Source organism: Adiantum capillus-veneris, chromosome 15, assembly GCF_014529385.1.
Source record: "Adiantum capillus-veneris isolate H3 chromosome 15, ASM1452938v2, whole genome shotgun sequence".
NCBI lineage: Eukaryota > Viridiplantae > Streptophyta > Polypodiopsida > Polypodiales > Pteridaceae > Adiantum > Adiantum capillus-veneris.
This window is the reverse complement of record NC_140945.1, coordinates 146,743,861-146,888,039: the sequence shown is the minus strand read 5'-3', so window position 1 is coordinate 146,888,039 and position 144,179 is coordinate 146,743,861. Positions and strand designations below refer to the sequence as shown.

Below are 144,179 nucleotides of genomic sequence, written 5' to 3'. Positions count from 1 at the left end.
TCACCTTCAAGAGCTCATATATCAAGTTTGAAGCCATTCTAATCATTTTTGGCCCCCAACACCTCCAGGATACAGTTTTGAGCCCAAAAACACTACACATGGTCTTACCAACACTAAAACTTGTCCAAATCAAAATCCAAGAGCATAGCCATGTTCCACAGGCCAAGAGCTACCCTCAAAACAAATCCCAAGCTATTTTGATAAAATAGACATTCTACACATAAGATGTCTCCAGCATATTTTTGACCTTCTGTGCAAGAAATGACATCATGGGAGCCATTACCATGGTGCAAGGAGCCCATATATCAATTTTCAACCCATTTGGATATCATTTGCCAGCTGTTGTGGACATTCTACCCAATTTGTGAGCCTAAAGCCTGAATCTTCCCAAAAATCCACTTTTTGATGTCCAAACCCAATTCCAATCATATAGCCATGTTCCACAGGCCAAGGACCACCAGCCTGCCAAGTATCACCAAAATCTGATGAAAAAGACATCCTACGCGGGATGTCTAAATGAAAATGTTTTGCCAGAATTGCATTGTGAGCACATGCACAGTTTTCCAAGTTCCTTTTAAGTCTTATTTTCAATTTTCAAGTCATTTGGATAGTTAAAACTCAGTTTCCCCGCTGATATGCAAAAAACGCTAACTTTGGACTACTAAGTGCAACAGGATCTATGGCAGCCGCAAAGTCACCAGCAAAGAAGAAAAGGATGACCATAAAAGATTATTTGGAAGAAGTAGAGCCCTTTGTCATCCCAGAAGGAAATCTAAAGCCAACCAGCACATGGATCCAAGAGGACTTGCTAGAGTCAAATGATCTGAAGATCTACCAAGGCGTGTTCAAAGACACCGAAGGAAATGTAATAGAGCTACCCATGCTACCGCGGGAGCTCAATGAGTTCGTCAGAAGCAAGATGGCAGAGTATCTGGAGAAGATAGATCTCCACAATTATTTTGAAGCTGTGCCGGCAGGAATCGACATAAAAAGAGTATGGGAATTTGTGACAACAATCAAAGAAGATGGAGTGGCCAGAGTTACGGATCTGCAGGGCAAGCCAGACACGGAGATTGTAGTCACAGAGAGAGTCGTGGCAGCTGCACTAGACCTCTCCAACAAAGGGGATAGTGTAACCAAAACAAGAGATGAAGTAAAGGTGTACACAGAAAAGAAAGGCAACTACACCTTTGAAGACATTGCCAACCCTAAAGTGGCAATCATGAGTCAGCTGTACAACCAGTATTTCCATATGTGTACAAAGAGGCCACAAAAGTACAGAATGCCGCCTAGAGTAATTGCCACAACCTTCACCTGGGCAATGCAGAAAAGCAAGCCCAAGGTAATCAATTATGCAGCTTATATACATGACAATCTGGTGAAGATGGGTAACAAGAACCCCACCTACATTGTGCCGGGCGAGCTAATCACGAAAGTGATTTATGGGGAATTGCACGCAAAGGGAAGATGGCCCGACCCTCCATCACAAAATGACTGGCTAAGGCTCAAGGAAGATAAGGAAGAAGAACAGCCCAAAGCACCAAGGGTTGCCACGAGGTTGAAACGCCGGTTAGAGACCGTGCAAGAAGAGTAGCCAGAGTTGAAGAAAGAGAAGAAAGAGAGCATCCAAGTGCCGGTCAAAGAGACAAAGTCACAGAAAGCGGCACGGCTAGAGCGTTTGATGGAAAGTTTCAGAGCCGAAAGAGCCCTCAAGGGGGATTTGAGCGAGCTTTGGAAGCCGTCTCTAGAAGAAATATCGGGATCATCCCGAAGGGTGCACAGAGACAGATTTGAAGACTATATTAAGAATTTTGAGATTCTGGATGCCACGGTGGAAAATATCCCACATGTACCATTTATAGAAGCAGAAGTGGAGGAAGTCTGACGGCAACTGCTAGAGGATCAGGAAGGCCAAGAGAGAGGGAGGAAGACAAAGGCGGATAGGGATTTCAAGAAAAAGCTGACAAATCCATCGTCCAGCCCTGAGTCCAGCCCACCGCCCTCACCACCTCCTCGTAACCCTCCACAAACTCAACAGAAAGAGGAGCAAGACAAACCTGAAAATCAAGAAGATTCAAGGCAAGAACAAGAGCAAAAAGAAGAAGCTAAGCCTAAAAGTGAGCAGCCAGAGCCAAATGAAGCAAGGTATAACACTTTTCTTGATCTACTAGCTGTTGGATATTCAAAAGAAGAGGCTGCCACAGTCGCATTTGACTTGGCAAGCATAGGGCCCAAAGAGCAGATGCAAAGCCTACGGTTAGTGGAGCTAAAAGAAATGGCCACTGATACAGTGGACCTGCACCCACCCACCAATGATTGGGATGTGGTGATGACCAAGCTAATCGGGCTAAGGGCACAATCATTGGCCACAAAAAGTGAAATGGCTAATCTCAAAGCCACTGAAGTGCAAATAAATTCTAAAGTCGACACTTTACACAAACAAAGCCAAAGGCATATAGAGAGAGAATCAGAGCTGCAAGCCAATCTGGCAAAGGCATTGCAAAGATGCCAAGAGATGGAAAGAGAGAATCAGGCGGTAGCTCAGAGACTGCAAGGAGCTGAAGAAGAGTATAGAAAACTCAGCAAGTCATTGACAGATGCAGAGAGGGAAAGGAATAACCTAACCCTACAACTTGCTGAAGAGTCCAAGGAAGTGGAAGCAATGCAGAATGCCAAAGAGAAGGCAGAAATAGAGCAGGAGGCTAGCCAAGATGAGGTCATTGAGCTCAAGGACCAGCTTAAAGTTAAAGATCAAACCATCTAGTGGCTATGAGCATCTCCTGCCAGAGTCAGAGCTACTAGCTCAACTCACACCACTTCAGAGAGTCAGATGTATGAAGAACAAAGGAAAGAGATCCAGAAGGAGTTGACCTTAGAGAAGAAGCAAAGGCTGATGATGGTAGAAGGGTAAGTGGTCATGCAAACATGCATGGAGGAAGAGCACAAGGCAATGCAGGATGAGATGGAAAACATCAAGAGAAAGCTCGAGGAGGCGGAGAAGATCAATGCCAATTTGAACGACCTCCTCATGAATATGGGAGAACAAGCAGAAGCAGAGAAACAGACATTCCAAAAGCAGATAGAAGAGCTGAGAGGCCAGCAGGCAGAAGAGAAGGCAAGCACAGGGCTAGCGGCCATGGAAGGAATAGATCTAGAAAATGTGGCAAATCTTGTGGACACACCCATGCAAGAGGAAATCCTTGTAGGACCCTCTCAAGAGCCACAAGATCTGACACAAGAAGAAGAAGAGAAGCAACGAAAGGCAATAGAAGCGGAAATCAGAGAAACGGCCAAAGAAGCCTTGGAATGGGAGCAGAGGGTCTTTAAATCCATGACCATTTAGAAGATAGACGCCAGCAACCTTCGTCGTGAATGGCTACAGCCCTCTCTCCCATATCCTTTGCTAAAGTACGAAGCCGCTACAATCAACAAGAGAATCAGAGAAGAGCTAACAGTGCCACTGTACACAGCAGACATCTCCAAGCCTCAAGGGGTAAAGTTGATAGTCGACTCCCAGTCCAGGTGGAGAAAGGCATGGCTGACAAAGTATCCACAGTACCTTATCAATCTGGTAGAGGCACCAAAAGTCATCAGAGATAACCTAAGTTTCTGTCCTCTACCAAGGATACGGACGTCGAAGGTCCATGAGCTACTGCAAAGAAGCCAACCCACTTGGCTAAAATATCCGAAGCTGTCGGGCTTAAAGGCAGGCGAGAGAATAAGTGTTGAATACATGGTGAAAACCCTAATGGGCGCCATCAAATTGTTCACTGGCTCACCTGACTTATCTTGCATTATGATGAGAAAGATCTGCAAAACCCTTTTGGCAGTCTTCGAGACGTTCAAACCGGGCCAGGCGACAGACAGTATCTTCTTCTTTCAAGATACTTACAGATGTGCCTACGATCTGTCTGGTCAGCCTTCCAAGGAGTTCATATATGCATTGTATCAAAGGATCATGTTTTTGCATTATGATGAGAAAGATTTGCAAAATCCTTTTAGAAGTCTTCAAGACGTTCAAATCGGGCCAGGCGACAAACAGTAACTTCTTCTTTCAAGATACTTACAGATGTGCCTACGATCTATCTGGTCAGCCTTCCAAGGAGGTCATACATGCATTATATCAAAGGATCGTGTTTTTGCCATCCTATCACCTCTAGACCTTTGAAGAAGCTTTCTACACCGGCTTCTTCACAATCAGCTCTGACATTTTCGGCCCAACACTACTGGCTCAACATGCAAGATATGTAAAGAATGAGGATGCAAGAGAGCTACACAAGACAAGCACAAAGCACACGGAGATGGAAAGCTTCTTCTTCTTCTTTACAGAAAAGAGAGTACAAAATGACTAAGTGTTAAAGCTGAAAAGTAGCACATATGTACATGCGGTCACTAAGTGTGAACGCGCTAGAAGCGTACTAGGCTGGCACTATAAGTGTAGTCCAGCTGTAGAATCACTGGCAGAGATCCTCCGTGTCGCTCACCTAACGCGCCAGTGAGTAAATGCCGTAAGCGGCCAAGACCCGTAGTGGATGCCAGCTCAAGGTGTAGAGCTCGACATCTCAACACTCCCCCTCGAGCTCTGCATGTCGCATAGTCCAAGCATAGTCCGGAAACGTTGAAGCTTCTCAGCTCCGAGGGCCTTGGTAAAGATATCCGCTATCTGCTCCTCTGTGCTGACGTAGACCAAGTCGATGTCGCCCGCCAACACTCGCTCTCGAACGTAGTGGTAATGGACCTCTATGTGTTTGGTCCTAGCATGGAACACTGGGTTCCTAGCCAACTGCATGCTGCTGAGGTTGTCACAATGAATGACAATCTGCTGGTCCACCTGCACTCCCAAGTCCGCAAGTAATGTGCGTAGCCAAGCTACCTCGCACGCCGCAACTGCTGCACCTCTGTACTCGGCCTCTGTGCTTGATAAAGCAACCGTAGGCTGCTTTTTGCTACTCCAAGTAACAGCAGCACTCCCAAAAGAGAACATGAAGCCACTCGTAGATCTCCTATCAACAATGCTACCTGCCCAATCTGCATCTATATACCCATACAATGCTAATGGTGCATCTGCTGCATAGAACAATGCGTAGTCAAGAGTCCCTTGCACATACCTAAGTGTGCGTCGTACTCCATCCAAATGTGGCTTCCTCGGAAGCTGCATGAACTGACTCTCCAAGCCTACTGTGTAGCTCAAGTCTGGCCTTGTGATAGTCAAGTAGATTAGACTACCCACCATCTTCCTGTACATATTGACATCCTCAACAACATCACCCTTCTCTGCACTCAGCTTTGCATTCACATCCAAGGGAATGGAAATCGGCTTACAATCAGCCATACCATACTTTGACAACATGTCCAAAGCATATTGTCTCTGTGACAGCCATACACCCTCTGGAGTCCTGATCACCTCAATGCCAAGAAGGTAGCGCAACTCGCCCAAATCTTTCATTTCAAACTCCTGTTTGAGAAGACCCTTCACATGGTCAATCTCCATAGCATTGTCACCAACAATAATAAGGTCATCTACATATATGGTAATGACCACAATCCCCACATCACTCTCACGTACATAGAGTGAATGATCAGCATGAGCTCTCCTAAAACCAATACTGACAAGATACTTGGCAATCCTATCATACCATGCTCTAGAGCCCTGCTTCAAACCATACAAAGCTTTGAGAAGTCTGCATACATAATCTGGGTAACCTGGATCGACATAACCAGGTGGCTGATCCATATACACTTCCTCTCGCAACTCACCATTCAAGAAGGCATTCTTTACATCCATTTGATGCATAATCCATCCTCTAGATGCAACCACTGCTATGACAGCTCTCACAGTCGTCATCTTTGCCACTGGAGCAAAGGTCTCCTCATAGTCTATGCCATACGTCTGTGCATAACCCTTTGCGACCAGCCTTGCCTTGTGACGCTCAATGTTACCATCAGCCTTATGCTTGGTTTTATACACCCATTTACAGCCAATAGCTTTCTTGCCACTTGGCAATGGCACCAACTCCCATGTGTCATTTGCTTCCAATGCAGCCATCTCTTCATTCATTGCATCATCCCAATGCACATTTCCAACTGCATCCTCAAAACATGTGGGCTCCACATCCTGTATCACCTTAGCCATGTAGGCTTGGTGATGCGCTAGATACCCATCATAAGTCAATTTCTAAACTGGATTTCTGACTCTATTAGATCTGCGCGGTCCTTGGTCACTCCTTTGCCCTCTAGAATCTTCTTGTACTTTCCTTACACCAGGTGTCCTGACAGCCGGAATTCCAAATTCCTCATCAAGACTTTGTTCAGAACCATCTGAATCCATGTCTACATGTGAAAAACCTGATGATGCATCAACCATAAAGGGAGGTTCATCAACCTTTTCCTTTCCTTTTCGTGATACATTCCCTGTACCTGTTGGTGGAGTAACCTGCGTACGTAGTCTACCATTCCATGGTTTCTCAACAGAGCCACGAGAAGAGGACTCTTGTGGTCCACTCAAAACCTGTGACTGTGGCCTCACATTTTGTACAACCACATCATCTTTTACATCAGCCCCAATAGTGCCATGTGCATTACTGTACCAGCTGCTCATCTCATCAAAGACTACATCTCTGCTCACTCGTAATTCTCGTGTAGTAGGATTGTAGCACCTGTACCCCTTTTGTTCAAGGGAATATCCCACAAGAATACATTTCTCTGCTTTAGGATCCAATTTCCTACGCAACTCATCTGGTACATGCACGTAAGCTATGCAGCCAAACACTTTCAAGTGTGCCAAATCAGGCTTTGTACCTGTAAACTTTTCCTCAGGTGTTACATCATGCACCGCAGCTGTAGGTGTCCTGTTCATAATGTACACAGCTGTATTTACAGCTTCAGCCCAGAAATGATGAGGCATGTTCTTCTCATTCATCAATGCACGTGCAACCTCTGCAATGTGCCTGTTTTTCCTTTCTGCGACCCCATTCTGCTGTGGAGTATATCTGCATGTAAACTGCCTGTGTATACCATGCATTCACAGAAAATCTAAAAAATCATTGGAGAAGTACTCTCCCCCTCCATCTGACCTCAATGTCTTGATTTGCATATCTGTCTCCTTCTCAATCATGACTTTGAAGTCTTGAAAGTGACCAAACACTTCACTTTTGTTACGCATGAAGTAGACCCATACTTTCCTTGTATGGTCATCAATGAAAGAGACATAATACCTGCAACCATGTATACTTGCAGTATCGGTTGGACCCCAAACATCTGTGTGCACCACCTCAAGTGGCCTTTTACATACATTGCGCTCATGTGGAAATGAGCCCTTTGACTGTTTTCCAAACTGGCATGCTGCACACACTTTATGCATACCATCCACCTTGAATTTGGGCAAACCTTTTACAATCTGTTTTGATTGCATGCTGCGCAATCTCTGCTCATTGACATGGCCAATGCGTTTGTGCCAAATGTCAACATCAGCCACGACACCTGTGCCCTGTGCAAATAATGCAGCTTTTACCTCAGGCATGTCTACATTCAGCGTAAACATTCTGCCCACACATTTGCCCTCTGTGATCAGCTTACAGCCATTCTGGAAATCTTCTACATAACAGCCATTTGGATTGAAGCGAACCTGCAAACTCTGCTCAACCATTTGTCCAACAGAAACAAGATTCTTTGTAATGTTTGGGACATGAAGTACATCTGCTAAGTACTTTGATTTCCCACTCTTCGTATTTAGAGGTATGTCCCCTACATGAGCAATGGGGTGAGCTGTGTCATCTCCTGTCTGCACATAGCCTGACACATCTGGTTTGCGCATATCTCTAAACCACTCTCCACGAGACGTCATGTGATTAGAGGCACCTGAATCCACATACCAAACATCATCTTGGGTGGAATTCTCTGCAGTCATTGTATTCATTACATGCTGCATAACAAACATGCGCTCGTTTTTGCTGTCATCTGCATCTTTGCTAGTAGATGCATAGTTGCCCTGTTCTCTCTTTCTACTTGCTTTTCCCTTTGGACAGTCACGTGACATGTGACCTCTTTCACCACAAGTCCAACATTCTCTACTATCTGGAGTATGTTGCTGCCTGCTTGATCCTGCACCACGACCTCTTTGACTCCCCCTGCCTTGAGACTGGTTTCCCCTGCCACCTGTATTGTTTTGATTTGATTGACCTTCCAAAAATTGGCCCCTGCAACCCCTTGGGCCTCGACCACGACCTCTACCTCTACCTCTGTTGGAGTTAGAATAGAAGGCCTGTTCAGAATTATTTCTGCCATGAGAAGAAGATGTGTCAAGGTTCTTCTCCTCAAGAATAAGCATAGAAATCAAATCTTGGAACACGGGGATGTCGTCTCTTGTATTCATGGAAGACCTAAAATGTACATACTCATCTCCTAGACCATCCAAGCATGCACGGACAATGTCATCATCTTCCACTGAGACTTTAATAGATCCAAGAGCCTCAATGATACTCTTGATCTTCAAGGAATAATCATTGATTGAGAGGTTGTTCCTCTTAACCTGATTTAGCTTCGACTTTAGTTGAAGCTTCCTGGCCTTGGTGCTCACCTCGAACACTCTGCCTAAGTTTCTCCATGCAATGGCGGGGGTTTCAGCATCCTGTAGATAGCCCATCATGCCATCTGTGATGCTCATAGACAGCCAATACATCACTTTGCTCTGGCCTTGTTGCCGGTCCCTCAAGGCTTTCCTTTGTTCTGCTGTAGCATTTGCCTCGGGAATCTCTGGTTCCTTTTCATTGTCTCCTTCTACATAGTCCCAATAACCTTTTCCTTTTAGGAAATTTGTTATTCTGAACTTCCATGCAGGGTAGTTATTTTTCTCAAGCTTCTCAGTAACAATCTGACTGAAACCGTCAGACATCTTGAAGCACTAAGACAAAATAGCTGCAATCTGCAAAAACTTGCAAATCTGCTGAACCTGCTATCGTGGTTCCTGTAACGCTTTCTACACTCAACGAGTGTCCACAATCAAGCGTTTCACAACCACTGTACTTGTACAGTAAATCTCTGTATACTGCACTTTGGAGACCTGTTCAGAAACTTGTGCGAAAAACCCCTAAAATTTTTTTCGCTGCGCGAGGCGCCTTCGGCATCTGGTCGTGGATTGCGAACGAAGGGATGGTGATGCTCTTGCTCTCTTAGCCTCTCTTGCCTGCACCAAGCTCTGATACCATGTAAAGAATGAGGATGCAAGAGAGCTACACAAGACAAGCACAAAGCACACGGAGATGGAAAGCTTCTTCTTCTTCTTTACAGAAAAGAGAGTACAAAATGACTAAGTGCTAAAGCTGAAAAGTAGCACATATGTACATGCGGTCACTAAGTGTGAACGCGCTAGAAGCGTACTAGGCTGGCACTATAAGTGTAGTCCAGCTGTAGAATCACTGGCAGAGATCCTCCGTGTCGCTCACCTAACGCGCCAGTGAGTAAATGCCGTAAGCGGCCAAGACCCGTAGTGGATGCCAGCTCAAGGTGTAGAGCTCGACATCTCAACAAGATACGAGTCATTGCTCAAGATGAGAGACAGTCTAAGATGAAGAAGCAGCTCGACAACCATGTCGGGGACAACATGAGCAACAAGGGGGGCAGTGTTAGAAGCTGGACACACCCTACAAAAAAATGACTGCTCGACAGATTATTATTTTTGTAATTATTCATTTATTGAGAAAAACCCGACATTTCACCTTGTAAATATTGGGGCTTACAGAAGTTTCCAGATTGTATCCCAGTTTTGACATTTAGATTGAGTAGATGGTTAATTTGGAACATTAGGGTTTGAGAATTGTAAGGTATTTATACCACTTTTTGACCTTAATGAAAAAACCTTTTGTCATTTTAAAAAGTTTGAAGTCTATGAGTGAGCGTACTGTGTACGAGAGAGAATGAGAGCTTCATCTTGACGCTACGCGCGTATTGATGGTTGGAATCGAGTGTGGAGAAGTGCAGCATGTTGCCCCCGACGAGAGCTACGTGCCAATACCTACATTGCGCGCGTACGGTTCGGTTTTGCGAGCTCCATCTATGAGCTTCATCTGGTGCTTCGGTGAGCATACGTTATCTGTTTTTGCATTACAGCATATCCACGCGTTTGCATTGAGTAGAGCTACACATTAGGCACTTTAGATTTCGGAAACGAAGACCTGGAAATTTTGGCCAAACATCCTACGTGATTTTGCACCGGGTGTTTTGGGTTGGGGTTTTGGTTCATAGACCTTAGGGAGAGCGACCTATTGGTGTTAGTAGGATCTCCTTCAAGTTCTGTGGTGTTTCGAGATTGTTTGATGGGTATCCGGCTCTAGAAAGCGTTGTAGGAAGTTTCCTCTTATGCACTCTTGAAGGCTATAACTCAGACATTGGGTAGAGACCTCTGTAGGAATTAGTTAGGAGTTGGTCGAGTGTAGGTTGAAACCCTATGCTTGCTTCCACGCGCCTGCGGGTCGAGCTTCGTCCTTAGCTGACAAATCTTGTTAGGTGAGTTCTCGCTGTGCTGACGTTCGTCACGGCGTATCCGTCCAACAAAGTAGTCCATTTTTAAACCAAAAACTACTGGATTAGGTTCACTTAAGAACCTCTATTTGCGCCATCAGGTCCAATCAGTATATACGTTATTCATTAAAAAAAACCTTGTCATCCTGAGCATCCCATACCGCTCAACAAGTACTCTCGTTATGCCAACCTGGGCGTACTCCTACCATAGAAACAACGATGTCAAACCGTGCATCATCCTCACACCATGGTAAACCATAATTGCAATATTCAGTTGGCCATCCTGGGTGTAGTTACATTGCAGCATCAGTTGTGCCACCTTGGGCGTCATCTCATGCCTCGACAACTGCCACCTAATGTCAGTGCTAATAAGTAGAGAGTCTTGAGGGAAACCATACCAAAAGTATTGAAAATGCATTCTTTTCTATGGAAAACAACTTAACCAAACATTCTTTCCTACTTGTCATACATATGCCGAGTTTCTTGGGGTTAAGCCCCTTGGTTTCGGTCCATGTTTTTTTTCCTAAGGTAATTAATCTATCTGTAAGATCTCGCATATGCAATGAATGCATAACTTGAAATTATAGTACTAACATGTATCATAGTTTTGATTGGTCTGACTGATGGAGACATAGCATGTTCCGTAGAAGTTCTCACGTTACTTGTACCAGCTTCACGATCATTAGAGCCTTGGGTTTGATCACGCTTTGAAGCCCTTATTTTTTGTAATACACTTGGGTTATACACTTAGAGCTTTACATTTGTCAATTTCCCTAATAATTTCCTTGAAAATTGAGGTCATTTTTACATATAAGTAACCTTGTTATTTTTCTTAATTATTACTTTACTAATTTTTTCCAAAGAGAGTCTGTAATTTGAACCCTCGCCAATTCGGATTTTCACTTAGTGTTGCTACGCTATCCCTAATTCTTATAAATCAAAATTTTTATAATCTCAATCAATTGAAAGTTTAGAAATGGTATACAGCAAGGAATTTTCCAAGACCAGTGGGGGTTGAACAACCACAACCAGTGAGGGTTGAACAGCGTAGATGAGAGAACATTATTGTTCATAGTCAATGGTGGCTTAGCAAAGGCCTACCTGTTGTTACCATATACATGTGGTAGTGATGTGTGTGAACACACTAGGACCGCCGGGGCATTTTTTCCCTCTTTAGGAGGTTTTTTCCCCCGTGCTTTGTATATACGCCCATCACTCTAGGGCTATCTATCTTTCCATTGCACACTAAGTAACACACTCTCTATTGTGTGCCTTGAGCTTCCTTCGTCTTCTCCAAGCTGTGTGTGTTTCTCTGCAACCCTAATTCCAACAATTGGTATCAGAGCAGGTCACATCCTCCCGGGCTTAGTCGCCAGCTGCTCCAGCACACGCCTGCTCACTTTCTCCAATTTCAGTGAGCTTTGGCGAGCGTTCGCAGGTCGACAAATATTTTGGGAATGCTCGAAGAGCTTAGTCTGCTCAGAATTTTGATTTGGGCTCATTTCGGCCTCCGTTTCCACTACGGGCAGTATTGCACAGGCTATTTCGTCATTTTGTGCAGATTTTCTGTCAGTGCCGTTTTCTGCATAACAGGTGCCTTACAGTCTTCTATGGTTTGTGCTATAGAGCACAAGTTGTTCCCGCTCCATTTCTCCTATTTTCGGACAGTTTTCACATCAGGTGCAGCATTTACCATGGCTGACAACAACAACACAGATGTGTTCAAGATGTTTGCTGCTGAGGACAGGTTGGATGGGGACAACTACCCTATGTGGGCTTATATGATGCAACATGTTCTTGTGTCAAAAGGTGTCTGGAACATTGTGCAGGGCATTGATGTACGTCCTGGTTCTGAAGATGTAGGCGATGTTGAGGATGTTGCAGGTCTTGCTGCAAGGATTGCAGCTGTTAGAGTTGTTTTGCCTACGGCAGAACAAGCTCGTTGGGATGTTAAGGATGCACAGGCTCATGCATTGATTGCGTTGTCTGTGAAGCGCACCATTATTCCTCACATCCGTTCAGCAAAATCTGCAAAACAGGCTTGGGATATTCTAGCAGGTCTTTATGCAAGCCGCAATGAGGCTAAAATTGCTTTGCTGCGTAAAGAGCTAGAGTCGAAGATTATGCATGAGGAAGATGATATGGACACTTTCCTTGCTAGTGTCAAGGATATCAATGAGCAACTCATTTCTGCAGGTGAAGTCATTTCGGACAGTTCCCTTGTGCAGACTGTTCTTGATGCCTTACCAGATTCCTACCAGAATTTTGCTAGTACTTGGAGACTCATGACCCAAGGAAATCCTGAAGTTGTCAAGTTTGATGCATTATGCACATTGCTGTTACAAGAGTCACTTTCTAGAAAAAACAGGACTAGGCAGCGTGCAGTTGAACAGGCTTTTATTGCTTCTCAAAGAAAGGGTGGTAACAGTAATGCAGCCACTTCTTATGGTTCTGCTGCGAGTGGCAAAAATTCTGTTCCTAATGCTTCTGCTGGCAGCACTTCGTCTGGCAATTCTGGTGATAAGGGCAAAAAGAATATGCGTTGCCATTATTGTAAAGCCAATGATCACTTGATCAAGTCGTGTCCTAAGTTGAAGGCCAAAGAGGCTAAGAAGAAAGAGGGTGGTTCCACTGCAAATGCTGGTTCCACTACAAATGCAGCCATTGTTGAGTCTTCTGTGAAAGGAGATTGTGATGCTGATGTTGATGCAGAATGGGCTTTTAGCGCAGAGTGCACTTACAATCCTGTTGTCCATGATGCATGCTTGTCAGTTGCTACAGATTCACATGTGTGGTATTTCGACAGTGGTGCTACAAAGCACATTACCTCACATCGTGAATTGTTTACCTCTCTCGAGTCTGTCCCTCATGGGAATTCAGTCACTTGTGCCAACAACGCCTCTTATCCAGTTCAGGGAGTTGGAAAGATTGTGCTCACTGCTGCTAATGGCAGTTCCTTCACACTTGTTGATGCACTTTATGTACCTGGGATCAAGAAGAATCTCTTGTCTGTATCCGCACTTGCTAGACTTGGACTTGTAGTCAAATTTGTGGATGACAGATGTACAGTTCATGATCTTAGTTTTGGTGATGAAATTGTTGCATCTGGGCTTTTGTGCCGTGGGCTGTACAAGCTCACTTTGTATGACAAGTGTGGACAAAATTTTGCAAATGCTGTTGCAGATTCAAGGGCTATTTCAGATGCAAAACTTTGGCATGCACGTTTTGGTCATCTGAATTTTGCCAGTTTGCTGCGTTTGCAGAAATTTGATATGGTTGCTTCTTTGCCGCCTCTTGAAGCACCTGTCAAACATGTTTGTGAAGGCTGTATTCTGGGTAAAATGCAGCGTTCTAAGTTTCCAAAGGATGGTTCAGTTAGGGCCACATGTAGGTTGCAGCTTGTGCATAGTGATGTTTGTGGGCCCATGCAAACTCCGTCCTTGGGCAATTACCTGTACTTCGTGACTTTCATTGATGATTACTCCAGGCATGCATGGGTATTTCCGCTTAAAGCGAAGTCCGCAGTTTTTATGTGCTTCAAAAAATTTCCGGCTATGGCTGAAAATGTCTCAAAATGTACTATGGGCACCCTCCGTTCCGATCGAGGGGGGGAGTATATGTCTCATGAATTTAATGCATTTCTGGCTAGTCGTGGGATAAAACACCAATGTACAGTGCCTTATACACCTCAGCAAAATGGTGTTGCTGAGAGGAAAAATAGGTCACTAACGGAAATGGCACGATGTATGGTCAAAAGTCAAGCTTTGCCGCATTCTTTTTGGCTTGAGGCCATCATGTGTGCCACTTATGTACTTAACAGGTGTCCTACGAAAGCTTTGCAGTCTATTACTCCATATGAAGCATGGCATGATAGAAAACCTTCTATTGAGCACATGCGTGTTTTTGGCTGTTTGGCATATGCTTTGGTGCCACAAGTGCAGCGCAGAAAATTGGATGATAAGGCTGTCAAATGTATTTTTGTTGGTTATAGTGCTAAAAGCAAAGGTTACAGGTTGTATCATCCGCAAACAAAACGTATTCTGGTTTCACGGGATGTAGTGTTTGTGGAAGACTCTGTTCAGCCCTTGCTGTCATGTACTAGAGACAGTAATGTAAGCTCACAGGACATTTATGACACTTTGTTGCCTCTTTTCAGTGGTGGAAATACGAATGTAAGTTTTAATGAGGCAAATGTACAGCCTATGGGGGTTTCTGAAAATGTTTTAGAACAGCCTATCACTGATGCAGATGTACATGATGTACTTGATGAGGAAAGGGCTGATATTGAGCAGGCTAGAGGTATGCCAAAATGGCTGGTGCACACTTCGCGTGACAGTAAATTGGATGCACCTTTATCTAGTCGTACTCGTTCAGGCTCTCGCCATGCATCTTATGCATCAGATTGTTATGCTTTGGCTGTGTCTAGTTTACATGATGTTGAGGAGCCTCTGTCTTTTGATGAAGCACAGAATTCAGAAAATTGGATTGCTGCCATGAAATCAGAATATGATGCACTTATAGAGAATGACACATGGACTTTATGTGATTTTCCTCCTGGCAAAAAGGCCATTGGTACGAAGTGGGTTTACAAGTTGAAATGCAAGCCGGATGGTGAGATCGATCGCCATAAGGCTCGACTTGTTGCAAAGGGTTATGCACAACAAAAAGGCATAGATTATGAAGAGACTTTTGCTCCCACTTGTCGTATGACTACTGTGCGTTTTCTATGTGCATTGGCAGCTCATTTTGGTTGGGATGTACATCAATCAGACATTGTTACTGCTTTCTTGAATGGTGACATATTTGAGGAAGTTTATGTAACGCAGCCTCGCGGTTTTGTCATAAAAGGACAAGAGGACAAAGTGTGCAAATGTAAGAAGGCTTTGTATGGGTTGAAGCAATCTCCTCGTGCTTGGTATGAGAAAGCTGACACTCATTTGGTTAAACGAGGCTTTCGTAACAGTCCAACAGAAAGCACATTGTATGTAAAGCGTGAGGATGATGTATTTCTCATTGTGGTTCTTTATGTTGATGATTTGCTGATCACTGGACCAAATGAGAGACATATTGCTGAATTTAAGGCTGATTTGAATGCTACTTTCAAGATGAAAGACTTGGGGCTGTTGCATCATTACTTGGGTATACAGTTTAAGCAGTGTGATGGTGGTATTGCCTTGTGTCAGAAAAGTTACATAGAGACATTGCTATGTAAGTTTGGACTTGAGGATTGCAAACCTATTGCCACTCCCATGGAAACAGGTTTGAAGTTGAGTCTACATGATGCTGGTGATCCTGCTGATGTCACTCTTTACCAAACTGCTGTTGGCTGCCTCATTTATGTATGCAACACGAGGCCAGATATTCAGTTTGCAGTCTCGCAGGTCAGCAGATTTATGCATAGCCCAGGGTCTAAGCATTGGCAGGCTGTCAAGAGGATTTTCCGCTACCTTAGTGGCACTTTACATCTTGGCTTGTTTTATCCCAAGGGGGGATCATTGCCGCCAGACTTACATGCTTTTTCGGACTCAGATTGGGCTGGTTGTTTTGACACGCGAGTGTCCACAAGTGGTTTTTGTTTCATGCTTGGCAATTCATGTATATCATGGTTGAGCAAGAAGCAACCTACTGTGGCCACTTCGAGTTGTGAGGCTGAGTACAGGGCAGTCTTCACAGCCACGGTTGAGTGTGTATGGCTCAGACGCCTTATGGCGGACTTGGGTGTTGGACAGGACACTGCCAACACTATCTACACTGACAGTCAGAGCACATTGGCAGTTGCGAGGAACCCAGTTTTTCATGCTCGCACAAAGCACATTGAGGTGCATTACCACTATGTCAGGGAGAGGCTCTCAGTAGGAGAGATCAGCTTGGCTTATGTGCCAACACAGGACAACCTTGCAGATCTTTTCACAAAGGCATTGTCTCATGAGAAGCTTGAAGCTTTCCGCAAAGCTTTGGGCTTACTCCCCTTTGTGGACTGATCCTGTCCTCAGGGCATGGCACTTCCCTTTACTCATGTGCCAGCTCTCGTTCACCGCATCACTCCAGGGGGGATTTGTTACCATATACATGTGGTAGTGATGTGTGTGAACACACTAGGACCGCTGGGGCATTTTTTCCCTCTTTAGGAGGTTTTTTCCTCGTGCTTTGTATATACGCCCATCACTCTAGGGCTATCTATCTTTCCATTGCACACTAAGTAACACACTCTCTATTGTGTGCCTTGAGCTTCCTTCGTCTTCTCCAAGCTGTGTGTGTTTCTCTGCAACCCTAATTCCAACACCTGTAAATAGAGAGCGACTCGAGGATCACCTCGACAACCATTAGGATCATGCTACAAGTGTGGTAGTGACCACCTTATGAAAGAATGTCCTCATACAGAGATCATTAGAATTAATGTATATTGTCTATATTGTGGCATCACTCATTTGATTAGTGACTACCCAAAATGGAAGGCCCAATAATTGAGGAACCTAGAATAGATGCACCTAGTCTTGAGCAAAAAAGCCAACACAACACTTGGAAGGCTAGGAAAGCACGCATAAAATCTAGGAAGGAACAAGAGCAAACTCCCTTAGCAGAAAAGCTAAAACAAACCAAGGAAAAACTAAGGAAACTAGAAGGGGAAGCCAACAAGGAAAAGGAGACCCATGAGGCAGAGCCTCAAAAGAATGAGGAACCAAAAAGTGCAAGTTCTAGAGGATCTATACTAGTTGAAAAAAATAAGGAACCTCTAGACGCACTTCGGAAAGCTTATGAGGCATGGCTTAAAAATAACCAGACCTAGGAACAAAGATGGATGACATACCCATGCCCTGAGTTGGAAAAGCAAAGGCTAGAGATGTGTCAGCAGAAGATGATCCAAACACCCCAAGCTTTGCTAAAGCCACTAGCAAGGAAACCAAAGGGTTGGATGGAGGTTCCCACTCCAACACCAGCGATCCTACCAAAACACGAGCCTGAAAAGATAGCTGATATTCCCACAGCTGAGTTAGAACCCACGAAGTTAATTGAAAATCCAAGAGTAGTGATGAATACCATAGATCAAGCATCTGATGGTTTCCATCCTATCATACCTGAGATATATAGAGAGCACAATAGTGGGAAGGGGGAAAGGAGAACACACGTGGTATATAGTCAACACATCTCTCTATAGCCCATGATACAGAGCACCCCTAACCACTAGAGTTCACCTTCAAAACTCACATGAATCATAGGCAAACTGCCATTTGCACACAACCGTACACACACACTCGATGCAACAACACAAACAAAGCCCAATCATCTTGTACAGCTTGATTCACGGCCTTCACCACACACATACCCTCTCTCAATCCCTATGTGCATAATAGACCATCGAGGGGGGGGAGGGGGGGCACAACTGCCCACACACACCCGAAAACACATGCACACAACAAAGAAGAGAAGGGGGAAGGGGGAATCAATGCAGAGTACAGCAATGATGGCTTCACTTCGCAAAACACAACCAATTACACAAGTCTCCAAGACAACATATCCTTGACGAGCACAAAATCAACAATCGGCAGCACCCATGCCTCGTACAAACACCATAGCCACACCTCGACAGTTGACCACACGGCTTGACGCTCAACAGCACAGCAAAACAGCTCCCAAAAATAGAATTGGCAAAAAAAACCCTTGAAACTGTGTGAGAACCCCTTTATAGAGTCTTACAAAGCTTTTTTAAAAGAAAAAATTATTTGTTTTTTTGCTTGTGCAAGCTACTGGAGCCTCATTTGGAATTTTTCTTGCATTGCATCCAAGTGTCCTTTCAATTTTTAGCAACCCATGCATGCCCGAGACACCTCAGCAACATTCCCCTTTCAACTGCTCATGAACACCACTTAGGGCGCTGCCTTGGCCAACCTTTCTACCTCACAGCTTGTGAAAAACCCCTTGAGCCAAGGGATCTCTCTCCCATGACACCACCCTTGGGGGGGGTAGTGACGGCACCATCGTTTCTCACCACCTCCCCTTCAAAAAACATGGGTGCAGGAATTCTCCCTTGCACGAGCATGCCACATCATCATGCAACTGCCCCTTGCGAGCTCTATCAACAACCACCGCCAGTAGACTACACGCCAGCACGCGCCACCATCTTGGACCAAAACCACCAGAAGATGCCGCCGTAGCAGCACCAAAATGTGCACCATAGCCCAAGAGGCCAATCTCTCTCTCTACCAACTCGATGCCCAAGTGAGGGGGACACTTCAGTATTTATAGTGTGAGTTCTCCAGGCTCTACAACGCATGTGGGTTTCTAGAATTCCACATGGCCTCTTGTGAGCAATTGACCTCTAAGAATCCACAAACCCCATGGGAATTTCCAAAAACATCCTTTTTTCTTAATCCCTACGAGTCAAGGCCTTGCCAGTTTTTGCCCAAATCTCCTCTCCCCGAACCATAAATTTCCCTTGAAACTCCATGTTTCTAGCTTCGGTCTCCTCCATCTCGGCCACACTTTGACTTTGTCGGGCCCGCCAACTGAGGCCGCCAAAACCACCAAAATCAATCTGGTACCGCAATGTCGACAACGAACGTCGACTTCTTCTTGCAAGAACTCTCATCTGAGCTCCACCAAATTAATGACCAATCACTTCCCCTTGGCTCCATATGTTGAGCACTATCCCTGCAAACTCCGTTGAGCTTCAAAAACCTTTGTTGGCACACTTCTCGATGCAGATTAAATGGAACAAACTTGGCCCCGGCAAAACCTCAAAGCTTCGTAACTTGGCATCGAGGACTCAGATTGCTGATCTGAAAAGACCGATAGGCTCCATAATTCAAGCACTACACACCCATAGCTCCAAACTAAACTGGACTACCTAGCATCACCTTCCCTGTCTGTATCACGGATCTACAACCACCTCCAGCTTCAAAGCATCATATCTTGCACACCGTAGCTTTGTTTGATGAGTCGTCAAGACCTGCTCCTTCAACACCTCAAGCTCTTCACATTCAAACCAAAAACCTACACTTTGATCCCCCTTCACTTGCCACCCTGTCACGCCTCTCTAGTGTCCTTTAGGTCTATGAAACCACATTATCCATACACATCAGTTGCTACATGTCTACCCAAGATCTTTGTAGTTGCTCCAACCCTTTGCCATGTACCTACTAACTTGCACATCTCTTCTTGTGCCACTTCCTATGGTTGATACACTTTGGTTGCACCAACAGCTTAGATGAACTTTGGAAACAAATACAAGAAGCAAAAAAAAGCAAATGAGCTGAGTCAGAGAGTTAAGCAGACTAGTAATAGGAGAGAAGTGTTTCTTCCTCCTATTGAGTAATTTGAGATAGGATCTCAAGAAGATCTAGATATTTGCTCATACTGGGAAGATAGAGGATATGTCACAATCTTTAGATAGCCAACCTAAATTCTTGAGAACGTTACCCTCTTACATGGGAGAGTATGAAGCAAAGTCTGATGTGAAGGTAGTACCATCACAGACTCTCCTCAAAAAAGGTGGTGGACTCAAAAGGATTGATAGACATATTGTCTACACCTGTGACTTGCACAATTATGCCAGCTAAGCTTCTTCAAATATGACCAAGCATGTGGACAGTAGTCAAAAAATACTTAGAAAAGTTTGGTGTAAAGGATCTGACTTCACAGATACAAGAAGGGATCAGAGAGTTGGAGAAGACTTAGTTAAACATGAAACCAGTACCCTTAAACAAGGTAGGGGAGTATTGTGAAGGCAAGGATGGCAATATTGCGCTTCCCATTGAGTTTCAAGGTGTTACAACCATGGCAATTCTTGAAAGTGGAGCAGTTGTGTCCATTGCAACCAAAGAGATATGGAATAAATGGGGAAAATCTGCCTTGAGAGCCACCAGGATGAAATTGCAATTAGCATATGGTTATATGGAGAAACCTCTAGGGCTTCTGAAGAAGGTAATTGTTACTTCTTGTGGCATTGAGTATGAGCATACCTTTACTATAGTAGATTTTGGCAAGAAGAACAACTACGACATAATACTTGGATGAACATTCATGCCACAATTAAACATGGTCCAAGTGTGGGGTCATGATCATACATACCTCAGGCACATGGAAACCACAATGCGCATAAACCTTGAAGACCATAGTTACAAAGATGTGAGTTGAACCCCAATTGAGGAGTTTGATTTAGCTACATTAGCCGGATTTGAGCTTCCAACTTTGTTAGGTAAGCCAAAGGAGCTATGGATGTGTGCAGCCTCTCATTACGGAAGCTTAAAATGAGAATAGTGTATTCTAGAAAGGGAAATTAAAGATAAGGAATACATTCCTAAACCCTTCCCTGAAGAAACTCTAGAGCCCTTATAGTGGACACATATTCTAGAAATCGTAGATGTGTGTGCTATTTGGGGTGATCCCACGATAAATTTTTGCAACAAAGATGGTTATGGTGTGGTTCCATACTATATGGTTAGCATGGTAAATGGGGAGTTTCAGGGAGATTCTCTAGACACAAGAAATCATAAGAAACCTGAAAAAACAAAAGTCTAAAATTAAAAGAAAACAAAAGAAGCAGGACCATACGATTTTGGAGAAACTAAATGCACCAAGGTTGAGAGAAAGAAGAAATACAGAGATCTCAAGAAAACTCTGAAGGAAGTGTGGACAACAAAAATAGAGAGTGTTGAAAAAAAGGGTGAGAAAATGACGATAAAATGAGCGTCCCTTTCCACTACAGAAAATTCACTATTCAGGACAAAAAGGTAGTGATGACACAATCCCTACGAGAGTGAAAGGACAAGGAGTCATATGACGGGCCAGAGGACGCTAAGAAGATAGACTTGGCAGAGCTAGGAGAAGTGCCAAGTCCAGTCTATATAGCAACTGATCTGAGTACAAAAGAAGAAGAAAAACTCATAAATATTCTCAAGGAGTACAAGGACGTGTTTGCTTGGTCATATAAAGACCTAAAATGAGTAGATCCGACGATATGCGAACACATGACCACATTGAAACGCGATGCAAATCCTAGCCTACAAAGAACGTACACGTATAATGATATGTATGCTAAGTGCATCAAGGAACAGATTGATAAACTGAAGGAAGTTGAGTTCAACTACAAGATAGAACACATCAATTGGGTATCTCCAATTGTGGTACTTCCCAAGAAGAATGGTAAACTTCAAGTGTGTGTCAATTTAAAGAAGGTTAATGCAACAAAAATAAGGGACAATTATCCCTTGTCTATCAGTGACCATGTTCTAGAACAAGTGGCAGGCAAGCGGGCATATTCCTTCTTAGATGGATTTTGTGGCTACAACCAGCTTGCAATTGCGCGTGAAGATCAATATAAGAGGGTTCAATTGAGCTCTTCCAAGATGCATACATATGTGCAACCCACTCTCACAGGGTCACACTTATGGACAAGGATATGAATATCTTGAGATTTATAGATTCAGCAAAATTCTTGAACCAGTACCTCTACTAGATGAGAAAACCTTTAACATTCTCAACATACCCCCATCAAGAAAGGCAAAAGAGCTTGAAATGTTGGTTGAGGAGATAATTGAGGATGATGTTTTGGAAGAGCCCAAAGTTGACACGGAGGAGCTAGAAACAAATGAACTTAGGGAGATTGAATCTCAACTCCCTTCATTGCTGAGAGGTGTCAATTCCACAGGCTTCTTGGTGGTTGCTTTCTTAGAGGATGACCTTCTTCAAAGAATAGACTATATTACCTTGGATGCTAAGTGTGTTAAAATTATCAAAGATTGGCAAAGAGATATCAATGACCGTATTATTCTTTCATCCTTGAGGTTTGCCTAACCATCGACATTCTATATGTGTTTTTGTGGATTATTCATGATTATAGAGTGGTCTCTGAATTTCTTTGTAGATTATGGATGAATGACTATAAGTTACATGTCCAACAAAAAGTGGATATGGTTGACCCAACCATCCCTCACTATTTGAGTATTGATTCTGACACAAGGAACCGGCTATCCAATATAGAGTTTGGAACTTGTGAACTCCTTGTCTACCCCTACCATGAGAGGTATGTTCTGCTACAACCCTAGGCCATTTTCAAATTTTTATCTTGGAAGATTTTGATAATGTCCAATGGTCTTGGCATAGCTCTCACTGGAGTCTTATAGCAGTTGATATCACTGATAAAACATGTTTCATATTGAAGTATCTTGAGGGCCACCATCGAATGGATAGGTTGTAAGTGTAATTGTCCAATACTTTACCCAGTGCTCCCACTTTCAATCATTTTGTAACAATGCTTTGGATCTTTCTAAATAGGACTACCTCAAGGCTGATAGAGACAATAGAGCAATTTCGCCCTATCACAAAGCTCATGGATGACATGCAAATTTTAAATATGAAGGTATGGTACTATTAGGTTGTAAGTAGTTTGAACTTAAAATTGTGTATTTATTTTTCCCCTTCTATTTATGTAGCCACCATTGCAGGAGGAGGCTTTCTCATGTGGATGGAGAGTGATAGCAAATGCAAAGCTAGTGGTTGACTACACCTACTGCAACCCAAAAAAGACTATAAGGGTAAGGGTAAGCATTTGACAATATAAATAGGAAAATATATTGATATTAGGGTAAGCTAACACACTAATCTTTCTTTGCTAGATCAATAGGAATTGCTACATCGACAACCATGTTTGGTGGGTAAGGGAAAAGCTGATTAGATATGTGGTCAGTGGACAAATAGTACTACCCATAGCATCCAAACCCCCAAACGGCCAAAGAAGCCAAAGAAAGAGACCAAGCACCATAGAGGTCAAGGAGGATCCACTGAAAAGAGAAAATGCAAAGAAGTCAAAGAAGGAAGACAATCCCAAAGAGGTTCCAAAGAAGGAAAAGAAGCATGTTGCCCCCAAAATGAGCCCCATTAAAGCACAAACACATGCCAAAGAGGATCAAAAGAAGCCCAAGGTGGAAGAGCCTAAGGATGAGCAGAAGAAGCCCAAGGAGGAGCAAAAGAAGCCCAAGGAGATAGAGCCTAAGGAGGGCAAGCAAACATAAGAAGAGCCCAAAACACCAAGGAAGAGCCCAAAGAAAACAGAGGAAGCTAGCACAAGAAAGAGTCCTAGGACTCCCAAAACCCTCACAAATGCTTTGTGAAGCAGAATTTGTAAATAGCAAAGCAGTACATATTCTACTTGATATACTCTCTACATACTATCTATTTGAGAACATTTTGTAAAGAGAAAACATTACATACTCTCTACTTGAGAGCATTTTGTAAAGAGAAAACATTACATACTCTCTACTTGAGAGCATTTTGTAAAGAGAAAACATCATATAGTCATATTTTTTTGTAAAGGGAACGTTAAAAATTCTCTCCTTGAGAGTATGATATAAATTTTACAACTTTCACTGCCTCCATTTTTTTGTGTAGCTTCCAATAAAGTCTTTCAATTTTTGTTGCAATTGTGGCAGCCCTTGCATTTGTCTCTGCACGTTTTTCATAGTCCAATTGTGTTGACAGCAACATGTCAACGCCCAATCCATAATCCATGCCATCTTCCAATCCCACCCTAGAAGGGCCTAGGAAATCTTCCAACCATGGTGGGAATTCTTTCAAGTAAGTGGAGATAGTGAAAACTGGCTCAGGGTCTTCCACCTCTTCCTTATCTGCATTCTCTTCCACCTCTTCCTTATCATGGGATTTTCTCTTCTCCTTCTTGATCACAAGAAATGAGGAAGAGGAGGCAGAATCCTTACCCATATCTCTTGACCTATTGCTCACAAAAGGAGAAAGAGGAGAAAGGGTGACAAACCTAAACCGGGTTGGCCTATTTATAGTGTTGTAAAGGCATACAATATTGATGACATTGTCATCAAGCAAGACATCTGAACAATAATAAACAAATAAGATATAAAACAAAACATCTGAATGATAAATCAAACAAGATCAAACATCTAAACCAAAATGTCATTTTTCATTGATATGGCAATGTACAAAATGTTAGTCTGCTACAAGAAGAGACAAGCAGCATTTGTACAAAATTCCAGTTTGATACAATTTACATAGGCTTTAGCAGACTTTATCTTGGAAGAAAATGTATTATTCCTTCTGGCACTTCTTCGCATAAAACTTTCTTCTCATTCCTCCTGAGGACCTACAATCCATATTGAAAAATAGGAAAAGTAAGAATAGGTCAAAAAAAAATTTCTCCATCAGAAAAGAAACTACTTTCTACATACCTTCTTTCTAGCTATTTGAAAATCAAAAGTTCAAGGTAAATCTATCTCCTCATTGTGTAAGGGCTTGTCTCACTTGGTACAATTGCGTAGGCAATTTCATCCTTTTGTGCAGAATTTCTCTTAGTGCCATTTTTTGCATAGCAGGTCCCTTATAGTTTGCTTCATGTTGTGCTATATAGCACATGTTGGTCTCACTTTGTTGCTTCTTTTTGTGGGCAGCTTTCACATCAAGATTAGGCACTCGCCATGGCTAACAAAAACACAATCGTTCAAGATGTTTATTGGTGAGGATAAAATGGATGGGGACAATTACCCAATGTGGGCTTACATGATGCAATATGTTATTGTATCAAAGGGCATTTGAAATTTTGTGCAGGGCATTGATGTACGCCCTGGTTTAGAGGATACAGGCAATGTTGAGGATGTTGTAGGTTTTGGTGGTAGGGTTGCTGCTGTTAGAGAACTATTAATCCTCACATTCGCTCAGCTAAACAGGCTTGGGATATTATGGATGGTCTTTATGCAAGTTGCAATGAGGCTAAAATTGCATTGTTACGTAAAGATCTGGAATAGAAGATTATGCATGAGGAAGATGACATGGACACTTTCCCTGTTGGTGTCAAGGATATCAATGAGCAACTCATTTTTGCAGGCAAAGTCATTTCTGACACTTCCCTTATGCAGAATTTTCTTGATGCATTACCAGATTCTTATCAAAATTTTGCTAGTATTTGGAGACTTATGACCCAAGGAAATCCTGATGTTGTAAATTCTGATGCATTATACACTTTGTTGTTGGAAGAGTCACTTTCAAGAAATAACAGGGATCAACAGCGTGTAGTTGAATAGGCTTTTGTGGCTGCTGAAAGAAAAGGTGATAACAGCAATGTAACCACTTCTCATGGTTCTTCGGCGAGTGGCAAATCACATTTTTTCCAATGCTTCTGCCGGTAACACTCCGTATGGAAATTCTGGTGAAAAAGGCAAAAAGAAGATGTATTGCCATTATTGTAAAGTTAATGATCACTTGATCAAGCAATGTCCTAAGTTGAAGACAAAAGAGGGTAAAAAGAAAGAGGCTAGTTCCACTACAAGTACAACAATTGTAGAATCTTTTGTGAAAGGAGATTGTGATGCTGATGTAGATGGAGAATGGGCATTTAGTGCAAATGCCCTTATGCTCCTTTTGTCCATGATACATGTGTGGTACTTTGATAGTGGTGCTACAAATCACATCACCTCTCGTCGTGACTTGTTTACCTCTCTCGAGGTTGTTCCTCATGGGAATACGGTCACTTGTGCTAGCAATGTCTCTTATCCGGTCGAGGGAGTTGGAAAGATTGTGTTGACTGCTCCAAATGGTAGTTCTTTCACACTTATTGATGCACTTTATGTATCTGGGATCAAGAAGAAACTTTTTTCTATATCTACACTTGACTTGGTCTTGTTGTCAAATTTGTGGATGATAGATGTACAGTTCATGATCTCAGCTTTAGTGATGAAATTGTTACATCTTGCATATTATGTTGTTTTGTATAATCTCACTTTGTATGACCAGTGTGGGCAAAATTTTACAAATGCAATTATGACTTCAAAGGCTGTTTCAGATGCAAAACTTTGGCATGCATGTTTTGGGCATATGAATTTTGTTAGTTTGCTATGTTTGCAGAAATCTGATATGGTTACTTCTTTGCCATCTCTTGAAGCACCTATGAAGCATGTTTGTGAAAGCTGTATTTTGGGTAAGAAGAAGCGTTCTAATTTTTCAAAGGATGTTTTAGTAAGAGCTACATGCAGGTTGCATCTTGTGCATAGTGATGTTTGTGGGCCCATGCAAACTTTGTTTTTGGGAAATTACTTGTACTTTGTGACTTTCATTGATGATTACTCTAGGCATGCATGGGTGTACCTACTTAAAGCTAAGTCCGAAGTGTTCATGTGCTTCAAGCAATTTCTGGCTATGGCTAAAAATGTCTCTAAATGTACTATGAACAACCTGCGTTCAAATTGAGGGGGGGAGTACATGTCTCATGAGTTTAATGCATTTTTGGCTAGTCGTGGGATAAAACACCAATATACAATGTCGTATACACCTCAGCAACATGTTTTTGCTAAAAGGAAAAACAAGTCGCTTACGAAAATGGCATGATGTATGATCAAGAGTCGAGCTTTGCCAAATTTATTGTGGCTTGAGACCATCATGTGTGCTACTTATGTACTTAACTGGTGTCCTACAAAGATTTTTCACTATATGAATCCTTAAGAAGCATGGCATGATAGGAAGTCATCTATTGATCACATGCACGTTTTATGTTGTTTGTCTTATGATTTGGTGCCACAAACGTAACGCACAAAATTGGATGTTAATGTTGTCAAATGCATTTTTGTTGGTTACAGTACTGAGAACAAAGGTTACAGGTTATACTATCTGCAAGCAAAACGTATCTTGGTTTCACGTGATTTGTGTTTTGTGGAAGATTTTGTTATGTCCTTGTTATCATGTATTAGAGACAGTAATGTAGGCTCACAGGACATTTATGATAGTTTGTTGTCTGTTTTGGTGGTGAAAACTTAAATGTAAATTCAAATGATTCAAATGTACAGTCTATGGGGGTTTTGAAAAAACTATGGATCAGTCTATTACTGATTCAGATGTACTTGATGTGTAAAGGGTTGAGAATGAGCAGGCTAGAGGTACGTCAAAATGGCTAGTGAATACTTTGCATAATAGTAAGTTGTAAGCATCTTTGTCTAGTCGTACTCGTTCAGGTTCTCTCCATGCATCTTATGCATCATATTGTTATGCTTTGGTTGTTTCTAGATTATGTGATGTGGAGGAACCTCTGTCTTTTGATGTAGCCGAAATTTTGAAAATTGGTTGGCTGCCATGTAATCAAAATATGATGCACTTATAGAAAATGACACATGGACTTTATGTGATTTGCCTCCTGAAAAAAAGTCTATTGGTACGAAGTGGGTTTACAAGTTGAAACGCAAGCCGGATGGTAAGATTGATCGCTATAAGGCTTGCCTTGTTGCAAAAGGCTATGCACATCAGAAAGGCATAGATTATTAAGAGACTTCTGCTCCCACTTGTATGACTATTGTGCATTTTCTATGTGCATTGGCAGTTCATTTTGGATGGGATGTACATCAATCATACATTGTTAGTGCTTTCTTGAATGGTGACATATTTGAGAAATTTTACGTAACGCAACCTCAGGGTTTTGTCAAGAAAGGACAAGAAGGTAAAATGTGCAAACGTAAGAAATCTTTGTATGGGTTAAAGCAGTCTCCTCGTGCTTGGTACGAGAAAGCTGACACTCATTTGGTTAAACGAGACTTTCGTGACAATCCAACAGAAAACACCTTGTTTGTAAAGCGTGAGGGTGATGTACTTTTTATTGTTATTCTATGTCATTAGCTGGAAAACGATTCCATTTTGGAGTGTTAGGAATAAAGACGTAGCTAAGTAGAGACTATAGTGATTTACTAAATAGAGAGAGATAATTTTCACACACAAAAGAGAAAATAGAGAGAGAGAGAGAGAGAGAGAGAGAGAGAGAGAGAGAGAGAGAGCATACACGACATACGTGGTTCACCCAATGTGAGCTACATCCACGAAAAAGTAACCACTAAATGGCTTTGCACTTCAAACTAAAAGTAAGTTACAAAGGGATTACACCCTTAAGGGAACTCTCTTCTTGCTTCACTATCACCACCTCACACACACCTTGCTTTACCAATTTCATAGAAAAGTTGTGTGTGTAGAAGAGGCCTCCTTTTATAAGCCAAAAGGGTTGCCCTCTCTCATGAGAGACACGTGTGTGTAGCCATCCTTGTGTAGACAAGTCAAAGTTGAACTCTCTCATGCGCCCATGTGTGGCCGGCCTTAGGTAGACAAGTTTGCCTGACACTCGGCCATTCGTCCATGTGTAGCCATAGACAAGTCCTCCTGAAACTCGTCCACTGGCAATTCAATTCCGCCACCGATCAAATACTTCCAACCACAGGCCAACCAATTGGCCGTTTTCTAGTCACTTTTCACTTGCTACCATCCTGCCATAATATTATGGCGAAAAGGTATATTTTGGCACACCAAACTTGTGATTGCACGGCCACCGGCCAAAGACTTCTGACCACCGGCCAACCGATTGACTGTTTGCCGGTCACTTTTCGGCCGTCCTCCAGCCATAATATTCCGACGAAAAGGAATATTCCAACGAGGCAGCCACATAGGGTGTTGTGTCTTACGCCATGGAAACAGGAGCAGTTGCTTGTCGAAAGCTCAAGTCCTTATATTTTAAAAAAATAACAATTTTCTTGTCCCCTTCTCCCTTATACATGACGGCCTCGTTGCATCCCCTGTTGACCGCCTTTCCATGTGTTGTTCTCGCCCTATTGCATGCACACATTGTGGCGCATCCCTTGTAGACACATGTCCTGCTTGCAAGGTTGAGGTTCCTCCCCCCCTCGCCGCCCGCCTCTCGATGTTTCCCTTTGAGTACTACCATGCGCCACCTAGTATAATGAATTTTTGTGACATTTCATATCTAATTACAAACACTTTACCTTCTAAAGTTAAGAACTTTCATTTTTTTTTCTCCAAAGTTTCAAAATTTGTTTTAACAAAAAATTGGGGGTACTTCCGTACTGGTCCTACTCATTCTATTCTATTCTAGTTTGGAGGCTTGACATCCTCCTCTTCTCTTGCATGTCTTGCGTTATTAAATTGTCGTCACGTCTTTAGACATCCTGGCCTCATGCACATGACAGATACCTCTTACACTTAAAACAAGAGGTCCTACATGGGATTTCTTTGCAAAAATGCTCAAGAAAATTCATAAAAAGAAATTTCAAACTACCGATTATAATAGAAAAAAAAAACTAGCAACTTGAAAGTGCAAAATCAGATAAGTTATTTATAGGATGTGCATTTTCTTATATTGCCCCTAGCTATAATTATTAGGAACTTATGAGTTTTGGCATCCTAGTGCTTCAAGTGGATACTACTTTTCTATACTCAAGTGCAATTGCCGCTCGCGCTCTCTCTCTCTCTCTCTCTCTCAAATAACAGGTCTCGAGTTCAACTCTCCTCATTGGATCGATCTTTAAGGTCTCTTGGAATAGATTCCAATGCGACGTTAAAACTCTCTTGTTCTTCTCGCTCCTTTAAGAGGTTGCCACATGTTGGGAACTTAGCACCTGGAATTTTTAGGTTGGTTAACTTCTTTAAAAGCCAAAAATCTTTTCACCCCCTCTTCAAAATACTGATCATCAATTGTTTTTTAGCAAATGCTACGCAGACATTTAGCATTTAAACAGTGGCATATTAAACACCAATGTTACCGGATTCTTTCATTTCGAACCTAGACATTTACAAATCAAAATATGCTTTTCTTCAACTAAGAGCAGGAAAATCCTTTTCTTCAACTAGGAGTAGGAAATTGACAATCTCAAAGGGTTTTTCTTAGAAGGCAGATGGTTGAAGAGGACAGAAAACGAGGTTGACAAAGGGGAACCTTTAAAGCGCAAAGTTTTGTGAATCAGATGTACAAGAAACCTTGGTGAGACATAGGGCTGGTCCAACTGGTCTCGTCTACCGTCATCACAATCTTTTAGTTGAAAAGGACAACTAAAAGGTAGCTTCAAAGTATGTTTTAGAATGAGAACATGCTTTCGAGCAGACAACAATAAGCATGGAAAAAACCATTTACTTGCACAAGTTGAAAATTTTGATCTCTAGTGAAATTTTTACCTGTGAACTTTGACAATTGGTAGACTTTGGTTCTTCAAGCCCACAAGCCTTTGGTAGACTTTGGTTCTTCAAGCACAATATTGCAAATACAAATGTTGAAGTTTTTAATACCTTAATTTGATGCATGGCTTAGAGAAATTGCAAATTAAAACATTTCCCATACATCCCTTAGTTAGGAGCTTTAGTATGCTATCCCACTTCCTCTAGACACGGGACCTCAAAAATATTGAGAGAGATTAATTAAGGCATTGAAGGAGAACAAGGACCCATGGCTCAGTATTTCCGAGTTGAAAAAAATTACACTCATACAACAATAATATCGATCTTCCTGAATTGCAAAAAATGGAAAAATGCATTTCAACAGGCTTATAATGTACAAAACAACACACAAGCCAACTCTCTGCAACCATTGCGCCGGTAAGGAATTATTCATCTCTTGGGACACTGCATGCATGTATGCAAGGTCCAGTGTTACGAGAAGGCAAACGCAGGATGCGCCACACTTTCCTTTTGACGTACAAGCTCATCCAGGTCATGCACTATTTTGAAGACAGCATCTGGCCTTGCTAGTTTCAATGCGTTGCCCGACATCTCTTGAAGCTCCTCTGCTTTTGGACCAAACCAATCTGCTATAATCTTGGCTATTTGTTTTGGGTCTTTGCAAAACTTTCCTGCACCATTGTTCACAACATATGGTACATTCCCCACCTCCTGGCAACCCAAAAACAGGTTAGGTCAATTAAAAGAGTAAATGCAATCACTCTGAAGAAAACCAAAAAAGACAAATATGCACGCCACACACACACTCCATTTCTCACATCACATTAGACCTCCCTTTCATTCAGCGCTTCTATCAAAGAGTTTCAAGATAAGGAACTGAACCTGGCCGGCTATGTAGTCATTTAGTAGAAGTGGCAGACCACGTATCATTGCTTCTGCAATTGTACCGGGCCCCGCCTACACAAAGATGAGAGGGGAGACAGGTACAATACTTAGACTACACGAAAAATACAGGTATCAATCCCTCAACCCAAATCAAGAGCACTCATCACCTTTGTTATAATGCAGTCACATGCGCCCATCCACTTTTCCATATTTGTTTGGAAACCTTTAATCTGCAAACAGCACGTACTCAATAAGTGCAAGTTATATATAGATCCAAAACAGGGAAACAAACTACCTTTCAATTTCATTAACCCACTTGAAACTACAGACGGCATGGAAACAAGGTGCGTGCAGTGAAAAAGCGACTTCAATGGTTTGGCAGGTGAGGAGCAAAATACCAAGGGGGCATACCAGTGCACAGGGTAATAATCAGTAAGTGAATGGGTCAATTGTGTGTCGGTATGCGAGTGTGTGTGTGTGCGAATTTCTATTCATCATTGCTTACTATTGTGCATCTCAATACTATCAGTAGGGACGAAAATGTGCATATGATATTGGACGAGGAGCAGTTGAATGCAGTAAAGAAATTCAACTCCAAAGCCCAGATAGGGTTCTTTAGCAAAAGGCAAGCAGAAGGAGAAAGCAGAAACAGGTAATAACAATGATAAGAAGATGGACAACTAGCAGGACACTTTGAAAGCGGAGTGGCATTGCAACAATTTTGGCAGGAAAGGCCATAATTGGTGGAAGAACCCGAGCGCACTCCAGGATCCTTACCTGCGTGGAATTACCAGCCTTTGTTTACCTAGAGATGCTACCTTCGGGTACGTCTCCATTGCATGGAGGGTTGCGAAAATGCTTACTGAGTTTCTTGGGATAAGGCTTGCCCACTCTTCTCATTCTCCATCCACTTACAAGCTCATCTCCATCAAGCCCTTAATGCTCATCTCCACAAAGCTCTCAATGTTCTCAAGCTCCATCAAGCTCTCAATGCTATCCTCGGACCTCCACAAAGCTCTCAAGCTCCATCAAGCCCTCAATGCTCATCTCCACCAAGCCATCCATACTCTAGTCTCTTAATGCTCATCTCCACCAAGCTCCCACTTCATCACTCTCTTTCTCTCAAGCTAGAAGCTTCTATCCATCTCTACTCTCTATATTATTCCGATTTGAAAGAAGAGGCCTCACCATTAGTCCACGTTGCATCCGGTGTCACGGCCTTCACCATTAGAGGTAGTAGCTCTAGCTCGAAGAAGAGGCGGACTAGTCAAGGTGGATGTCCTCCCAAGCAAGCCACTCTCGTACAAACGATGGGTGGTTGCTTTGGTCCTTTGTATTTTCTTAAAGAAAGGCAAAGGCTAGAAGAGATAGAGATTGCACACACCATCATTGTGAGAACTCAAGTGCAGCGGAAGTGTTTAAGGATTTAGCTCGGAACGAGTACTCTGCACAAACACAAGGTTACTTCACTTGAAAGAGAAACTGAACTCAACATAATGAAGGAGAGAGACGAGGGATATCACGTGCACATCTAACCCTATGTGCATGTGGACAAGCTACTTCATGTCCATAGTTCAGGTCAGCTTAGGAAGTGTTCTGGCACCTTTGTGAGCTTGTAAGCATGCCGTGCATGTCCGGGCACTTAGAGTAGTTGCATATCCTCTGGTTACACACAGCATGATCATTAGCATGACAATCAGAACCCATCATGAGCATTTTACAGTGCACAGAACCCATTTTTTCTATTTATCCATTTTTCACTTATTATTTAATAAGTGACTTTGTTAAGAAACTGGGTAGGCCAAATTTGCTAAGTAGCGCTAGCACTTTCTGGCAGAAGAGGCATCAGAAGTCCACCAACTTACAGGGCACCTTCTCAGCAAGACCGGCAGGTGACCTAGCGTTTCAAGTCAACAACAGATCAAGACTAGCGTTTTGGCAACAGTCCACCCTAGCGTTTTCAAATTTACCGCATCAGCCCTGGCGTTTTAGAGATCCCAGATCAGCCCTGGTATTTTAGAGATCCCAGATCAACCCTAGCGTTTTGCAAATCCCAGATTCAGCCTGGCGTTTTTGCAGATAGCATCAAGTGTTTTGCAAATTCTCGGCGACGGATCAAGCCCTAGCATTAGCGCTTTCAGTTTTCAGCACTTAGACACAACAGATCCCACCCCAAGCCTCGCAAAACTCACCTACCCGCAACAGATTCTCGCCACACGGTCAGATCAGCCAACGTTTTCAGTTTCAGCCCGCTGTCGCAGATTTCAGCATCTGCGTTTTCAGCGCATCGTCGTCGCGTCATCGCGTCACCATCCTCACCGACACACAGTCAGAATTCAGCAGTTAGAAGATCTGCAGATTTCAGCCCCTAGCGTTTTCAGATTTCAGCCCATCTCGTCGTTGTCATCATTGTCGTCAACATCGTCGACAAGTCCATTGCATCTAGACCATTGTACTAGATTTGTGCAATCAATAACATTGACCTTTCTCGCCACAGAGAAGCGGGCCCTTGGAGGGGGGTTTGACAACCGTCTGGTGTCGTATTCTTCTCTCTCTCTTTCTCAGTCTCAGCACCTTCATTCACAGTGTCATTCATTTTATTTGTGATCACTTGCAATCTCTCAGTAAGGAACGGAAGGCTCTCCCTTCCATAAGTAAAAGGAACCCTTTAGCACAGTTCGGAGCACTCATCTTGAGCAAAGTTCAACATTCATTTCCGCTGCACCTTACAATAGTATCAGAGCTTTGGCAGTGTTCTGTATCACTCAAGGAAAGACCTTTTTGCTTGTTGTGGTCGCATGTAACCTAAGTCCACATGGGCGTGTCGATTCCTATTCCTGCTTTTAAAGAGTGACAAGAAACCCAAGAAAGGACTTGTCCGGCCTCCCCTTGTTCCTCTTTTCACTCATTGAGAGAGGACCGTGCACTTAGCGGCCGGCCAATTGCCGTAAGGAGGGAAAAAGCAACCTTGGTGTGAGCCCAAGACCGCCAAGGGGTGTGCCCGTAGAGAAGAGTCGAGCTCGGGTAAGAGAAAAGCCTTCTCTGACACAGATTGCAAGCTAAAGAAAAAACTTAAGAACCTCAAGAACCCAAGAACCACAAGAACCCAAGTTCCTCATGAACTTAAGTACCCAAGATCTCAGTGTATGGTCATCACCCGAAGCGGAATGGATACTTTGCGTGGAGTTCATAAGCATGGACGTGGCGAACAAGAACTTTCTCCACCAGGAGGTTTTTCCGACCCTCCCCCTTCCCCATCTACCCCAGAGGGTTGCACCAAATCCTATGGAGGCTTTGGTCAAGACGATGATAGCATGATGCTACAACAGGAGGCGTAAAGCGCCACCTTGGATCGCGAGTGTCACGTGACACATCCCAACACTATGTGTCCGTGGACAAGCTACACCGCAGCAGGGTTCAGTCAGGTCTAGATTAGCAGTGATCTGGCACTTTTGTGAGTCTATTCGTAGACCGTGCATGCCCAGTCACTTAGCATAGATGCATATCCTTCGGTTGCAGACAGCATGATCATCGGAATTCCCATCAGAATCCATTAGCATCAGTTAGGGGAATTTTCCAGTGCATTTAGCCTATTTTCCTATTTATTGGGATTTTCACTTATTATTTTTAAGTGACTTTCCTACAAAAGTAGGTAGGGCAATTTTGCTAAGTTAATATATAAGCAAACCAAAGTTCACACTTTCTGGCAGAAGAGGCAGCAGGAGCTTCCCGCTCAACAGGCAACTTCTCAACAGTACCCCCCCTTATGACCCATCGCCATCCACCTCCCATGCTTGGCGTTTCCTCCCACAGTCCCTAGATCCAGCATCGCCAACAACCAACCTTGCCTGGCATTTTTACCACATGCAGATCAGCCCCGTCATAGCAAGTCACTTCAGCCTTTTCTCATCAAGCACTAACGCTAGACCTTGCTGTCCATCCCAGCGTTTTTGCCAGCAGATCATCGGCGATTTCAGCCTTCTAGACCAGCGTTTTTCAGCAGGTGTTCCTCATCATTGGCAGCGTTTTCAGCAGGTGCAGATCTGCCCTAAAACGCAACTCAGCAGGTACAAAGCATCAGCGTTTTCATCTGCAGCATGAACCCCGAAGGAAGAGATCATTTTCAGCCATAACCACAGCAAGAAAACAGTCATTTTCAGCCTTGAAACAGTCCCAGAAATTCAGCATCTAGAAGATCCCAGATTTCAGCCCAAGTCGCCGTCGTCATCACCGTCGTCGTCACCGGCATAGTCCCATTGCATCAGTCCATTGCATTCGCATTGTACACCTTTGTGCAATCAAAGTAGACCACTCTCGCCAACGAGAGTGGGGCCTTCGAAGGAGGGTTTTACAACCTCTCGGGTGTCGTATCTCTTCTCTCTCCTTCTCTCAGTCTCATTCACTTGCACACACAATCCACTCACTTTGTTCGTGATCATAGCACTCTCCACCAGACGGAAAGCTCTCTCTTTCCATAAGAACTAAAAAGGAACCTTGAGCAGCCTCTCGGGTGTCGTATCTCTTCTCTCTCCTTCTCTCAGTCTCATTCACTTGCACGCACAATCCACTCACTTTGTTCGTGATCATAGCACTCTCCACAAGACGAAAAGCTCTCTCTTTCCATAAGAACTAAAAAGGAACCTTGAGCAGTAAAGATCACTAATCTTGAGAAAATACAACATTCATTCTGCTGCACCTAACAGCGAGCGAGATCAAGCGCGCTTGGCGGCCGAGGAAAGAAAAGCAATCTTTGATCGCGAGCGCAAAGAAAGATGGTTAGCCTTCGAGCGTGAGCGTGAGCGCGAGCAAGCGTGCTTGGCAGCCGAAGACAGAAGGGTAGCCTTAGAGCGTGAGCGTGAGCAAGCGCGCTTGGCGGCCGAAGAAAGACGAGCGGCCTTGGAGTTAAGAGCATGAGACGCAGAGAGACCAACGCATGCAAGAGTTGGTTCTACAGGTACTCACCTCGAAGCCCGAGCCGGTCTGAATCTAAAAAAGCTGGTTGATCTGACGGTATGGCGAGGATCTGCTGTGGGTAGCTGAGATCTGCGAGGCTAGGGGCTGGATCTGTTGTGTCTAAGTGCTGAAAACTGAAAACACTGATGCATCAATGTAAGGTGCAGCGGAAGTGAATGTTGAACTTTGCTCAAGATGAGTGCTCCGAACTGTGCTCAAGAATTCCTTTTACTTATGGAAGGGAGAGCCTTCCGTTCCTTTAATGAGAGAGTGCAAATGATCACAAACAAAGTGGTAAACACTGTGAATGAAGGTGTTGAGACTGAGAGATAGAGAGAGAAGAATACGACACCAGAATTTTGTCAAACCCTCCTCCGAAGGCCCCACTCTCTATGGCGAGAGCGGTCTACTTTTGATTGCACAAATTTCTACACTCCTTTGGACTTGCCGACGATGTCGACGACGATGAGACGGGCGGACTGAAATCTGAAAACGCTAATGGCTGAAATCTGTAAATCTTGTATCTGCTGAATCTGACTCTATATCCGTGACGATGGCGATGACGACGATGCAACGACGACGCGCTGAACACGCAGATGCTGAAATCTGCATATTCAGGGCTGAAACTGCAAACTTCGGTGCATCTGACCGTGCGGCAAGGATCTGCCGCGGAAAGGTGAGATCTACGAGGTTTGGAAGTTCTGTTGCAGAGTCACAATGCTGACAACTGAAAACGTTGACTCAATGGGCTGATCTAACGCCGTGGATCTGCAAAACACCGAGGCAGATCTGCAAATCAAAAACGTTGGGCTGAACTGATGCTTGATGCAAAAACGCTGATGCTTCTCGGGGTTCTGTCGCGAAGGAACTGCAAAACGCTAGGATATATGCTGCTCCAAAAACGCTAGGTGATTTGGGGGGTCTGATGTAGTGTAAGGTGCAATGGAAGGGAATGTTGAACTTTGCTCAAGATGAGTGCTCCGAACTGTGCTCAAGATTCCTTATTCTTAGGGACGGGAGAGCCTTCCCGTGTTTAATGAGAGAGTGCAATGGACACGAACAAAGTGAATGGACATTGTGCGTGAAGGTGCATGAAACTGAGAGATAGAGAGAGAAGAGAATATGACACTAGAGAAGCTGTAAAACCCTCCTTTGAAGGCCCCACTCTCTATGGCGAGAGCGGTCTACCTATGATTGCACAAATCTCTACAATGCTTGGACTTGTCGACAATGTCGACGACGATGAGGACGAAGACGAGACGGGCTGAAATTTGAAAATACTAAGGGCCGAAATCTGCAAATCTTTATCTAAAAATTATGACTCTATGTCAATGGTGATGTCGATGACGACAGTACGACGCCGACGCGCTGAAAACGCAGATGCTGAAATCTGCATTTTCCGGGCTGAATTTGCAAACTTCGTGGGATCTGACCGTGCGGCGAGGAACTGCTGCAGAAAGGTGAGATGTGCGAGGTTCGGGGCTTCTAATGAGGAGTCTGACTGCTGAAAACTGAAAACGCTGGTCTATCTTGAGGTTTCGTCGCGGTGAATCTGCAAATGTTGAAGTGGATGCTGATGCAAAAACACTAGGGCTGAAAATCTGCTGCTGGAGGAAATCCACTAACGCTAGGGCTGATCTGTTGTCGTCAAGTGGGTCTGCTGTGTCTGCTAATGCCGAAGCTGCTCTGCAATGCAAAAACGCCAAGGCTGATCTGCTATCGTCAAGTGGGTCTGCTGTGTCTGCTAATGCCAAAGCTGCTCTGCAATGCAAAAATGCCAAGGCACTCTCCTGGAAGAAGTCCTCTGATGATAAACTTCTTAAGAAGGGCTCTGCTATGGTGTGTTGGGTCTATGATCCCCAATCTTCCCTGAGAACAAGGAAGAGTGATGACCGGCCATGCCACTTTGGCCCGGGCTATCCGAGTGTCACGCTTTGACCAAAGGAGGTTCCTGATCGACCTCTCAACCTGGCTAATACAAGAACTCGAAACGATCCAACAAGAAGTGATGTACCACATAGTAGCCAACAACACCAGGTTGGCCACTACAACTGTCTACCAGAGAAAGTCGTGCGGAGCTCCAATGTAACAACTTCCTCTTGATAGACAGGAGGAGGGGAGCAATCTGCTCCTCGGGAGACAAGTCCAAACCAACCTAACAACCCAAGTACCGAACTGCAGTCCCTGGAGGAATCCACCCGAAACCCTCAACTGGCATCCAATAAGGCGTAAGAGCACTACCAACCAAGAAAGCCACTGTCTTTCTCCAGTTGATCAATGAGCTTGATGCACAACAAAAAGTCGCAAGAGCTTGCCCACACCTGTGAAGGTTGGCCTCTTGGCCATCCAAGTACAAGGCTGAGTCGTCTGCAAGCGTCCAGTAGCTCATCTCGCCGAATAGGGAGCGCTAAGCCACATAAACCAACCTGCTGTGAAACCAAAAACCTGCTCATCGCCTCAGCATAGAGGGCAGCCCTGTCTGACCAAACGTATGAGCATGAAACAATCACCTCTACCTCCTAACAAAAGTACCTGACTGTGTGTCCGTCTGTACAAAGCTGACACCCCTCTGATCCAACCATCTGAGAAGCCCATCCTACGTAAAGTGCCCTCCAAAAAGTCAAAGTTAACTCTCTCTTAGGCCTTCTCAAAATCGAGAAGAAGAATCACCAGATCCTCACCACGAAGTCGCGCAAGGGCAGAAGCCTCCCAAAAAGTAAAGATGTTGTCAAGGACATTACGCTCCTTGACAAAACATGTCTGTGTCCCATGTATAATGCTCTCTAGAAGTGGCTGAATCCTCAAACTCAAAGCCTTGGCAAGAATTTTGTAGGCTGAGTTGAGGATGGTGATGGGATGCCACTGTCGAATCTCATCCAAGGAGCCACCCTCCTTGGGAATGAGGTAAATCACGCCCTCACTCATGCTATCACGCATCTCTCTTGTGTGCAGGATAATGTGAAAATCACTGCAAAGATCTGAGCCAAGCAAGTCCAAGTACTCCAAGAAAAAGCAGGGATCAAGCTATCCTCACCTGGACAACTACCACAGGAGAGTGCCCTACGAGCCGTGTGTAGCTCCTCAAGCTGAAGAGGCGGCTCAAGCCTCTGGCGCATCTCCTCAATCACAAGACAAGGCATCTGTGCCCACACCTGCTCTCTGCAGGCATCCTGACGCTCCGACTGAGGCTCTGTAGATAGTAGATCACGGTAGAAGTCAGTAGCAACTACACGCATGTCCTCTGGCTCTAAAGCAACTGACCCGTCGGGCCTCCTCAACTGGCTGACCTTGGCATGCGTATGCCTGGGTCCCACTGCCTCAAAGAAAGCGCATGTCACTTTGTCACCCACCTGAGTCCACTGAGATGCCTGTCGATGGAAAGCTTACTCGTGGCACCTCTCCTCTGTGCTGACGAGCTCCTGGCGAGCCTGCTGTAACTGCTCCTCCAACCAAGGACTGTCTGAATGCTGCTCCTGCATTCTCTGCAAGGAAGCAACGCCCCGTCGAAGACGCTGCTCCTCCTCTCTCGCTGCAGCCAAGCAAGCCAAAGACTCCTGAAGAAAGAGTCGACTAAGGTGAGAAAGTCCCGAGGGCACTCTGTCAGCAGGAGAATCCTGCATGTCTAAGCTCTTTGTCCAAAGAACCTCCACTCGCTCTCTAAGCGCTGAGTCCAGCAAGACCCTCTCAAGGATGCGTAGCATTGTGCTTCCCTTCCTCTGCCTATTAGTCACTGTGAGGATCACTGGTGCATGGTCCGAAAAGGAAGTCCCTGCCAGAATGCCAATTGTCCCACCCAAGTCACAGAAGTGGTCACTAGTGTAAAAGCGATCTATCCGAGATAGATTCACGCCTCCCACTTTGCGGTCCGAACGAGAGAAGGCCAGGCTGTCTGGGGGCCTCACAAAGCTAGAATGCTGCCACACATCTGAAACCCGCAGTCATACAAAACCTCTCCCAAGCTACCAGCTCAACTCCATGCACAGTAGTATGATTACCACCAATCTTGTCAGAGGGTTCCTCCAACATGTTTAAGTCACCTCCTATGCACCATTGTTATGCCTGCGGGGCAGAGACTCAACAATCTGAGACCAAAACTTTGCACGTGCACTCGCCAAATTGGACGCATAGATGTTCAGGAAGCCCACAAGACAACCTTGAACCTGCATAATGATCCACTAAGCCCTGCTTGGCACAATAATCCCTCTACCCACAATGGCCTGCTGCAAAGAATCCGCAATAGTCATACATACCTCGCCCTGGATGCCTCCAAGTCCAAATGCAACTGACCAAAAAGTCTCATATCGTCCACGCAAAAGCTCACCACAACGTCTAATGCGGCTCTCACACAAATGATGCTCCTGTAGCATAAGAATGTCAATCTCCCCTCCCACAAGGCATCGCTGAAGCTCCTGACGCATTCGGTCCCTCTGACACTAAAACTGGGTCCAACTAATCCCTGTACCTTCCATGAGACGATCCTTATGGGGAGCGAGAGAGAATTGATGCTGCCGCAGCAGCTAACCGTGCTATCTTCGAGGCAGGCTTGGATGGGAAGTAATTCGCATCCTAGCGTCCTCGAGATAGGCGTCACTACAAAGAGTGTCTAGCCCAAGCCCAAGTAGATCGAGCCACAACCTCCTCTCTCCAGGAGTCCTCATGTATGTGTAATAGCATGGCGGACTCTGCGTGTCAGCAAAAAAGTGAACCACCATGTGTCTACATCTTGCTGCATCAGGAGGTGTCACAACAAACTTGGCCAATGGCCAAAGAGTTTGAAGCAAGTCTGTAACCCCTAGGTCCCCAATGTAATGAGAGAACTCTAAGGCCTGTGTGTGCAGCCACTCCAACACTGAGTCTATAGTCCACTCAGCCTGGTCCCTGACGCATAGGGGAAAAGAGAAGCCAACCGCTAGTCCAAGGCCTCTATTCCCCTAGCTGCAAGGAACAGAACATGAACTCTAAAGCAAACTGCCTCAACGTCTGGTGAGGGGTCGCCGAGAAACCGTGTAAAGTCATGGGCAAAGAAATCCCAACCACGACGAATGTCGAAGCTCGTGAGACCACAAGGAACTGCTACAAAGGGAGACGTCTGCATCAAAAGAGGGGGTCGCAATCTCTCTGGTGTTGCAACAAGTTCTAGACTTGGGGTGTCCAAGTTTGTTACATGGTGCTTGGTACTGCGGGGTACTTTGGTGCTTACTTGGGTGCTGAGGATACGGAGGTACTGATGACCCCTAAGCTGAGCAAGGCAGGAGCCAAGCCAAAACGCAAGGAGTACTAGATGATGGGGAACTGCAACGACCACGACGAGGTGTACTTCGGCAATGATACTTGGTAGAGATGCTTGTATTGCGCGGCTATGGCTGATCTGCTATCATCGACAGCAGCAATGGGCTGAAAACTGAAAAACGCTGATGGTCTGAGGGCTGAAATCTGCAGTTTGCTGGCGATCTGCTGAATGCAAAAAACGCTGGCAAGGCTGATGCTGGCTTCTGAAAAGGCTGAGGATCTGCTGCGACGAGGCGAAGTGCTAGATGGTGAGGGCAAAGGTGCCAATGGCTGATGCTAGAAACGCTGGAAATGCTGATGAAAAACGTTCGCTGAATGGTTGCCAAACACCAAGATACTACTAAGGAAAAGGGGTGCTGGGTACTACCAATGCAGACGCACTTGGTTCTTCTCCCTTTCCTGCTCTTCTCTAGCGCCCTGGGTATGCATATATATGGGTTTCTAGCTCGGTCGAGCAGCACCTATTCAACCCCCACGATTTGGATGAATTATGCCAAAAAAAATCACTTATTACAATGCAATGCTAAGAGGTGGTTTACACGCGTAAAATGCCTGGATGCCGACTAGCTGTATTGTGCAAGAGACTATGACCGGCCTGGGCATGCACGTCCTACGAGAGGCTCACAAAGTGCCAGGCTAGGTCCTAGGCTAACTAGGACTGACGGTAGACTACAGCATAAGCTTGTCCACATAGCGCAATTGTAGTGCGCACGTGATATGCCCCCTACTAAAGGTGAGGCACAACTATCGAACTGCTACCTGTGGATACTTCTTGTACTTTTGATGTTAATGCTTCCGATGCTTGTGAGTGCATAAGCCGATGAAAACTCCTCAAAACTTGTGGGATACTGCGGAGGTACGTATTGTTGCAATGTAACCACCCACCATACGAGTTACTAGGTAGCCTTACTACTGTCACAGACTACTAGACTTGATGCTGACCCTGCCTTGCGAGCAAGTACTACCACTCAAATAATCCTATTGTGAAAACATTGCGGGTCAAGATGAAAGGTAAGGGTGCTTGGAGGTATTTCCAAGGGTTCCATGTCGACGGAAGAGGACCAGCTCAGCCAGCATTTCGCACATTCTCAGCTAGCACCAGATCCAGTAGCACCAGATCCAGTCCTAGTTTTTTGCTGATCAGCCCTAGCGTTTTGCTTCCCTTCGCAAGCCATCACCCAAATCAGCAAATTTGCCCAGCGTTTTCAGTTTTCAAAGGTGTAGTGAATCCACTATCGCTAATAGCTGGTGGAGTTCCGTCAACAATAGCAATGGAGAGGGCAACCGGAATAGGGAGGAGAGAGAAAGAGGGGCTCGCGGTAGCTTAGAGAGAAAGAGAGAGAGATCCCTGCCCTATTGACTGTTTTTGGCAGATTTTGGGGGCGTCCTCTTTTGTCCTTTTTTTAATGGAAGGCTCCCCACCCACTTATTAAGCGGGCAGCTGGCCACTTATTAAAAATGTGTGAACTTGTTTGAAAACCAAAAAAAGCTCCGTGAGGTTAAAATTGATGAAGGCAATACGGCAACGACAAGACCCTTGACCTCTTGCCAAAACTCCTGCTTCAAGCAAAGCCGTTGGATGGCTCTTGCATCTTGTTGAGAAGCAAGTGGCTCTCCTTCCATCCACTATTTGAATTTATCGGAGACCATGGTTTTCTGCAACTTGTTTTGCACATCATACAAGCGCTCAAGAAGGAGCCACATGGTGGCCGGCTTCTTCAACTCTAAGTCGGAGTATAGGCAATAGATGGCAAGCACTCTCACTTTAGAGTTGACAAAGTTGACAATGGGCAATGCTTGCCCAAGGATATTCTTCACCCAAGCGAGGTCCCCTATGTCCTCCAAGAAAAGGTCGATGGAATGCGACACACATGGAGATCATATGATGGAGGGGAACTCTTCCTGTAACTTCTTGCCCATGGAAGCACAATTAGAGGCATTGTCGGTGACTAATTGAATCAACCTACATACAAAAAGAAGGAGATGAGCATATGCTTTAACCATTTATGTCCATCAAGGTAGATTGCATAATTTGTGGCTTATCTCAAGTATGGCTTGGTGGATGTGGCACCCGTGGTTAAAAAAAAAATCATTAAAATGATCTATCAATAAACTTGACTTCGGCAAAGTTTTTGGGTGAAACTATGGCACATCTACCCACCCAAGAATCCGTTTGACGCAGAGAATGGCTCGTTGGATTCTTCTAACCTAAAACTACATGCACGTCATCCTAGAAGCCCCCTGTAGTGTAACAAAATCTGTCAAAACACTTGTACAATCCATTTATGCAAGAGGGTTCTATCAATCAACTTGACTTCGGTTAAGTTTTTGGGTGAGATTATGGCACATCTGTCCACCCAAGAATCCGATTGACGCGGGGAATGGCTCGTTGGATTCTTCTAACCTAGAACTACATGCACGTCGTGCCAAATGGCCCCCGTAGTGTAGCAACATCTATCAAAACACTTGTACAATCCATTTATCCAAGAGGGTTCCAAAACTAGAAAATCTAACCTAATGGACTCGTCTAAACAAGCAGGTCCTGCGAACAGGCTCACAAAATTGCCAGTACTAATCCTCCTAGGATTTAAACACTCCTATCTAGGTATAGGTGCAAAATTGGCTCAAGAAGTCGATGAAGCATGTCCACGTGGCACACAGAGCCATGTGCATGTGACATTTTCTCCTCTACTTTATATAGTTTTGTACAATGGCGCGTATTTTTACGCACCCTAAACCTCAATCCATACAAGGCTGAGTACCTTACCTACCGAATATCTATCATATTTTACATATGATTTTCCTAAATGAGTTCTTTCCCATTTCAGTTTCATTGCTTCGGGTCACATGATATCATTCAGGCATTTTCCCCATTTCCACATTCCAAGCGGTACAAAATGCATTTCATAGTTACCCGGAATCACTTTCCCTTTTGCTCATGGTTCTCATAGGGAATCAAAAAGCCCAACAAATAAATGGTTCTGAAACACCATAGTTACAGCAGCACAAATGTATATACCGTACCACCTCCATTTTGTCTTGGGCATAGGGCCTACCAGTGTCAACTTCAATAAGTCTTCGATATCCAAATGATTGGCAGTAAGTCTTAGACACCATATGGAATAGTCATGGCAAAAGTTTGCCACTACTGTGTTGGATAAAGGGCCTTTTTCAGAAAATGACTCATAGTTAAAGAAAGGCTCTAAAGCCTAATCCTTCAGAGAGGTTAGTAATAACATCAGCTAGATACGGATGGCATACACTGGTTGTAAAAGTGAGCAAGCTTCTTTGTCCAAACCGATATATGATGATCGTCTACCACGAGGCTCTCTTGTAGGTATAAGAACCACCTCTCCAGGACTAGGCACAGTATATGCCATACTTGGACTAAATCTGTTATGTTATGAAACTGGTGATAGCAGCTCCCACCAGACAGCTTTCGCTCCAAGGGCCAACCGCATCCACCCAGACCATTCATTAGGCCTCCACCAGGCCTAACTTAAGAATCCCAAGGCAAAGCCAGGTTGACAGGCACTGTATTGATCAAGCGAAGTAGCAGCTTGTATAGGTTTGACCTAATGACTTACATGTTAGCAGTCTTCGCTAAAAGGTTGAACTAGATGCCTTACTGCACTCACCTTCGCACTGCACTGGCCAGATGGGCTCTTATACTACAGACGTACGTGGGGTGATGAAGGATGAATAGCCAGAAGGCACAAGATAATTTAGTAATGTGTATTGGGACTTTTCTGCAGCTTGCACAACAGGCACCAGACATCCATGGCTGGAGAGGCTTCTATACTTGGATCAAACTTAACCGCTAAATACAGCCCTCATTACTGCCCATCTTAATGTTCTGCCATCTAGTTGCATCTTTCCAAGCAAGGAAGAGCCACTGCCATCCTAATAGTCAGCTAAGCTGCAGCATTGCCAAAAGCTAATCCTCAAATACTCTTTGCATAAGGCTAATGATGTTTGAGAAAGTAAAATTTTAAGCATCCAGGCAGAAATAAAACCAAAACAAGGAAGTGCAATACGGTTTCAAACCTAGGAAATTAGAGATAGAAAAATATATTTCGTCAATGTGTACCAGCACTGGGATGGACCATTCTGCAGACTGAAGCCTCTTTATCAGCTTCTTATTCCGTCCACAGATAACCACAAGCTGCCCTTTTACCTTGCCAGTTTGCTCATCATAAAGAGATTTTCCAAGAGCCTTTGCAGTTGCCTCAACCGGGCCCATTCCTTCCCCTCCCCCCATCAGAAGAACTGCGGGGAGATCATCATCCATACCAAGCTCCCCTCTTAGTTCTGTCTGGAAGCCTCGCAAGAAAAAAAAACAGCCTCAAATAAAGCTCCACCAATCACAACCAAATTACGTCGCTGTTAAACTGTTATCAATCCCACCTTCGGACGAACAGCCCTGCAGAAAGATGGACGGATGGGTAGTCCAAAGACACGTATTTGTGAAGGTTTCAATCCAGCTCTTAATGCTCTATCCGCAACCTCTTTTGCTGGGCAGTAGCATCTCGTGACAAGCCTGTGAAACCTGCAACAGAAAGAAAAATTAACCTCTAGAGGATTATTTAATAATAAGAAATGAGAAAATCTTAACAACTGGAAACTGTCTAAGCATTTAAAAAATTAACCAACCAGGTAGGATGGCCAGTGCTAAGATCTGTAACAACAGTTGTAAAGGGGATCTTTCTCAATAATCCCCTGGCTTTCAGTAGCCTTATGGGAACATGCTGCATCAAAGGATGCACGCTTACAATAACATCTGGTCTATGTTTGAGCAGTCCTCGCATCACCTTCCTATTTGGGAGGTAAGAAAGTAATATCAGTAGCAAGAAAAAAATAACACATGCTCCAAAAACTAACAGTTCAGCTGCTCTATTGAAAAAGTTCTCCTTCTCCAGCGAGTAAATTGATTGTGTTCAGTTTAGCAACCTATAGGTGGTGACACAATTCTGATGTCAAATCAGGGCACATAAATTCTTCAAATAATTGAAAGATCTCTCCATACAGGAAGTAAAACCCTCTAAGCAATCATGCAAATAACTGCATTTTGAAACTTACGTCAAAGCTTGACATTTGTGAGAGAAATATATGGGATGACAACTTGGTACAATTGAAATAAAGCAATACATAAGTACTTAGTACATGGCACATACTTCGCATATATTTACAATGACTGAAAGACTTATTAGTGAAGGCCGTCTCTCAAACAGCGTTTATAACATTTTTTTGAAAATACTACAAAAGCGCCCTCCCTTTCCCTCTATCACAGTCACAAACGTTTTGTTCATTAGTCGTTTTGTTGTTTCGCCATCTTTTGCTTTGTTTCGTTTCAAAAATGACAAGAGGAAACACAAGGAGCAGATCAATGAGTGAGGTCTGTTTGAGGCTGTGGCCAGGCATATGTCAAGTAGACAGCAACTTGCAAAAACTGCTGCCACATCATCAGAGTCCGTAAAGCAGTCATGTCATCACGGCGGATTTTAAGGTGCAATCTCGGGGCTTCTGCTTTCAGATTTAGGTCCGCTCCATCCACTACTCCCGTAGTGCTCTACTAATGCTCTTCCAGGTCAACAACTTGTCAAATGTTCTTACTATAGGAGGTTCATCAGAAGGTTTGGAGAGATTGCTTCAATGTTGCATGCCCTACAAAGAAAGGGGTTCCATTCACTTGAGGACCTACTAAGATCACAGCAGTTGAGGAACTACAGGAGAAACTAACCACACAACATATTTTCATTCTTTCGGATCCTCAAAAGTCATTTGTCAATGGAAGGGTTTAAGGATTTGAACTCAGATCTAGTACTCTGCACAAACACAAGGCTACTTCACTTGAGAGAACTCAACACAATGAGAGAGAGAGAGAGAGAGAGAGAGAGAGAGAGAGAGAGATGGCACTGTATGTCAAGTCCCAACCACCCTCAAGGGCCCCCTTACTCTCTTGCTAGAGCAAGTACTTTCTTTAATTACTTGCACAAATGCTGATAAAATGGCTAAATGCTGAATGCTGAATTCTTCATACCGATGCTAACCTGAAGCAAAAACGCTAAGGCTGATCTAGTCCAAACACATTTGGCTCATCTGGTGCAAAAACTCTGGGCTGAACTGATGCCATCTGCAAACACTACAGTGCTAAGGTTGTGTGGGTGTTGGATGTCCTTGCAAGTGTTGGGTTCATGATGATTTTTTTGTTTTGTTTTCGGAGTCGGGTAGGGCACGCCCGGCCGCTCCCCTTATACACCAAAAAAGTATACAAGAAGAACGACCAGGACTATGCACCCAAAAACCGAAGGCAGACGCTTTTGTCACTAATTTCCTCTGGACTACAAGAGTTCAGAATTATCTACACTCTTAGGGCCATGACTAATCCCTTGAGAGACCCATTTCGCCAACTTGATTGGGCGTGACATCCACCATGTACCTCTGTTCAGAGGCCCAGGTACTGTGGGACTTGCTTCGGTCTTCCCTCTGGAGTTGCCTCCTCCAGGTAGCTTATCGCTCACCTCACTAAACTACCTTTGAAACCCAATGGTTTTCCCCTAAGAAATGCCATACCTGCTTGGCAGGGCGTCGGCTCACAGGTGGTGTCCGCTAAGGTTGGTGGTGTCTCCCGTTTGCACCTCCCAACCCCTTTTAGGTGAAGTTGACCCCCCCCCGGGGGGAATGGCACTTGGGCGCTCTTGTAGCTCATCTGGCTTCGCTTGGGGAGAATTACGTCATTTCCCTTGGAAGGGATCAGATTCAAAATAACAGCATATGAAGGGGAGCATTATCTCCCCATCTACCTATGCAGAGCACCCAAATACCGGGGTACAACTTCACCAAGGAACTTCGTCACAGGCACGTGCCCTGCGGTTCCGTCCCTCGAGTGCGGATCACAACGTACCCAGAAGGGCATCCGCTTCCCGCGAGACTCCCCACCAAGGAGGATAACGGTCCTTTCTTCAAGGTCCAACGAAGGGTGGATTACGTTGAAGGTGGAGTTGAATCAGTTTAGCCACCTCCCCCTGGCTTCATCAACCGCCGAACAGTTCATCAGCAAATGCGAAAGCGAACGACCCTCTAGCTGGGAGCACAGCATGCAAATGTTGTGTCCGCGCATGTAGCTATTTGCCAGTTTGAGCCCACCTACTCTCGCGAGAGCCAGCATTCTCTCCTCCTTCCTATTCACTATAGTGCTCCTATTGAGCTGCAGCAGGTATCCATGTGTTTGTTCAAAGCCAGCCTCCTTATAGGGCTCCAACGCCAGGCACGAATGCCTCTCGTCCCACTTGTCCCATGCGTGGTAGCGAACTGAGCTAAAGCCAGCCGCTGGGATATACTTATTCATCCAATTCTCGGTTCTTGTCGTCCGAGTCCACTTCTTGAACGGTTGGTTCTTAGGCTTCTTGTTTACCAAGGAGCCTATCCAGGTAGATAAAACCGAGCGGTACGTGTCAAAAGCCCTTGCTCGTTGTCCCCCACAAAGGCAGGTACGGGTGGTATGTTAAACTCGTCATGGAGAGTTGTCGTCCCTACAGAGGTTGACCTTGCTCCCTTTCCGAGTAACATTCACATCCCGGTGGCGACGAGGCGCCGCAGAGAGTGAAGGACACGCTGATTGTGGGCCCCCATAATTTCCGCACCATAACAAATCACTGGATATACGCACGCCTTAAAAACAGTCAGTCGAGACCATATAGGGATGCTTCAGTTCGCTCGTCGGTGCTCACATGCGAATAGACTTTTCCTCCCCTTGTCCGCTCGCTCCTTGACGATGCGTTCAATGGAAAAGGTAGAGTCTACGTAGATGCCAAGGTACTTGTACATTTCACCCACTGCAACCATCTCACCACCCAGAATAAAGATCCTCATAGAGAGATCCTGCAGGTCTCCGTGGAACACCGTGACCATGCATTTGTCAATTCCAAAGGTCATGCCCCAGGTCTTTGCCCATTCACTTACCTTGTCAAGGCTCGTTTGTAGGCTTTCAGGAGAGTCAGCAAGTAGAACCATGTCGTCAACAAAAAGGAGTCATTTAATTCTCTTGAGGAGGTTAGGTAATTCCAAGCCCCATGTTTCCCCATCTGCGTCTAAAATATCGTCGATGTATATATTGAATAGACAGGGCGATCCCGAGCATCCTTGGCGGACTCCCCGCTGCACCGGAATTGAATCCAACAATTGTTCCATGTGTCGGACTTTAACAGAGGTGGACTTGTAGAGCGCTTGGAAAAATCTAAGTGCTCAACCTTGCAGGCCAGCCGCAGCGAGCTTTAGGAACAACGCCTCGTGCGGTACTGCGTCGTACGCATTCTTGAAATCAATGTAGGCCGCATAAGTTGGTTTCCCATCCTTGTGACGGAGTTTCACGATCTCCTTCAGACATGCGACCTGTCCTATGCATTCCTCATTAGTACGGAATCCTGCTTGGCCGGGATTGAAGAAGTTCTTCTTTTCAAGTATCTTAGTGATCCGCCTAATCACGACAGTAGTGAGGACTTTTATGGCAATGGAGATTAACTCGATCCCGCGATAGTTATCAGTGTTGGTCAGATCGCCCTTCTTGGGGATTGACACAATCACTGCGTCGCTAGCGCCGGCTGGGATGTCTCAGGTATCGTAAATGCCCTCAATCATGTGCAAGTATGCCTTGCCCATCTCCGATCGTGGCTTACGCGGATCCGACCTAAGCCCCTTATCTTTCACAAGCAGCTTAAAGAATTCGGGTGGTAAACCATTGCCACCCGCTGCCTTGTGCCTCTTCAACCGTCGACAGGCCTCCCGTACTTCATACCAATTCAACAGGTCACATACCTCAAGCATACCAGGCCAGATGGCACGTGTTTGTCATACCATGCAAGAGGATCCTTGATGGTACCGTCCGTATCGGCGAATACCTTGGAGCAGTGATCCTCCCATACTTGTAATTGCCTCTCTCGTTCCATTACTAGCTCCCCATTTGCATTCAAAGGTTGATTGGCAATAGTTCCTTGTCCCTTCCCAACTATTTTCTTGAGGTGGGTAAAGAATTTCTTCATTTGACCCTCCCTGAGGAGCTCATTCCCTTTTTCCACGAAGCGCTCAAAGGTTCTTTGGTTACTGTCACGGACAATGGCCTTCGCATGAAGTGCCATTGCCTTGTACTCCCTAACAGCTTGTCGGCCAGCCCTAGTGTTCGCAGCCTTGTTCCTCACCTTATTCCAGGCTTTCCGGCGCGCATTAATGAGTCTCCGAGCCCGAGGTTCGAGTCGACAACCTGACCTTGGCCTTGGCGGGGGCTTCGTGGAAAGAGCTCCTGCCTCTTTGGCAATTGATGTAGCAACGAAAACAAACTTGTCATAGCACTATTGGATCGCACGTCCGTACTCATGCTCGAGGTGCAGCAGAGTATTCCATCGAGTCATCGAGGAACAGCCTGCAATTCACATCCATCTTACATGCGTCCAATTTGGGTACGGACGGCAAAGTAGCTTTGGCTGCTACTCCCGAATCCACAGAGTGTAGGTGGCACACTAGTGGCCAATGGTCTGACAAGTCTATCCCCCTCTGTATCGTATTGTTGAGAAGTTGTCTCGCGGCGGATTCGTTCACGATTAAGTGATCGATATTCGAATTTCCCTTCCCCCACCTGGAATGGTACGTGAGGTTCGAGCCTCGAACCTTTAAGCTCTCGAATCCTCTTCCGCATCTCAGTAGCCACTTCTTCAGTGCCCCTGTCTTCATGTTGAAGTCACCTCCAGCAATTACCGGTAGGTTTTTGTTCGAGATGCCGTTCGGGCAAGGGTCTTCAAAGCGACTGTCCTGGCTTCGCCCAACTGGCGTTGCGGAATGTACACATTGCCATGAATCCAAGCCCCTGAACCTTTGGGAAAAAATTGTATGAAAATCTAATTCGGGGAAGAGAAGTTGAGCTCAAAGGGCCTGAGCTCAATTGCAACTAGAGACGCCATTCCACGTTCTCCTGGTTTTGCGGTGCCTAGGGCATTGGAGACCACGTGCCCGGGGAGTCTAAGAGGCTAACATCCTTGGAACATTCGGGTTTCTTGCACCCCGACAATGTTCCATTTCCCGGTTCCCATCAACGATCCAAGTTCGCTCCTTTTGTTTTTGAGTCCGTTAACGTTGAAGGTGGTTACCTTAACGTGGTTGACGGACTGCTCCCCGGCGGCGGAGGTGGAACTTGGTCTACGGGCCCGGTCTCGGTACGATCTCGACAGACTGCATCTCCATCTGTTGAAGCGTTGTTCTGCATCTAGCTTACCTACGAGCGCTTCAGCTGCGCTAAGAGAGTGGGTATAGAGATCAAAGCGTACACTCCTACAATGTATGCTAGTAACTTTTCTAACTTTGATCACACTAGCTCCCACTCTCGCAATCTCCAATTGCCTCCAAAAGCTGCAGACGCTATGATTGTCCGCTCCCCACACACATGCTAAACCGAATTCACCAAAGGCTACTCCACGTTTCAACGATGCCAGTGAAGACGTGTCATGCACACTCTTTCCATTCGCCTGATGTCACCGGCTCGAGCCTCGCGGGGTGGTCTATCCACCCCAAGCGTGGGGGGTCCAATCCCCCCACTCGAGGCAGCCTCAATGGAGGCTAAGGTAAATTCCCCCACCCCATGCAGTGATTCGATCCCCCTGCTTGAGGTGCTTCGCAAGGTAAAATCTCCCACCCCGGGGGGTGATCTATCCACCCAGGCGCAGAGGGTCCAATCCCTCTGCTTGAGGTGCTTCACAAGGTAATAGCTGGCTCACTCGATAGTTCCCGGGGTTCGTGCCTCCCGAGTATCCTACCTGATTGCCTCTGAGGTTCGTTCCTCCCAGTAGGCATTGTCCGTGTTTGCCGCTAGAGTTCGTTCCGTCCAGTAAAGGTGTGCAGTGTGCTTATAGCACTCACTAAACACAAGTTCGTCATCGCTTTGAGAGTATCGTAAGCTTTGAGTGTATAGATAGCTTTGAGAATAGTTGAGAAATTTGGAGAATTTGAAAGAATGAGCACTAGAAAGCAAGAGCGTTTATATAATCCAAGTGATGACCCTGGGGTCACCTTTATATTGCAAAGAGCCTAGGTCCGGTAGCATGCCACAAACCCCACGACTTCATAATGTTGACAGTTGGGCTTGTTCACTTATTAATAAATGGCATGACTAATCATGTGTCTATATGCTTAAGTGACTATACTGTGCAAGTGAGGGTATACAACTATGAGTCGTGACCTCCCTGATCATGCATGTCCTTCTAGAGGCTCATGAAGTGCTAGGCTAGATCTCAAGCTATACATGGCTAAGACTATAACGCTGACCTATAGCAGCAGCTTGTCCACGTGGCTCAAGTGCAATGTTTACGTGACATCCCCCCTTGCTAAAGGTGAGACGCAACTGCCGAACTTCTTCCTATGGATGCTTTCTATACTGTTGATGATGAATGCCTCTCATACTTGTGGATGCATAAACCAATAAAAATTCCTCCGAACTTACAAATAATGTGTATCTAGTTACTGCCACAATGTAAACACCGACCATACAAGTTACTACACAGCCTTATTATTGTTGCAGATATCAGCCTCGATGATGACTCTACCTTGCCAGCAAGTACTGTCACCCGAATAGTCTTTCGTGAAAACAAGATAAAAGGTAAGGATGCTTGGAGGTATTTCCAATGGTTCCATGTCGACAGAAGTGGATGCAGGCTATATGCGAATGCAAATGCAGAAGAGGGTTAGGAATCCTTTCTCCAACTCCTTGCAGGCTTCCATATCCGCACACAAGGCAAGCGCATCCTAGTACTCAAGATCAGGATCTTTGTGTATTCGATGCTCATCTTCGTTCATGATGACGAGGTTATGCCTTAAGGGTATCCAAGACATAGCCATGACAACAAGAGCGCACCCAATGCGTGATGGACTAAGGGTGGGAGTGGCTAATACATGTAGGCTCTAATACCAATGTCAAGTGCAGTGGAAGTGTTTAAGGATTTTAACTCGGATCTAGTACTTTGCACAAACACAAGGTTACTTCACTTGAGATCCAACCTAAGCCCCAGGGTCACCTTTATACTGCAAAATCTTGGGTCAGGTAACATGCCAGAAACCCCACAACTTCATAATGTTCGGCTTGTTCACTTATTACTGAATGATTTAAGTGACTAAGTGACTGTACTAGGCAAGTGAGGGTATGCAACTATGATCTGCATGATTGTGCATGTCCTTCTAGAGGCTCACAAAGTGTCAGGCTAGACCCTCAGCTATACTTGACTAAGACTAACGATGACCTGTAGCATTAGCTTGTTCAAGCAGCTCAAGTGCAATGCACATGTGACATCATTTAAGGTGCATTGCGATGCATGTTGTAGCAGTCTGAGAGCATCATTGATGCCTCATGGCCACGTGGTAGCTTATGAGAGTCATCGTCTTCTAAAATCAAAAACGGTTGCACACATTTGCGTGAAGGATCTCTTAGCAATGATTCACAATTTGAGTTCATGGAAGTATTGTGTCACGTGCACATCTAACCCTGTGTCTGTAATGATCACCCAATCAGGAATATTCAATGGTTTGCACATCACAATGCAATATAAATGCTTACATATGCATGTTACAAGACACAATGAACAAGCCATTGAGCATTCCTCTCAAACAGATGTCAGACAGTCTTACGCATGAAGCTACTCAACAACCACCTCTCCACTCCCCCAGCAATAACCTAAAAAGGTTTGGGCAAACTTGGAGGACACATACAACCAAAAACTCCCCAAACCGCAGCCTGCATCGCTTGGTAATTTCAAGCATGCAACTAAATGCTCCCCAGACACCTGGTCTGCGTTGTTCACAAGTTTTTTAGCATACAACAAAATGCTCCCTAGACACCCGGTTTGCGTCGTTCCGATGTTTTCTAGCATACAACAAAACGCTCCCCAGATACTCGGTCTACGTAGTTCGGAGGTTTCAAACAATATCAAACATCAATTCTTTTCTTCAATACCCCACCCAAGAGTAGATCACAAATCATAGTTAAAACCAAAGTCAAACAATGCTCACATCAACACCAAGATAGGTTCAAAACAAATAGCATCCATTTCAAACAATTTTCTCAAACAAAGTTCAAAACCTCTCTAAATCAAACTTAAAAAGCATTCGCAGTGCATCTTGCTCAATCGAGCTCCAAAAAACAATTGCCTTTCACTCCTAAGACTTGCACCAAAATTAGGGTCATGTTCCTTCCATAAGGTTGTAGTTGACCACAGCATGATCCATAAGCTTTCGAATGGTCGGAACTCGCTTGGACAGACAATATTCCAAGGCTCCAAGGTTATCAGCTCGAGAAGAGACACCTGATGAGAGATGTCTAAAAATTTCACGTTGTACTCTATTAGGGTTTCCGTGGCAAGTATTTCAAGATACCGCACTCTACCAGAACCTGCACTCCGAAGGAGGGTGTCAAATGGCACGTAATTTCGGGCAAAAAAACTCTTTCAACCTTGCCAAGTCCTTGGAGTGTGCGGCTTGGTAGCTAAAGACATTCACCACTGCATGGCACTACCTCTGAGAGAATCGATGGCTCGAAAAATCTTTGATTCTTCTGAGTGATTCTCCATGGCATAGATGTTGTCAAACTGCTACAAGACATGGTCCGAAAAAGCACATGGTCCGAAAGCCAGTGCAAAAAGGTAGCCAGCGTAAAATTAGAAATTCCGTACAGTTGCCACGTCAATATCCAACGTATTTCACAGAGATCCGTACACTGCCACGTCAACAACCTGTCAACGTTAATTGCGGAAGTGTCTGTACAGCACAGTAACACGGAACGGGCGGAACGGGGGCATTTCGTTCCATAACGGCGTTCCGAGCAAGGCCGGCTGGAGAAACGGCTACGGGAACGGGCGGACGTTCCGGTTCCGGAACGTAACAGCGGAACGGCGTTCCAGCAGGGCGGAACGGGACGGAACGGTCCGGAACGGCCGGACGGAACGTCTGGCGGCAGTTTTTAAAATTCAAATTTGGGTGGCAGTTTTTAAATTTCAAAAACAGGCGGCAGTTTTTGGAGCGCCCACTCATGGGATGGTTCACACTAGAGGTGTGTGTGTGTTTGGGGAGGGGGGGGGGGAGGGGGTCTTCACTATTTTCTCCTATAAAAGCTAATGCACACCCCTCACAATTTCATAGCCCTCACTCTCCCGCATTGCTACTTGAGTCTTGAAGCGCCACTCTCTCCCTCTCACCCTCCCTCTCAAGCTTGAAGCTTGAAGCCACTCTCTCACACCCTCTCTCAAGCTTGAAGCTTCAAGCCTCTCTCACCCTCTCTCTCAAGCTCGAAGCCACAAGCTCTCAAGGTTGAAGCTTCATCCCTCTCGCAACTTGCAAGCTCCATTCCAATTTCCTTCATTGCATCCCTCTCTCAAGCTCCATCCCTCTCTCAACTTTCAAGCTCCATCCCTCCATCTCTCTCTTGAGTTTCAAGCCTCAAGTCTCAAGCGCCATCAACATGGCACAAGCTTCCGCATCAAATGAAGGTCCCTCGGTTGGTAAGAGAGGAAAGAAGGATGAGAATTCATGGTGGGATGAGGTGCACTCCGAAGTCTTGGGCAAAGAAGGCGGTGCAAGATCATGGACATGCAAACTATGTGGATTTCAACGCAAATCCGGGACAAGCAAGGTTCGAGCACATCTCCTTCACATAGTGGGGGAGCAAGTGAAACTTTGCATTAATGTGACGGCCGAGAAGAAGAAGGAGCTTGAGATCAAGGATGCCATCATAAGAGCCAAAGCAAATGATCGACCCAAGCGGAAAGCCATTGACCCCAATCACTTGGTTTTTCCTTCTTCTACCACTCATTCGCACGCTTCCGTTGGAGGTAGTAGTGCGGCGGCTCAATCATCATTTCAAACGAGCACTCCCTCTCATCCCACCCATCGTCAACAAACTCTAGATTCGTCATGGGATCCAAAAAGAAGGAGGATGTGGATGCCGCCGTTGCCCACTTTTTTTATCACGATCATATCCCTTTCATAAAGGCTCGGTAAGTTCCAAGTTCTCAATGCTCTTTCATATCATGACCATAACTAGTATGTTTGTTTTTCAATCTACATTGTCTTCTCTTTTGACCTTTGTGACATGTACATTGTATAGGTCGGACTACTTCAAGGCAATGTGCACAAGGATTGGGGATTACGGGCCACGCTACGTGCCACCCACTTCAGAGGCCCTCCGTACTACTCTTCTTGATAGAGAGAAGGCCGTTGTGGAGATGGCAGCCGTAAACATCAAGCGACAATGGGCCAAGTATGGAGTGACACTCATTGCAGATGGATGGAGCGACACAAGGAGGAGATCCATTCATGGGCTTGTGGCTAATTGCAAGGGAGAGATGTACTTTGCCCACTCACATGACGCCACAGAAACAGGGAAATCCGCCGATGTGCTTGCTGGAGAGTGGGCGTCTGCCATAGAGATCATTGGCCCAGAGATGGTGTTGCAACTTGTCACGGATGGGGAGGCATCAAACAGGGCATCCGGCGCCATTTTGGAGGGCATGTATCCCCGCATCAAAGTGTCATTTTGTATGGCACATTGTCTCAATAACCTTTTAAAGGATATAGGGCGCCTACCTTGGATTGAGCCTCTCATTACAAGTGCGTCCAAGATAGTGTCCTTCATCAACAATCACAATGTCCTTCGTGCTGCATTCTTGAAGCGGTCAGGGGGTAAGGTTCTCTTGAAGTATTGCGAGACCCGCTTTGCCTACAACTACCTAATGGTTCATCGCCTATGCGAATGTCAGAGTGCAGTGCGGCAGACCCTCATCAGTACGGAGTATACTTCCTCATCCTACGCAGGTTCAGTCGCAGGGATCTTATGTGCAAGCAAGTCAGAGGATCCCCAGTTTTGGGAGTCACTGAAGACTATAGACCAAATGGTACAGCCGGTACTCCACTTGCTTCGAGTAGTTGATGGCATGCAACCTTGCATTGGCAAGGTTTATGAGGCCATGGATCGCATGGTGGAGGCCCTCCAAACACTTGAGCCAAATGCAGATAGGTTTGAGGAGATTAGCTTGCTTTGTCAGAGCAGATGGGACGCCTATGCTTCCCCTTTCCATGGTGCGGCTTTTGTGCTGGATCCAAAGTTTCAAGGTGCAGGACAGGAGCATGATGGGGAGGTGACCAAGCAATGGAACGAGATCTTGACCATGTTTCACCCTGATCGGGAAGAGCGCCGCAAAATCAAGGATCAACTTGCTATGTACAGGGATATGCGAGGATCATTTGGGCTTGCCGATGCCCAAGTTGATCGCACCAAGATCTCCTCAGTTTTGTGGTGGCAGGACTATGGCTCAGATGGGCCAGAGCTTCAGAGACTAGCTATCCGCATCCTCAGCCAAGCGGTTAGCTCCTCTTGCTTGGAGCAATTGTGGAGTGTTTATAGCCACGTTGCATCCAGGAAGAGAAACCGACTTGCAGTGGAGAAAGCAAATGATCTTGTATTTGTGAGTGCAAACTTGCGTATGGGCATCCAAAGTATCAGATCCCTTTCTACAGTGGGAGATGGAGGCAGAGGCGGAGATACTTGGGGAGGGTGGATCTACAGAGGTTTTACATGAAGTGGATGATGCGGACGAGCCTGTTGGGGATGAGGATTGGGATGACATCCATGATCTCCATGACACCACTACAAATTGGCAGGCTGGCTCTTCTGCCACTGGTCCTTGAGCCTTGGCCCTTGACATGTTTCCATTATGGCATTTTGGCATCTATGTATTGAGCTCTTGCGTCCATAGTGGCTAGTCTTTACTCTTGAGCCTCGACTGTTATCTTTTCTCAGTGCTTACCTTTTTGTAGTGCCTTGGCTGGCCTTATAAGCCACACTTGAATTTATACTATATAGTCATAGTCTTTTAAGTTTTTAATCCGTCTTTCTGTCTATTCAACTTTATTGAGCTCTTCAATCTTTGCACTTCCTAGATAATGTTATTTGTGATGCACTTAGTATGTTATGAGGTGTCTACAACCCCGGTAAATTGAATTTACATCCGCAACCACTAACGCGCATCGCGCACAAGCGACATGTTGAAACTTAAAACATGCTTGAACATGATTCTAATTATCCAAGTAGGTGTTAGAAGCTTGGCTTATAGTTGTTTCCTAACTTATAGGTTGTTTTGAGGCTAATTTCAACGTTTTTTGGTGGACCGTTCCGGCGTTCCCGTTCCAGTCCCCGCCTATACGTTCCGGTACCGTTCCGGAGCCCCCCGTTCCGGTTCCCCGTTCCCATTCCAAGTAACTTTGTTGTACAGTCCTTCCACATCATCAATCGCTTGCACAATAATCTGTCTGTGTGTGTGTTGGGGGGGGGTCTGCTTTATTTTATAATAGGATCTGACAGATGGGGTGCCATAAGTTGGTAAAACTTTAAAAAGTTAGGCCACTTGGCAGGTGTCACAAACTGATGACGTGGCATGCTAACAAGTGTCCCAACTTATTGGGCATTTGTCGACAAGGCCTTGGGGACACTAGGATAAATAAAAAAGTGGCGAGCGAGTTGGCTATACGGATTTTCGATTATTGCGATGAATTGCTGACGTGGCTGGCTGTACAGATTTCCGCAAAACGCGCTGTTGTGATAACGATCCTTGAGAATACTTCCCCCCCTTGAGATAATCCGATCCCTTTTCTCGTGACACGTATGGATTCAGGCAACAAGCAAACGACGACTCCTACCACCTTGGATATGGGCCACCTCGATCTACGCAATATCAGCTTATGGCGATGCAACGTCAACAACAGGTTGATGAGTACGCAAAGCAGATGCTCCAGTTTGCAAAGAATCCACAGTATGCCAAATTTTAGACCCGGCACCCGATTGACGAAGTGCATCCTCATTGGCAGAAAGCCATTGACTCACCAATAAAATCAGCCCTCAAGAAACCACCCACCCCAAGGATGTTTACTGATGGACTCCATGACATCAACGAAAGACGAGTCAACCAACTTCTAGGAGCGAAGAAACAATCGAAGAAGTGCAACAAGGGGACTGACTATCCTGGTTATTTGGGCGTCGATCTTCTTTTGTAAGTGCACGAAAACAGAAGAAGTATATACGCTTCGAACGACTACCAGGTTCTTCCTCTTCTGACAGTTCGGTTAACTCTCTCTTCTGATTCGGCGAAGAGGATAGAAAGGGCAAGAAGCGAAGAAAGAATCAAAGTTTTGGAAAGAACAAGAAGAAGGCAAAGAAGAGCAGATCCCGACCAGTTTCTAATAGTTCTACCGAGAATTCATCCTTCTCTGAGAGTTTGGCCTCCAACGTTGAACGATCACATGTTCTATGCAAGAAGAAACATTTTACATAGCAAATCAATATGATTTTCTCGAGGACAAGGGCAAAAAGACCAAGGAATTTAAGGAAGGTGGACAATCAGTAAAGTTTAAATCCTTCTCAAGATTCGGAGATGCTCCCAAGGCTTTAGCCTTTATTCATTGTTTGATATAGCATTCTCCAGAGGACGCTACTCCAAGCACTCCAAGATAAGGAGGGTAGCATCATTCTTGAAAGGAAATGCAGAAATGTGGTGGTCCACTCTTCTTTTACGAAAAGAAGCCCCTACCAAGTGGTTAGATTTCAAACGGCTCTTTATTTCTTCTAGGCTGTGTTGTGATGACAGCTTGGAACCATCTTCGGATGACCAAGGCTGACACTTTGGATGCTTATTGTGAGAGGTTTTGGGATGCTTTTCTACCCGCCTCTTCTTTCAAAAAAGTCACTTTTAAGCGGCAAATCGAGCGGTTTTGTTGTGGACTTTCCAAAGAGATCCGAGATTACTGCCTTGAGTAAAAGTAAGAGTCCATACAACAATTGATGGTACATGCTAAGCGGGGATTTGCTATGCATTCGGGTAACCTGACTTACCCCACTAATCAAGTTTTGACATCAAGGACCGGACAAAATTTAGCAAATGATAGCAGAAGAAATAGGAAGTTTTCAAAAAAGGAGGATGCACGACCTCGATTGACCGAGAAACAGAGATCAGATTATCTCAAGGAGGGAAAGTGTTCTGACTGCGAAGAACAAGGACCATCTCTACAAGGTGTGAGAGTGAGCAACGGAGAGGGTGAGAGCCACACGCCCCAAAAACGGTGGGGGAGAGACAGAGAGAAAAACGCTAAATGCACAGATGCTCTCAATAACACAATATCTGAATACAAGACCCCAAGCATTGCTTTAATAAAATGTTGGGTTGAGGTAGGGCAAAAATGTGAACTAGTGCAAAAAACATAAAAGCCTAAAAATGGCTAATAATGTGTGTGCACCCAGCCAAGCTCAAAAATGGCAGGTCGAACACGTGCTCAAGTGTCCACTTGTGCAACCTACGTGGTGTGCAATGAGTGACCAGCCCAAGACAATCATTAGCCATACAAAATAACGGTGGTATAACTCTTAACACTCCCTCTCAGCACCGGATACTGAGACAACACAACTAAGTTGTGAGGTGCAGCAGAAGTGAATGTTGAACTTTGCTCAAGATGAGTGCTCCGAACTGTGCTCAAGGGTTCCTTTTACTTATAAAAGGGCGAGCCTTCCATTCCTTTAGTGAGAGAGTGCAATGGACACAAACAAAGTGATTTAACACTGTGAATGAAGAGGCATGAGACTGAGGGATAGTGAGAGAAGAATACGACACCAGAATGTTGTCAAACCCTCCTCCGAAGGCCCCACTCTCTATGGCGAGAGCGGTCTACTTATGATTGCACAAATCTCTACAATGCTTGGACTTGCCGACGATGAGGACGACGAGAAGACGGGCTGAAATCTGAAAATGCTAAGGGCTGAAATATGCAAATCTTTATCTGCTGAATTCTGACTTTATGTCGATGACGACGGTACGACGACGACACGCTGACAACGCAGATGCTGAAATCTGCGTTTTTCCAGGCTGAATCTGCAAACTTCGCGGGATCTGACCGTGCGGTAAGGATCTGCTGCGGGAAGGTGAGATCTACGAGGTTCGGGGGTTCTACTGCGGAGTCTGATTGCTGAAAACTGAAAACACTGGTGCTTGTGTTGGATCCATCGCGGTAAATGTGCAAAACGCTGAAATGCCAGGCTGATGCAAAAACGCTAGGGCTGACAACTCCTCTTGCGGTGGAAATCTGCTAACGCTAGGGAGTCCGCTGTGTTGCTGTGAGAATCTGCTAACGCTAGGGATGATCTGTTGTCTACCTTCGCCGGGAATCTGCAAGTGCAAAAACGCTGGCTGCTCTGATGCAAAAACGCTAGGCCTTCAGGTGAGTGAAAACGCTAGAGTTGTCGCGGGAGGAGTCTTGCTGAGAAAATGCCTGATGAGCACCGGGTTCCTGCCGCCTCTTCTGCCTGAAGTGCTAGCGCTAGGTTTCTATATATACAAACATAGCAAAATTGCCCTACCTAGTTTCCAACAAAAGTCACTTAAAAATAATAAGTTAAAAATAGGGAAAATAGGTTTAATGCACTAGAAAATTCCCCTAATGGATTTTGATGGATTCTGATGGTAATGTTGTGTGCAACCAGAGGATATGCATCTATTCTAACTGTCTGGACATGCACGGTCTGCGAACCGACTCACAAAAGTGCCAGATCACTTCCTATTCTAGACTACCTTGACTAAACTGAACCCTGGTCATGCTGTAGCTTGTCCACGGACACATAGGGTTGGATCACATTCCAATGCTTATTTTGCGACAACTAAGAAGACATACAATATTTTGACAACAGCCATGTACCTTGCCGGTGATGCCGTCAATTGGTACCACGCATGGCAAGAGGCACAGTTGGCCGCGCACCTAGAGAAAGCCGACGAAGACAAGCTCAAGGCGCAGTTTATGCCACCTCAGTACCTCGCATGATTGAAGGACGATTGTCGCGCTCTCAAGCAAAATGGTATGCCAGTTATGTCTTTCTCTAATCGTGTTTTGCAACTCGGCACTCAATTGCGCAAATCGGATGCGGAGCGCAAGGAGGCATTCCTTTATGGATTGGACAAGTATATCAAGTTTGATGTGGAGGTACTTGATCCAATCGATCTCAAGAAGGCGGTACCGATTGCTCTTGCACAAGAGATGAAGCACAATAAGGGAAAGCCTAAGGAGAACAAGTCGTCTCAAGCAACCTCTCAAACTTCTCAGAACCCGCAGAATGGTAAGAACGGTAAGAATGGTAAGAATGGTAACTCTTCTAGCCCATCTTCATCTAATTCCTCCGAAAAGAACTCTCAAAAATGAATCTAAGGGTAAAGCTAAAGCACCTGCAAAACCTAAGCTAACCCCGGATGAAAAAGCTGGACAAGGAATTATAGGAGGATACATCACGGCTGAAGAACAAGTGATTTATGCTAAAGAAGGTAGATGTTTTCAATGTCACGTCAAGGGGCACATTAAGAAGGCCTGTCCTAAGACAGTCCCACCTAAAGAACCAAAGGCACCCACAGCTACCAGAAACTCTGTCACAACACAACCTGCATCTTCTCAGGACTCTGACACACACATTGTTGAATCTCTAATGAAGTGTTATGGTCATGTAAAAAGACAGCTTTTTATCATATTGTTTGATCCAGGCAGTAAGCATGATGTGATTAGTCCCCCTCTTGTTGAGAGAGCCCGCCTAGTGGTTAGTCAAAAATCTCCTCTCGAGGTTTCTGGCTTTGCTCCTGGTATGGACTCTCTCATCACGTAGGAGTGCCTTGATGTGATGTTTACCGTTCAGCAAGCTTCTTTTCGTAGGAAATTTCTTGTGTCTCCTCTCTAAAAATGTGATATGATTTTAGGCATGAAATGGTTTCGTGAACTGAACCCTCTCGTTGATTGGGAGGCTAACACTCTTATTTTATATGCCAAAACAAATTCCCCCTCATCATTCGTGCTGAGGAGGGCTTGCATTCCTTGCCTCTCATCTCGCATGTGCAGGTAAAGCCTGAATTACGACCATAGTGACATAAAAACCCGTTTCAGCCCTCTAAAACCCCGAAATGGCGAAACGGCCGAAACGATTCGACGAAACGTGCGAAACGAGTTGATTTTTTCCTTTTTGTCCCCTTTTGACCAGTTAACCTCAAACCACCCGTTTCGGGATTTTTTAAGCTATGCACAAAGGTCACCTCAAAAACTCGATAGATTTTTTGACCCTCAAGCGCATCGAATAATGTCTCTCTCTCTCTCTCTCTCTCTCTCTCTCTCTCTCTCTCTCTCTCTCTCTCTCAACCTTACACATCAGCATGGCCCCCTCATCTTTACCTCCACATTGTTGCAGCTCGCTGCCGACTTACCTTGTTCACTCGTGACTCAAGTCTCACATCTACATTTTGGTATTACATGTCTTTACATATGAATTTGTATCTATATTCAATGTATAATTATACGAACATACATATAAAACGAAACCTGTGTTTCGCTTTCTTTGAGCTCCGAAACGAAACCTTTCAGAAACCTCGAAACCCCGAAACGTTTTGTGTCACACTAATTACGACGAGAAGCACAAGCGGCATTCATTTAAGCTGCTCCAGTTCCCAAAGCATTCAAGCTCCAGGTAAGTATTCGCAGTTGTTTACGAAATTTAAACATCTCTTTTTGCAGGATGATCTTCCACCTCGTCTCCCACCTGAGTGGCCGGAGGACCATCGCATCGAGCTTATGGAGGGAGCGCAGCCTCTCAGTAAGGCTCCCTACCGTTTGAACAAGTCACAGGAGGAAGAATTAGAGCGACAACTCACTGAGTTGGTGGCTAGAGCATTCATACGTCCTAGTGTAAGTCCTTTTGCTGCCCCTATTTTGTTTGTTCGTAAGAAGGATGGTTCGTCTCGTTTGTGTATTGATTACAGGCCATTAAACAAGATGACCGTCAAGAACAAGTTTCCGATGCCTCGCATTGAGTATATCCTTGATAGGCTCAATGGGGCAAAGGTTTTCAGCAAAGTTGATCTCAAAAGTGGATACCATCAGGTACGGGTATTCAAAGGCGACATTTTCAAGACCGCCTTCCGCACCAAGCGAGGGCAATGAGAGTATATTGTTATGCCTTTTGGATTGACAGGAGCCGTAGATACGTTCAATCGTCTCATGGTAGGTCGTTTCGGCAACATGGTAGGCGTATGTGTGTTCGTCTTCTTAGATGATATTCTCATTTTTTCTGCATCGTGGGAGCAACATGAATTAGATGTTGAAAGAGTACTAACTCGTTTGGATGAGTATCAGTTGTACATTGCAGCTAAGAATTTTTTCGTACTCGAGTCACTTATCTGGGTTATATCATTTCTGCAGAAGGTGTCAAGCTAGATCCCGCGAAGGTGCAACAAGTTCGTAATTGGGATTTGCCCAAAACTGCATATGATGTGCGTTCTTTTCTTGGTTTATGTCAAGCATATAGTTCGCACATAGAGAATTTTACACGCATTGCTGCACCTATGACTAATGTTTTGAAAGGGGTAAAGACTCGCCGTCACACGTAGACTTGCCCGAGGCAGCCATTGAGGCTTTCGCAGCTCTCAAGGTTGCGGTGACAGAAGCACCGTGTCTTATCCTTGCCTCTTGGGATGATCTCTTTGAAGTATGGACGGATGCGAGCAATGTCGCCATAGGCGCTGTGCTCCAGCAACATGGTCGCCCAGTAGCTTTCCTTAGCCGGAAGCTCAATAGTGCAGAAAAGAATTATTCAGTTTATGATAAAGAACTTTTATCTGTCATTCACTCTCTTAAGCATTGGAAGCATTTTTTGTATGGTAGAGAGTTTACAATGCGCACAGATCATCAAGCCCTCAAGTGGTGCTAGTCTATGCCTAGTGCACATTGGAGTGATCGCCAAGCGCGGTGCTCACAATTTTTTGAGCAATTTGGAGGTTTGATTGAGTATGTGCTTGGAAAAGCTAACCCTGTTGCAGATGCGTTGAGTCGCAAATGACAGATTTTGGCTCTTGAGTCAAGAACCACATTTTCTATCTAGGGTGAGTCTTTTGACAGCATGAAGAATCAGTATGCAGATTCGGAGTGTGGTAAGTATTGGTTGCAGGCTCTTGCTTCCCAAGGACCCAACAACTATCTCATTCGTGATGGATTGTTATTTTTTCGTCAGCGTCTATGTGTGTTGCTCTCTCTCAGGCCAACCATATTGCATGATGCACATGATTCTCTCACGGGTTGGCACAGGGGTATGAACACCACATTGGAAAAGATTGGACGATTTTTCTATTGGCCTAAAATGCGAAAAGACGTGTTTAGTTATATCACACATTGCACTATATGTCAAAAAGTAAAAGCTCCTCGAGGTAAGCAGCAAGGCCTCTTGCTTCCGCTGCCTATTCCCGAGGAACCTTTTCAGGATATCTCTATGGATTTTGTGACTAACTTACCACCAAGTCTGTATTCAAGGAACACTCAATGTTTAACTATTGTTGGTTGTTTCAGCAAATTTTGCATGTCGATTCCTTCTAAGGCCACAGTTACTGCACAAGATGTTGCACAATTGTTCATAAAGCATTGCTACCCCCTCTCTGGTTTGCCAAAGTCCATTGTTTCAAATAGGGATGTTAAGTTTACGTCCAACTTTTGGCGTGCACTCTTTGAAAATTTTGGTACAAAGTTGAATTTTTCATCTGCTTTTCATCCACAGTCAGATGGTCAAACCGAAATTTATAATCAATTGGCTTTTGATGTGTTAAAATCTTATGTTCATGATCAGCACTCTCAATGGGAGCTCTATCTCCCATTGATTCAAGCTATCCTAAATGATTCCTTCTCTTCTGCTATTGGTCGAACTCCGTATGAGGCAGCTTTTGGCCTTCCGTTCCAGTCACTTTTGACTAGATCAGTCAGTCAAATGCTTGATGCCAATGCTGAAAGTCAGTCATTTGATGAGATTTCTGAGAGTGTGAAGCTTCGGCTAAGCAAGGCTCGGGAATCTTATTCTAGACAAGCTAGCAAGCATCGTCAGGAGGTCTCAATCAAGGAAGGAGATTGAGTGTATCTACGAATCATGAAACAGCGTCTTAAGCAAGCTGGAAAGAAATGTCCTAAGTTATCTTATCGTATGTACGGTCCATTTCCAGCAGGTTTCAATGAAATTGAAGTTGCCTAACTCATGGTCCATGCACAACGTTTTCCATGTTTCTTGGTTAAAAGTGTTTCAAGGAACACCTCCAAAGGACGTTTCGGAAGAAAAAGAACCAGAGATCATCGATGAAGCTGAAGTCATGGAGCCGAAGCAAGTCTTGTTACATCAGTTTCGCCATGGTTCGAAGTGGCACAGATTCTCAGCCCTTGCCCCTTTGCGGACAGGAGATAAAGAAGCATCGAATTCAGCCCTAAAGTCTTCATCGTCTTCATCGACATAGTCCCCGTTGCATCAGTCCATTGCATACGCATTGTACACCTTTGTGCAATCAAAGTAGACCACTCTCACCGACGAGTGGGGCCTTAGGAGGAGGGTTTTACAACCTCTCGGGTGTCGTATCTCTTTTTTCTCCTTCTCTCAGTCTCATTCACTTGCACGCACAATATCCACTCACTTTGTTCGTGATCATAGCACTCTCCATAAAGACGGAAGGCTCTCTCCTTCCCTAAGAACTAAAAAGAATCTTAAGCAAATATAGATCACTAATCTTGAGAAAATACAACATTCATTCCGCTGCACCTTACATTTGCATTCAAGGAACACTCAATGTTTAACAATTGTTGATCATTTCAGCAAGTTTTGCATGTTGATTCCTTGTGAAGCCACAGTCACTGCACAAGATGTAGGACGGTTGTTCATTAAGCATTGGTACCCGCTCTGTGGTTTGCCAAAATCGATTGTTTCAGATAGGGATGTTTAGTTCATGTCCAATTTTTGGCGCGCACTCTTTGAAAATTTTGGCACTAGGTTGAATTTTTCATCGGCTTTTCATTCACAGTCAAATAGTCAGACAGAGATTTACAATCAATTGGCTTTTGATATTTTAAAGGCATATGTGCATGATTCAGTTCTCTCAGTGAAGGCTCTATCTCCCATTGGTTCAGGCTATTTTGAATGATTCCATCTATTTTGATATGATGTTCTTAAAACGCTGGAAGGCTGAGGCTTAAAGCTGAAAACGCTGATGGGTTTTAGTTCATGAAAAACGTTGGGTTTGCTCATGAAAGAAAACGCCAGGTCCTTGGTTAGTCTTGCTTGAGAGGTTGCCTGTTGAGCAATGCTCCAGCTATCTCCTCTGCCAGAAAGTGCTAGCTTTGGTTTCCTTATATATTTCGTTAGCAAAATTGCCCTACCTAGTTCCAATAAAAATCACTTAATATAATAAGTGAAAATTGTCAAAAATAGGAAAATAGGTCTATGCACTGTTTATAAAAAACTCTTTATGGTGATCATGCTGTGTGCAACCAGGGGATATGCATCTTCGTTAGCAAAATTGCCCTACCTAGTTCCAATAAAAATCACTTAAAATAATAAGTGAAAATTGTCAAAAATAGGAAAAAAGGTCTATGCACTGTAAAAAAAGCTCTTGATGGTGATCATGCTGTGTGCAACCAGGGGATATGCATCTACTCTAAGTGTCTGGTCATGCACGGTCTGCGAACAGACTCACGAAAGTGCCAGATCGCTTCCTATTCTAGACTGACTTGACTGAACTGAACCCTGGTCATGATGTAGCTTGTCCACGGACAACATAGAGTTGGATGTGTCACGTGACATTCCCTCCTTTTCAAAGTGAGGTATTGGTACCGAACTGTATGGCGTCGAGGGAGATCGACAATAACATCCGAATCCTAGAAAGGACTTTATGGTGACCCACTCTGATGTGTGGGTCATGCGATACTTGAACTTCATAAATGTCTGCAATGCCTTCTTCTCTGGGCCGCGCCGAAAGCGACACAAAGTCTTATGTGGCTGCTTCAATGCTCCAACTTCGTCTATAGTCATGCGTCTACCTTCTTCAAGAATCTTTGAGGCTGAAAATTCCTGAAACCACTTCCAACACAAAAACATGAACGTACCCATTCCATGTAAAGTGACTGGAAAAACACTATTCTTTCGAACAAATTGTGCATGCAATGCAGATGAACAAAGTAACAGAGTACCAAACCATTCATCAAACACACGCAAACAATGGGGTCAAATCTTGTCTTTCTGATCTAAATCAATCAACTGCGGCAAATCACAATGGACATGCCGATGCTTGATGCTCAATCCTTCTTGTGCTCTTTCTACGACTGCGTTGTGCCAAGGAAGAGACATGGAATGTGAATTCCTTGAATGCATACTTTTCAGCTTTTCATGAGAAATCCGCATACATCCTTGCTCATTCATGAGTGAACCGTGCTCAACGTACAATATGTCATGCCTAGGAAAAGGGATCACATAAAGACGCTGACTAAAAACAGGAAACAATCACGAATAAAACACTAGAACAATGCGTGCTGGCGAATCATTCGAACACATAGTACTTCCTGTAAGGGTTCTTTCGACCTAGGCTCGAGAGCCAAGATCGGTTCGTCGTGTTTGATTAAATCTGCCTTTTTGGGGGGGGGGGGTGCTGTGGACCTCGACTCTAAAGCCAAGATCGATTCTTCATGATTGATGGAATCTGAAACGAGGTTAGCTTCGCTAGAAAAAGCATCAACTAAACCATCATCCTTGGGAACAATCACGTCTTGATCATACAAATAATCATGCTTGTGAGCAATCACATTGTGATCATCATGCAAATCATCATGCTTGTCATTGTCAGTCAGATCATCATGCTTATCATTATCAGGCAAATCATCATGCTTATCATCATGCAAATCCTGTGTGTCGTGCTTTGGAGAAGAAGAGACTGAGAGAGTCTTCTTTTCTCGAATCTCTTGCAGAAAGTAATCGGAACAAAGCGCCCTTTCTTTTGTTGTCCTCATGCTCTATGGCTGCCATTCTTTCTTCGGTCACCAAGCGCGCTTTCTCACGCTCACGCTCAATAGCTGCCTTTCTTTCTTCGCGTTCTAACTTCCTTTCCATAAACAACTGCTTCAACTCCTCCATAGGAGTTAGTGCAATCCTTGGCGTAGATGGGAAAGGGGGAGGGTCGGAAAAACCTCCTGGTGGGGACAATTCTTCTTCGCCACTCCCATACTCACCACGTCCATGCGAAGTATCCATTCCGCTTCAGGTGATGACCATCCACTGAAGTCATGGGTTCTTGTGGGTTCTTGTGGTCTTGGGTTCCTAAGTTCACGAGGAACTTGGGTTCTTGTGGGTCTTGAGGTTCTTGGGTTCTTGAGGCTCTTGAGTTCTTGAGGTTCTTCTTTCGCTGGCAATCTGTGTTAGAGAAGGATCTTCTCTTCACCCGAGTTCTGCTCTTTTCCACGGACGCACCCCTTAGCAGCCTTGCGCTCACACCAAGGTTGCTTTTTCCCACCTCACATTGATTGGCCGGCCGCTTAGTGCACGGTCCACTCTCAATGAGTGAAAAGAGGCACAAGAGGAGGCTGAAGAAGCCCTTCTTTCTTGGGTTTCTTGTCACTCTTCAAAAACACGATTAGGAATCGATACGCCCAAGAGGACTTGGTTACGTGCAACCGCAACAAGCAAAAAAATTCTTGTGGTTCTTTCCTTGAGTGATCAAGAACACTGCCAAAGCTTTGATACCAATGTTAGGTGCTGCAGAAGTGAATGTTGAACTTTGCTGTGCTCAAGGGTTCCTTTTACTTACGAAAGGGAGAGCCTTCCGTTCCTTTAGTGAGAGAGTGCAATGGACACAAACAAAGTGATGAACACTGTGAATGAAGGTGCATGAGACTGAGGGATGGAGAGAGAAGAATACGACACCAAAAGGCTATCAAACCCTCTTGCAAAGGCCCCTCTCTCTATGGCAAGAGCGGTCTACTTATGATTGCACAAATCTCTACAATGCTTGGACTTGCCGGTGATGAGGACGACGACGAGACGGGCTGAAATCTGAAAATGCTAGCAAAACTAGATCTGCTGAATTCTGACTCTATGTCTGTGACGATGTCGATGACGACGGGACGACGACAACGCGTTTAAAACGCAGATGCTGAAATCTGCATTTTCCAGGCTGAATCTGCAAACTTTGAGGGATCTGACCGTGCGGCGAGGATCTGCTACGGGAAGGTGAGGTCTATGAGGTTCGGGGTTCTACTGCGGAGTCTGATTGCTAAAAACTGAAAACATTGGTGTTTGTGTTGGTTCCGTCGCGGTAAATCTGCAAAACGCTGAAATGCCAGGCTGATGCAAAAACGCTAGGGCTGAAAACTGATCTTGCGGTGGAAATCTGCTAATGCTAAGGAGTCTGCTGTGTTGCTGTGAGAATATGCTAAAGCTAGGGATGATATGTTGTCTACCTTCGCCGGGAATCTACAAGTGCAAAAACGCTGGCTGATCTGATGCAAAAACGCTTGGCCTTCTGGTGAGTGAAAACACTAGAGTTGTCGCGGGGTGGGGGGAGTCTTGCTGAGAAGTTGCCTGATGAACGTCGGGTTCCTGCGGCTTGTTTTGCCTGAAGTGCTAGCGCTAGGTTTCTATATATACAAACTTAGCAAAATTGTCGTGTCACAAGACGGGCAACACGTGCTAATAGAAAAGAACAGATTGAACAAACTTTTAGCACTTCAATAACAACTGAACTGAAAGAGAGAGAGAGAGACGACACGCCACACGGAGTGGCGGAATTCCACCCCAGAGAGTATTGGCCCCAAACCTTGGCGCCCCTTTCGGTATTTCTTTATATTACTGCCGATTCACAAAGTACAATAGCCGAGGAGCACCTGCTCTGCAATCTGCGCACTAAAAAGTGCCAGAGAGGGCCCTCAAGGCTCATATTTAAAGGCCCAAAGCCTAAAAGCATCAAATATGAAAGGCTCACCCCAAAAAATCACTTTCCTAAAATTTCGGGAATTCGCTTAAAATCCGCCGCGAATTCCGGGACATCCGTGCAGGTGCCACATCATCATATTTTGATGTGCAAAGTCTTTAGAGTGTGTTCTGCTTTATTTTTAATGCCTTTATGTCACTTGGGGCCCCATCGGACGGGGTCCCCATAAGTTGGTAGGACTTCTTTTTCTGTTGCTTGTTCTTCTTAGGGTTTCTAGAATTAGGGTTTGCAGGTTTTAGGGTTAGGGTTTCTAGAATTAGGGTTTACGGGTTTAGGGTTAAGGTTTCCAAAATTAAGGTTTCAACAGTTAGGGTTTTTGGCAGAAATTAGGGTTAGGGTTTTTGCTCTCGGACAGCCACATCATCTGTAAGTTGGCTCCATTCTTTAGGCTTTGACACGTCAGCAGTTTGTTACATCTCCCCTTCTTGAGAGAGAGTAATCGTCCACGATTACAGCATATCTGCAAAACAACTGAAGCTAGCTCAAAAATTTCCGAGGGTCATTCCGAGGGATATTCCAAGGGACAATCAGTTTTCTCTTTTTATTAAGGAGTTAGCTTCTTCTTTCTGCTCTTTTGATCAAGGAGTTAGCTGCTCCTATCGGCTGTTTTGATCAAGGAGTTAGCTTCTCCTTTCGTCCAGATCGGAACTCTTGATATTCCGGCGTAGTAAAATTAGCCATCACACCCAGACCGTATTGATCTTCCACGGGTGTCTTGATGCACTAAAATTACATACCCAGGCAATCTCATCCAATTAGGAATATTCAGTGGTTGGCACATCACAATGCAACACAAATGCTCACATATGCATGTTACAAGACATAGAAACATAAAGCCGCCGATGAACACTCCTCCCGCATAACCTAACAAGGTCCGGGCCGGGAGATATTCAACGACTCCCTCATCACTCCTCTCGCATAACCTAAAAAGGTCCGGGCCGGGAGATATAGAGGCCTTTTACAACCAAACGTCCCCCAGACCGCATTGCGGCCTGCGTCGTTTGGAGGTGCTGAGAGTAACCACTGCTCAGACTTCTTAATACTCCTCCCGCATAACCATCCAGGTCCGGGCCAGGAGTCACAACAACAATTATTTTACAAGCATACAACCAAACGCTCCCCAGGCATCGGCCTGCGTCGTTCCGAGGTTCAAACAATACCAAAACAATATTTCTCACTTCTCCACCCGGGAGTAAAATCACCAATCATTGAAACCAGTATCAAACCAGAGTCACACAATTCAAATCGGCACCAAAATAGGTTCAAAACAGATACCATTCATTACAAAATCCAAACAAGACCACCAAACAAGATCAAACAAAACTCAAACTTAAAAAGAAATCTCGACATTAGTCGAGCTCGAAAAGTCGACTAACTTTCCATCTTGAAACCTGCACCAAAAATTAGGGTTAGGTTCCTTCCATGAGGTCGTAGCCGAGCACGACATGGTCCATCAGCTCTTGGACACACAGTATTTCATTGGCGGCGATGGTAGTCCCAAGAGATAGCAATCACACTAAACCTCCAAGGTCATCTGCTCGTGAAGAGACATCTACTGGGAGATGTCGAGAAACTTCAAGTTATAATCTGCTAGGGTTTCCATGGCAAGCATTTCAGGATACCCCACTCTGCTAGAAGTTGCACTCCGAAGGAAGATGTCAGAAACCATATAACTTCCGGCAAAAATTTTCTCGAAAGCTTGCCAAGTACTTGGAGTATGCTGCTTGGTAGCTGTAGACATCAACATCTGCATGGCACTGCTTCTGAGAAAAACAGTGACTTGAAACAAATCTGGATCCTTCTCTTGCAAGGAATCTTAATTGGCTTATGCCCTGTAAGACATGAGCGGTGAAGACAGGAGCGCGTCCGATGCGCGATGAAGGGTGGGAGTGGCTGATACCTCAAATATAATCAATTCCAATAGCTTTGTCTGCTCTTTTGTAGGACCGGTATGCTTTCAGAAAAACACACGCCTGATGCTCTGATACCACTGTCACAATGCGGAGACCACGTGCCAATAGAAAAGAACAGATTGAACAAACTTTTAGCACTTCAATAACAACTGAACTGAAAGAGAGAGAGAGAGAGAGAGAGAGAGAGAGAGAGACGACACGCGACACGGAGTGGCAGAATTCCACCCCAGAGAGTATTGGCCCCAAACCTTGGCGCCCCTTTCGGTATTTCTTTATATTACTGCCCATTCACAAAGTACAACAGCCGAGGAGCGCCTGCTCTGCAATCTGCGCACTAAAAAGTGCCAAAGAGGGCCCTCAAGGCTCATATTTAAAGGCCCAAAGCCTAAAAGCATCAAATATGAAAAGCTGGCCCCAAAAAATCACTTTCCTAAAAATTCGGGAATTCCCTAAAAATCCGCCGCGAATTCCGGGACGTCCGTACAGGTGCCACATCATCATATTTTGATGTGCAAAGTCTTTAGAGTATGTTTTGCTTTATTTTTAATGCCTTTATGTCACTTGGGGCCCCATCGGACGCGGTCCCCATAAGTTGGTAGGACTTCTTCTTCTGTTGCTTGTTCTTCTTAGGGTTTCTAGAATTAGGGTTTGCAGGTTTTAGGGTTAGGGTTTCTAGAATTAGGGTTTACGGGTTTTAGGGTTAGGGTTTCCAAAATTAGGGTTTCAACAGTTAGGGTTTCTAGCAGAAATTAGGGTTAGGGTTTTTGCTCTCGAGCAGCCACGTCATCTGTAAGTTGGCTCCATTCTTTAGGCTTTGACACGTCAGCAGTTTGTTACATGTCCTACCTAGTTTCCAACAAAAGTCACTTAAAAATAATAAGTGAAAAATGTCAAAAATAGGAAAAATAGGTTTAATGCATTGGAATGTTCCCCTGATGGATTCTGATGGTGTAATGCTGTGTGCAACCAGAGGATATGTATCTATTCTAAGTGTCTGGACATGCACGGTCTACGAACAGACTCATAAAAGTGCCAGATCACTTCCTATTCTAGACTGACTTGATTGAACTGAACCCTGGTCATGTTGTAGCTTGTCCACAGACACAGGGTTGGACGTGTCACGTGACATACGTCGAAGGTGAGAAACCAAAGTCCGCTGATGTCTGTTGCATTGTCCGCGGTAGGGACATACTCCAAATGAAGATCTCCAGCCAAAACCCGCTCCCGAACATAGTGGTACTACACCTCGATGTGTTGTGTCCGAGCATGAAAGATAGGGTTCTTGGCAATAACAGCGCAACTCTGATTGTCACACAAAAGATTTTAGTAGCAGTTTGGGGAAAACACAACTCTCCGAGTAATCTCTGTAGCCATATGGCCTCACAAGCAGCATAGCAAGCTACTCTGTACTCCCCCTCTGCGGAAGATAGCGCAACTATGGGTTTCCGCCTATCTACTCCACCTCTGTGGAAGATAGCGCAACGGTGGGTTGCCGCTTACTGCTCTTTGAAATGAGTCTTGACCCGAGTGTGAAAACTACTCTTGTAGTAGAGCGCCGAGTATCTGGATTTCTTGCCCAATCTAAATCGCACCAACCAAGTAGGGTGCAACCCTTGGAGCGACCATAGAACACACCATGGTCCAAGGTGCCGCTGATGTACCACAATACGCTCGGCACACTGCCAATGTCGCTGACGAGGTCCAATGTTGAAGGAATTGAGGACAGAAACTGTGTAACAGATATCTGGTCGGGACTAAGTCAACCATACAAGGCAGCAAACAACACTATTGTAGTGCTTCAGGTCAATCCGTGGGGAAGGATCATAAAGCGATATGTTCTCGCCCGGCTCAAGAGAAGTGCCAATCAATCTGCAGCCTGTCTCTTGGAATCTCTCCAAGATAGCCTTTGCATACTTCCGTTGAGGAAAGAAGATGCCATCTGGTATCTGAAACATCTCGAATCCAAGAAAATAGTGAAGAAGCCCAAGATCAGTCATCTCGAAACGTGTCTCCACAGCTTGCATGATCGACTTGATCTTGCACGCCCATGAGCATGTGAAAATGAGATCGTCCACATAGACAATCACTATCGCAACCAAAGAGCAATCAAAGACAACATAACAGTTGGAAGAGGTACGTCGTAACCCTAGCTTCACGAGAAACCAGTCGAGTGTGAGATACCAATGTCGTCTAGCCTGCTTCAGTCCATACAATGCTTTCCGCAACTGATAAACCCAATCCTCCTTGCTTGATATATGAAACCCAAGAGGTTGCTCCACATAAACGTCTTTATCCAAATCTCCGTTCAGAAAAGCACTTTTGACATCCATTTGGAAGATAGGCCAACCAAAGTTGGCTGCGAGAGCAAACACTGTGCGTATGGTAGTCGTGCGAGCGGTGGGAGCAAAGGTCTTGTCAAAGTCTACGTCGGGTTGCTGTGTAAAACCCCGAGCAACAAGTCTCGCCTTGCGTCTGTCGAGAGAACCATTGGCCTTGTACTTTCTGCTAATCTCTGACACTATGTCGGCGATGGCGACGACGATGCGCTCAAACGCAGATGCTGAAGTCTGCGGACATCAGGCTGAATCTGAAAACGCTAGTTGACTCTATGGTACGGTGAGGAACTGTTGCAGGTAGATGAGATCTGCGAGGCTAAGGGTTGAATCTGTTGTGGCTAAGTGTTGAAAACTGAACACGCTGATGTGTTTTGGGGCTGATCTGACGCCAGAAACTACAAACGCTAGCCTAGGTCAGCAACTGAAAAATGCCAGGTTAATCTGTAGCAAAAACGCCAAGCTGATCTGTAGCAAAACGCTAGAGGACCTGCAAACTGGAAACGCTATCTACTTCTGTTGATTGAAAACGCTAGGGCCTCTTGCCGGTCTTGCTGAGAAGGTGCACTTCAAAACTTCTTGTGTCTCTTCTGCCAAAAAATGCTAGCGCTAGGTTTCTTTTATAGTGCCTTAGCAATTTTGCCCTGCTCACTTTTCCAACAAAAGTCACTTATTAATAAATAAGTGAAAAATGTGTATTTTGGGAAAAAGGGTTCTATTAATAAATAAGTGAAAAATGTGTATTTTGGGAAAAAGGGTTCTATGCTCTGTAAAATGCTCATGATGGGTATTGAATGCCATGTTGATGATTATGATGTGTGCAATCAGAGGATATGAAACTAATTTAAGTGCCTGGACATGCACGGCCTGCGCACAAGCTCACAAAGGTGCCAGAACACTTCCTAGGCTGACCTAAACCAAAGACCTGAGATAGCTTGTCCACACGACATAGGTTTAGATGTGCACGTGGCACGTAAGCAATGGTTGCAGGCTCTTGCTTCCCAAGGGCCCAGCAACTATCTCATTTGTGAAGGTTTGTTGTATTTTCTTCACCGTCTATGTGTGTTGCCCTCTCTCAGCACAGCCATATTGCACAATGCTCGTGACTCTCTCACGGGTGGGCACAGGGGAATGAACACTTTGGAAAAAATAGAAAGATTCTTTTATTGGCGTAAAATGCAAAAAGATGTATTCGTTACGTCACATAATGCACCATTTGTCAAAGAGTAAAAGCCCCTAGTTGCACGATGCTCATGACTCTCTCACGGGTGGGCACAGTGGAATGAACACTTTGGAAAAAATAGAAAGATTCTTTTATTGGCGTAAAATGCAAAAAGATGTATTCGTTATGTCACATAATGCACCATTTGTCAAAGAGTAAAAGCCCCTAGGAATAGGCAGCAGGGTCTCTTGATGCCGTTGCCTATTCCAGAAGAACCTTTTCAAGATATCCATATGGATTTTGTGACTAATCTTCCACCTAGTTTGCATGCAAGGAACACACAGTGCTTAACAATCGCTGATCGTTTCAACAAATTTTGCATGTTAATTCCTTGTAAGGCCACATTCACTGCACTAGATGTAGCACGGTTATTCATTAAGCATCGGTACCCCCTCTATGGTTTGCCAAAGCCGATTGTTTCAGATAGGGATGTTAAATTCACGTCAAATTTTTAGCGAGCTCTCATTGAAAATTTTGGCAATTCATCCGCTTTTCAGATGGTCAAACACAAATTTACAATCAATTGGCTTTTGATATTTTTAAGTCTTATGTGCATGATCAACAGTCTCATTGGGAGCTCTATCTCCCATTAGTCCAAGCAATTTTGAATGACTCTTATTCCTCTGCCATTAGTAGAACTCCATATGAGGCAGCATTTGGCTGTTCATTCCAGTCTCTTTTCACACGTTCGATCAGTCAATCGCCATATGCCAGTGATGAAAGTCGGTCATTAGATGAGATTACTGAAAGTGTGAAGCTTATGCTAAGCAAGGCTCAGGAGACTTATCTCGCAACAGGCTAATAAGCATCCTCAGGACGTTACTATCAAGGAAGGGGACTGGGTCTATTTGAGAATCATGAAGCAACGTCTTAAGCAAGTCGGGAAGAAGTGTCGAAAGTTGTCTTTCAGAATGTACGGTCCATTTCCTGTCATTAAAAAGATCAATGAGGTTTCTATGAAATTGCAGTTGCCTAACTCATGGTCAATGCACAACGTTTTCATGTTTCTTGGTTGAAAGTGTTTCAAAGTACACCTCCAAAGGACGTATCTGAAGAACAAGAACCAAAAATCATAGATGAAGCCGAAGTCATGGAACCGGAGCAAGTCTTGTTGCATTGGTTTCGTCATGGCTCAAAGAAACAAGTGCGATAGTATTTTTTGAAGTTCAAAGATCGAGGAACCCACGAAGCCATGTGGGTTGATAAAGACTTTTTCGAAGATTACCCAGAGTTGTTAACAGACTACAAGAAAGCCATGCAGCTCGGTATCAGTACCTCACTTTAAAAAGGAGAGGATGTCACGTGCACATCTAACCCTATGTGCATGTGGACAAGCTATCCCAGTTCTAGGGTTCAGGTTACCCTAGGAGGTGTTCTAGCATCCTTGTGAGCTTGTGCGCAGGCCGTGCATGTCCAGGCACTTAGGATAGTTACATACCCTCTCATTGCACACGGGTACTAAATGTCATGCTAATGATCATGCTATCACGAGCATTTTCCAGAGCATAGAACCCTTTTTCCCAAAATACACATTTTTCACTTATTTATTAATAAGTGACTTTTGTTGGAAAAGTAAGTAGGGCAATTTGCTAAAAGAACTATAAAAGAAACCTATTGGACACTCATTACAAGCAGAAGAGGCAGCAGAAGAAGTTCCAAAAACTCTGTATTTCAGCCACCCGCCCCAGTGTTTTGCAAGTTGCAGATCAGCCGTAGCATTTTGTACATTTCGGATTAGTTCAGATCAACGTTTCCAGACCAAATCAGATCAGTTCCGCGTTTTCAGATTTCAGTTAAGATCATATCAAATCAGCGTTCCCAAATTCGACCTCAGATCAGATTCCAAATTTCCAGCCAGCAAATCAACCCTAGTGTTTTCAGTTTTCAGCCAATCCTCGTCATCACCATCATTGTTGTCGACATCGTCGGCAAGTCCATTGCATCTAGACCATTGTACCAGATTTGTGCGATCTATAGCATAGACCTCTCTCGCCATAGAGAGGGTGGCCCTTGGAGGGGGGAGAACCATCTGGTGTCGTATTCTTCTCTCTCTGTCTCTCTCATTCTCAGCACTTTCATTCACAATAGCATCCACTTTGTTTGTGATCATTGCACTTGCACTCTCTCTCTAAGAAGAACGGAAGGCTCTCCCTTCCGTAAGTAAAAGGAACCCTTGAGCAAAGTTTAGAGCACTCATCCTGAGCACTATCAAAATTCACTTCCGTTGCACCTTACAGCATGCCAATGTTCTCCCAAATTGCCCTCCAAAACAAACTCGTTAATCAGGGATCTCTGTCCGACTCTATCTGTAAGGTGTAGCGGAAGTGAATGTTGAACTTTGCTCAAGATGAGTGCTCCGAACTGTGCTCAAGGTTCCTCTTACTTACGGAAGGGAGAGCCTTCCGTGCCTTTAATGAGAGAGTGCAAGTGATCACAACAAAGTGGATGAACACTGTGAATAAAGGTGTTGAGACTGAGAGACAAAGAGAGAAGAATACGACACCAGAATGTTATCAAACCCTCCTCCGAAGGCCTCACTCTCTATGGCGAGAGCGGTCTACTTATGATTGCACAAATCTCTACAATGCTTGGACTTGCCGACAATGAGGACGACGACGAGACGGGCTGAAATCTGAAAATGCTAAGGGCTGAATCTGCAAATCTTTATCTGCTGAATTCTGACTCTATGTCGGTGACGATGTCAATGACGATGGAACGAAGACGACGCGCTGAAAATGCAAATGCTGAAATCTGCATTTTCCGGGCTGAAACTGCAAACTTTGATGGATCTGACCGTGCGGCGAGGATCTGCTGCGGGAAGGTGAGATATGCGAGGTTCGGGACTTGTTCTGCTATGTATGACTGCTAAAAACTAAAAACGTTGATGGTATTGTGGATCTTGTCACGATGGAACTCCAAAACGCTGAATTGCTTCGCTGATCCAAAAACGCTAGGTTGAAACTGTGTTCTGCTGCAAAAACGCCAGCCTCCTGTTGTTGCAAGCTGCTAACGCTCGGGTTGATGTGCTGTCTCTGCTAACTCCAGGCTGTCCTTGATGAAAAACGCTGGGTTGATCTTGGGTTTGTGGTTGAAAACGCAAGGTTTACCGTTGGTGGGGAGTCTTGTTGAGAAGGTGCCTGTTGAACGCAAAGTTCTTACTGCCTCTTCTGCCAGAAAGTGCTAGCGCCAAGTTTCTATATATACAAACTTAGCAAAATTGCCCTACCTAGTTCCCAACAAAAGTCACTTAAAAATAATAAGTGAAAAATGTCAAAAATAGGAAAATAGGTCTATGCACTGTAAAAATGCTCATGATGGGTTCTGATGGAAATCTGATGGTCATGCTGTGTGCAACCAGAGGATATGCATCTACTTTAAGTGTCTGGACATGCACGGTCTGCGAACAGACTCACAAAAGTGCCAGATCACTTTCTATTCTAGATTGGCTTGACTAAACTGAACCCTGGTCATGCTGTAGCTTGTCCACGGACACATAGGGTTGGATGTGTCACCTGACATCCTCTCCTTTTCAAAGTGAGGTACTGGTACTGTATGGCGTCGAGGGAGATCGCCAACAACATCCGGAATCCTCGAAAGGACTCTTCGCCGGCCCACTCTGAGGCGTGGGTCACGTGAAACTTGAACTTCATAAAGGTCTGCAATGCCTTCTTCTTTGGGCCGCTCCGAAAGCGACACAAAGGCTTATGTGGCTCCTTCAATGCTTGAACTTCATCTATAGTCATGCGTCTACCTTCTTCAAGAATCTCCGAGGCTGAAAATTCCTGAAATCACTTCCAACACAAAAACATGAACATACCCATTCCAAGTAAAGTGACTGGAAAAAATCTAATCTTCATAAAAGACTGTGCATGCAATGTAGAAGAACATAGCGATGGAGTGCCAAACCGTTCATCAAACATATGCAAAACATCATTTCCAAACTTGTCTTCTTAATCTAAATCTATCAATTGTGGCAAATCACAATAGAAATGCCGATGCTTGATGCTCAATGCTTCTTGTGCACTTTCAAGATACTGTGTCATGCCAAGGAAGAGACATGAAATGTGACTTCCTTGAATGCATACTTTTCAGCTTCGCATGAGAAATCCGCATACATCCGTGCTCATTCATGAGTGAATCATGCTCAACGTACAATATGGCATGCCTTTGAAAAGGGATCACATAAAGACGCTGACTAAAATACAGGAAACGATCACGAATGAAACACTCGAACAATGCGTGTTGACTAATCATACGAACACATAGTACTTTCTGTGGGGGTTCTTGAGACCTACTTGAGACCTAAGCTCGAGAGCCAAGATCGGTTCTTCCTGAGGGGGTTCTTTGGACCTAGGCTCGAGAGCCAAGATTGGTTCTTCCTGATTGATCGTCTCTACAATGAGGTTAGCTTCACCAGAGAAAGTATCCACTAACACATCATCCTTGTGAACAATCACATCATCTTCAAGCAAATCATCATGCTTGTGAGAAATCACGTCTTGAGCATCATGCAAATAATCATGCTTGTCCTTATCATCCAAATCATCATGCTTATTATCATCATTCGAATCATCATGCTCATCATTATCATGCAAATCATGTAATTCCTGTGTGTCTAGCTTGAAGAAGAAGAGACAGAGAGAGTCTCCTTTTCACGAATCTCTTGCATGAGTGCCTGCACTTGAGAAAAGAATCGGAACAAGGCTGCTTTCCTTTCGTTGTGCTCATGCTCTATGCCTGCCATTCTTTCTTCGTGTTCACGCTCTATTTCTGCTTTTCTTTCTGCATTTCTTGCTTCGCATTCTAACTTGTTGTCCATAAACATCTGCTCCAACTCCTCCATAGGAGTTAGTGCAATCCTTGGCGTAGATGGGGAAGGGTCGGAAAAACCTTCTGGTGAGGAAAACTCTTCTTCGCCACTTCCATGCTCACCACCTCCATGCGAAGTATCCATTCCGCTTCGGGTGATGACCATGCACTTGAAGTCTTGGGTTCTTAAGTTCACGAGGAACTAGGTTCTTGCGGATCTTGGGGGTCTTGAGTTCTTGAGTCTTGAGGTTCTTGAGGGTCTCGAGGTTCTTGAGGTTCTTCTTTCGCTTGCAATCTGTGTTAGAGAAGGATCTTCTCTTCACCCAAGTTCTTCTCTTTTCCGTGGGCGCACCCCTTGGCGGTCTTGCGCTCACACCAAGGTTGTTTTTTCCCACTTCACATCGATTAGCCGGCCGCTAAGTGCACGGTCCGCTCTCAATGAGTGAAAAGAGGCACAAGGGAAGGCTCGACAAGCCCTTCTTTCTTGGGATTCCTGTCACTCTTCAAAAACACGATTAGGAATCGACATGCCTAAGCAAACTTGGGTTACGTGCGACCGCAACAAGCAAAAAAAAAAAAATTTATGTGGTTCTTGTGGTTCTTTCCTTGAGTGATACAGAACACTGCCAAAGCTCTCATACCAATGTTACGTGCAGCGGAAGTGAATGTTGAACTTTGCTAAGATGAGTGCTCCAGACTGTGCTCAAGGTTCCTCTTACTTACGGAAGGAAGAGCCTTCAGTGCCTTTAATGAGAGAGTGCAAGTGATCATAACAAAGTGGATGAACACTGTGAATGAAGGTGCTAAGACTAAGAGATAGAGAGAGAAGAATACGATTGTCACGTGACACATCTAGCCCTATGTGTGCGTGGACAAGATAAGGGTTTAGTCAATCCAGTCAGTCTAGATTAGAAGTGATTTGGCACTTTTGTGAGTCTATTTGTAGAACGTGCATGCCCAGTCACTTAGTGTAGATGCATATCCTCTAGTTGCACACAGCATGATCATCAGTATTCCCATCAGAATCCATTAGAATCAGTTAGGGGATTTTTCCAATGATTTTATCCTATTTTCCTATTTTTGACATTTCTCACTTATTAATTTAAGTGGCTTCCCAACAAAAGTAGGTAGGGGAATTTGGCTAAGAAAATATATAAGCAAACCAAAGCTAGCACTATTTGGCAGAAGAGGCAACAGGAGCACATGCTCAACAAGCACCTTCTCAGCAAGAACCCATCAGCACCCACAAGCACCTAGCATTTTTCAGCTTTGCCGTCTTCGCCAACATCCCTTCAGCCCTAGCGTTTTTGCATAGCGCTAGCCTCTCCAATAGCTGTTAAGTATGGAGCCCGATTTACCCTTGTAATTTTCTGTGGTAAAAGCGCACATTTGTAAGCCCCCCATTATGAGGAGAAGCCATCGTGCGTGAAGGAAAATCACTCACCGGAAACCAAAATTTTCACGGACAAGAATTAGGGGCAACTTTAAAGGCCTCGGGGACGAAGGCCCTCGAGACTTTTTTTTTTCGCCGGAATATTATGGCCGGACGGCGGTCGGAAAGTGGTCGGAAAACAACCGGTCGGTTGGCCTGTGGCCGGTAGTCAATGGCCGATGGCCGGTGGTCGGAAGTCAATGGCCGGTGACCAGTGGTCGGAAGTCAATGGCCGGTGGCCGGTGGCCGAATTCAAAAGCGGACTTGTCTTCTCAAGGGCGGCCACACATGGGCGGATTGGAGGGTCCGATTTGGACTTATTCGCACAAGGGCGGCTACACATGGCTGTCTCTCATAAGAGAGGGCAGCCCTTTTGGCCTATAAAAGGAGGCCATTTCTACACACATTTCATAGTATGAAGTTGATGCAACAAGGTGAGTGTGAGGTGGTGAGAGTGAAGCAAGGCGGGAGCTCCATTAAGGGTATAATCCCTTTGTAAACTACTTCTTGTTTTGAAGTACTAAAGCCATTGAGTGGCTGCTTTCCCGTGGACGTAGCCCACATTGGATGAACCACGTATATCGTGTGTACTCTCTCTCTCTCTCTCTCTACTCTATAATCTCGTGTATATAAATTTCTCTCTCTCCATTAAGTAATCTACTCAATTATCTATTTAGCTACGTCTTATTTCCTAACAATAGCCTGGCGTTTTCAGTTCCTCCATCGCCATCATCCCCAGATTGGCCAGCGTTTTCACTTACGCTATCAGATCCGCCTGGCGTTTCCATTTGCAGCCTCATTTGCAGTAGATGGTCAGCGTTTTCAGCATGCATGAACAGCAGCAGATTCAGCCCTAGTCATTGCAAGAGATCCACCATTTTCAGCCCTCAAAACGCAGCCAAAACAGTCATTTTCAGCCACCGAAATCAGTCCCAGATTTTCAGCCATAGCGTTTTTATGGACAGCAGATAGAAGACCGCAGATTTCAGCCCTTAAGTCGTCGTCGTCATCCCCGTCGTTGTCACCGGCATAGTCCCAAGTTGCATCAGTCCATTGCATCGTCATTGTACCACTTTGTGCAATCAATAAGTAGACCACTCTCGCCGACGAGAGTGGGGCCTTCGGAGGAGGGTTTTACAACGTCTCTGGTGTCGTATCTCTCTTCTCTATCTATCTCTCAATCTCATACACTTGCACGCACAGTGTCTATTCACTTTGTTTGTGATCATAGCACTTTCCATTAAGAACGGAAGGCTCTCCCTTCCATAAGAACTAAAAGGAACCTTGAGCACAGTTCGGAGCACTCATCTTGAGCAAAGCGCAAACATTCATTCCGCTACACCTAACAACAACACCACAATGTTAAACCCTCCTCCAAAGGCCCCACTCTCTATGGCGAGAGCGGTCTACTTATGATTGCACAAATCTCTACAATGCTTGGACTTGCCGACGATGTCGATGACGATGAGAACGACAACGAGACGGGCTGAAATTTGAAAATGCTAAGGGCTGACATCCGAAAATCTTTATCTGTTGAATCCTGACTCTATGTCGGTGACGATGTCAATGACGATGGTACGACGACGACGCGCTGAGAATGCAAATGCTGAAATCTTCATTTTCCGGCCTGAAATTCAAACTTTGATGGATCTAACCGTGTGGCGAGGATCTGTTGCGAGAAGGTGAGATCTGCGAGGTTCGGGACTTGATCTGCGATGTATGACTATTGAAAACTAAAAACGCTGATGATATTGTGGATCTTGTCGCGATGGAACTGCAAAACGCTAAATTGCTATGCTGATCCAAAAACGCTAGGTTGGAACTGTGTTCTGCTGCAAAAACGCTAGCCTCCTGTTGTTGCAAGCTGCTAACGCTAGGGCTGATCTAATGTCTCTGCTAACTCCAGGCTGTCCTTGATGAAAAACGATGGGCTGATCTTGGGTTTGTGGCGGTAAACGCAAGGTTTACCGCCGGTGGGGGGTCTTGTTCAGAAGGTGCCTGTTCAACGCAAAGTTCCTACTGCCTCTTTTGCCAGAAAGTGCTAGCGTCAGGTTTCTATATATACAAACTTAGCAAAATTACCCTACCTAGTGCCCAACAAAAGTCACTTAAAAATAATAAGTGAAAAATGTCAAAAATAGGGAAAATAGGTCTATGCACTGTAAAAATGCTCCTAATGGGTTCTGATGGAAATCAGATGGTCATGTTGTGAGCAACCAGAGAATATGCATCTAGAGAATATGCATCTACTCTAAGTCTCTGGACATGCACGGTCTGCGAACAGATTCACAAAAGTGCCAGATCACTTCCTATTCTAAACTGACTTGACTGAATTGAACCCCGGTCATGTTGTAGCTTGTCCACGAACACATAGGGTTCGATGTGTCACGTGACACACACGGTTGCAGTTCTCGTCATCATTCCACCCGCATATAGATGGGCAATCTAAGATAGCCAATTCAGTGGTTTTGGATTAATTGAAGTCTTACATCTCCGATCAGAACTTAAAAGACTCAATGGGAAAAATATTTGCCTTTGGTGGAATTTTCCTACAACAACACGGTTCGCTCTTGGACGGGGAAGGCACCTTTTGAGGTAATCGAAGGTGCTAAGAAGGTCTCTCCCTTTCTAAGCACCAAAGACAAGATTTTTGGAGCTTATCAGTATACAAGGGACTTGGATACTACTTTTGCCAAGGTTCGCAACGCTCTAGAGAAGTCTCAAGCATGGCACAAGAACGCAGCAGATCAACGTAGACGCGACTTGAAGTTGAAGGAAGATGATTGGATGCTCTTACGTTTTGATAAGGCATGCTTACGGAAACGAAAAGGAAAGAAAGGGCTTTTCTAAGCTTAGTATGAGATATTATGGACCTTTCCAGATTACAGAAAAGATAAATGATGTATCCTTCAAACTCAAGTTGCCACATACTTGGAAGATTCACAATGCGTTTCATGTGAATCTTTTGAAACCCTCTAAGGGTGAGGTGTCAATTCATCGAGAGCCTGATGAGCAACCCGAAGTGAAAGAGAGCGAGGAGATACTCATTCCAGGTAAAGTGATTCGGCGATTCTTAGTCAAATTTAAGAACTATCCGGCATTGGATGCGAAGTGGATGGAGAAGGACCTAGTAGATACTCCCCACATTTGGAACTTTACCTTAAGGCTTATGTTGCTAATTGGACTATTTCTTATTTTTAATGATTAATTTCTTTTTATGAAATTAGGATATTTTAATGTGTACACTAAGAACTGTTAAAAGATTGTAGCTACAGGAAATGCCATCAGGAACGGACAACTCTGATGTGTCATTTGATGGGCAACGGTAAACATCGCGAAGGAGTTTCCGTAAGTTCGGTGGAAAGGGCCGGGTTACGGGTGCCCCTGATGCGTCACATGATGGGTGACGGGTGCATCAGAAAGGGTGCATTCCGTAGGCTAAGGAGGAAATCCGAACTGAGTAAGAAAATACGCGTAAGAACGCAAGCACAAGAATAAAGATGGGTTCAATGAAGCTTTTTACGAAAAGCAGGAACAATCGCGGGAAGGTAGACGCTTTCCCGCAAGGAATCTATGTTTGCATTGCATTCGTGCATGTGGTTGCATCCAGGGACGCCTGGGAAGTGTTGTGAAATGCATTGGTTTTAACTTATAAGGTTTTATTGAGTTTTTGGGCAGGTTCATACCAATTTTAAAATATGCCGGCCGCCCACTTAATAAGTGGGCAGCCACTTAGAAGATAAAGCAACAAAACCAGCCAACGAATTCTCCCTCCCTATTTCGGGTAGAACAGCGCAAAAACAAAAAAAAAAAACGGCCGCGATCTCTACGCGAGCAACTATTCGTGCCGTGGCTAGGGAGCTATAAAAGCACCACATGCCCTCACTCAAAGGGGGTGCCAACGTCAGCAAGAGAAGACTCTACCGCCGCAAGAGATCGCGAGACTACGAAGCACGGAAGTCGCTTTTCCCCCGCAAGAGCGACAGGTATCTATTGTGGATTCGCCATACGAATTGTTGTCGCGTGTTTGTGTGGTTTGTTTTGCAGGAATCTCCCGTCTTACGGGAAGGCCCTTCATGGGAAGTACGGCTTCACGTCTAAGTCCCTTACGAGAAAGTACGGCTTCACGCCTAAGTCCCTTACGGGAAAGTACGGCTTCGCGTCTAAGTCCCTTACGGGCAGGAACGGCCTTGTGCCCAAGCCCTTTACGGGGAAGCACGACCTTCGGGTCTAAGATTACAGAACGGAGGGGTTTCCTCGGGTTCTCGTGCTTGTATAAGAATTCTCCCTGAATAAAAGAATACTCTTAACGGGGGGGGGGGGGGGGACCAGCCCATCTTCTGGTCCCCAATACTGTGTCGATCTTCTCCCTTCTCTCATGTTTTCAAAGAATTATAATTTTCAGATTTTCTAAGTGCTCGTGTACGCTCTCGTATTGTAACAGTGGTATCAGAGCTCGGACTCCTCTCTTTCTCTGCAAAGAAGGACGATTCCGGGAAGAACGGGAAGAACCATGTCGAGCCAAGGGAGAAGCGTTGAAGAGGAGCTTCAACAAGTGCAAGCTCAGCTTGCAGAGTTGCAACAAATTTTACTGTTGCCAGACGTCCAAAAGCTTTTGGGCGGAATGAAGAAAACGAATGGAACTGATGCAGTCAAGCATCCAGACAACACTGTTGGCTTGAGACCACAGGAGGCAAGAGAAGAAGAACGTGCCGAGGTGCACAAAGGATCTTCGGATCGTAATGAACGGCCTACTCCAAGGAAAGGCCAGGAAAAAGCGCTCTCTTTGCTAGACGAGAGCAAGGACATCTCTATCTCATCTCCATCTTACTCTCCTGATTATACTTCTACTTCTCGATCATCTCGTCAGAAGGAGGAAGCCGCTACTACTACTACTCTTCATCAACCTAAAGATAAGCCTCGATTCAAGAAGCATGGTCGCAAGTCTCAACATCGCATGAGAGTCTTCAAATCGGGCGACAAGGACATCAAGTTCGAAACCTACAACGGACGAAGAGACATCTCCAAAGCACTGTCCTTCATCAGACAGTTTGAAGTCGCCTTTACCAATGGGCACTTCACAGAAAGATCCAAATTACGCCATGTGGGGATGCACCTCAAGGAAACGGCAAGTAATTGGTGGCTAGCCAAGATTCTGGAAGGTTCTCAGGCCAGAACTTGGGAGAGCTTCAAATCTGAATTTTATGAACAATTCTTCCCCCTGACTTCGAGCAGGACCTACGGAAGGAATGGGACTAGCTTGCCCAGAAGGAACATGAAAGAGTAACGACTTATGTGGACAAGTATTGGTCGGTTCTTCTGAAGGTCACCCCCTTCATGAAGATTGCCGACAAGGAAAAGAAAAGAAAGTTCGAAGCGGGTCTCCAACCGCAGCTTCGAAAGAGTATGAAGGTGTATCCGCATGATACTCTTCAAAGGATGATGGAGTCAGCAATCATTGCTGAGGATTTGCACTCAACTGGGACGCCCAGAAAGATGGAGCATAGCACTTACCGTGCAAGACAAAGAGGGGTCTACGATGACCAAGGGGGCCAAGGAATAAAACTTCCTCCATCGAGGGACGATGATCACTCTAAGAAGCCAGAGGGCACTGGCAAGCGAACTAAGTATCTTTCTCCTACTCAACTTCAAACTTTCAGAGAGGAAGGAAGATGCTTCTACTGTGGCGAGAAAGGACATATGAAACCGGACTACCCTCTAAAGCAGCAACGGCAAGAACAAGATTCTGCGATGCAAGAAAAATCAAGGAAGGAACCCGCACCGCCAAGCTCGAACTCAATTCCAGATGTTCAAGGAAACACAGAAATGGAGAAAGGGAAGCGTCAACTTCTGAAGGGCTGGGGGTCTTTGAACAACCAGCGAGTACTGATTCTTTATGATCCAGGATCCACGGATAACTTCATCTCCCTGGATACTGCGGAACGTTTGTGCCTCACACCGGCTCAGCTTGGCACACCGGTTACATCCGGATCGGCATTCGAGGGGTTGACAACCAATGCAACTCCCGTGCAAGGACAGCTCAATCTTCGGATTGGCGAGTACAAGGACCGCGAATCATTTTTGATGGCACCCATCGAGGGATGTGATATCATCTTGGGTATGCCATGGCACTTTCACATGACACCTATTCCCGATTATGTCAAAAAGACCCTCACTTTTGATCATGGGGGTAAGAAAATAAGATTCAAGCTGATGCAGGAGATTGGCAGTTCCCAATTGTAAGCCATATCTCCATTAAGAAAGAAATGAAGAAGTGTGTTTCTGCTTACTTGATTTTTGCACGTGAGAAGGATAAAACTAGTAGAGACTCTCTCTATAGTTTGGAAATTAAGCGTCTTCAATTTATTGGAAAGTACAAAGACTGCTTCACAGAAACACTTCTTGATGAACTCCCTCCGGTACGCCCGGAAGATCACCACATAGATCTCATACCGGGTAGCTCGCCTCCCAATCAACCCCCTTATCGGGTAAGTCTTGCTCAGCAAGAGGAAATTTTGAAGCAAGTCAACGAGCTTCTAGAGAAAGGGTTAGTACGGCCAAGTGCTTCACCCTACTGCTCTCCAGTTCTACTGGTGCAGAAGAAAGATGGCACGTTTCGAATGTGCATAGACTATAGGTCTTTAAACAAGATCACAATCAAGAATCGCTTTCCGATCCCTCGGATTGATGATATACTTGATAAGTTGCAGGGTGCAGGTGTCTTTAGTCGCATAGACTTAAAGAGTGGGTATCATCAGATACGGATCGCCCCTGAGGATGTCCATAAGACTGCTTTCCGCACAACCTTTGGACTATATGAATCTTTGGTAATGCCTTTCGGCTTGACCAATGCTCCTACGACATTCAATCGCAGGATGGACCGCATTTTCAGCCCGTATCGAGCTTTTATGGGAGTATTCTTTGGCGACATACTCATCTTCTCTAAGTCAGAAGAGGAACATTGGAAGCACTTAGACCTAGTGTTTCAAGAATTGTGAAAGCATGAGTTGCATGTGAATGCAAAGAAGAGCAAGTTCTTTCTCTCAGAGATACACTATCTCGGCCATATAGTCTCTCACAATCAAGTGAGTATGGATCCTGCCAAGATCCGAGTGGTAGAAGATTGGCCTATTCCCACTACGGTACATGATGTACGTAGCTTCCTGGGATTATGTTCGTATTATCGAAGGTTTGTTCGAGGATTTGCCCATGTAGCAGGACCACTTCATGATTTGACAAAGAAGAAGATCCCTTCCAGATCCTTCACACGGCTGGGAGTAAGAATGTAGTCGCAGACGCATTGTCTAGGCGGCCAAGGGTGAACGCTATCACTTCGGTGTATCACCAAGAATTAGAAGCACTACCGGATTTGTATCCGAATGATCCAGACTTCTCCACCATCTGGGGAAAGCTACATTGTGGAGAGAATGAGTTTCCCTATTCCATCCGGGACGGTTATCTCTACCACCATCAGGCCATATGTGTGGCGGAACCATTACGAAAGAAGATCATGGATGAAGCACACGCTTCGCCTTATGCAGGTCATCGGGGTATTCTCTCTACGACCTTAGCAATGGAAAGATATTTCTTTTGGCCTAGCCTTAGAGCAGACATTGATAAGTATGTCAGGGAATGCTTGGTTTGCCAAAAAGAGAAGTATGATCGGCATAAGACGCCTGGGTTGCTACAAACATTGCCTGTGCCTAATGAACCCTGGGAAAGTATTGCCATGGACTTCATCATGGACCTCCCTAGAACTCAGACTGGAAATGACGCGATCTGGACCATTGTGGACAGGTTTAGCAAGCAAGCACACTTTATACCAGTCAAGAAAACAATCAAAGCAGATCATATGGCTAGGGTCTTTCTAGCACAGATCTTTAAGCATCATGGAATGCCTAAGTCTATTGTGAGCGATCGAGATCCTCGCATGACAGGAAATTTTTGGCGTGCCTTGATGGATAATCTTGGTACAAAGCTGAATTTTTCATCTGCCTACCATCCTTAAACGGACGGGCAAAGTGAGATAGCCAATTCCACAGTATTGGATATGTTAAAAGCTTATGTGTCAGACCGGCAATCTGACTGGGAGAAATATTTGCCTCTTGTCGAGTATGCGTATAACAATACCATACACTCATCGATGGGGAAAGCACCTTTTGAGATACTTTATGGTAAGCCTTTGCTTCCACCTATCCTTTTAACTAAGGATAAGATTTTCGCAGCTGACGAATTTGTCCGGACTTTGGACACAGCCTACGGGCAAGTGAGGAGAGCTATTCTACGCTCTCAAGAAAAGCATAAGAAAGCTGCAGACAAGCACAAGAGGAATCTCGACTTAACGATCGCGCAATTAGTCTTACTCAAGTTTGAGAAGGCAATACTTAAGAAACAAGCGTCTCATAAGGGGAAGGTGGTAAAACTTTCTACCCGTTATTATGGGCCGTTTAAGATCACTGAGCAAGTGAATGATGTTACATTCCGATTAGAGCTACCGCCTAATTGGAGGATCCACAATGCTTTCCATGTCAGTTTACTCCGGCCGTATGTGGGACCGCCTCCGAGTCAACCAAGTGCTGAGGAACCTCCTGAGGTTGAGGAAACGGAAGAAATACTCCAACCGGAGCAGATTGTAAGTCATCAGGAGCGGCCCCTTAAGTCCGGAAAGATAACACGGAAGTATTTGGTTAAGTTCAAGAATTATTCGAACTTAGATGCTCAGTGGATGACTCAGGAGGAATTAGCAACTTATCCCGAGATATTGGAGGTATATGTCCAAGCACTACAGTTGAGGTCAACTGTTTAGAAGCCAGAGGGATGTTGCTAATTGGACTATTTCTTATTTTTAATGATTAATTTCTTTTTATGAAATTAGGATATTTTAATGTGTACACTAAGAACTATTAAAAGATTGTAGCTACGGGAAATGCCATCAAGAACGGACAACTCTAATGTGTCATTTGATGGGTGACGGTAAACATCGTGAAGGAGTTTCCGTAAGTTCGATGGAAAGGGCCGGGTTACGGGTGCCCCTAATGCGTCACATGATGGGTGACGGGTGCATCACAAAGTGGGCATTCCGTAGGCTAAGGAGGAAATCCAAACTGAGTAAGAAAATACGCGTAAGAACGCAAGCACAAGAATAAAGATGGGTTCAATGAAGCTTTTTACGAAAAGCAAGAACAATCGCGGGAAGGCAGACGCTTTCCCGCAAGGAATCTATGTTTGCATTGCATTCGTGCATGTGGTTGCATCCAGGGACGCCTGGGAAGTGTTGTGAAATGCATTGGTTTTAACTTATAAGGTTTTATTGAGTTTTTGGGCAGGTTCATACCAATTTTAAAATATGCCGGCCGTCCACTTAATAAGTGGGCAGCCACTTAGAAGATAAAGCAACAAAACCAACCAGCGAATTCTCCCTCCCTATTTCGGGTAGAACAGCGCAAAAACAAAAAAAAAAACGGCCGCGATCTCTACACGAGCAACTATTCGTGCCGTGGCCAGGGAGCTATAAAAGCACCACATGCCCTCACTCAAAGGGGGTACCAACGTGAGGCAAGAGAAGACTCTGCCGCCGCAAGAGATCGCGAGACTACGAAGCACGGAAGTCGCTTTTTCCCGCGCAAGAGCGACAGGTATCTATTGTGGATTCGCCATACGAATTGTTGTCACGTGTTTGTGTGGTTTGTTTTGCAGGAATCTCCCGTCTTACGGGAAGGCCCTTCACGAGAAGTACGGCTTCACGCCTAAGTCCCTTACGGGAAAGTACGGCTTCGCACGTAAGTCCCTTACGGGAAGGAACGGCCTTGTGCCCAAGCCCTTTACGGGGAAGCACGACCTTCGGGTCTAAGATTACAGAACGGAAGGGTTTCCTCGGGTTCTCGTGCTTGTATAAGAATTCTCCCTGAATAAAAGAATACTCTTAACGGGGGGGGACCAGCCCATCTTCTGGTCCCCAATACTGTGTCGATCTTCTCCCTTCTCTCATGTTTTCAAAGAATTATAATTTTCAGATTTTCTAAGTGCTCGTGTACGCTCCCATACTGTGACAGGCTTCTGGATTAGCTCCGTCTATTCCGAAAGATCCCGCGTGAAACGAACAAGGAGAAAGGATCTCCTGGCCACACAGACCGCCTGCAGATACGCGTCGAACGAACCACCCGACCATAGCCACCAATCGGCCGCACCCCGGTGTTGGGTCCAGCGTCCGAGGACGTAGGTGTGCACCTCTAAGACCGAGCATCCCATACCACCCGGCATCACCTCCTCGAGGTGACCTCGTGCACTCCTAGCCTCGCGGGCTAACCACTGGCACTCTGCCAGTGAGGTCGATCCCTGCAAATGAGGCCTTGGCCTCCCTTTTATAATAATGGCCAGCCACATTGGCCGTGTTCACACTACGTCCGCCCGGACACTGGACGCCCATCCTGATGGCATCTGGGCTAGATCCCCTCTTCTGTGAGCGGGACATAACATACTTCCCCCCTTAAGAACCATTGATGTCGTCATCAATGAAGTGGGGATACTGAGCCTTCAAAGCTCTAACAGGTTCTCAAGTAGCAAACCTTTCAGATTGACCCTTCCATTTAATTAAGTACTTGTCATAAGCCTTTTGGCGCGAATGACGGGTACGATGATCCAAAACTGCTTTTGGTTCTTGAGGAATATACTCAGTTTGCATATCTTGCCATACATTTTCTTCGATAGGCACGACAATATCAGCTTCGCCCAATTTCACTTTAAGGCGGCTGACATGAAACACTGGATGTACACTAATATCCGAAGGAAGAGCCAATTTGTAGGCAACTTGACCAATTTTCTTTGTGATCAAGAACGGACCACAATATCTAGTTGAAAGCTTATAATGCTTTCCTGTGCGCATAGTCTTGGGTATCTTTAGATAGACCCATTGTCCCACATCTAGAGTCCTTGGAGATCTCTTTTGATTAGCATAAGTAGTGACTCGATCACGAGCCGTTCTTATACTATCCTTAGCCAATTCGAGCATTTCCTGCATGTCATACAGGAAATCACGAGCTTGGCATTCCTTGACTTTCTCTAAGCCAATAGCAAGTGGGGATTTAGGCTCAAATCCATACATCGGCATGAATGGGCTAAATCCAGTAGCGGAATGCTTGCTACTATTATAGGCAAACTCTAACTGTGGAAGATACCTTTCCCAATCAGATTGCCTGTGAGAGACATAGGCTCGCAACATGTCCTCTAAGGTCTGATTCATCCTCTTAGTTTGTCCGTCAGACTCAGGATGGTCAGAAGACGACATACTCAGCTTCGTCTGAAGATGAGCGAACACACCTCGCCAAAATCAGCCAGTGAACTAAGTGTCTCGATCACTGACGATGTCCTCTGGGAGACCATACAGCTTATAAAGCTGATCGACAAATAAAACCGCCAACTCATGGCTTTTTACGGTCGACTTCGTTGGTATAAACTTCGCCATTTTTGTGAGTCTATCAACCACAACCCAAATAGCGTCATTGCCCCGACTAGTATTTGGCAAACCAACGATGAAGTCCATGGAAATACTTTGCCACTTGGCATCTGGAATTTCCAATGGGTGTAGCAGGCCAGCTTTCCTAAGGCGCTCTGCCTAACTGACCTGACACTAAGCGCATCTCTTCACATAGCTCTCTATGTAAGAGCGCATCCTTGGCCAATAGAAATATCGCTTGACCAAAGCCAAAGTTCTTTGGATGCCTGGGTGCCGAGCGCTAGGAACATCGTGGGATTCGCACAAAATCCTTTGTCGAATCTCATCGATTTCCGGCACGCAGACTTTACCATTTCTGAACAACAATCCACCTCTAATGGAATATTGTCGTTGTCTCGTCTCTCCAACACGACTCACTTGGGTCTCCGGACCACCCAAGCCTGTATGCGAGTCATGCCCTGCTTCGACCTCGTTCCATATCTTGTCAAAATGGCCATCGGAACGACATAGCCCTCAGAAAGAGAGAGAGAAATCCGTCGAGATTTCAACCATAGACAAGGCATTGACCTCAGGAATCCTACTGAGCGCATCGACAACTCGATTGCTGGATCCTTTTCTATAACGGATCTCAAAGTCAAACTCTTGCATAAGCTCAACCGATCTAGCCTTCCGGCCTCTGAGATCACCCTGATCACAGATATAGCGCAAGGAGTGTTGATCTATCCATGCAACAAACGTAGAGCCATACAAGTAGTGCCGCCATTTCCTCAGGGCGTGGACTACGGCGTAAAGCTCCTTTTCATACGTTGGATAACGCATCTCAGCGTCAAAAAGCTTCTTACTTTCAAACGCAACAGGACGTCCATCCTGGTATAATGCCGCACCAATAGCATAATCACTAGCATCCGTCTCAACCACAAATGGTTTGCTAAGATCGACAATGTGCAATATTGGCACAGTAGTCACCAAGTGCTTTAGTGTCCGAAAGCTCTCGTCGAGACGCTCATTCCAGACAACAGGGGGATTACCTTTACGATGAGGACCCGAAGTCTTCGGCCCTTTCACTCCTTTTAAAAGTTGCATAAGCAGAGCAGCAACTTTAGAGTAATCCTTGATAAACTTGCGAAAGAATCCAGTAAAGCCTAAAAAGGGCTTTACTTGGCGCACATTCTTCAAAATGGGCCAATTTCGCACTTTATCCAACTTTTCAAGGTCGACGCGAATTCCGTCGCGAGTAATGATGTGACCCAAGTACAGAAGCTCTTTCTTAAAGAATTCACACTTAGAAGCCTTAGCGTAAAGCTTCTCAGTTCTCAGTACTTCGAGAACAGTACGTATATGCACCAGGTGCTCAGACAAACTTCGGCTGTAGATCAAGATATCATCGAGAAATACAACAACGAAGTTGCCTAAATATGGTCTCAGCAGATCAAGCATCATCTACTGAAATGTAGCCGCAGCATTGGTCAAACCAAAAGGCAAGACCAAAAACTCGTAGTGACCATAACGCGTATGGAAGCTTGTCTTAGGAATATCTTCCAGTTTGATCCGTATCTGATGATAGCCTAATCGCAGGTCTATCTTCGTAAAATACAACGCTCCATGGAGCCGATCTATCAGATCGTCCATATGCGGGAGCGGGTACTTGTTCTTGACAGTGAGCTTATTCAAGCCCTTGTAATCCACGCAGAAGCGCATAGTATTATCCTTCTTTCGAGAAAGTAGCACTGGCGCTCCCCACAGGGATTTCCTAGGCCGAACAAAACCCCTGTCGAGATAATCCTTCAGCTGTCGCTGAATCTCGTCCTCCTCAGTTTTACTAAACCGATAGGGTTGCTTTGAGAAGGGCTGACTATCAGCCACCAACTCAATGGCATGATCTACTCCTCTCGAAGGCAACAAGCCAAGAGGTAGATCATCAAGAAAAACATCCTTGAAATCAGTCATGATTTCTCGGATAAGGTTGGATTCGTCGGAATCCCCAAGTTCAACAGAAGAACATGAAACATTTTTACAAAATTCAGTGACAGAAGTACCAAGCACTAATGAATCAAACCAAGCAGATGGTACACATTGATAAAAGTCAACATCAGAAGACTTTATTTCTTTATACATTTCCAAAGCAGTAACAACTGGTATTGCAAAACCGTTATTTACAGACTTCTGATTATAAAGCGACACACATACATGAGAAATGTTCTGCTTAACAAAAACAAGAGAGTGATGTACATAGTCTATATACAATGAGTTTTGTTTATCATAAAACCATGGAATTCCTGAAATAACATCTGCTCTGTCCAGGCGCATGATGTGGAAATCCAGGTTCTCTTTGTGATCAGCCAGCTCGAGCGACAAGTCTGGAACCCTCCGATTCCATACATCCGTATCCACGCCACGAGCCATCTTTACGCGATACTCATGGTCGCTATCCTGCGTCCTTCAGTTTCTGCACCAATTTTGCATCCACAAAATTGTGTGAGCTTCCATTATCAAGGAGTACGGTCACGTCGTGACCATTGATCTTCCCGAGGAAACAGAGACTTGAACAACATCAGAGTTACCTGAGATCTCGTGAATTTGAACCGAAGGACGACCTTGCGGTTTCTGCGTCTTCTTCTTCTTGGGGCCAGACTTGCTTCGGATGTCTGGCCACATCCGAAGCAAGTCCCCTTCTTCACTGCATCAGCAACTGAAGCATTTCTAGCTTTCTTCTTTTCCTGAGAAGATCTCGGCGGTGATTTGGACTTATGCTGGAATCGCGGGGTCGCTTCCTCGAAGCACCTTCACCGGATTAATGGTCTGCAGTTATTTTCTTCTCATAATTCGCTCCATTTATCAAATGGAACGTCCTGGCCTTGGCCACTGCATCCTTGCGCTATATCTATGATCAAGGTGATCTCAGAGGCCGGAAGGCTAGATCGGTTGAGCTTATGCAAGAGTTTGACTTTGAGATCCGTTACAGAAAAGGATCCAGCAATCGAGTTGTCGATGCGCTCAGCAGGATTCCTAAGGTCAATGCCTTGTCTATGGCTGAAATCTCGATGGATTTCTATCTCTCTTTCCGAGGGCTATGTCGTTCCGATGGCCATTTTGGCAAGATATAGAACGAGGTCGAAGCGGGGCATGACTCGCATCCAGGCTTGGGTGGTCCGGAGACCCAAGCGAGTCGTGCTGGAGAGACAAGACAGCGACAATATTCCATTAGAGGTCTAGTGCATAGGTACTCAAAGTTAGTGTATTTTGAACTGATTTATGACCTCTGTCTGTTTTGCAGGCATAATCAAGGGCAATTACAACTCTTTCAAGGGGGGTTATGTCACAAACTGATGACGTGGCATGCTGCCAAGTGTCTCAACTTATTGGGCACTTACCGCTAGGGGGCCTGGGGACACTAGGATAAATACAAAAGTGGCGAGCGGACTGGCTGTACGGATTTTCGATTATTTTGTTGAATTGTTGACATGGCTGGCTGTACAGATTTTCGCAAAACGTGTTGTTTTGATGATGTGGCAGGCTGTACGGATTTCCGCTTTGTGCGCTGGTTGCTTTTGGAGAGCCTAGTGCTTTCGAATTGCAAGCTTTTCATGTACTGCTTTTCACCTAGGCCAAGGGCCTTTAAATAAGCCCCTTGGGCTCCCTCTGGTTCACTGTGCTAACGAGCCGGTGAGCAGAGGCGACCCAAGGGCAGCTGTACTTTGCTCAATTATCAATACAAAAAGAAATACCGAAAGGGGCATCAGTCTTTGGAACCAATCTCTCTGAGCACGGAACTGCACCGGGCCCTGTCGACTCAATTGAACTATTATTTAATTGTGAAGTGTTTAAAAGTGATTCTCTCTTGTGTCGCAACCAATTCCAGACTTGGGGTGTCCAAGTTTGATACAACAGGGAGCTGTAAGCTGGTGATAACTTCTTCTTCTTCTACTGCTTCTAGGGTTTAGGCCCCTCAAGCAAGATATGTCAATTGGTGAGTTCTTCTGCTTCTACTAGGATTTAAGCGTGATCTGCAAGTTGGCTAGGGTCAGGCTCGGGGAGCCCCAGCCCTAACCCATCGGGTCTTTTGTTTGACACGTCAAAAATTTGTAACAGTCAAAAACCATGAAATAGCCTTGGTGATTTTTTATCATTACTTTCCAGCTTTTGAGTACACCTCTGAGGTGATCAGCATAAATTGTACATTTTATCCCAGGGACTGCAATGTGCCTCCACAATTATTTCTTCAAAAAATTATTCTTTTCTTCTGGGAAAAAAAGAAAACACGAGAGAGAGAGAGAGAGAGAAAGAAAGCTCTCTAAAAGTCCTCTGTTTCGGAGGAAGAAATCAGCCTGCTCTTGAGAAAAAATAGGTCTAGGGAGAGAAAATCCTTGCATTGCAAAACTTCCAGCTTTCTATGGGCTGGCTTTTGAACTTGTGATGATTCAACATGACTTTACCGTGTTAGTTTCAAGGAACAATAAAAGGCCAGTAAAAACATAGAATGCACATGACCAACATTATTGTAAAAAGAGGTATTACCTAAAGCACAATGGGCAATAACAAACTGAACTCTGTTTCAAGAGGCTCAAGCACTACCTTGCTATAAATACGGAAGTAAAAGCAAAATGCGGTTGATGAATAAAGCGAGGAGCAGTCCCATGAAATGTCGCTTTCCAAAGAGTATTATGCTTCACCAAAAAACTGTAACTTCTTGGCAGTTGATTGAAAGGCCACGGCGTGTGATCAGTCCAGAGGTCTGTTATGGTGACCTGCATAATGAAAACAAAAAATCCTCAGGAAAATGAGCTATCAGAACATCAACAAGTAAAGCATACGAAAAATAACAAGCTTGAAGTTGATGCAATATTGGAAAAACAAGAGTTGATAGTTTGGTTTATACACCAAAAACTATCGGTAGTTTTGTACACACAATGAACAGTTTGATGGTGAGAATTTTGCTGGTGCACAAAATAGAACATAATCGAGCTGAAAGAGAAAGGAAAGAGGAGGAATATGAGAGAGGTGAACAAAAAATGATTGTGAAGAAGTTAACCAGAGATATGAAACGTGTAAAATATCTGCAGGTTTCCTCAAGCATTATCACCACACTCCACAAATAATACATCCAATCACAGAAGACCTAAGACCAACTCAATCAAATGCTGTCCAATATTGTAGGTAAGGCAGAATTGGAAGAACGGTACAGTTTGCAAACAACAAGAGACAGAATTTATCTCTTTCCGAAACGAAGTTGCTTTCTTTTTTATACAGACAATGGGCATGTAGATATGCCATACACGTATGTATTTCCCTCTCACAGATCCAAAAACAGTATGTGGGGTGGCATATGCCAGATTTGAAGCTATAGAGCTCCCAATCAGGGTACCTAAAGCTGCCAGACAAAGCTACGCAACGGGAAAAATTGGCAAAATGAGTGCACACTTAGGTTAAACAACTAAACAGCTACAACTTCAAATAGTGTTTCTGAAGACAATGTCCACATTCGCTGCCATTTGGAGAATGCAACCAAAAAAACACACACCTCCTTGAACCTCTAGTCACAGGCATTCAAACTGACTAGAAACCTTGAAATAATGATAGGAAATAGATAACTTTCTGGACCTGATCAGGTATCACATTTGAAGGAGCATATTTACAAACAGATATGTCAATAGTCCTTATGAGACCAGCATACTACATAGCAAAGCCCAGAGGGGAAGGAAAAATTCCCTACCAAGAAGCACACTGCCTTGTGAAACTAGCCAGACACATCCTACATCCATAAGGAATCCTTCAACTCAAGCTGACACAGAATCAGAAAGAAAATAAGCCATCAATCTCTTTCAAGAAGATGCCGTGTCTCATACCCATTCTTGGTCGTGTATATGATACTTAAATTCAAATTTTGAGCAGCTCAATGTGGCTGTGACAGAATCTATGCATGTACTGACTGCTGCTAAAAGAGCAACAAAACTACAATGCCAGTCTATGAAGGAAAAGCACCTCATACTCATCTCCAAACTCAAGTTCAAATGTGGCCTTCAAAGCCTCAGCTGAAGCACGATGGCCACCACCCGTATCCGTCATCAAAATAAGTACCCTTTTTCTCTTGTCTACCACAGCGGCACCGTTTTGCCCATCCTCGTCATTGGACTCTGATTTACCATTACAATCCTGTTTCCCAAAAGCCTCCAAGCTTGAGCACAAGAAGACTGAGGGTATACGGTCACATTGCCATCGAACTGACCCATTGAAAATATCCCAAAACTTGGCTTGGTGACTGCCATGCCTGGCTGTAGAGACTGCAGTCCTTGCAACAAGCCCAAGATGTCCTAATCTGCAATAGCCAGCATGTGGCGACTGATTCCTTGTACTGGAAACAGATGTGCAAAGTGCAAGAGACTTATCTGCCAACGATGATGCTTCACTGTTGCATATGCTAGAGGAGTTCAAGCAGTCAAATGAAGTTACTAACGGTAGAACCACAGGAAACCCTTGAAGCTTTGCTGATCCATCGCAACCAGAAGAGTTCTGCATCTCCTTCCTTGTAAAGCTTCAAGAAAGGAAACCTGTTTAACTACTTCGTGTGCAAACCCCTAAATTTGGAATACCCTGAAATGCCATGGTGTAGCATTCTCCTAGCTCTGCCTCCAAAGAGGTGAGCAGGAACGTCGGCGTCTCCCCCACGACAAAAAGAGAGAGAGATAGCACACATCAGCTGCAAACCGCCTCGATTCCAAAGTAAGAATGTAAATTGGGCCAACAAGGGAGAGAACAGTGTTGGGTTCACGTTCACTCGCTACTGTTCATTAGTTTTGACTTCTTGCAGGAGTTCCTTAGCTCAAGCCAAGCTTACACCATCTCTAGTACACTCTCTGTGTGAGAGTATGGGTACGAAGAAACTTACGGACAGCTGAGCTGAGGATGAGATCACATGTGTACACAATCCGCACTCTGGATAAGAGCCTCTCTCTCTCTCTCTCTCTCTCTCTCTCTCTCTCTCTCTCTCTCTCTCTCTCTCTGTGCGCTTGCAAAATCGCAGGGTTTTCAAAATCAAATTCGTAAAAGGGCCTCTTTTTTGGACGGACGTTCCTTAGGCTTTGGGGTGTGGCTAATTAAAATTCCGACTTCATTTTTCTCTTCCACAGTTTTTTTTTTTTTTTGAGAAAGTAAAACTTTAGAATTAGATGAAACAAGTGAAAGGATCAGGGTGGCTTTCTATAGCAATAAGAAAGTGATAAAATCATTAGGTTGAGTTCAAATGGAATCAATGTTCAAGAAAGGATTGCCTCAGCCTAACCTTGATCTGATTGAAAATCGAGATAGCCGATTGCAAACCATGGAATAGGGAAGAAAAATCGATAAAATATGTGAGAAAATAGTTCAAAATTTCTATAAATTTTAAATTTATGCTACTATTTTTGGTTTGCTTCTTTGTGAGGAGGAAACTTGGTCAACGGACACTTAATAAAAGAGACTTTCCTCAACATTGACTATAATTAAGTTATAGAATGCAAGAAAAATCAAGTCATGTGAGGCTATGGAATGAAATGTGAAATAAAAAGAACTCAATAATATGTATATGTTTGTGTGTGTGTGTGTGTGTGTAAATATATATGTATGTATGTATGTATGTGTGTGTGTGTGTGTGTATATCTATCTATACTATTATAAAAGGGGGAGGAATCTTGTCCCCCCCCCGACACGTGGTTGCACCTCCTTGATTCGACATGTGTGCCATGTGGCTTTGGCTACACAAAGATGCAACGGAGAGAGAGAGAGAGAGAGAGATGACCGAAGGCCACCGACCGTACTAGTATTTATAGAATTTACTAGAATTGTGCAAGGTGAAGCTTCACTTTAACATTTTAAAACAACAGAATGAAAGAAAAATCAAGACATGTCAAGTTCTGAAATGAAAGGTGAAATAACAAGGTGAAGGATCACGAAGGCCTGCTAATGAAGTAAAGGTTGTGGATGTTATGGAAAAGAGTTTTGTATAATAAATGTTTGTATCTCATATTGTAATAAGGTTTGGAGTGGATGTTCATGACAAGGGTAACATTAAGTATAGTGGAATGGGCATACCAAAAATGTGAAGCTAGTTCTTATTGTAATGTTGAGAGGAAGTTAGTAAGAGTAATGTATTGGAAGTTTGGGGGCTAGCATCAATGTTGAGGTCACCGAGGAGAATGATTATAGTACATTGATTGTAAGGTGAGTGTAGTGTAGACAATGTTTGTAGCAATAATGATACATGATTGGAAAGTTTAAGGCACAACGTTATCGATGTTAGTGAAATTATATGTTTGGCGGTGAAAATGAAATTATACTTTCTATTCCATTTGTGGAAATGACGTCCTAATATCCTTCTGCATTTACAAATGAGGGACAACTCAAGGACTACGTTGACCACTTCTAGTTCTCGTTCTCTCTCTCTCTCTCTCTCTCTCTCTCTCTCTCTCTCTCTCACACACACACACACACACACACACACACAATTCTTTTGTGGTTGATTAATATCTTGTAAGCATCATCAATTTTGTGTCCATAGAGCAACAAAAAATCCATTGGCAAGTCATGGGAAGAAGCAATATTCGTACACAAGCCAAGCATGGACAAGAGGAGCATTATGAGGAGTCATGATGAGATTGTTTTTTAGGGGTTGTTATAAAGATGTGTTTTGTCATAGACTGTTGCATAAAGATGTGCTTGGTGGTGCTTCGGTCATTATGTATGCCAAATGTTGTGCCCTCACCAAAGCATGAAAATTTCTTGATGAACATCCTCTTTGCAATGGCATGGCATCACTTGGAACGTGTTGATTGCAGAATATTCCCAACATGGCTATGGCAAGAAAACTTTGGGGTGTCTTAACCAGATGCATGCTTGGAGATGCTTTGATCAATGTGTATGGCAACTTTGGTGCTTTGACAAAATCATGAAAAGATTGAGGATAGGCCCAACATGGCTATGACAAGGAAGCTCTTGTCTATTTTAGGCAGATGCAATGGAAGGTCTTTTCCCAAATGCATTCACCTATGCTTGGACCTTGTAAGGTATATGGTCGTACACAACATCTTCACACGGCTGAAAGAAAAAACTAGTTAGGGACTATTGGAAAAAGATGTCAAATTTGGCCACGCTTTGATCAATTTGTATGCCAATATGGTGTCCTCACAAAAGCACAAAGTGTTCTTAATGAGCTTTCAATCCAAAATGTGGTACTAATTGCAAGATATTTCCAACATGGTTGTGGCAAGGAAGCTATGGGCTGTTTTAACAAGATACGAAGGGAGGGCCTTCTCCAAATGCAATCACCTATGCTTGCACCTTGAAGACCTATGGCCTTACACATTAGAGAATTTTTGGGGTCTCTTGAGGGCCTTTTAAGAGTTGACAAAAAATCCAACGCAACCAATCAAATGGTAGGCACCGTAACAGAGATATTTTCTTTAGTATTATGCATAAGTTTTTATTTTTCTAAGAAAAAAACAACTGAGAGAAAGAAAAAATACCTTATTAAAGAAAATGTAATGAATGTAATCTCATGATTGTGATTTTGTAGAGCTTCGAGTAAAAGCGAAGCTTTCTTATATTATTTTCAATCTACAGAAGCACTCATAGTAAGGAAACACAAGAGGACTGAGCGACAACTTGATCTCTTCCCATTCCAAGTTGATCTTAATCTCCTCTCTTTATGAAACACTACAAACAAGTTCTCTGTCATTTATACTCTTTATAGCTCCTATAGAGATATCTAGAAAGCCATCAACAACTATTCAGTCTATTATAGTTTCAAACACCCTTGATAAGCGAAATCGATGGATACCATTTGCAATAACAAAAGGCTCTTGGATATTACTTCAATCAAGAAAGAGAAAGAGAACGAGCTCAAATGAGTTTTTGGCTTCATGGGAAGGAAGAGTAAAAGACTTTAGAGTCAATGAGAGCAAAAGAAGTGTTAAAAGAAGTTCTTGTTTAGCATATATATATGAATGGCCAGTCTATCTTTTGATAAAAGAAGTGTTAAAAGAAGTTCTTGTTTAGCATATATATAAAGAACTTACTCTAAGTGAATGGCCAGTCTATCTTTTGATAAACATACCTAACTGTAAGTTCATTTGATTTAGTTTTGCAAGTATTCTACGGGAAAAGTCTTCATTTTATATTTCTTTCACTTTGTAGATGTTTAGTTCTTTATGTTGGATTTTTTTTTTACTTTGCAAATGTTTATCCTTCCTCTTATGAGGAATGGCAATCAGTTGAGTGCATCATTGGTGTTTTCAATGTTTATCATTCATTTATAGGTAACCAACAATATCAAGGGAGATCAAATAGGCAATTTGCTGAATTGAGAGTCTATTATCATTTCTTTCATGTAGGAGATGACCTCTCTTCTGGAACACTAGAGCTTATCTCTATACTAGCATTCACTAGGATTGATTGGCCTCTTTCAACAAGTGAGATTAATGAAGCTCATCGTCTTAAACTTTTTCATGAAGTTCAAAGAGGATTGAAGCCAGGAGTTGAATATCAAGATATGCACGCCCATTCAAGTTTTTGTTGATTTCTTTGCGACCAGTGAGACCATAGATTGAAAAATACCAAGATGGTTTGTAATAATATCGATTATGATGCTATTTTGGAGTTTTTGGATAAGGGATGGGATTGCAAAATCAATGAAGGAATTCAATGCAAAGTAGATTTGCAATCTGTAAATGTTAAATACATTATAAACTCTCAAAATTTTATTTTATCATTTTACTATCATCGATCTCAAGAGTGAAGGTGTTTGGATACAACTTGATCAAGATCTTGAAAGCATGCAAGAAAATCAATTGAAGCAAGTGGATACTTGGATGTATGTGCAACTTCAAACAACTATATCAATAGGTCAACGATGTACCCTCTCACAACTCAGATTTAATCACAAAGCATGAGTGGATCTTCCAAAGAACTTTATATCTCAAATCGATGGTCAAAAGGTAAGATATTTTTACTTTCTATTTTATTTTAAGAACATTCTAAAAAACTTTTCAATGCAGATTTCTAAAAGAAGAGAGAGCAAAATGAGTTGTGAAAGTCTTCAACACAACTTGATTCACATAGTTTCCATATGAGTAAGTTTTTTATACAAAGCAATGGATAGCAAATATCTTCAAATCCAAATTAAACTAGTTTTCTTCATGTTCAATATCTACACTTTCATATTGAATCTATGCTTCTTATCGAGAGTCTATCTACTATATCCTCGATCACATCCATTCTGAACTGTAGCAAGTCAAGCTTCGTGTAATCTTGCATTGGCATCTACAGTGAAATTAAACCACTCAACTAATTTTAAAAAAATTGCAATACTCTTTGTCAATTTAAAGTTACAGCCTTTACCTTTTCTTTTTCATTTTCACGACAATATAAACGGCTCAAAAGTGCTTTCATACTATAGAGCAGGTACCGTCCACACTTGTGACTATCTTGTTGTGTAGGTATCCGCAATGTTTATAGTTTCTCACATTGAGAATCCAAAATTTTTCTCTCAAAATATCACTGTAATTCATGACAAAGTGAGTATTTCTTACTCAAATATTTTTATGTGTTGTTTCTTTGAGAAATAAACCTCCTTCGTGGAAAGACTCAATTGTGGCAATCAAGAGGTTTGCATGACTGAAAAAAATAAGTTAGCACTTTTAAACTTTAAGAGCTTTAGAAAATAAGATCTTACTTTTTTATTTCAGAGTGGATGGTTTCTGGAGAGAGTTGAAATACAGTGTGTATTTCTCTTGGATGTCCATAATTGCAAGGCTCCAATGTCTCCTGCTAAGTCATAAAACAATAACAAAAATCATATTGTGAGATATTAACTCAATGGAATATATGAACAATTTACCTTGAGCAATAAAGAAACATGACCAATCTCACTGTCTCCGGACAATATGTAAACCATGGAATGAGTTCTTTTGGAGCTTTTGTGTGCATTGAGGATTTGAGAAATTGCACAATCTAGAATGAAAACCTCTAGTTAAAATTGTTCATCGAGTTCGGATCTAATAATACTACAAAACAATTCCAACCATTATATGTATCTTCAAATATATAGAAACTAAAATCTAGCTATGTAAGAAAGAAAAATTACCTTGCAGTAGAGAGATGAACAAAAGTATCTGATAGGTCTTCTTCTCTACTTTTCAACATTTCAATTTCTTCAGCTCTTAGAGCATAGCCTTTTGGATGTCCTTGGTCCATCACAAAAACTTCGACATTGGATCCTAAACCTTCTAATCTTTTGATCATAAGGTTTTCTCTATGAAGGATCATTAACTATTGAGCTAAAGTTTGTTGTTTCAATTTATCTTTTTTAAATTTTCCAGTTTCTCTTGATTTAGTCTTGTGTCCTTATCATGTGTTATTTTTGAATCTTCACCCTACCTCTAGGAAGCCTTGCCAGAGGAACCAATAGAATATCTCTCATTTTTTAATCTACAAAGATTGGTTCATGCCGAAAACTTTCAAACTTCTCTCTTAGCATTGCAAGACTACTAAAATATTTTCACATGACAGTAACTCTATGTGCATGAGCATCAATAATATGTGTCATTTAGATACTCTATCAGGTAGTCCTCACAAGCTCCTTGAAGACAAGCGAAAGCTATATGCCCCCATCTCAATCCCTCTTTACATTTGTCACCGATTTGCTTGACAACTCGAACAAATGGAGCTTTTGGTATACAGAAGGTTACTTTATCTTGCTAATGCTCTGTGAAACACGTTTTTGTCGAGATCTAATCAAAGTTTCCGCAAATGATTGAATATTGTCTTTTTGTGGTCCACTCTCTTTGCAGTTTTCTTTGTTCTAGCCATGAGTTTTTATATAAACAAAAGAGAGAAAGAAAACGTTGGAATTAGGGTTGCAGAGAAACGCACATAGCTTGGAGAAGATGAAGGAAGCTCAAGGAACACAACCGAGAGTATATTACTTAGTGTGCAATAGAAAGATAGATAGCCCTAGAGTGATAGGAGTATATACAATGCACGGGTGAAAAAACCTCCTAAAGAGGGAAAAAATGCCCCGTAGTCCTTGTGTGTTCACACACATCACTACCACATGAATATGGTAACAAATCCCCTTTGGAGTGATGCAGTGAACGAGAGCTAGCACATGAGTAAAGAGAAGTGCCATGCCCTGAGGACATGATCAGTCCACAAAGGGGAGTAACCCCAAAGCTTTGCGGAAAGCTTCGAGCTTCTCACGAGACAATGCGTTTGTGAAAAGATCTGCAAGGTTGTCCTATGTTGGCACATAAGCCAATCTGATCTCTCCTGCTGAGAGCCTCTCCCTGACATAGTGGTAATGCACCTCAATGTGCTTTGTGCAAGCATGAAAAACTGGGTTCCTCGCAACTGCCAATGCGCTCTGACTGTCAGTGTAGATAGTGTTGGCAGTGTCCTGTCCAACACCCAATCAACCATAAAGCATCTAAGCCATACACACTCAACTGTAGCTGTAAAGATTGCCCTGTACTCAGCCTCACAACTAGAAGTGGCCATAGTAGGTTGCTTCTTGCTCAACCATGATATACATGAACTGCCAAGCATGAAACAAAAACCACTTGTGGACACTCGTGTGTCAAAACAACCAGCCCAATCTGAGTCCGAAAAAGCATGTAAGTCAGGCGGCAATGATGCCCCCTTGGGATAAAACAAGCCAAGATGTAAAGTGCCACTAAGGTAGCGGAAAATCCTCTTGACAGCCTGCCAATGCTTAAACCCTGGGCTATGCATAAATTTGTTGACCTGTGAGATAGTAAACTGAATATCCGGCCTCGTGTTGCATACATAAATAAGGCATCCAACAGTAGTTTGGTAAAGAGTGACATCTGTAGGATCACCAGCATCATGAAGACTCAATTTTAAATCTCTTTCCATGGGAGTGGCAGTAGGTTTGCAATCCTCAAGTCCAAACTTACATAGCAATCTCTCTATGTAACTTTTCTGACACAAGGCAATACCACCATCACACTACTTAAACTGTATGCACAAGTAATGATGCAACAGCCCCAAATCTTTCATCTTGAAAGTAGCATTCAAATCAGTCTTAAATTCAGAAATATGTCTCTCATTTGGTCCAGTGATCAACAAATCATCTACATAAAGAACCACAATGAGAAGTACATCACTCTCACGCTTTACATACAATGTGCTTTCTGTTGGACTGTTACGAAAGCCTCGTTTGACCAAACGAGTGTCAGCTTTCTCATACCAAGCACGAGGAGATTGCTTCAACCCATACAAAGCCTTCTTACATTTGCACACTTTGTGCTCTTGTCCTTTCATGACAAAACCGCGAGGTTGTGTTACATAAACTTCCTCAAATATTTCAACATTCAAGAAAGCAGTAACAATGTCTGATTGATGTACATCCCAAACAAAATGAGCTGCCAATGCACATAGAAAATGCATAGTAGTCATACTACAAGTGGGAGCAAAAGTCTCTTCATAATCTATGCCTTTTTGCTGTGCATAACCCTTTGCAACAAGTCGAACCTTATGGCGATCGATCTCACCATCTGACTTGCATTTCAACTTGTAAACCCACTTTGTACCAATGGCCTTTTTGCCAAGAGGCAAATCACATAAAGTCCATGTGTCATTTTCTATAAGTGCATCATATTCTAATTGCATGGCAGCCATCCAATTTTTTGAGTTTTGTGCTTCATCAAAAGACAGAGGTTCCTCAACATCATGTAAGCTAGACACAACCAAAGCATAACAATCTGATGCATATGATGCATGGTGAGAGCCTGAACGAGTACGACTAGACAAAGGTGCATCCAATTTACTGTCATGCAATGTATGCACCAGCCATTTTGGCATAGCTCTAGCCTGCTCATTTTCATCCCTTCCCTCATCAAGTACATCAAGTACATCTTCATCAGTAATACACCGATCTAGAACATTTTTGGAAACCCCATAGGTTGTACATTTGCCTCATTAAAATTTACATTCGAACTTCCATCACTGAAAAGAGGCAATAAAGTGTCATAAATGTCCTGTGAGCTTACATTACCGTCTCTAGTACATGACAACAAGGGCTAAACAGAATTTTTTACAAACACTATATCCCGTGAAACGAGAATACGCTTTGTTTGCGGAAGATACAACCTGTGACCTTTGCTTTCAGCACTATAACCAACAAAAATACATTTGACAGCCTTATCATCCAATTTTCTGCGCTATGTTTGTGGCACCAAAGCATATGCGAAACAACCAAACACACATGTGCTCAATAGAAGGCTTTCTATCATGCCATGCTTCATATGGAGTAATAGACTACAAAGCTTTCATTGGACACCTGTTAAGTACATAAGCGGCACACACGATGGCCTCAAGCCAAAAAAAAATGCAGCAAAGCTTGACTTTTGACCGTACATCGTGCCATTTCCGTAAGTGATATGTGTTTCCTCTTAGCAACACCATTTTTTTGAGGTGTATAAGGCACTGTACATTGGTTTTTTATCCCATGACTAGCCAAAAATACATTAAATTCATAAGACATATACTCCCCCCCTCGATCGGACGCAAGGTGCTAATAGTACATTTCGATACATTTTCAGCCATAGCCGGAAATTGTTTGAAGCACATAAAAACTTCTGACTTCGCTTTAAGCGGAAATACCCATGCATGCTTGGAGTAATCATCAATGAAAGTCACGAAGTATAGGTAATTGCCCAAGGACGGAGTTTGCATGGGCCCACAAACATCACTATGCACAAGCTGCAACTTGCATGTGGCCCTAAGTCTTTGGAAACTTCAAACACTACATCTTACCCAAAATATAGCCTTCACAAACATGTTTGACAGGTGCTTCAAGAGGCGGAAAAGAAGCAACCATATCAGATTTCTGCAAATGCAGCAAACTGGCAAAATTTAAATGCCCAAAACGTGCATGCCACAATTTTGCATCTGAAACAGCCCTTGAATCTGCAACTGCATTTGCAAAATTTTGTCCACACTTGTCATACAAAGTGAGCTTATACAGCCCACGGCAAAAAAATCAAGATGCAACAATTTCATCACCAAAACTGAGATCATGAACTGTACATCTGTCATCCACAAATTTGACTATAAGTCCAAGTCTAGCAAGTGCAGATACAGACAAAAGATTCTTCTTGATCCCATGTACATAAAGTGCATCAACAAGTGTAAAAGAACTGCCATTTGCAGCAATAAGCACAATCTTTCCAACTGCCTGAACTGGATAAGAGGCATTTTTGGCACAAGTGACGGAATTTCCATGAGCGACAAACTCAAGAGAGGTGAACAATTCACGATGTGAGGTAATGTGCTTTGTAGCACCACTATCGAAATACCACACATGTGAATCTACAGCAACTGACATTAATGCATCATGGACATCAGGACTGTAAGTGCACTCTGCACTAAAAAAGCCCATTCTGCATCACCATCAACATCACAGTCTCTTTTCACAGAAGACTCAACTATAGCTGTATTTGTAGTGGAACCAGCATTTGCAGTGGAACCACCCTCTTTCTTCTTAGCCTCTTTGGCCTTCAACTTAGGACACTGCTTGATCAAGTGATCATTAGCTTTACAATAATGGCAACGCATCTTCTTTTTCCCTTATTACCAGAATTTCCAGACGAATTGCTGACAGTAGAAGTATTAGTAATAGAAGTTTTTCCACTCGCAGCAGAACCATAAGAAGTGGCTGCATTGATGTTACCACCCTTTCTTTGAGAAGCAATAAAAGCCTGTTCAACTACACGCTGCCTAATCCTGTTTTTTTTTAGAAGTGACTCTTGCAACAACAATGTGCATAATGCATCAAACTTGACAACTTCAGAATTTCCTTGGGTCATAAGTGTCCAAGTACTAGCAAAAGTCTGCTAAGAATCTGGTAAGGCATCAAGAACAGTCTACACAAGGGAGATGTTTGAAATGACTTCACCTGCAGAAATAAGTTTCTCATTGATATCCTTGACACCAACAACAAGGAAAGTGTCCATATCATCTTCCTCATGCATAATCTTCGATTTTAGCTCTTTACGCAGTAAAGCAATTTTAGTCTCATTGCAGCTTGCATAAAGACCAGCCAGAATATCCCAAGCCTGTTTTGCAGATTTTGCTAAACGAATGTGAGGAGTAATGGTGCGCTTCACAGACAACACAATCAATGCATGAGCCTGCGCATCCTTTACATCCCAACGAGCTTGTTCTGTCGTAGGCAAAACAACTCTAATAGCAGCAATCCTTGCAGCAAGACCTGCAACATCCTCAACCTCGCCTACATGCTCAAAACCAGGACGTACATCAATGTCCTGCACAATATTCCAGATGCACTTTGACACAAGAACATGCTGCATCATGTAAGCCCACATAGGGTAATTGTCCATATCCAATCTGTCCTCACCAGCAAACATCTCGAACACATCTGTGTTGTTGTCTGCCATGGAAAATGTCTGCACCTGATGTGAAAATTGCCCGAAATGAGGACAAATCGAGTGAGACCAGCACATGCTATATATCACAAACCGCATTAGATTGTATGGGACCTGTTAAGAAAAAAACGACACTGACAAAAATTCTGCACTAAATGACGAAATTGCTTGTGCCGACCTGCCTGTAGTGGAAACGGAGACCGAAATCAGCCCGAATTAGAAATCTGAGCACACTGAGCTCTTCGAGATCTCCCAAAATTTTTGTTGACCTGAACACACACCAAAGCTCACTGAAATCGGAGAAAGCGAGCAGGCATGTGCTGGAGCTGCTTGCTGGCGACTAAGCCCGGGAGGGTGCAACCTGCTCTGATACCAATTGTTGGAATTATGGTTGTAGAGAAATGCACACAGCTTGGAGAAGACGAAGGAAGCTCAAGTCACACAACTGAGAGTATATTACTTAGTGTTGTGCAATGGAAAGATAGATAGCCCTAGAGCGATGGGTATATATACAATGCACGGGGGAAAAAACCTCCTAAAGAGGGAAAAAATGCCCCGGCGGTCTTAGTGTGTTCACACACATCACTACCACATGTATATGGTAACAAAAAAAAAACAATAGCTTTAGCTTTTTTATTATTTTGTTATTCATAAATCTTTCTAAGTCAAGCTCAAAAATCATGGTTACATGTATATCTTTGATATCAGAGAAGAGACTATTTCACTAATAATCATGTATAACAATACATTTTAAGTAGATTCAAAGATGTAAAAAAACAAAGTAAAAGTATCTTAAAGTCTCCGTCAAGTCAGCTGGAATGCACCTATTGTGCAAAAAGCTTGAGCCCATTAAGATTGGAAATGCTTTTTGGGCAAAACATGTATATTAGTTGAACTCTTATGAGCTTGAAAAATTCCCTTTCTCTTCCTTCCAGCCCCACTTTACCCTTGTAGTGAATGCACCTATTGTGCAAAAAACTCAATTCCATTATGATTCAAAATGCATTTTGGGCATAATAGGTATAGTTCATTTTTTATCCCCCTCTCCCAAAGTGAATGCACCTATTATGCTAAAAAATTAATTCCCTTATGAATCACAATGCCTTTTCGGCATAATGGGTATAGTTCAAGTTTCTTAGTATGTTTGTTTGAACCCCCTCCTCCACTTGCACCGCTTGAGCAAATGTACCTATTATGCAAAAATTTCAGTTCTCTCATGATTCAAAATGCCATTTTGGCATAATAGGTATAGTCAAATTTTTAAGCCATTCTCCCCTCCCCTCGTTGGGTTTCAACCCTCATTCACTTTGATGTCAGCCCATGGGAACACTCCCTTATGGAGCATGCAGATGAACTACACTCCTTTTTAGAAGTTTTGCATGGCTACAAGATCCTTTATATATTGTAAAAGTTTTTGAGCTAATTAATAGTGTGGTTTTCCTTGCTATGTCGACTCTCTCTCTCTCTCTCTCTTTCTCTCTCTCTCTCTCTCTCTCTCTCTCTCTCTCTCTCTCTCTCTCTCTCTCTCTCTCTCTCTCTCTCGTTCTTTTGCTTTTTCTACCTTCTCTCTCGCCATGGCTTGTAGCCACCATCACCCTCCATAGCTTGCACCCAACACTGGTATCAGAGCCCAGGCTGTAGTTGTGGCGGGCTAGCCTCTCAAAACGCTATCCATAGCACTGGGAAAATTTGTAGTCGCAGCAACATATCAAAATGCTGCCCCTGGCAAGGTGGAGGTCGTCACAGGCAAGGCGATAGTATCTCAAGACGCACCTAGTGCATATACAGTCTCCCATGTAGTATCCCCCATCAGTTCTTTTGATACTCCCAGTGCCTATGTAATCAATAATTGTGCTTCTATCGCAGCTTCATCTCAACCATCCATTGGTACCAGATCTTGTGCCATCTGTGGACATAACAATCACCAGACAAAGGACTGTTTCAAGAAGAATCCTTGTGTTCATTGTGGTAAGACAAATCATCCTTCAAATAAATGCTTTCAAAAGGGTAAAAATCAGATTCATGTGATTGATGGAGACACCGAATCTCAAATATTTTCTGTTGACAATGATGTTTTTTAGATCACCTCATTTTAAATTTTTTCCTAGTCAAAATAAATTATATGGGCTATAGACACTGCCACACATGAGTGGTAAGACCTCCCAAACTACCAGTTTTTGTTCAAGTCCCATTTTTGTCCCGCTTCTCATGAGGTTATTGGATACACCTTAAACCCAAGGTTTGGCAGTGAACCAAAAACTCCATTTATTGGTAGCTAATTTTTCAACCTACACCCTATCTGTTCAAGGGGGGGTTCACTATCATAGCACCAGGTTATGGATACACCAAAATCCTTGGTTGTAAGAGAACCTAAAATTCACGGTTGATGAGTACACCAAAAACTCAAGGTATCATGAGATTGGTCCATCTAGTTCGGGCTTGACGGGGGGATTGTTGGGTTTCAACCCTGATTCACTTTGATGTCAGCCCATGGGAACACTCCCTTATGGAGCACGTAGATGAACTTCACTCCTTTTTAGAAGTTTTGCATGGTTTCAAGATCCTTTATATATTGTAAAAGTTTTTGAACTAATTAATTGTCGACTCTCTCTCTCTCTCTCTCTCTCTCTCTCTCTCTCTCTCTCTCTCTCTCTCTCTCTCTCTCTCTCTCTCTCTCTTTTTTTTCTACCTTCTCTTTTGCCATGGCTTGCAATCGCCATCACCCTCCATAGCTTGCACCCAAACCCAACCTCCCCCCTCCCCCCTTTCTCTCTCTCTCTCTCTCTCTCTCTCTCTCTCTCTCTCTCTCTCTCTCTCTCTCTCTCTCTCTCTCTCTCTCTCTCTCTCTCTTTCTCTCTCTCTCTCTCACATCATGTTTATTACCTGAAAGTCAAGTGGCTTGCCAAAAAGCAAAATGAAAAAGAGCATTCCTAAAATTCTCTCTATTTTTAGATCACACCTAGTAAAATTTTACCACTTTCTTCATGAAGGAGGAGGTATCACAAACAATAAGATGTCCTTCATCGACCACCTAGGATTAGGAGAGATGGCGGCCGTGGTAGAGTATATCCAGGGACAACAATATCAACAATATGATTCTGGTTCCTTTATAAGGATGATGAGGTGCTTGGGTAGCCACATACATAGATAAGGAAATTGCCTTGTTGAGAGGAGATAAAGTCACCACCTGTGCTCAAGCATTGTCACCTTGCTCTAAAATTTTCACTTTGGGAATATGTGGAGTATGAGTACGAGATGTAAGTATGGAATTTAGGAGGAATCTAGGTAACAATCCTTAATTCCCTCTCCCTACCCCTCAAAAACAAAAACTAGCATTGCTAGGCACGCACATAGGGTAGACTAGCAACCTCCCCTCATCTCCCCCTCTCTACCCCTCAAGAACAAAAATTGCAGCACCGCTAGGCACGAACAACCCTAGACTAATGCCTTCTCATAAATACTCTCACATATGTCCACTTCTTACTCTGTGTTGTTTCATTACAACATTAGATACCAAGGAAAAGCCTTTCTATGGATGTAATCGCCTATGCTTTAACATCAATGACCTCTAGCCTTGAGGACTTTCTATGGGAGAGAAATTTCACATGGATAAAGAGACTCCTATAGTTGTAGAGGAGATGGATGAGGTAGGCATAGAAGACAAATTGGAGATGAGAAGGGCATAGACTATTGCATATTGCAAGTGCTTGGGGTAAGTCCCATTTTTTTTAAAAAAAAATTGAAAGACCCAGCGAGTATGTGGGCACATTTTTTAAGAAAAGGTGAAATTTGAGGCATCTTTTCAGCACAACGACGAGACTTGTGAGCGCAATATACCATTTCTCTCCACCTATAGCCCCTCCATTTCTCTGAGCTATATGCCCACTATCTTGTGATCACCATATCCAGTCAAGGCTACCTACACCCTTGCCACTGCTGCGGACTCTGCATAGCCACACGTGAGTGAGTGGAAAGGTAGTGTCCATGGCCATTGAGTCACTTCCGTGTTAGAGCTTTTGGGAACCTTAGAGCTATGAGCAATCTTAATATAGTTAGTAGGGGATGCTAGCTAGAGAATATTCAAAAATTAGGCTCATTATGTTTGGAAGGAAAAGGAAAGGGTGATATTTTAGTGTTAAATTTAGTAGACGAAGAGGTTTTAGAGCTTTCTCTCACACGTGGGTTGCCATGCAATTTTGCTCTATTTCTCTCTCTCTTTGTCCATGTGGCGTTTGCAAGAATCATTCCCTCTCTCTCTCTCTCTCTCCATGTAATATTTGTAGGACAGAGATCCGTTGACGAGGCAATAGGTGCCAGGCGGGCTGGATGGAGGGAAGGATGGGGGAGAGGAGCAGCAAAGCATGGTCTACACTTGCATGTGCTCCATCCTTCTTGTGAGAGGTCGTGTGGATTCTCTATGTCTACTGTCCCACGGTAGTGGTCGCAAATATCTCTCTCTTTCTCTCTCAGAGTCGCATGCATCGGGCCTTGCTCGTACTCACAATGACCTAAGCTTGCATGCATTGTTGCTGAATCATCTACGTGGACATGCTGCATCTAGCATAATTTTTCAATGGAAAGTGACAAGTAGAAGACGGGAAGATGCATGCAAGCCTCCCATTTCCATGGCAAAGCCATTAGACACAGAGAAGATGGGTGGGGAGACTCGTACATACAAGCTACAATTGAGAGGGTGGATTGTCTATTAACCTGGGGGAAAACCAAGGTCATGGTGTTTAACACCATACCACGATGGGTCAGGACGTCAACACCTACTTATGGCCAGGAGATGGTGGACTATCGAGATGCATACACCTATCTTGCGGTAGTCTTCAGTGGATTGGGATTTTCATTGAGGAGAGTAGCAGAGACTAGATTGACAAGAGCTTATGCAGCCTTGAGAGGTTTGGAGAAGATGTGTTCACAAGTTCAGTTTCATGAACCTCGAACAAAGATGTGGTTTTTTTAGTGGCTTGAGCTATGCTCTATGGGGTTCAGATTTGGGGGCCCTTAGTGGACCACCAGGGCAACATTTGGTAGCATTGATGGATGGAGATGTATGGAGAGGCCTCTCGTCTCTATGATCTCTTGGATGATTCAGGCTAAGGCCTCAGTGCCACATGAGATTATTCAAGCTGAGCTAGCTACCCCCCCCCCCCCCCCCCCCCTAGTTGAGGCCCTTACTAGATTAGTTTCGTTCATGCACAGTTTATGAGACCTTCCCAGAGATAGATATGCTCGGCTAGCCCTTGAGTCATCCCAACAACTAGCTCTACAAGTGGACACAACATGTTGGTATGGGCAGATGACTTCATTGCTGGAATTAGGGTTGCAGAGAAACACACACAGCTTGGAGAAGACGAAGGAAGCTCAAGGCACACAATAGAGAGTGTGTTACTTAGTGTGCAATGAAAAGATAGATAGCCCTAGAGTGATGGGCGTATATACAATGCACGGGGGAAAAAACCTCCTAAAGAGGGAAAAAATGCCCTGGCGGTCCTAGTGTGTTCACACACATCACTACCACATGTATATGGTAACAAATCCCCCCATGGAGTGATGCGGTGAACCAGAGCTGGCACATGAGTAAAGGGAAGTGCCATGCCCTGAGGACAGGATCAGTCCACAAAGGGGAGTAAGCCCAAAGCTTTGCGGAAAGTTTCAAGCTTCTCACGAGACAATGCCTTTGTGAAAAGACCTGCAAGGTTGTCCTGTGTTGGCACATAAGCCAAGCTGATCTCTCCTGCTGAGAGCCTCTCCCTGACATAGTGGTAATGCACCTCAATGTGCTTTGTGCGAGCATGAAAAACTGGGTTCCTCGCAACTGCCAATGCGCTCTGATTGTCAGTGTAGATAGTGTTGGCAGTGTCCTGTCCAACACCCAAATCAGCCATAAGGCGTCTGAGCCATACACACTCAACCGTAGCTGTGAAGACTGCCCTGTACTCAGCCTCACAACTCGAAGTGGCCATAGTAGGTTGCTTCTTGCTCAACCATGATATACATGAACTGCCAAGCATGAAACAAAAACCACCTGTGGACACTCTCGTGTCAAAACAACCAGCCCAATCTGAGTCCGAAAAACCATGTAAGTTTGGCGGCAATGATCCCCCCTTGGGATAAAACAAGCCAAGATGTAAAGTGCCACTAAGGTAGTGGAAAATCCTCTTGACAGCCTGCCAATGCTTAGACCCTGGGCTATGCATAAATCTGCTGACCTGTGAGATTGCAAACTGAATATCCGGCCTCGTGTTGCATACATAAATGAGGCAGCCAACAGCAGTTTGGTAAAGAGTGACATCAGCAGGATCACCAGCATCATGTAGACTCAACTTCAAACCTGTTTCCATGGGAGTGGCGATAGGTTTGCAATCCTCAAGTCCAAACTTACATAGCAATGTCTCTATGTAACTTTTCTGACACAAGGCAATACCACCATCACACTGCTTAAACTGTATACCCAAGTAATGATGCAACAGCCCCAAATCTTTCATCTTGAAAGTAGCATTCAAATCAGCCTTAAATTCAGCAATATGTCTCTCATTTGGTCCAGTTTTCAGCAAATCATCAACATAAAGAACCACAATGAGAAGTACATCACCCTCACGCTTTACATACAATGTGCTTTCTGTTGGACTGTTACGAAAGCCTCGTTTGACCAAATGAGTGTCAGCTTTCTCATACCAAGCACGAGGAGATTGCTTCAACCCATACAAAGACTTGTTACATTTGCACACTTTGTCCTCTTGTCCTTTTATGAAAAAACCGCGAGGCTGCGTTACATAAACTTCCTCAAATATGTCACCATTCAAGAAAGCAGTAACAATGTCTGATTGATGTACATCCCAACCAAAATGAGCTGCCAATGCACATAGAAAACGCACAGTAGTCATACGACAAGTGGGAGCAAACGTCTCTTCATAATCTATGCCTTTTTGATGTGCATAACCCTTTGCAACAAGTCGAGCCTTATGGCGATCGATCTCACCATCCGGCTTGCGTTTCAACTTGTAAACCCACTTCGTACCAATGGCCTTTTTGCCAGGAGGCAAATCACATAAAGTCCATGTGTCATTTTCTATAAGTGTATCATATTCTGATTGCATGGCAGCCATCCAATTTTCTGAATTTTGTGCTTCATCAAAATTCAGAGGCTCCTCAACATCATGTAAGCTAGACACAGCCAAAGCATAACAATCTGATGCATAAGATGCATGGCGAGAGCCTGAACGAGTACGACTAGACAAAGGTGCATCCAATTTACTGTCACGCAAAGTGTGACCAGCCATTTTGGCATACCTCTAGCCTGCTCATTTTCAGCCCTTTCCTCATCAAGTACGTCATGTACATCTGCATCAGTAATAGGCTGTTCTAAAACATTTTCAGAAACCCTCATAGGCTGTACATTTGCCTCATTGGAACTTACATTCGTATTTCCACTATTGAAAAGAGGCAATAAAGTGTCATAAATGTCCTGTGAGCTTACATTACTGTCTCTAGTACATGACAGCAAGGGCTGCACAAAATCCTCCACAAACACTACATCCCGAGAAACCAGAATATGTTTTGTTTGCGGATGATACAACCTATAACCTTTGCTTTCAGCACTATAACCAACAAAAATACATTTGACAGCCTTATCATCCAATTTTCTGCGCTGCACTTGTGGCACCAAAGCATATGCCAAACAGCCAAAAACACGCATGTGCTCAATAGAAGGCTTTCTATCATGCCATGCTTCATATGGAGTAATAGACTGCAAAGCTTTCGTAGGACACCTGTTAAGTACATAAGTGGCACACATGATGGCCTCAAGCCAAAAAGAATGCGGTAAAGCTTGACTTTTGACCATACATCGTGCCGTTTCCGTCAGTGACCTGTTTTTCCTCTCAGCAACACCATTTTGCTGAGGCGTATAAGGCACTGTACATTGGTGTTTTATCCCACGACTAGCTAGAAATGCATTAAATTTATGAGACATATACTCCCCCCCTCGATCGGAACGGAGGGTGCCCATAGTACATTTCGACACATTTTCAGCCATAGCCAGAAATTGTTTGAAGCACATATAAACTTCGGACTTCGCTTTAAGCGGAAATACCCATGCATGCCTGGAGTAATCATCAATGAAAGTCACAAAGTACAGGTAATTGCCCAAGGACGGAGTTTGCATGGGCCCACAAACATCACTATGCACAAGCTGCAACCTACATGTGGCCCGAACTGAACCATCCTTTGGAAACTTAGAACGCTGCATCTTACCCAAAATACAGCCTTCACAAACATGTTTGACAGGTGCTTCAAGAGGTGGCAAAGAAGCAACCATATCAGATTTCTGCAAACGCAGCAAACTGGCAAAATTCAGATAACCAAAACGTGCATGCCAAAGTTTTGCATCTGAAATAGCCCTTGAATCTGCAACAACATTTGCAAAATTTTGTCCACACTTGTCATACAAAGTGAGCTTATACAGCCCACAGCACAAAAGCCTAGATGCAACAATTTCATCTTCAAAACTGAGATCATGAACTGTACATCTGTCATCCACAAATTTGACTACAAGTCCAAGTCTAGCAAGTGCGGATACAGACAAGAGATTCTTCTTGATCCCAGGTACATAAGATGCATCAACAAGTGTGAAGGAACTGCCATTAGCAGCAGTGAGCACAATCTTTCCAACTCCCTGAACTGGATAAGAGGTGTTGTTGGCACAAGTGGCTGAATTCCCATGAGGGACAGACTCGAGAGAGGTAAACAATTCACGATGTGAGGTAATTTTCTTTGTAGCACCACTGTCGAAATACCACACATGTGAATTTGCAGCAACTGACAAGCATGCATCATGGACAGCAGGATTGTAAGTGTACTCTGCGCTAAAAGCCCATTCTGCATCAACATGAGAAATACAGTCTCCTTTCACAAAAGACTCAACAATGGCTGCATTTGTAGTGGAACCACCCTCTTTCTTCTTAGCCTCTTTGGCCGTCAACTTAAGACACGACTTGATCAAGTGATCATTGGCTTTACAATAATGGCAACGCATCTTCTTTTTGCCCTTATCACCAGAATTTCCAGACGAATTGCTGCCAGCAGAAGCATTAGGAACATAATTTTTGCCACTCGCAGCAGAACCATAAGAAGTGGCTGCATTGCTGTTACCACCCTTTCTTTGAGAAGCAATAAAAGCCCGTTCAACTGCACGCTGTCTAGTCCTGTTTTTTCTGGACAGTGACTCTTGCAACAGCAATGTGCATAATGCATCAAACTTGACAACTTCTGGATTTCCTTGGGCCATCAGTCTCCAAGTACTAGCAACAGTCTGGTAGGAATCTGGTAAGGCATCAAGAACAGTCTGCACAAGGGAACTGTCTGAAATGACTTCACCTGCAGAAATAAGCTGCTCATTGATATCCTTGACACTAGCAAGGAAAGTGTCCATATCATCCTCCTCATGCATAATCTTCGACTCCAGCTCTTTACACAGCAAAGCAATTTTAGCCTCATTGCGGCTTGCATAAAGACCTGCTAGAATATCCCAAGCCTGTTTTGCAGATTTTGCTGAACGGATGTGAGGAACAATGGTGCGCTTCACAGAAAATGCAATCAATGCATGAGCCTGCGCATCCTTAACATCCCAACGATCTTGTTCTGCCATAGGCAAAACAACTCTAACAGCTGCAATCCTTGCAGCAAGACCTGCAACATCCTCAACATCGCCTACATCCTTAGAACCAGGACGTACATCAATGCCCTGCACAATGTTCCAGACACCTTTTGACACAAGAACATGTTGCATCATATAAGCCCACATAGGGTAGTTGTCCCCATCCAACATGTCCTTAGCAGCAAACATCTTGAACACATCTGTGTTGTTGTTGTCAGCCATGGTAAATGCTGCACCTGATGTGAAAACTGCCCGAAAATAGGAGAAATGGAGCGGGAACAACATGTGCTATATAGCACAAATCGTAGAAGACTATAAGGCACCTGTTATACAGAAAACGGCACTGACAGAAATTCTGCACAAAATGACGAAATAGCTTGTGCAGTACTGCCTGTAGTGGAAACGGAGGCCGAAATGAGCCCAAATCAAAATTTTGAGCAGACCAAGCTCTTTGAGCCCTCCCAAAATATTTGTCGACCTGCGAACGCTCGCCAAAGCTCACTGAAATCAGAGAAAGTGAGCAGGTGTATGCTGGAGCAGCAGGCGACTAAGCCCGGGAGGATGTGACCTGCTCTGATACCAATTGTTGGAATTAGGGTTGCAGAGAAACACACACAGCTTGGAGAAGACGAAGGAAGCTCAAGGCACACAATAGAGAGTGTGTTACTTAGTGTGCAATGAAAAGATAGATAGCCCTAGAGTGATGGGCGTATATACAATGCACGGGGGAAAAAACCTCCTAAAGAGGGAAAAAATGCCCCGGCGGTCCTAGTGTGTTCACACACATCACTACCACATGTATATGGTAACATTCATGGTTTCAGTCACATGGCTTCAACATGGATAGACACCTCCATTCCAGTACTCCTTGGATCCACCCTCCCTTTTCTCTCACATGGACAAAGAACACTAGAGTTATACGTCACATGATTCAACTAGATACTAGAAGCACATGGATACAACCGATACAAGAGTTGGGCACAAAGATGGATTTCCATACAGAGCATCTCCTCCAATCAATAGAGGATGGATATGTGATCAGATTTCCTATATGTTTACTCATTTATCCTATGGAATACGATGTAATATTGGTTAGATGCACACATCATCGCATTGACTAGAGATTGAGATTGGCAGATTTAGAAGAGTACTAGCAGAGTGCAAGATTAGTTGGGACAAGCAACACACATAATTTGAAAGACTCAGATGCAATTGAGGCTTATACGTACCATAATTCCAAGAACACATATTCACAACAAAGACATTTATGCGAGCATGACTCATCTACAATCTGCTAACCTAGTGAGAACTTTTGACATACAATTCCATAATTCCAACAACATGTGTTCACAACAAAGACACTTATGTGAGTATGAATCATCTACAATCTACTAACCTAATGAGAACTATTTTGACATACAATTCCATAATTCCAACATGTGTTCACAACAAAGACACTTATGGGAGTATGACTCATCTACAATCTGCTAACCTGATGAGAACTATTTTGACATACAACTAAATACCGCCTACATGGAAGGACTAAAGACCCTAGAAAATGGATACAATAAAGTGTATAGCTACAAAAATAGTGAAAACTTTTGGCCACGTTTCGCTTCAAAAGGAGGCTATATCGTACAACAGTTGCAAGCTGAATTCTGTTGGACTCCATCTTAGGTCATGCAAACTTTGAGCTAGCAAAGATCTACTATCAAAAATTTGCCCAGGTATATGAAGAGACAACTTTGGTGTTCAATCAAATCTCTCGAGCTACGCTACTGCCATTGTCGAAGAAGTAGCCATTCTATGATGAAAAATGAGAGTGGCCACAATGTTCAACCTTTCTTATGCTTTATGAGGGGTATCAAAGATTGAACAACATCTTTGACATGAGGATGACAATCTGCCTCAGGTTGAAAGCAGATGGCAGCAACCTGCCCAACATTAATGACAATATACGCTTATCATTCAAAGTTTTTTTTGGCTTACTGTGTCATTTCTAAGTGTACTTCCATCAGAATCACCCATTTCAACTCTTCAACCGTTATACCTGTATAAACCTTAGGCCCTTTACTACAAATTGTCCCTCCAAAACAAGATCCACCATCTCCATGAGCTATTCCATATCTATGAGTCAAGGAAGTGCCTAGCAAGTACTGTTGCATTAGAATCATATTGCAACTACAAGTGGCTACAAGACATTTGCATACTGATGCATCAATTTGACGCTTACCTAAGAAACAAAGGCACCTTGCCCACGTGGACTTTTAATATTAATAGATGCATCTAGTTAGAAGCTCAAGTAAACAACACCATAGCTATATACATTTGACTTTGTTGTGAAATGCACCATTAGCGCATACCTTCAGAACACATGGAAGAACATCAAGAAACTCTACCAATGCTCAAGAGACTAGTGAGATCCAATGGCCTTTTCTTTTTTAGCTTGCCAAAAAGTGTAGCATAGACCAACCCAGGTAGCCGCAATTGCATTTAACACTCACCACCACATGAAAATGGAATTGTGCAGAGAAGCATTTAGCAAAACCGGAGAAGTGCACATAAACGTATAGCAGAAAGAAATGCTCCTGATGAGGATCTCATTGTTGCCTTGTGGATGTTGCATCCTACACAGACCTTGCGGGTGCAAACAAAAATGCAAGAACGTGCTCATTGACCCATGCGGTCCTAATTGCATTAAACACTCACCATCTGCATGTTGAAATTGTGCATAGCACCAATCAGCAAAAGGCCGATATGGACCTCATCATTGCCCTGCAAACATCGTATTCTGCGGACTCTCCATGCATGCACATGGGCTGACCTCCACCATGGCCTCTCCATGTAGGGTGCACTCACGGGCGGTGCCGACTTCAACCACAAATTCTCCCCGTCGCACGGTCCTGAGGTTGCGGTTATTGAATGCGCCATAAGATAGCCTTTTCCTTCAAAAAAATTAACTTGAATTGTGGTCATCCACGTGGACGGCCCACGACAAAGTATGCCTAACGTGACTAAACACTAAGGCCTTTTTTTAGCAGGCATAAAAGATCCATTTACTATTATAAAATTGAAATAACATTTAAGATAAGTCTCAATCATCACTCAAAACATTGAAAGTATGCCTAACTCAACTCTCCTCTAAGGCTTCTTTTAGAAAGCCAAAAATGGAAGATACAAATCGAAGCTCTCAAGAAGGGGGAGAGCAGCCCCACTTCCACAATGTTTTGTATCTGTGGCTGACGAAAGTGTCACTTGTGTGGGTTTCCTTAAGAGCCGTGTCTCACTTTGTGCTAACAATATTAGTGGTATTAAACAAAAACTCCAAAATTCTAGTCACACAATATTTAGTTGAATTTTGCAACGTGAAGGAGACAAGGGCCTTTAAAATGTAGTGTCACTAACACTACCATTTTTTCAAGACTTGCCTTGGGAATAACAAATCAAAATTCGAGTACATGCATTACCTTTCCTAGTTTCTAGTTGTACTTTGGAATTTCCTATAATCTATACTATTTTAAAAGGGGGAGGGATTTTGCCCCTCCGAGAGCTCCTTCATCCGACCAACTCCGGCGGTAGTGTGCTATGCAGCCCAGTGCTCAGTGCGCTCAAAGAGAGAGAAAAAGTCTGCATGCAAAGACAAAGAGAGGGGCGACTGAAGGCCGCTTTCAATACTAGTTCTAGTAATAGCAAGAAGTATTATCCTGGTTCCTAGCTGCAAAATCACTTTTCCTTCTAATAAAAGTATAAGATATGTGAGCACTTTTCTCTCCCAGCATTTCAGTGTGACCACAAAATTACAATGCCAAAACTTAATGCTACTAATACTTTAGCAAGGTAGGGGGACTTGGCTCTAAGCACACTCAGAGAATGAATCATGCATGATGATTTTATAGTGCCAAAATTAGCTATTTCATTTCTCATTGCTTGGTAAGCCTAGCATCAATTTCATGATGCTAGAGAATGAGAAGTCCATGTTGAGGGATCATAGCATTTGAAAGGGTTCATCACATGGAAGTCAAAGTATAGAATGACCAATAAAAAGCACCATCAACAAAAGAAAAACTTAAAAAAACATCAAGTATTATCATCGACGAAGGAAACATGAATCATTGGATTCAAAGCAGTGGTTGCATGCTACATGTCGGGTGTGGGCCAATCATTAGAGCAAAAGACAATTTCATTGGATGCAAAGTACCAGCCACTCTTCACTTTCAATTAACTATGCTTGCATGCAAAATTGCATATCAAAGGGTTTTCAAAATCAAATTTTGCCTACAATTTAGGGAGTCTTTTTTGGAGGCACACTCCTTAGCTTTTTTGACGTGCTAAAATTCCAATTTTATTTATCTCTTCCTCATGTTTTTCAAAAGAAATTATGAGAAAGCTTTAAATATGTTTACAAAGATGCTTGGAGCTTACTTTGAGATATCAGAGATAATGGATGTTTGGAATCATATTTGGGTGTGTAGTTTAAGCAATCCAAGAGGGCACTTTTATTTTGGAAGGAGCTTATGTATGAAAGCTACTTCATTATTTTAGAATATAGTCATATGGAGATGCCAAATGAAGATTCCTTCCATGAAGTGACCCTTATATAGTGCTCCATAGTTGAGCAGCTTCGCTTCCATGATGAGAAAAAGATATGTGCTTGATTCAAGTCTACATGATTATTGACCACTGGTTAGGGCTTGATAACAAGCTAATTTTATGCTAAATGTATGCCAAATGCGGTGTTAAAGGGCCAAAAGTTGTCTTGTTAATGCTAAAAGAGAGTATGCTTGAAGTAATTATAGATGGGAGTTTATGGATTAGAATTGTACTACTTGAAGTGCTCCACAGGCCTGTCTTTACGGCTCATCGATTGGAGCTATGATGAGGAAGATATAGCAGTTTGAAGCTGGGATAGATTGTAGACCTGTACCAGATTGGGCATCTATTGGTGAAGAGTCAAGGCTGAAGTGAGTGCATGGGCATGAAGTGCTCATCATCTAAATTATGTGGGTCTTTTCAGATCAACAATCGAAGTTTTGGTTGCCAAGATATTGGCCGTAAAATTTTCATCGCGGGCCAATTCTGTACCAATTTAATTGCCTCAATCAATGTGCCATCTAGTGTTTTTGGAAGCTCAACCAGGTGTGCAAAGGTAGTATGTAGCATATGGGGTTAACAGGAAGTGACAACTCTCCATTCTGAGTCTCGAGCGCCAAGTTATGACCTATGGAAGTTTGGGACAATAGCTGAAGAGATGGATACATATAGCTTTTTCCAGTTTTGGTGACGTTAGTTGACAGCCTCAAAAAAGTCCGAAGAAAATGGAGTTTGTACGGCTCGAAGTCGGCACGGAGGGCTTTCCACTAGATTTCACGGCTAGACCACTAGATCTTTGAGCACCAGGTTGCAAGGATCTAAAGGGGGGGTGAAAAATTTGAGTTTAATGAGGCTTTTGACACTCACAAAAGGGGGGAGAATATAGAAGGCTACCATGTCCAATAATCAACCCACATAGGGTAAAAATGGGAAAAAAGTGATACTATGTATGCTTCAGTGTGAGATCTCCCTAGGCATCACAAGGGAGAGCCTCCCCCTTCTTGAAGCTCTCAAGCGTGGCTATGGCTCCTAGGCTCGGGCTCTACTTTGACATCTTTGTGTGGCGTTTTTTGACCCTTGTGGTGGTGTCGGTAGCAAACAACGATGATGTCGGCCGTTAATGGTATGCATTCGTGATACTGATGTGGCAGCTAAGACATGGGGGCTTCTCACAGGCATTGGCCACAAACTCTTTTGAAGGCTTTATAAAGTTGCCCTCCCACTAGAGATATCACTGGTGCTAGGGGAGGAGCTCTTCCCGTGATGCGCTCAAGAGCACAAAGATAGATTGTGTGTGTGTGTGTGTGTGTGTGTGTGTGAGAGAGAGAGAGAGAGAGAGAGAGAGAGAGAGAGAGAGAGAGAGAGAGAGAGAGAGAGAGAGAGAGAGAGAGAGAGAGAGAGAGAGAGAGAGGAGTGGTCGACACTCCTGTTAAACAACAGTTTACATGCAAGTTGCTATAAAGGGAGGGACAAGTGTCCGGTGCTTGTTGGCTTACTTAAAATAGAAAATGGGCTCTATAAAACCCAAATTTTGGCTATTTTGAGGGTTTGAAGTTTTTTTTCTTGGAAGGCAATCATTGAGCAGATTTTGGAGCAAGAAGAGCAAGAGAAAGAGGGCTCTAGGAGGGCAAATACAACGGTGGTGAGATAAGGACTTCATCATCACCATAGAGATCACCGTGAGCTCTCCATCTTCTTCTACTTCTTTTACATAGTTTCTTAAGTTGTTTCTCTATTTTCAATATTAAGTCGGGTTAACCTGTTGTAAGGGAGCTTAAACTCCTTAATCTATAGCTAATCTATGTTGGAATTAGGGTTGCAAGAAAACACACACAGCTTGGAGATGACAAAGGAAGCTCAAGGCACAAAATACTGAGTGTATTACTTAGTGTGCAAATGGAAAGATTAGTTAGCCCTAGAGTCATGGGCGTATATACAATGCACGGGGCAAACACCTCCTAGTGAGAGGAAAAATGCCCCATGGTCCTAAGTGTGTTCACACACATCACCACCATATGTATATTGTAACAAATCCCCCCTTGGAGTGATGCGGTGAGCGAGATCTGGCACATAGAGGAAAAAGAAGTGCCATGCCCCGAGGACATGATTAGTCCACAAAGGGGAGTAAGCCCAAAGCTTTGCAAAAGCTTCGAACTTCTCATGAGATAATGCCTTTGTGAAAATATTTGCAAGGTTGTCTTGTGTTGGCACATAAGCCAAGCTAATCTCTCCTACTAAGAGCCTCTCCCTGACATAGTGGTAATGCACCTCAATGTGCTTTGTGCGAGCATGAAAAATTGGGTTCTTCACAACTCCAAATGTGCTCTATCTGTCAGTGTAGATAGTGTTAGTAGTGTCGTGTCCAACACCCAAATCAACCATAAGGCATCTGAGCCATACACACTCAACGGTAGCTGTGAAGACTACCTTGTACTCAACCTCACAATTGGAAGTAGCCACAGTAGGTTGCTTCTTGCTCAACCATGATATGCATGAGCTGCCAAGCACGAAACAAAAACCACTTGTGAACACTCATGTGTCAAAACAACGAGCCCATTTGGAGCTGAAAAAGCATGCAAATTTGGTGGCAATGATCCCCCCCTTGGGATAAAACAAGCCAAGATGTAAAGTGCCACTCAAGTAGAAAAAAGATCCTCTTGACAACCTGCCAATGCTTAGACCTTGGGCTATGCATGAATCTGCTGACCTGTGAGATTGCAAACTAAATATCCGGCCTCATGTTGCATACATAAATGAGGCATCCAACAACACTTTGGTAAAGAGTGACATCTGTAGGAGCACCAGCATCATGAAGACTCAATTTCAAACCTGTTTCCATGGGAGTGGCAATAGGTTTGCAATCCTCAAGTTCAAACTTACATAGCAATGTCTCTATGTAACTTTTTTGACACAAGGCAATACCACCATCACACTACTTAAACTATATACTCAAGTAATGATGCAACAGCCCCAAATATTTCATCTTGAAAGTAGCATTCAAATCAGCCTTAAATTCAGCAATATGTCTCTCACTTGGTCTAGTGATCAGCAAATCATCCACGTAGAGAACCACAATTGGAAGTACATCACCCTCACGCTTTACATACAATGTGCTTTCTGTTAGACTGTTATGAAAGCCTCGTTTGATCAAATGAGTGTCAACCTTCTCATACCAAGCACGAGGAGATTGCTTCAACCCATACAAAGCTTTGCTACATTTGCACACTTTATCCTCTTATTTTTTCTTGAAAAAACCACGAGGTTGCATTACGTAAACTTCCTCAAATATGTCACCATTTAAAAAAGCAGTAACAATGTCTGATTGATATACATCCCAGCCAAAATGAGCTGCCAATGCACATAGAAAACGCACAATAGTCATACGACAAGTGGGAGAAAAAGTCTCTTCATAATCTATGCCTTTTTGCTGTGCATAACCCTTTGCAACAAATCAAGCCTTATAGCAATTAATCTCACCATCTAGCTTGCGTTTCAACTTGTAAACCCACTATGTACCAATGGCCTTTTTGCCAAGAGGCAAATCACATAAAGTCTATGTGTCATTTTCTATAAGTGCATCATATTCTGATTGCATGGTAGCCATCCATTTTTTGAATTCTATGCTTCATCAAAAGACAGAGGTTCCTCAACATCATGTAAGCTAGACACAGCCAAAGCATAACGATCTGATGCATAAGATGCATGGCGAGAGCCTGAACGAGTGTGACTAGACAAAGGTGCATCCAATTTATTGTCACGCAATGTATGCACTAGTTATTTTGGCATACCTCTAGCCTGCTCATTTTCAGCCCTTTCCTCATTAAGTACATCATGTACATTTGCATCAGTTAATAGGATGATCTATAACATTTTCAAAAACCCTCATAGGCTGTACATTTTCCTCATTGGAATTTACTTTCGAACTTCCACCACTGAAAAGAGGCGACAAAGTGTCATAAATGTCCTGTGAGCTTACATTACTGTCTCTAGTACATGACAACAAGGGCTGAACAGAATCTTCCACAAACACAACATCCTGTGAAACCAAAACATGCTTTGTTTGTGGATGATACAACCTGTAACCTTTGCTTTCAACATTATAACCAACAAAAATACATTTGACAGCCTGATCATCCAATTTTTTGCGTTGTGTAGGTGGCATCAAAGCATATGCCAAACAACCAAAAACGCGCATGTGCTCAATAGAAGGCCTTGCCATGCTTCAGATGGAGTCATAGACTCCAAAGATTTCATAGGACACTTGTTAAGTACATAAGTGGCACACATGATGGCCCCAAGACAAAATGAATAAGAAAAAGCTTGACTTTGACCATACATCGTGCATTTCCGTAAGTGACCTGTTTTTCCTCTCAACAACACCATTTTGCTAAGGTGTATAAGGCACTGTACATTGGTGTTTTATCCCACGACTAGCCAAAAATGCATTAAATTCCTGAGACAGATACTCCCCCCCTTTGATTGGAATGGAGGGTGTCCATGGTACATTTTGAGACATTTTCAGCCATAGCAAAAAATTGTTTGAAGCACATAAATACTTTGGACTTTGCTTTAAGCAGATATACCCATGCATGCCTAGAGTAATCATCATTAAAAGTCACAAAGTAACGGTAATTGCCCAAGGACGGAGTTTGCATGGGCCCACAAACATCACTATGCACAAGCTGCAACCTGCATGTGGCCCGAACTGAACCATCCTTTGGAAACTTAGAACGCTGCATCTTACCCAAAATAAAGCCTTCACAAACATGTTTGACAGGTGCTTCAAGAGGTGGCAAAGAAGCAACCATATCAGATTTCTGCAAACGTCAGATGACCAAAACGTGCATGCCAAAGTTTTGCATCTGAAATAGCCCTTGAATCTGCAACAGCATTTGCAAAATTTTGTCCACACTTGTCATACAAAGTGAGCTTATACATCCCACATCACAAAAGCCCAGATGCAACAATTTCATCACCAAAACTGAGATCATGAACTACTGCACATCTGTCATCCACAAATTTGACTACAAGAACAAGCCTAGCAAGTGCATATACTAACAAAAGATTCTTCTTGATCCCAGGTACATAAAGTGCATCAACAAGTGTGAAAGAACTGCCATTTGCTACAGTAAGCATAACCTTTCCAACTCCCTAAACCGGATAAGAGGCATTGTTGGCACAAGTAACTAAATTCCCATCAGGGTTAGACTCAAGAGAGGTGAAACAAATCACGATGTGAGGTAATGTGCTTTGTAGCACCATTGTCAAAATACCACACATGTGAATCTGTAGCAAATGACATTCATGCATCATGGGCATCATGATTATAAGTGCACTCCACACTAAAAGCCCATTCTGCATCAACATCAGTATCATAGTCTCCTTTCATAGAAGGTTCAACAATAGCTACATTTTTTAGTGGAACTAGCCTTTTTCTTTTTAGCCTATTTGGCCTTCAACTTAGGACACTACTTGATCAAGTGATCATTAGCTTTACAAAATGGCAATGCATCTTCTTTTTGCCATTATCACTAGAATTTCCAGAAAATTTTTGCCAGTAGAAGCATTAAGAAATGTGATTTTCCACTCGTAGAAGAACAATGAGAAGTGGCTACATTACTATTATCAACTTTTCTTTGATCAACAATAAAGGCCTGTTCAAATGCACGCTGTTTAGTCCTGTTTATCTGGAAAGTGACTCTTGTGACAGCAATGTGCATAATGCATCAAACTTGAAAACTTCAGGATTTGCTTGGATCATAAGTCTCCAAGTACTAGCAAAAGTCTGGTAAGAATCTGGCAATGCATCAAGAACAATCTGCACAAGGGAACTATCTAAAACAACTTCACTTGTAGAAATAAGTTGCTCATTGATATCCTTGACACCAACAAAGAAAGTGTCCATATCCTCTTCCTCATGCATAATCTTTGACTCCAGCTCTTTACGTAGCAATGCAATTTTTGCCTCATTGCAACTTGCATAAAGACCAACCAGAATACCCCAAGCCTATTTTGCAGATTTCACTGAATGAATGTGAGGAGTAATAGTGCGCTTCACAAACAATGCAATCAATGCATGAGCCTGTGCATCTTTTACATCCCAACGAGCTTGTTCTGTCGTATGCAAAACAACTCTAAGAGCAACAATCCTTGTAGCAAGACCTGCAACATCCTCAGAACCAGGATGTAGATCAATGCCCTGTACAATATTCCAGACACCCTTTGACACAAGAACATGTTGAATCATGTAAGCCCACATAGGGTAGTTGTCCCCATCCAATCTGTCCTCAACATCAAATGTCTTGAACACATCTGTGTTGCTGTCTACCATGAAAAATGCCTACACCTGATGTGAAAACTGCATGAAAAGAGGAGAAACGAAGCGGGAACAACACATGCTATATATCATAAATTGTAGAAGACTGTAAGGTACCTATTATGCAAAAAACGACACTAACAAAAATTCTACACAAAACACAAAATAGAATGCGTCTGCTTGTGGTGGAAATTGAGACCGAAATGAGCTCAAATAAAAAATATGAGCAGATTGAAGTTTTTGGAGATTTCCTAGAATATTTATCGACCTGCAAATGCTTGCCAAAGCTCACAAAATTAGGAGAAAGTGAGCACGCGTGTGCTGGAGCTGTTGACGACTAGGCCCAGGAGGATGCAGCTTGCTTTGATACCAATTGTTGGAATTAGGGCTATAAGAAAACACACACATCTTGGAGAAGACCAAGGAAGCTCAAGGCACACAATAGAAGTGTATTACTTAGTGTGCAAATGGAAAGATCAGTTAGCCCTAGAGTGATGGGCGTATATGCAATGCAAGGGGGGGAAAAAGTAGTTAGCGAGGGAAAAAAATGCCCAGGCGGTCCTAAGTGTGTTCACACACATCACTACCACATGTATATGGTAACACTCTAAATTATAATGCCATTAACGATGTTGCTTTGGCAATCGAGCAACATATCTTGTTCATGCTAGCAAATCTATTTATTTTTATACTTCGTCTCATTTCAAAGAAGTTATTAGTCTATTGTACGGTGTGGTGCTTCTTCTCCCCCTCTCTTTTCCCATAGCTAGCAGCCTGAAGCTGACCTGACTCGCCTTCAAACCCTTAAACCCCCCGACACCGTAGATTTGAATTGCTTGCGATTGTGCAAAAAATATCTGAGTCATAAAGGGGACGATGATAGTGTGTCACAGGTAATTGCAAGCAAATGTAGGAGCATTCATCTACTATAGATTGGAAGGATATATATGGTGATGAATTGAAGAGTGATGATAATGACATCTATATGCAAAATGTAGGTGGTTACATGATGATGTTGATGCTCTTGTATGTGGTATGCTTTTTCATTTCTTAATAATTGGTAAGCCAAGCATCAATTTCACGATGTTAGACAACGAGAGGTCCACGATGAGGGATCATAAACCTTGAAAAGAGTTCATCACATGGAATTCAATTCGTTAAAGACCAATAAAAAACACAATTAACACACGAACAATTCAAAAAAGAAACAATATTATCATCAACAAAAAAAACATGAATAATCGAGTTCAAAGTAGCAGTTGCATGCTACATGCAGGGTGTGGGCCACACATCAAAGCAAGAGACAATCTAGTTGGATGCGAATCACTAGCCGCCAATCAAACATGCCTGCATCTTGAAGGAATGTTCTATTAGGCAAGAAATTGATAGTTGTGGTGACTTGTATCATGGCAATTTGTGCACACTAGAGTATCCAAAGATAAATGCAATACCTTGCACAATCACGATTATGTGGGCATAGTAGGAGATGTAAACTTGATCATGAATCTTGCAAGAACAACTAATGATGTCGATAAAACACACAAGAATAATCAGTGATAAAAGCAATTGACATGGTTGGGAGATTCTTTGTTTGGTCCCTTAAGATAAAGAGAGGCGGAGTGGCTTCTAATTCAAGATTTATGGCATCTAAAGCTAATCCTTTCACCATTGTCTCATTCCTGGTTGCTTTATCTAGCTTCATTATAGTGATAGCCCCAATTCAAATGATGAGTATACCTGCCTACAAATAAATGTTACAATGAGTTGGCAATGAGTGTCTCCATCTAATTTCAAATCTGTCATGCACAAATTTATTTGATGAGCCATGACAACAATGTGGATCCTTTCAATAGAGATGCATATCTCCAGGCTAGGGTGTTTTATCCCTATAATTAATGCAAATGGGTTGTGCATTGAACTAGATGCATTTCAATGCAACTCCTTTGAAAATTCAATCCATCATTATAGATTAGGTTATGGCTTAACACAATTATTTGATAAATTTGTATGACAACATGAGGGCATCGTATAACTGTGGTGCCATATGCATGCTTTGTTCATATTGTATATTGAATGTCATGCTCTTTTTTAATTTCCAAGAGTATGATGGTATACGTCAACATCTACTCCCTACAAGGTGAGTTCCTAGAATATCAAATCATTTCAACACATTGGAGAACAGGGTGCCGACTCTTAAATCACATACAAGTGGGCAAATTCGAGGAAAATATTGGAACAAGGGAATGTTTGAGCTAGAAATAGATGAAATGACTGAAACAATCATGGACACAAAGGGTCTCATGTATGATGCCATGAAAGAAGAGGACTAACATGCCACTGTATGAGGGAGCAAGGATTTTCGTAGTGAAGATGCTCTTGGTGCTCTTAAACATGCAAGTAAATTTTGGGTGGAGTGACACCAATGTCGTGGTGGAGATTTTTAGGTGACTTTTGAACGCGTGGTTCTCTCACCTTACAAAATGTCTATTCCTGAAAGTTGCATACTTTATTCTTATTTTGTAGGTTGCTTAAGCAACTCATCTTGCCATTACGCAATGCAATTGCAAAATCAAGGGAGGCTCCAAGAAAGTTTCTACAAAAGTTGGGTATGGGTTATAGCTTCATACATGCGTGGACTAATGATTGTACTTTTCTCTGAGACGAGCATTGGTAATCACTCCTTGTTCACAATAGAAAGCTCTAAACTTCATACTTACCATCTCTTTCTCTCTCTACGCCCATTCTGTTACATGTACAGAAACTACTCTCTTGATTGATGTTTTTCTGTGTACGTAGGCATGCACGGATTTATTGGAAGTGTATGAGGTTGATTCATGCTTGACATTAAGCATGTTGATGTATGCATACAGTTTGTTTATGATTATGTAGAGACAAAAAAAGCATATGTTGCTTTCACGTCATCTAGGTGATAGGGATATTGTTTTGGCCGTATCTCCCAAATTGTTATTAATCAAAACCCTTCGAATAGACAATCAATCACATTGTTTAGAGTGTTTTTCTTTTTTATGTTTCATGTGAAAAATTTTGATGAGTGAAGAGTTATGCCCAAAATACAACTTGCTTACCATTGCATTGTGTCAATTTTTTGAACCACAGGGTCTTTGGAGAGCCACTATATGTAATTATCGAATGGGGAACCCACTGATCTAAGTTAAGATCCTGATTAGGTATGCTATTAAATTTTTTTAGATCACCATTATCATTTCATAAATGTGAGTTATTAATTTTTTTCCTATGGAATTACCTATACGTTGATCAATAATTTTTGGCATGTACATAGTAATATCAATTTGTATGGGCATGTGTACAAAGGGAGATTATTAGATTTGAAGAATTAAAGGAGGAGCTTCTTGCCACAAAGATATTTTAAGCTAGAAAGGGAGATCATCAGATCCGAATAATTAAAGCAGGGGCTTCTTGCCACAAAGATATTTTACTTGATCCTAATTATAGATAAGAACGCAACAAGAAGGCTATCAAAGTGCTTCAACAATAGGTGGAGCTATTCAAGAGTTATAACTCTACTCTAGGTGCAAACAAGTGGTAATTAACAAAAAACATGAATACTCAAAAGGTGCAACTAGATTAGAATATTGCAACACTCAATAGTTTGAAGAATTTCACTCTATTTTGATGTAGTCCATCTTAGATAATTATATTTAAAAATATTTGGTGGATATATCTAATGTCGATGGCAATCTCACTATCAATTTTGAGGACTTACAAAACCTAATGAACAATATAAAGGAAGACTTGAAAGAAAAGAGCTCATTATAAACAAGGAAATTAGCTAATCAAGATTTGATAGAGCATCTTACCCATGATGCGGATGAAGATGAAGAAGATGATTAGCAACATCAAGACAAGGGGAATGGGGAGGGAACTACTAATAACAAGGATGATGACAATGACCAAACGCCTCCACCTCCTCCAACTCCACGCTCAACAAATAGGGGGCAACCCGCCCAACCACACACCAAGAGAAGCTAAGGGTTCTAAGGACTAATTTGATAACTAGGGGAGAATCATGGGAATTATACCCAAGAATTTTAGACATAGACTGCACTGGATGAGTCAACACCAAGCTAGTACTAGCAAAGTATGGTACTTGCCAAGGAAGATAAAAGCAAGGCTATGATGGTGGAGTTTGATCCAAAGGAGCTAGACTATTCTACTCAATGTCTTAGCCTAAATAAAAGTTTACGTTGAGAGAATGCTCTCAAGATCCATAATTTCTTACACGACACTGATGCATATTAGGATTTGGAGAAGTTCCAAATGCTATTTGTGGGATTAACAAAAAAACGATTAAAAAACAAAAAATAATTAGTTATCACATGAACATGCCTCATGCAGATTACCTCCACACTCCAATGCAATCCAAGTACTGGGGTTTGTATTAACCAGGGATAATATGCTAGTGAAGCCTCAAGGTTAGCAACTTATTGCAATGAATGTTCAGAGCTTGGGTCTACACTTGGAAATGCTGCTTGGTAATCGACCTTCATATAAATGTATGAGGGATATCGGATTGGAGATGCAAGCACTACTGACAAAGATATTGATTGCTAGGTGGCTGCTAGATTAAAAGATGAATATTTTTTTGGAAAACAATGCATCCAATAGTAGAGGCCCCAAGACTAGAATGAGTCTCTAGGAACAAAAAAATGTACGAAAAAGTATGTTCCATTTGGCTTGTATCGTGTGTAAGGTGATGATGCAAGAGAACCAGATTGTGACGAATTTTTTTGAATTAGTGCGTGATTCCCCAGTGATCATGTATGCATTACCCATGAAGGAAGATGAGCTTTTTCTCTTTAAATTGTAAAAAAGGTTTCTCACTCAAAAAATGCAAATGTATTGCTAGTTTGGAGTATACTTTGCATGTCAAGGTCAATAAATTTTGTCCTCATACATTGGAAACAAATATTTTTTAAGCTCATGATATTAAAGCTATGAAAGGTATAGATTCAACTCCAAAAGGGCAACCAATAAAAAATTGTTATTCTCATCTTCCATCGCTACAACACACAAATCCTGTTATGTTTCAATCAAGGACCAACAACACCAATAACAACAATGGATGCAGCATTACAACCGATGTCGATCACAATCAAAAAATTCTAACCAAATTGGTTTTGCGCAAAGGAAGGCAAATAACAATGGTTCAAGTAATGCTTTTAAACTTTCATTTTTTACTTTCTAGTTGAAGTCACAGAACAAAGATTCACCTAATAATAAAAAAGTCGATGTTGACGGCTGGGTCAATAGCACGACATAACTCAACAAAGCCTTATTTTTGAGAGTTATGGAATGATGCGGATTATGGTTATAAACATCATTTGTAATAAGCAGATAGTCTAGTAGCAGAAGCCGGGGTGCAATGGCACTTTTTGATTGTAAATACAAAGCCATTTGAGCCCTCAAACTCTATTTTAGGTTTAACCTAAGGTGACCTTAGTATATAAGGTACCTAGGTCATTTTGTAAAGACAACTTTATCATAATCATAGTTTTAAGCTGCCATCGACTGTGTGTGAGAGAGGAAGAGAGAGAGCGTGAGCTTCATCCTGACGCTACTCCCCGCTCGTTCATCACATTGTAGATATGACAACACCATCGTGCTAGCCTCAACAAGAGCTACGCGACAACGCCAAGCATTCCTTGCGAAAATGAGCCAACACGCTCGCACATCTACGAGCTATTGGTGGTTGTAAGTATATCAAATGATGTCGTTTTTTACGTGCAATTAGTCATTAGAATCGTGGCGACATAAGCTATGCATAGGTACTCATAGACTTCAATTTTGAGAACTTCTAAAATCCGGCTTTGTCTTTATATGCGTTTTTGCAGATGGGTCTAGAGTAAGGTTTTGAGTGTAGAGGCTTAGAGACATGAGTATCCTAGTGAGGGATGATGTTCCTTAAGTTTCGTACAATTCTGGTATGGTTTACTGAGTTTCCTTCTGTTTGTGTGTATGTGGGTAGGTGGTGTAGTTGAGAGCAGTGAGATCCTAGAATGTGGTTTAGTTGGCCTTCCAGAGTGTTGTATGTGTAGGGTGGTCTCAACCTGACAAGCTAAAGAGATTTCCTCTGTGTGCCTATCATGTCATCTATGTCCTCGATTGACATTATGTTGATCTAGGTTGTGTTGCATGCACTTTATGGGTGGTGTGATTCGCTCCCACAACATTGGCACCGTTGTCGGGGATACAAGGACTTAGGTAGGTATTCCTACTAACACTCGTGTGATGGTTGCTTGCTTTAGTTTCTTAAGTGGATCCGGAAGAGATCAAGTGGATAGCCGTGAATCGTGTGTCTTGCCGAGGGTCTACAACTAGGTAAATTTAGTTAGGATTTGTAGATTAGAGTAGTTGTGGTGGTCGAGTGGTTTGTGAGGTGATTAAAGTGCTTGCTAGTCCATGTGTGACATTGAAGCGTTTTTCTACTCATAAATGCAAAACCCATATGATTTGTAGGAGTAGCTTTAAGTAAGTAATTTGATTTTGATCTAAAGCTATTCATCATTGATTTATTTGCTTAAGTGCTTGTTTGCATTCACAATCTCTAAAAAGTTTTCTTTTGAGGGAAAAATGCAATAAAAAGATTTCTGTTGATATTTTTGCATGAGTGATTGATGCTGAGCATATAAAAGGGCAAGTGCAAGGGTTCTGTGAACAAAAATTGTGATTCTGTAAACTTGGACATTATATGCGTATAATGTCTCAAGGGGCATCTGGAGACCATTTTTTTTGAAAATTTGACTGCACTAGTGTGTTTAGAAGGGGGGTTTTACCCTAAGTACACATTGAAACTAGAGTTTTGACCAACTCTTGACACCCAAAGGACAAAAGAGGGAGTGTTTAAAACAGAAAATAGAAAAAACTTGTGATTTTGAGCACATTTTTTGGTAGAAGTGCTTGAAAGCTAGTGCTTGAGACTTAGGGATGCTTGTGAATGAATTCTATCCAAAAATTCATCAGCAGACATCATATGCGTATGATGTCTCAAGGGTGATTCTGGCAGCTTTTTTAAACTTTTGACATTATAGCCATCTTTTGCATGTTGTGTTAAGCACACCCACCAAATCTCATATCATTTGGACATATAGATTGAGAGTTAAGGGGATTTTACTCTTTCAAAATTTTTTCTTGTAGAATTGATGATTTTGTGCAATTTTGACATGCAAAATTTGCTGTGAGCACATATTCTTGTTCTACACACCAAGGGGCACCTCTGGTAGAAACAGAAGTCCATTCTGACTACCTGGACATTATACACGTATGATGTCTTAGAGGCCCCAGATCTGGAGTCAAAAGTTACATCTAAGTGCATCCTTGTGATCTACAGCATTTAGGAAGCATACATGCCAAATTTCATTAAATTTGAAGCATTTTTGGGCTTGAAAAGACCATAAGACGCATCTAGGCAAGTGAATGCTTGTATTGGCCATATCTTGCACAAAAAGTGTCAAATTTGAATTTTGAAGCTTGCTATGAGTTGCCAGTATAGAGAGGAACCTCTGGAGTGAAATTCGCTTCATTCTGACCAGTTAGACCTCATACGCGTATGATGTCTAAAGGGCACTTTTAGAGACCAAAATTGAAATCTGAGCTTACCAGGGTGTTAAGCACCACAAGACAAGCTCACAGACCAAATTTTATCAAAATCTGAGCACATAGACATTATACACGTATGATGTCTCTAGGCGAGATCTGACAGTCCTATTTCATGTCATGGTTTCCATATGTCTCAAGTAAATATGGTCATAACCCTAGTCTTGGACCATTTTAAGTTGTCTCATGAATGGTCTTCCTAGAATGATATCATAGTTGTTCTTCTTGCCAAAGTCAACAATAGCAAAGGTTTGCTCATATTCAATTCCACAAGAAGTAACAATTGCTTTTTCTAGCAGTCCTATGGGACTTTCCATGTGTCCGTATGCAAGCTGCAATTTCATCCTTGTAGCCCTCATTTCTGGTTTTCCCCATTTTCTCTAGACCTCTTTTGTTGTGATGGAAACGCCGTCTCCACTGTCAAGGATTGCCATGGTCTTTACACCTTGGAATTCCACAGGAAGAGTGGTGTTCCCATTTTTTCCCTCATAATACTCACCTACCTTATTTAAAGGTACTCGCATAGTGTTTAGCTGAGGCATTTCAAGCTCTTTGATCCCTCCCTCGATTTGAATCATTGGTGTTTTAACACCAAATTTTTCTAGGCATTTTTACACAGTAGCCCACATGTTTGGTCGTATTCTGAGCAACTCGGCTAACGTTATCATACATGTGACTGGGGTAGATAGAATATCTATCAGCCCTTTTGAATCAATGATCTTGTTGGAAGACATTCTCTATGATGGGACTGCAACAACCTCTGACTTGGCCTCGTACTCTCCCGTATAGGACGGTAGTGTTCTTAGCAAATGGGGTTGACTGTCCATAGACTGTATAGATCCTTTGTCTCCCCAATACAATTCCACTTCTAGATTCATTTGAGATCCAACCTCAAATTCCTCTATTGGTGGAAGAGACACTCCTCTTCCATCTCCCGTTTGGTTTACTCGTCTACTTATCTCACTTGCTTCATTGGCCTCTCTGATTTGTTTCCACAATTCGTCAAGACCATCTATTTCTCTACAACTCTCAGGTATAGCTATGTGATATCCCTTGGAAGAGTTATCCGTGGTATTCAACACTATCCTTGGCTCTAACGTTGGGTCCTTTAGCTTTTTTCCGTGCTCGTGACTGAAGTTTGGCTCTTTTTATTCTTAGTTTGGTGGGATTACTGGTGTAGGTGGGACAAGGATCACACCCTCAGGCTTTTCAACTTGTGGTTCTAGTAAAGCTTGGGTTGTTTTAATCATTTTCTTGTACATTTCAAGCCTGTCATTTTCTAGTTTTGCATATGGATATGTCATCCACCTCTGTTCTTGGGTTTGGTTGTTTTTGAGCCATGTTTCATAGGCTTTTAAGAGGGCGTCTAAATGCTCATTAACCTTCTGTGTTTTTCATGGAATGCCTAAATCTATCATATCTTATCAGAATATACATTTTTGCAATGATTTTTTTAATGATACTTTTCACAAATTTAGACACTCAAATAGAATTCACTTCTGCATTTCATCCAAAATCTAATGGATAAATAGAAGCGACCAATAACACCATTCTAGATCTTTTACAAACATACACTCATGAGAGGCCAAGAACTTAGGACATATACATTCAATTGCTTCAATTTACATATAGCACTCGTCATCTTTCCACAAGAAAAGCATCATTTCAAATTGTATATGGGTACTCATAACCTACTTCTTTACCTTGGATTTCTCATAACGTACCACATGCTGATAAAATCCCTCGACACACCCAAATCTTGGAGCAAGCAAAACAAGAAATTCACAAAGCACAAAATGCATACATGAAATAAGTAAATAAAAAGAGACAATCCATGGAATTCAAAGAGGGAGATTTTGTCATACTTTGAATTGAAAAGAGACATCTTCAGAGCGTAGAGATCAGTCTTGTTATCAAGTTAGCACCATGGTATTATGGTCTCTTTAAGATCGGTCATTGTATTAATGCTAATTTCTTTCAATTGATTCTCCTTGACTCCTGAAAAATTCACAATACGTTTTGCATAAGTCTTCTTCATCCTTACAAACGTTCTCTCTCATCATTCCCTACAATTGATAAAAGATTCTGAAATCCTTACACCTGAGATCATCATAGACCGTCAAGACACCTTAACACGCAATGGTATGTTGCATGGTAAGTACTTGCTTAAGTATAAGAATCGTGGCCTTGAAAGCACCAAGTGGATACCTTTACACGCATCGTAGACCATGAGGACACCTTAACACGTAGTGGTCTTTTTGCTTCATCGTAGACCATCAGGACACCTTAACACGCAGTGATATGTTGCATCATAGCATCCTAGAGGCATATCAAACTTCCAGAAGCTGAAAGATAGGTAGGTCCTTTGGCTGATGATTGTGGTGTTTCATAGCTGAAGATCATCATTTGATAGTTCATTCACTAATAATTTGATGCTGAGGTTTGCCCTTTGACTGTTAGTCTATGGTATTTGATGCCTGAGTTTTGCCCTTTGATAGCTATTCAATGCATCATTTAGAGAACTACTTGATTGAGGTTTCACCCTTTGAAAAATGTAAAATGTGATTGCTTTTCACTATTGCCATACTCTTTTTGGCTTTGTTAGAGCGTCTGCTAACAAAGATCACTTTGAGATTTGTAGATATTTAGATATGTGGATTGCACTTCCCTTTTTGGTTTCCCCTTTTCAGGATATTATAATGAGCAGTGGAAAGTTCCCTCTCAGTACTTTACTTGATTCAACATATATTGTGTGGAGATTTGCCTCGTCTCCACATAAATTTTGAAGATGTTTAGTTTTCTCTATTTTTAGCAATTGAGGACAATTGCTTCCCTATCGGGGAGGACTACTATCACTATTACTACTTTTGTAAATTTTATCAATTTTGCTTATGTTTTATTCTCAAAAAACCATTTGAAAGAAGCGATCACTATGAAAATTTAAAAACGTTTACAGTGGCCTTTTGCAATGGTTAGGAGAGAGAGAGAGAGAGAGAGAGAGAGAGAGAGAGAGAGAGAGAGAGTCCAAATTAAATGGGTTGGCCAAAGAAGAGAGAGAAGGACGGGAGGACTTTTTTTAAAAACTTTAAATATTACCATGAAAATTACCGCATTGAGTATTGCGATATTCCCACACCAATGATTGCTCTTATTACTGTCACCGCTATGGTGCTAAAACATTCAAATTTGAGTATTTCTCTCTGTTCTGCTTGTGATTTTTTAAAAAAAATTATGATTTTAAATTTCAAAAAAGGGTAAAAAAAGATATTAAAACATGAAACGACATCTATTTGGATAAATTAGGTTGCTGACCGCTATCTCGCACATGTTGGGCCGTAAGTAAAAGGTGCATCGTGTTTGAAATAGAAGAGGGTCACACTCTTCCCTCGAATACCACACATGCATTTCACCCAAGCGACTACATCCATGCATTCATGGATCACATATTTTGAAAGGCTTCACATAGTGGTGGCGACGAGATCTCTTGCTATGTAGAGGTGTTGAACAAGGAGCACAATAAAGGAGGGCTTCTCCAAAGTAGTTTACAATAGTAAAATTACTTGCATTGAGCATAACACAAAACGCTACTTGCATCCATAACGATTTAGAACAATGGAAGAAAATGTGTGAAGGTGGATGGAAAGGGAGAGAGGTTATAACTGCCGTTATTGCCTCTAGCATTATCGCATAATGATTTAGAGCCAGAATATGCAAATATTAATATTTCGTTCTAACTTCTTAAAAATTTAGTTACAAAGCATGCATTTGTTATTTTTCATGAAAATTGTACCAAAATATGATAGATATTTTATCATTTAATTAATTACATCAACTTGATTAACATAAATTATCATGCTTGATAAAACTGGAGAGTGAGAGAAAGCGATGAATGAGCGACATGAAAAAAACTTTTTATAGA

The 144,179-nt window shown here is 43.3% G+C and overlaps 2 protein-coding genes and 2 pseudogenes across 2 annotated transcripts; 1 reads left to right on the top strand and 3 right to left on the bottom strand.

Annotated features, from left to right (window-relative positions):
• Window positions 1–22,029: 22,029 nt before the first annotated feature.
• Window positions 22,030–23,525, top strand: LOC147441637 (uncharacterized). The gene is made up of 3 exons (XM_086483762.1): window positions 22,030–22,298; window positions 22,379–22,537; window positions 23,138–23,525. Exons 1-3 carry the CDS (start codon window positions 22,030–22,032, stop codon window positions 23,523–23,525), a joined length of 816 nt encoding a protein of 271 aa, XP_086339888.1.
• A 7,160-nt stretch (window positions 23,526–30,685) lies between these two features.
• MGD1 (monogalactosyl diacylglycerol synthase 1) lies at window positions 30,686–101,559 on the bottom strand. Its single transcript, XM_086483202.1, has 8 exons — window positions 100,600–101,559; window positions 99,193–99,365; window positions 46,249–46,410; window positions 46,003–46,144; window positions 45,686–45,910; window positions 31,521–31,583; window positions 31,351–31,425; window positions 30,686–31,179 (listed from the first exon to the last, which is right to left on the bottom strand). The coding sequence occupies exons 1-8, from the start codon at window positions 101,131–101,133 to the stop codon at window positions 30,940–30,942; spliced, it is 1,614 nt and encodes a 537-aa protein (XP_086339328.1). The 5' UTR covers window positions 101,134–101,559; the 3' UTR covers window positions 30,686–30,939.
• On the bottom strand, window positions 49,627–52,059 carry LOC147441636 (uncharacterized; annotated as a pseudogene).
• A 4,758-nt stretch (window positions 101,560–106,317) lies between the features above and the next one.
• On the bottom strand, window positions 106,318–106,890 carry LOC147441634 (uncharacterized; annotated as a pseudogene).
• Between the last annotated feature and the right edge of the window lie 37,289 nt (window positions 106,891–144,179).

What these genes read in the sequence shown, in the direction of transcription:
- MGD1 (XM_086483202.1), bottom strand. Translation starts at nt 101,133, where the DNA reads ATGCAGAACTCTTCTGGTTGCGATGGATCAGCAAAGCTTCAAGGGTTT. An exon ending in ACTTCCGTATTTATAGCAAG is followed by an intron (nt 46,411 to 99,192) that starts GTAGTGCTTGAG and finishes CCTCCCAAATAG; the next exon opens with GAAGGTGATGCGAGGACTGC. An exon ending in AGCACTGGCCATCCTACCTG is followed by an intron (nt 46,145 to 46,248) that starts GTTGGTTAATTT and finishes TTTCTGTTGCAG; the next exon opens with GTTTCACAGGCTTGTCACGA.
- LOC147441637 (XM_086483762.1), top strand. Translation starts at nt 22,030, where the DNA reads ATGTTGGTTGAGGAGATAATTGAGGATGATGTTTTGGAAGAGCCCAAA. An exon ending in ATTATTCTTTCATCCTTGAG is followed by an intron (nt 22,299 to 22,378) that starts GTTTGCCTAACC and finishes ATTTCTTTGTAG; the next exon opens with ATTATGGATGAATGACTATA. An exon ending in GTCTACCCCTACCATGAGAG is followed by an intron (nt 22,538 to 23,137) that starts GTATGTTCTGCT and finishes CTAGATCAATAG; the next exon opens with GAATTGCTACATCGACAACC.